At 40.1% G+C, this 144179-nt stretch overlaps 2 protein-coding genes and 1 long non-coding RNA gene across 7 annotated transcripts; 1 reads left to right on the top strand and 2 right to left on the bottom strand.

Annotated features, from left to right (window-relative positions):
* Nucleotides 1–38388: 38388 nt before the first annotated feature.
* Nucleotides 38389–43877, top strand: LOC133520207 (uncharacterized). 5 transcript variants are annotated; one of them, XR_009799726.1, is made up of 4 exons: nt 38438–38891; nt 39609–39979; nt 41847–42115; nt 43504–43877. It is a non-coding gene; the product is annotated as an uncharacterized LOC133520207 (long non-coding RNA). The 5 variants fall into 5 exon arrangements; XR_009799725.1 differs by having other exon boundaries at nt 38443–38891; nt 41850–42021; XR_009799724.1 differs by having other exon boundaries at nt 38443–38891; nt 41847–42021.
* A 17125-nt stretch (nt 43878–61002) lies between these two features.
* LOC133520217 (uncharacterized) lies at nt 61003–141783 on the bottom strand. Its single transcript, XM_061854596.1, has 27 exons — nt 141538–141783; nt 109568–109670; nt 102969–103168; nt 99412–99520; nt 98540–98648; nt 97321–97440; nt 96718–96850; nt 96186–96264; nt 94833–94965; nt 94459–94567; nt 94118–94238; nt 93574–93631; nt 92088–92382; nt 91138–91227; nt 89704–89810; nt 88439–88548; nt 87068–87168; nt 83625–83805; nt 82939–83085; nt 82455–82643; nt 79890–79949; nt 78824–78935; nt 77207–77307; nt 72037–72063; nt 69502–69578; nt 62720–65846; nt 61003–62310 (listed from the first exon to the last, which is right to left on the bottom strand). The coding sequence occupies exons 2-27, from the start codon at nt 109663–109665 to the stop codon at nt 62250–62252; spliced, it is 6054 nt and encodes a 2017-aa protein (XP_061710580.1). The 5' UTR covers nt 109666–109670; nt 141538–141783; the 3' UTR covers nt 61003–62249.
* LOC133520206 (uncharacterized) lies at nt 115524–116867 on the bottom strand. Its single transcript, XM_061854579.1, has one exon. It carries the CDS (start codon nt 116742–116744, stop codon nt 115851–115853), a length of 894 nt encoding a protein of 297 aa, XP_061710563.1. The 5' UTR covers nt 116745–116867; the 3' UTR covers nt 115524–115850.
* Nucleotides 141784–144179: the final 2396 nt, after the last annotated feature.

The following is a 144179-nucleotide window of genomic DNA, read 5'->3' as shown; positions in this document are numbered from 1 at the left end:
TAGGTTTTAGGGAGTGCAGATTTCGAAAATGATGACCATTTTGGAATCCAAGATGGCGGCCGTGCATTCTGTCATAAAAGTCGTCATGGATATCGTTTTATAGGTTTTAGGGAGTGCAGATTTCGAAAATGATGACCATTTTGGAATCCAAGATGGCGGCCGTGCACTCTGTCATAAAAGTCGTCATGGATATCGTTTTATAGGTTTTAGGGAGTGCAGATTTCGAAAATGATGACCATTTTGGAATCCAAGATGGCGGCCGTGCACTATGTCATAAAAGTCATCATGGATATCGTTTTATAGGTTTTAGGGAGTGCAGATTTCGAAAATGATGACCATTTTGGAATCCAAGATGGCGGCCGTGCACTCTGTCATAAAAGTCGTCATGGATATCGTTTTATAGGTTTTAGGGAGTGCAGATTTCGAAAATGATGACCATTTTGGAATCCAAGATGGCGGCCGTGCACTCTGTCATAAAAGTCGTCATGGATATCGTTTTATAGGTTTTAGGGAGTGCAGATTTCGAAACTGATGACCATTTTGGAATCCAAGATGGCGGCCGTGCACTATGTCATAAAAGTCGTCATGGGTATCGTTTTATAGGTTTTAGGGAGTGCAGATTTCGAAAATGATGACCATTTTGGAATCCAAGATGGCGGCCGTGCACTCTGTCATAAAAGTCGTCATGGATATCGTTTTATAGGTTTTAGGGAGTGCTGATTTCGAAAATGATGACCATTTTGGAATCCAAGATGGCGGCCGTGCACTAAATAAAAAATGGCGTGCGTTTTCTAAAAATTTGACCTCAGATACACAATAAAGGTCCTCTGGGATCCTCAGATATCGATTTTCATCTGAATCTGAGCTTAAATGCCAAAATTTAAAATGGCGTGCGTTTTCTTAAAATTTGACCGCGGAATCATAATAAAGGTCCTGTGGAATCCTCAGATATCGATTTTCATCTCAATCTGAGCTTAAATGCCGAAATCAAAAATGGCGTGCGTTTTCTAAAAATTTGACCTCAGATTCACAATAAAGGTCCTCTGGGATCCACAGATATCGATTTACATCTGAATCTGAGCATAAATGCCGAAATAAAAAATGGCGTGCGTTTTCTAAAAATTTGACCTCAGAATCATAATAAAGATCCTCTGGGATCCTCAGATATCGATTTTCATCTCAATCTGAGCTTAAATGCCGAAATTTAAAATGGCGTGCGTTTTCTAAAAATTTGACCTCAGAATCATAATAAAGATCCTCTGGGATCCTCAGATATCGATTTTCATCTCAATCTGAGCTTAAATGCCGAAATCAAAAATAGCGTGCGTTTTCTAAAAATTTGACCTCAGATTCACAATAAAGGAACTCTGGGATCCACAGATAATGATTTACATCTGAATCTGAGCATAAATGCCGAAATAAAAAATGGCGTGCGTTTTCTAAAAATTTGACCTCAGATTCACAATAAAGATCCTCTGGGATCCTCAGATATCGATTTTCATCTTAATCTGAGCTTAAATGCCGAAATTTAAAATGGCGTGCGTTTTCTAAAAATTTGACCTCAGAATCATAGTAAAGATCCTCTGGGATCCTCAGATATCGATTTTCATCTCAATCTGAGCTTAAATGCCGAAATCAAAAATAGCGTGCGTTTTCTACAAATTTGACCTCAGAATCATAATAAAGATCCTCTGGGATCCTCAAATATCGATTTTCATCTTAATCTGAGCTTAAATGCCAAAATTTAAAATAGCGTGCGTTTTCTAAAAATTTGACCTCGGAATCATAATAAAGGTCCTCTGGGATCCTCAGATATCGATTTTCATCTTAATCTGAGCTTAAATGCCAAAATTTAAAATGGCGTGCGTTTTCTAAAAATTTGACCTCGGAATCATAATAAAGGTCCTCTGGGATCCTCAGATATCGATTTTCATCTTAATCTGAGCTTAAATGCCGAAATTTAAAATGGCGTGCGTTTTCTTAAAATTTGACTTCGAAATCATAATAAAGGTCCTCTGGGATGCTCAGATATCGATTTTCATCGCAATCTGAGCTTAAATGCCTAAATCAAAAATGGCGTGCGTTTTCTAAAAATTTGACCTCAGATTCACAATAAAGGAACTCTGGGATCCACAGATATCGATTTACATCTGAATCTGAGCATAAATGCCGAAATAAAAAATGGCGTGCGTTTTCTAAAAATTTGACCTCAGATTCACAATAAAGATCCTCTGGGATCCTCAGATATCGATTTTCATCTTAATCTGAGCTTAAATAAATAAATAAATAAATTCGTTTAAATAAAATATATTGGGTTAAGGGATAATTTAAGCATATAAAACGTCATAAATGTGTATATTTCTGCTCCAATAATATGTGCAAAGGTTTTTTGGACATCATGGGGAGAATGTGATGTAAAATATTCGAGTGACAGCAGCACCACGCCTTGTGAATAGATTGTTTTGCGTGAAAACCCCGATTTTATTCAACAACCATTCCGAGGTCGTATGAATTCGCAGCTGAAGGGATACCTCAAATACTGTAAGGACTATCATCTCCTTCCTTGCCGTATCCGGCAATGGCGACCCCATCAACAATTCTTATCCGGATTATGAAATGCCCTTATGTGGCTCGCAAAACCAGCGCAGACAACGTAGGTGGAAGGACTATCTGAAAAGCATAATAAGCGGCAAATATTCTACCTGTTTAATACGCACAAGAGTGTGCATCCCAAAGCGCCTCTAGGAGTTCAAGAGTGCCAACACCCCCTAAAGAAAATCGCATATTTATTTTTTAATTATCTTTACCTATTTATTTAAGGCTTTAGGTTTATTTTTTGTATTTTATTTTAAGTTGATTTTAAGTGTCGTATTTTTTCTTAACGTGTTGTTGATGCCCCTTGCTAGCCTTTCCTGCCCTATACAAACTGCTGCATCGCCAGAAAACCGTCTCCGTTGCCCAGAATGCCCCAAACCAAGTTTTTTTAAAGGCCCTCGAGGCCTTAACATCCATATCGCCAAAAAACATAAACGAAGCCACACTCAACCCTCATGTCCCGTACTACCCCAGCCTAACGTTCCGCCGCCTTCACAGTTACCAGACCACACCAGTTTAGACGTACCATTTCACCAAATTCTTAGTGATCTGAAAAATTCGCGCCCGGTTTTAAAACGGATACCACGCGGTGCCCGCGTATCAGTTTCTAAATCCCTCAGCCACACAATTAAAACAGTCCTCTCAGATAATTCCAAACCCAATTGGGAACATTTACTTACTTTCACCTTTAAAGTTCTTCATGTAAATTCAAACGAAAACTCAAAGTCACTAACAAAAATCGTTAAAGACAACTGCTGCACTGATACTTTGTTTCAGCCCAAATTCGATAATGTTAGGAATTCCAACAAATCAAATTTATTTAAAAAAGTAGAGAGTAAAGTTTCCGATGGCGACATCAAAGGTGCCGCTCGCTTGCTGTTTTCTGACGATGCAGTAGCCCCAACTAACTCTGATACTCTCACAGCCCTACACAGCAAACATCCACTTCCAGCTACAAACCTTTCTCTACCTGATCCCCCACTAACTAGTGACCTAAGCCTTATTGCTACCACACAGGATGTCTTTGGAGCCGTAATGTCTTTTCCCAATGGCTCTGCAGGAGGTCTGGATGGTCTGACACCTCAGCACCTGAAAGACCTCCTGTGCAGCGGTTGTGGAGAAACTGGGGAAATACTCTTAAAGGATCTGACAGCCCTGGTGAATATCATGTTGGCTGGTCAGGTCCCGGACGGTATCAGGGACGTCCTGTATGGAGCAAACCTTTGTGCTCTTACCAAAAAAGACGGCGGCATCCGCCCTATTGCAGTTGGCACCACGCTCCGACGCCTTGCTGCCAAGATTGTGTGCCGCTCCATCCTTTCGAAGCTTACCCCAGAACTTCAGCCTGTCCAACTGGGGTTCGGCTCCAAAAGTGGATGTGAAGCCGCCGTGCACGCCGTACGAACTTTCCTCGAGCATAAGGCTGGAGAGATCCTGCTGAAGGTGGATGTTTGCAATGCCTTTAATTCCGTAGACAGAGGCGCCTTGTTGACTCAAATAAAAGACAAAATTCCTTTAGTATATAAATTTCTTTGGCAATGTTATAGTTCTCCTTCCAAATTATTATATAAAACCAACGTTCTGGCTTCTTCTGTAGGTTGTCAACAAGGCGACCCGCTTGGCCCAGCAATTTTCAGCCTCGCTATACATCCCATCATTAAGGAACTAAATTCAAAATTAAACGTATGGTATTTGGATGACGGGACCCTTGGCGGCGAGGTAATTTCCGTACTGGAAGATTTAAAAAAAATTAATACAGACATGAAAAAAATTGGCCTCTCACTTAATTTTTCCAAGTGCGAACTTTTTATTACCGATTCTTGTCCGGATAAGGAAAATACAATGAACCTTTTTAAACAACTCGCCCCAGATATCAAAATTCTAAACAATGATTCACTTCACCTCCTTGGTTGTCCCGTCCTAGATCAATCCTTTGAAAATTTCATCGATGAGAAAATTCTAAATTTCAAAGCAACATCACATCGTTTGGCAAAAATTAATCTACATTCAGCATATTCGATCATTAAGCATTGCCTTTTCGTCCCAAAATTTACTTATATACTTCGCGGAACCCATCTCTGGAAATATCCCAATTTGGTCTCAAAATTAGATACTTTAGTCATAGAAACGCTCACTTCTTCAACATTTCTTTTGACGAAAGATCTTGGACCCAGGCTAGCCTACCTATTAGGTTTGGCGGCCTGGGAATCCGCAAAATTTCCTGTGTTGCTCTACCTGCGTTCTTGTCCTCGGTGCATGGTGCTCAGAGCCTCATAGGGAAAATATTAGATTCTTCCATTGGATCTATGGAGACCGCACACTGCTCCGAGGCCAAGAACGTTTGGTCTATAACCTGCCCCAACACGGATCCGCCTGCCAATCCTTGCTCGCAGAAGCAATGGGACGAGCCTCTCTGTCAACTAGTACGGAAAAACCTTTTAGATACGTCAACTAGTTCGACAGACCGAGCTCGTCTCCTTGCGACTGCGGAGTGGGAGTCGGGTCTGTGGCTGCAGGCATTACCCTCTCCAAATATTGGCACTTTTTTGGATGACACTACCTTCCGCCTGGCAGCTAGCTTACGTTTAGGGGCATCAACTAACCAACCACATCGCTGTCAATGCGGCGCCATGGTGGACATCCTAGGCCACCATGGCCTCTCGTGCGTCCGAAGCGCTGGAAGAATGCCCCGCCACGCCAGTATCAATGATGTTATCCGTCGGGCCCTTGTTAGTGCCAGAGTGCCGGCAGTACTTGAGCCCAGCGGTCTAGCCAGGGACGATGGCAAGCGACCCGACGGAATGACACTGGTGCCTTGGAGCATGGGTCGGCCGCTGGTGTGGGACGCTACATGCGTTGATACCCTGGCACCGTCCCATGTCCCGAGCACCAAAGTTACCGCTGGCGCTGCGGCATCCTCGGCCGAAAGCCTCAAGCGCCGCAAATATTCAGCACTAGGAAGTAGCTACATGTTTGCGGCGTTTGGCGTTGAAACCTTGGGGCCATGGGGGCCAAGTGCGCGTCGGCTTTTTAAAGATTTGTCGGCGCGCCTAATAGAGGCCTCGGGCGACCAGAGGGCTGGCCACTATTTCGCTCAGCGTATAAGTATCGCCATACAGCGGGGAAATACGGCCAGCCTTCTAGGCACCTTGCCCATTGACGGCGATTTGGGCCAAATTTTTTATCTTTAGTTTAAGTTGTTAGTAAGTTTTATTTTATTATGTATGTTTATTTCTTTGTTTTAACGGCTGTTAAATTAATCTGAGCTTAAATGCCGAAATTTAAAATGGCGTGCGTTTTCTAAAAATTTGACCTCAGAATCATAAAGATCCTCTGGGATCCTCAGATATCGATTTTCATCTCAATCTGAGCTTAAATGCCGAAATCAAAAATAGCGTGCGTTTTCTACAAATTTGACCTCAGAATCATAATAAAGATCCTCTGGGATCCTCAAATATCGATTTTCATCTTAATCTGAGCTTAAATGCAAAAATTTAAAATAGCGTGCGTTTTCTAAAAATTTGACCTCGGAATCATAATAAAGGTCCTCTGGGATCCTCAGATATCGATTTTCATCTTAATCTGAGCTTAAATGCCAAAATTTAAAATGGCGTGCGTTTTCTAAAAATTTGACCTCGGAATCATAATAAAGGTCCTCTGGGATCCTCAGATATCGATTTTCATCTTAATCTGAGCTTAAATGCCGAAATTTAAAATGGCGTGCGTTTTCTTAAAATTTGACCTCGGAATCATAATAAAGGTCCTCTGGGATCCTCAGATATCGATTTTCATCTCAATCTGAGCTTAAATGCCGAAATCAAAAATGGCGTGCGTTTTCTAAAAATTTGACCTCAGAATCATAATAAAGGTCCTCTGTGATCCTCAGATATCGATTTTCATCTCAATCTGAGCTTAAATGCCGAAATCAAAAATGGCGTGCGTTTTCTAAAAATTTGACCTCAGATTCACAATAAAGATCCTCTGGGATCCTCAAATATCGATTTCCATCTTAATCTGAGCTTAAATGCCAAAATTTAAAATAGCGTGCGTTTTCTAAAAATTTGATCTCGGAATCATAATAAAGGTCCTCTGGGATCCTCAGATATCGATTTTCATCTGAATCTGAGCATAAATGCCGAAATAAAAAATGGCGTGCGTTTTCTAAAAATTTGACCTCGGAATCATAATAAAGGTCCTCTGGGATCCTCAGATATCGATTTTCATCTTAATCTGAGCTTAAATGCCGAAATTTAAAATGGCGTGCGTTTTCTTAAAATTTGACCTCGGAATCATAATAAAGGTCCTCTGGGATGCTCAGATATCGATTTTCATCTCAATCTGAGCTTAAATGCGTAAATCAAAAATGGCGTGCGTTTTCTAAAAATTTGACCTCAGGATTCACAATAAAGATCCTCTGGGATCCTCAGATATCGATTTTCATCTGAATCCGAGCTTAAATGCCGAAATTTAAAATGGCGTGCGTTTTCTTAAAATTTGACCTCAGATTCACAATAAAGGTCCTCTGGGATCCACAGATATCGATTTACATCTGAATCTGAGCATAAATGCCGAAATAAAAAATGGCGTGCGTTTTCTAAAAATTTGACCTCAGAATCATAATAAAGATCCTCTGGGATCCTCAGATATCGATTTTCATCTTAATCTGAGCTTAAATGCCGAAAAGTAAAATGGCGCGCGTTTTCTAAAAATTTGACCTCAGAATCATAATAAAGATCCTCTGGGATCCTCAGATATCGATTTTCATCTTAATCTGAGCTTAAATGCCAAAATTTAAAATGGCGTGCGTTTTCTAAAAATTTGACCTCTGAATCATAATAAAGGTCCTCTGGGATCCTCAGATATCGATTTTCATCTTAATCTGAGCTTAAATGCCAAAATTTAAAATGGCGTGCGTTTTCTAAAAATTTGACCTCGGAATCATAATAAAGGTCCTCTGGGATCCTCAGATATCGATTTTCATCTTAATCTGAGCTTAAATGCCAAAATTTAAAATGGCGTGCGTTTTCTAAAAATTTGACCTCGGAATCATAATAAAGGTCCTCTGGGATCCTCAGATATCGATTTTCATCTTAATCTGAGCTTAAATGCCGAAATTTAAAATGGCGTGCGTTTTCTTAAAATTTGACCTCGGAATCATAATAAAGGTCCTCTGTGATCCTCAGATATCGATTTTCATCTCAATCTGAGCTTAAATGCCGAAATCAAAAATGGCGTGCGTTTTCTAAAAATTTGACCTCAGATTCACAATAAAGGTCCTCTGGGATCCACAGATATCGATTTACATCTGAATCTGAGCATAAATGCCGAAATAAAAAATGGCGTGCGTTTTCTAAAAATTTGACCTCAGAATCATAATAAAGATCCTCTGGGATCCTCAGATATCGATTTTCATCTTAATCTAAGCTTAAATGCCCAAATCCAAGATGGCGGGCGATCATTCAAATTTGACCGGTTTGTATTGGGGTATCCGATCGCGTGGCAAGATACTTTTACTTAAGGGTACCGTTTGGACGGAAGCTTGTTTGGATACCCAAAGTATTGATATCGCTTCCGGAATGCTATTTTAACGGTCGGGTACCCTTTCAAAATTGTTTTAAAGTCTAAGGGTACCGTTTGGACGGAAGCTTGTTTGGATACCTAAAGTATTGATACCGCTTCCGTAAGGCTATTTCAACGGTCGGGTACCGTTTCAAAATTGTTTTAAAGGTACTTTTATTTAAGGGTACCGTTTGGACGGAAGCTTATTTGTATACCCAAAGCGTTGATATCGGTACCGAAATGCTAGTTTAACGGTCGGGTACCCTTTAAAAAGACCGGTCAAAACCGTTTTTAAGGGTACCTTTTCAGTCCCTGATTTAAAAAAGGGGGGCGCGACGTACTGTATTTTGTATTTAAGTACCTTTTGAATACATCAAACTAGTTTCTATGTTGCTGGATTCATCGATCTATGAACTCAAAACAAAAACGGCCGTTTTAACTTTGGACGTCTAGATTGACGAATCCAACAACGTAAAAACTATTATGATGTATCCAAAAAGTACTTAAATACAAAACACAGTACGTAGTGGCCCCCTTTTTAAATATCTATCGTTACATTTAAATAATCAGAATTATTTAGCAGTGGCGCTAGTGAGCACGTTGATGGGCTCTTAAAACAAGCAAAATAGCGATAAATAATATAGATAGAAGCGCTGGTGGCCTAGCGGTAAGAGTGTGCGACTTGCAATCCGTAGGTCGCGGGTTCAAACCCCGGCTCGTACCAATGAGTTTTTCGGAACTTATGTACGAAATATCATTTGATATTTACCAGTCGCTTTTCGGTGAAGGAAAACATCGTAAGGAAACCGGACTAATCCCAACCAGGCCTAGTTTACCCTCTGGGTTGGAAGGTCAGATGGCAGTCGCTTTCGTAAAAACTAGTGCCTACGCCAAATCTTGGGATTAGTTGTCAAGCGGACCCCAGGCTCCCATGAGCCGTGGCAATATGCCGGGACAACGCGAGGAAGAAGGATAAATAATATATACGTATATAATGTACGTAATGTATTCGTTCATTGCATTTGCAGAATATCTGCCTAGGGAATAACACATCACCTGCACATCACTAAGCCGCTATAACCATAAATCACTGCGCCCGCGCATTACGAGTACTGCACCCGCATTTACACTCGTCGCATCGATATTACCGCTGTTTTAATTATTACTCGTCTTTGGCCATTCAAGGACTTTGATTGTTTATTGATCTCGGAGATCGGACTGGCGAAAAGCCATATATTTTGACTAAGGTGTAGAGTTTGTGAAGTTAGGGCTTGTAGAGTTAGATGCTTGGCTCTACATCTTACAGATCTGATCACTTTTTGACAGTGCGAGCCTTATGGTTTCGTCTTGGCAACATTTTACATGAGAATGTTTTTGATGGGATTTCACTTCTTTTTGTAAGTCGCTTATGACAATCTTTCATCACTATCGGGATTTTATATTTTACTCTGCTCTGCTCCGCACTTTAAAATTAATAGAGAAATTTAGTTCATATGAATCATAAGTATCTCTGTTTACATATTTTGACAGTAGACATCAGTTGCTAGGTACCAACAATAAATATAGGTCTTGACATACGAGATATATGCAACTTTCTGAATGTTGTATTGGTCATGCCTTTAAATTTACCAATTTTATAGTGATATCTGGTACTGTACAATCGGTATATAGTCAACTTTTTACGCAAAAGTAGGTTATCGGATCCCATTAATAGAAATTGCCGCCATCTTTACTAATGTTAACTACATTTCTAAGTGTCGAACGCCGGTACTATTCAAAGTTGCGGACGAATTATATTTATTAAGAAATGTTAGGTTAAGTGTCAGTCATATGGTCCATTTTTCGAAGTCAAAAATGTACTGAGAGCTTCGTCTGTATATATTCCTTCGCTGATCTATCTACATAATTCAGACACCTATCTCTATTGGCCTTTCTATTCTGCCTAACTCCAACATTACGATTCTATTAACAGAAGCTACGAGAACTCAACTGTCATGTCAAACATGGCAATTTGCAAGCCATCAAACTCATTAAAGTCATAAGGAAGAAATATTGCACACTCAGAACCGATCGGCAGCTCCAGAACAAAACATTTGTTTCCTTCTTCTAAATTACATTCATGTATTTAAATCGAAGCAGTTTAGCTCTGGGAAAATTCCAAGAGCAGTCTTGGCATAGAAAATAAAACACTCGCTTAGCAGTGGAAGCATTAAATTAAATGACAAGTAGATTACAATGACACCGCATGATTTGCGGCAGGGTTGGCGCTTGCAGTTAAAATCAGTGGGGCGCGAACGGACCTGCATCACTGGACCTTTCCAGATGCGATACAACTACATAATCTGGAGCGTCCTAGCTTTTTTTTATCACAATCTTATTTGATGGTAAGTGCCAAAGCGGTTTAGGATGGAGCATGCTTACCTAAGAGACCTTTTCAAAAAGATCCAAGTAATAGTGGGCTGGGAATATAATTCAATAGATTTACAGGGAGTGGGTTCCACTCCTTAGCCGTCCACATTACCAAAAGTTGGATCAGTGGAAGGGTGGAACGCAAGTCCGCAGTAGTTTTTATTCGCGTTAGTTTTTGATTGACGTGACATTATAGAGACGCCGTATGAATAGAACTGACGCCCTCCGGGAGTGCTATGATCAGTCATCATTTTAAAACTTATTTCGGAATTAACTACCTATATCAGAATGTTTTGTGCTTGGTTGCAATAGCCCGAAATGAATTCCTGACTGACTAAAAAAATTATAGGCCTCTTTGTAAATTCTGCGGTCCGCTTGTCGAGGATGCTTTAGAAGCAAGAGGCAGCCCTGTATCCCTGCCCGTGCTCCGGCGCAGTCGGCAGCGCGCTAGAATGCCAGCGCCGCGCGTTTGAAGTCCCCGCCCCTCCACCGCCCCCCGCCCGCCATTCAGCGGTAATTATAGCCAGCGTAGGTATGCGCTGAAAGATCGCATCACTGTTGAAAATGACTGATCACGTCAAATTTGACAGGCATGTCGGCCATTTCACGAAACGATTCATCTCGTCTTTAGTCATGTCAACTAATTTAGGTATATATTTAGCAGCACCCAAACAATTCTTACTCTATAATCGTTTTAAACATAATTAATAATATCAGTAAACAATTCATACTGTAAAGGTATCAATGCATGTTTGCACGCATGTTCTAATCTTACTATACATTCCTTTTTCTTTTGTCCCCTCCGTCTGCGTCGAGTGATTTACCGGCGTGCTGTAATTTATGTACGTTTAATTAAAGTATAGCTGCTGTATCTCCAAAAACCACTACTCTTATCAAAAATAAGCCTTATCCCCAGCATATAGAGCAGATAAAGGCCGCAGGTGGAGTAACCGGAAGAGCTGCGCTCGCGTCGATCGTATGAGTGTAGCTGGATCAATCACTGGTGCCATTACGCGGCGTATAGATCACGACGCGGCCGGCTGATTGATTCAGTCCAGTTTGGCCTGAGTTATGGTGACGCGGCACGCCCGGACACGGGACACTTTTGGATACGACTGTGCAGTCTATGAGAGGTATTACCTGGCCATTATTGACGAACTTATTCTCCTAAGGGTTTATAGGAAGGTTCGATAATTATATGGGGTTTCTTTGTAACTTTTTCAAAATATAAGATACAATATGATATCTGTATCAATTACGTAGGTAATTACAAGTGGCGCGGCATGTGCACATTTCCCGCCCTGACCTACCTTACTGGGGAATAGGTGGAGGTGGAAGTTGAGTAGTCTCTAACCCTTATGTATACTAGTATGTGTATTCTACACTGAAAACAACAATGTTAATGTAATATAATAAATCTGAGATAGTATAATATTACGAGATTTTATTGAAATAATTACGATTTATACAAGCTTTTATTTTTTAACTTATTGCCCGGTTAGTAAGTTTGTTAGTGTGGGTCAAATCTGTAAGGAAGATTTGTCCCAGTCCCCGATTGAGCTGAAAATTTGCATAAATTTGTTAGTCATATTACAATGTAATATTATGGTACCATCGAGCTGATCTGGTGATGGAGACAGGTGGTGGCCATAGGAATTCTGTAATTAAACAACGCAACCTAATTGTGTTTGGGGGTTTGCACAACGCAACCTGATTGTCTCGATGAGTATTAGCTGCCTGTGGTAAGAAAAGTACAGTCATCGACAAAAGATTGTAACAAAAATTAAATTTTTGCTAAACTTATTACTTATTTCTCGCTTGACAGTTGTATCAAAATGTGCCTACCTAAATAATCTTTGCAGCCGATAAATGGCGCTGTCGTCGTCCACGTTCCTTATAGTATAGCCCCAGTTACTTCATAGAGGAATTTGGCAATTTACAAAGATCTTTGCAAGCCTTTTATTTGCACATGCGTTCAGCTCAATATTATTTGTACCATCTCATTAAATACCACATGGTTACCAGTGATTGGAAATAATCAAATATTCAGTAGTAATAAATCGCCGAAATGCCTGCGTTCTCAATCGGCGATTACGCTCCATTGCAGTTGAGCAATGGGCAGAATCCGTATAATATGTATCATAGCCCCGCGAATGCAGCATGCTCGGTCGGGGGCGTTTTTACGCTTCATCTAGCGATACGCCGAGAGTGTTTGTATGTTTGCTTTACACTGCTCGCCTGACTTTCGCAACTAAGGCAAGACGCGTAAAGCGAGCGAAGTGACGCATAAAGCGCGCAATCTACAGCAACCATGCGAGCGCACTCGTAGTGCATTTGCTAGATTTGAGGGCGTTTTTATGCGTCGCAGCGCGGGCTGGGAGCCTTATACGAAGTAATACTGACTTGGCAATGTCGCGAGTGCAACTATTTCATATGGGAACATCTAACCTAATGTAGGTACATATATAGTATACCTACTTGATAGTTTATTATTCAAGTAGGCATATTACAATGCGTTTATGAACTTCAAATAAAGCTATATACACTGGCTCTAACACTACACCTCTGACCCGAGAAGAATTAAATCCTCAATTGGAGGAGGGTATCCCAATATGGACCGGCTTATTGTACACCGTGAGTACCGTGACCTTGTTATGATACACGTGTTTTCTCTTGTAATATCATCATTAAAAATTCTTTGAGAAAAGGAACCACAAAGTTGTCTCAAAAGTCTCTAACTTTGAGGCTGACTACATACCCACTGTATTTATTTAATCCATCGCTTTCACCCAACAGCCCAGTTCATTTTAGTGTTCCTTGATGGAAAAGAAGTATTTATTTATTTCACGTTTGATTTGCGAAAGGAATCTATAAATCGTAATCTTTCATAATACCTCTACTAATTGACACGTGACGTCGGAAAATAGCACATAAAATATTACCTAATATAACAATAAATACCTAAGTAAGTATTGATGCATGGAACATTCATCACTCAGTCCTTAGCAGGAATCAAACCTACCTTTTAGCCCACGACAACCAAGCTTGTGTCCTATAAAAACAATTCTAAACCAACTTGACTAGCTTTTTGCCGAGCAGTGCGATCGATAAATCTGTTCTGACATTACTGCGATCGCTTACCAATAAGCTTAGGCGAGCCAAACGCTTACCAGTGAATCTATCATCAGGAGATCCAGATATATTTACACAATTTTATGTAGGTATATTAGGGTAACGGCACCTGTCATGGAACATTTAAGAGCAAATTTGTAGTATTTGTGACATTTCCCTGATACATGTAAAAATTCTACTCCTTGGCGTGTTAAAAGTTGAATGTCCTATCCGTCTTTTATGTTTCAGGCGTATTGTACAAAAGATACTGCAATTTGTTTCCACATAATCAAAAAATTTAAACTTTGTTTTTTATCTCCAGTCATGGACCACAAAACTTACAGAAAACCGCAGCCAAATAACACTAGACCCTACGCATAGTGTTGTGTTCCTGCCGGTGAGTAAGGTTGCCAGAGCTCAACGAGGGGGGGCGGGTTTAGGGTCGGCAACGCGCATGTAACTCCTCTGGAGTTGCAGGCGTACATAGGCTACGGAGACTGCTTACCATCAGGCGGGCCGTATGCTTGTTTGCCACCGACGTAGTATAAAAAAAAAAACTCCAGTGATGGAACCCCCGGTAATGGAAAGGAACCAGTGATGGGTCCCCTATAATGGGACATGAGTACATGAATCTAGCGATCTGAAATATTAGAATGAGAATAGGGACAACGATATCAATTTGAAATAAATGTTTTTAATTCCACAATTCAATATATGGGGGCTAATTTAGACTATGAAAGAAGTCTCATACGAGATTCATCACATTGCATTATTTGATCGGTCGGCAAAATTCCGCAATGTATCTAAAATCCCATGCGGGTTTGCGCGCCATCTAAACAAGACTCTAAAGTACCTTTCGTATTCCGACTGCACCAGCATTACTGCAGCAGTATTGCAGCGCGACATGACTGCCGACTGCATTGCTGCCTCAAAAATGCGGCCAGCAGTAATGTCGCGTTGCAACACTGTTGCAGTAATGCTGCTGACTATCATACCATACTGCCACAAACGTGAATTTTTAAAATAGTTGACATAGATTGTATTAGATTGTCCCATCATAGGAGGTATGCAGTTTTACAGCTCCTATAATGGGATTGGGTAAATTAACAATTTTTTTTAGATCTCTGGAGTAACAACATAATGTGTTGTATACCTAATCTCATGGTAAATGCAATTAACAAAACTCATTCTAATTTACACGAAGTAAATATATTACTATAATTTGAAATACGTACTCACCTCTCTTAGCGGAGTTGCTAAGAATTCTTACTGATTATTTTTTCAGTTCCACGACAACTTTTGGGTTGGCGCCAATTTCTTAAGAAAAAAGTAAATTTAATGACCGTTATGTGAAAAATAAAATATTGCTATAGAAGCTTTATTTCTTGCAGGTTGAACTTGTAGTATAGAACAAGTGGACAAGGCGAATACTAACACCGTTTTAAGTTTAAATTGATTCTAATGTAACAATTTGTTATGGTAAGGAACTGGTTTTGACGCGACCTCGGTGATCGTCTCGGTGATGGCCGCGTGTCTCACGCACGACTTGCATTTCATTTCGCAGCCAGCAATCAGCGTCAGTGATCTTCAAGGTCGTATTAAAACCCGATCTCCGTATCAAATTGTTACATCAGAATCGGGCGCAAGAACTACGGTATTGTCTAATTTTGATAATGACCTTGAAGATCGCTGACGCTGATTGGAGCAAGTTAAGGCCACCCCACACTAGCTTCTTTTGAGTGTCGGCGTCTAGTCAGCTCTATTGGAAAATTGCGTCCTGCGCAGTTGTGCCAGCGTTGCGTCGAGCTGCAGCCATAGAGTTGACTAGACGCTGACGCTCGGAAGGTAGTGTGGGGTGGCCCGCATGAAACCCACAAATGAAGTCGTGCGTTAGACGCGCTCCAATCATCAAGACTATCACCGTATCAAAACCATAACAAATTAAATTAGAAACGACCGATATCGGTGTAACGTTGACATTGCCATCTTGCCATCAGATGCGCAAGCAGGCAAGAACGGGCCTGGCTTTTTACAAATTAGATAAATTAGAAAATTAAATAAATAAAAATAAAAATACACATATGTAAGTCTGCGACCCAAAAATGGACATAATAATCTAACGTAAATAAATGAATTTTAAATATGGCAGTAGAGAAAATTGTAAAAATAAAAAAATACCCGAAATATTCATGGTTTCTCAAGTAATTAATAAAGGTCAGAAATTTAAATTTAATACGAGCATTTGTCACTATATAAGTATTAACATATTTAAAAAAAAACCAGGCGACCGTTTATTTAACGCAAAGCACAATATAGCAATTAAATAGGTTACATATACACAGATAGTAGGTCTGTCTATAACTTCGTTATGTTTCAGATTCATAAGAACTGTGAGTGTAAACGGTAGCCAACTTAGTGATGAAAGTGGTAGAAGAGCGTAAATAATAAATATCTTATGACACAGATACGATGGGCACCGTCGCTACCCATATCGCTCCCATATCGCTTTGTCGTTCTCAAGTAGGCCCTCCGACGTGTGTCAGCCGCGGCAGAATGTGAAATAGGCCCGCATTCCTCGCTGTAAAAGGCAATAATGGACATGAATGGGCCCCTCATTTGTCTACGATAACGAAGACGCTAACAACGGTGAGTTTTTAATTCTCACGCAAAAACGGGTGTTATCGTTGACACTAGCGACCCGCCCGGCTTCGCGCGGGGAGTAAAGCATAATAATGGGTTAAGTATGTTATCCTTGAAAGATAGACATATAAATACCATCGCAGAATTTTTGGAGGCCAATTAAAGATAGACAATTCAAACATATTGGGCAGCGTTTTCGATGAAAGCTCTTAGCCAGCGTGTTTTTATCGACTTTATTAGAAATATCGTCATATTTCAACCAATTTACACAAAACCTTGACAAATTATACACATAAACCTTCCTGAAGAATAACTCTATTCATAAATGACAACCGTATGAAAAACCGTTCAGTAGTTTTTGAGTCTATCGAGAGCATACAGGCAGACAGACGCGGCGGAGGACTTGTTTTAATAAGATCGCTCACGCTGATTGGTGCATGTGAAATAAAGTGAAGGTCGTGCGTGAGTTGCCAATCACATCAAGGTCGCATCAAAACCAGTTGTAAACCATAACAAATCGTTAAATTATAATCGAGCTCTAAGTATGTTTGTCTACCAGGTCCACGCCACGGTAGCTCCCAAACGTATAGCTGAAGGCTGCAGGTGTCAGTTGTCTTTAAACAAAACTATTTTCTGTTGAGTAAGTGGTTCTTTTTTAACTATGTTTGGTCAGTGTGGTGGATTTTTATACTACGTCAGTGGTAAATAACCATACGGGCCCGCCTGATGTTAAGCAGTCTCCACAGCCTATGGACGCCTGCAAATGGAGAGGTGTTATATGCGCGTTGCCGACCCTAATACTCAGCACCCTCGTTGAGCGCTGGCAACCTTATTTACTGGTATTTAGATACGTTTCGTCTTAAAATACGAATGTTTACTAACATAAACATAACATTTCTGCAGGAGCTACTACATCAATCCATACTTAATATTATAGAGCGAAAGTAACTCTGACTTACCGTCTTTCTGATACCTCTTCACGCTTTAACCACTCAACGGATTTAGATGACATTTGGTGTGGAGATATATTGAGCCCCGGGCCCGGGGAAGGACATAGAATAGTTTTAATCCCTAAGATCGTTCCTTGAAGGAGCGGGTGAAATTTACTAGGAATTAGGATATATTAGAATACTAATTTCACGTAAACAACGTCGCGGGCAGAAGGTAGTATAAATATAATTTCCTCCTACATACTCATATGTTGACTAATTTATACTAGACTAGATTTCCGCAGAAGTAAATCTTCGCTGCGCAAGTCTCTGCGCCGGCGCACCCACTACTCGGAACCAACCACATGTAGCTATTACGTTACGACCTACAGACTATATAATAATAAAGACTGCTAGTTCATAAAACATACCCATATGACTTGGACGAAGAAATAGAATAAATAATCTACGTAAAACCTAAGTACATAGTGCGTTAAAACGTTATGTTTTTTACCATATTTAGATTTCTTTGTATTCAATTTAAATACCTATTTCCATAGAAAACACCCATTACTCAGGAACAAATATCTGTACTCATCACACATAAATGCCCTCATCGTTATTTCGAACCCCGGACAAGACCATTCCGCTTCATAGGCAGAATAATAATTACCTAATAAGCACAGTGACATGTCGTATGTTGTACGAGTATATACTTATGCGATGCGTTATGGTCTTAGGTAGGTACATTTTGCTGCCTTAACAGTTCTTATTATTAAGTTATCTTTGCTCCTACAGCAAAAACCAAGGAAATTTACCTAGTTCTTCCCCAGCTTAGTATTTTCGCATGGTCGTCCGGCCTGTGCCCGACGTTCTCCTAAAAGTACAAGGCGAGCTGCTCGCTGCTTATGGTCGACGGCCGCTAACGTACCGTGAAACCACTCATCTATAGCCCCAGTACAACTATGGCCCACAATTCAGTACGTACGTAATTAAGTAAAAGTACAGTCAGCATCAAAGTAGTAGATCAAACTACGCGTCAAAAGGTAGATACTTTGGACGCGTTCTTTAATAACTTAATAAAATTAGTCTATTTAGTGGTTCTGTGAGCTGTAGACCTCGCGATAAGCTTCAAAAGCTGAAAAAAATGCAAAAGTATAAAATACTTCGGTATTTCTTTGAGTCATTATCACAGCGAACTCACAATGGTCTTAGACCCTTTTGGCATACCTAAGTTCTTTATGCGAATGTTGGTTGCCAAAGTCCAAACTTTAACGAAAAGACAGAACACCGATTAAAACGTAGATAATAATTAAATTATAGAAAACTACAATTTTTCGTTAGGCCCGTCTTAAAGTATTGATACTCGAAAACTCAGTTTACTATCTAAGCAATCAGTGAAACGCAATAAGATCATTTCCCAACAGTTAAGTGATCTCAAGTCATGTCACGACTCAATACCAGTTCTACCGCTTACCTATAAACATTCACTCGCCGGAAACGCAGCAAAAACCCACAAAACAACTAAATATTCATAGAGACTCTCACTTAGCTTCGTCTGTTCGATAACTGTGAAAAATTGAGGCAGCACCTAACTGAGCAAATTGAGTGCACCTGCCAATCAAACAACCATTCCACAGTTTACTAAATCTCTATGGAGAGCTTTGGAAACTGCTTATGCTTTAGAATTTTATGAATGGTTGTTGTTAGTCTGTGGCTGTATTCAGTAGGTTTGAGCCCAAAACATTAACATGTGCCACAGCTTACAAAAGTTCCTGCTGAAGAGCTTGGTAACTGCTGTTTCTTATGAGATATATATTGGCCTTGGCCAGTCATGCAGCACAGCACACAGCACAGCTTGTAAAGATCATTCTGGCTTAGAAACTGCTGATACCTATTGAATTAAGTACATTGTTGTTAGCCTGCGAGCGTATTCACCAATGAATTCAGCATTTAATCAAACGCCACAGCTTAGAAAGGTCCTGCTGAATATGTTTGGAAACTGCTGGTATCTATTGAAAGTTGTTATAGATTGTTATCAGACTGTGTGCGTGGCCGAGGAGGGCGTGGCGTGTAATTGATCGGCGGGCCGGCGCCGCAACGTTTCAGAGTTAATTTGCTTTCAAACATTTTGTGCTTAAAGATACTTCCACGAGCAAGTCTTAATAAGGTAAAGCGCGCTATTGTTCTAATGATTTAAGTAGGTTTGTTGTTTGTATTTTGTATAGACGGGACGGTTGAATAAAAATTGAGGTAAAGTAAAATTTTACAGGTATATAATTTTACAGTAGGTAGATTGTAATTTTTTTTTTAATTAAAGTTGCAGAGGTTCATTCAAACATTTTTTTACACAGGTACGTAATAGTACATTATGATACAAGTGTGCTAAGTTGGTCATTACACGCGAGGCGATATTGTGCGCGCGAGCTGTAAGCGAGCGCGCAATAAGAAAGCCTGGGTAATGACTAATGACCAATGCACACGCGTTTCATACGACGTTTTGCAACACACTTGCGAGGAAAAAACAAAACTAATAAATTAGACTATTTTTTATCAAAACAGTAAAAGTACAATTTTCAACACGGTGGCTTTAACATCGAATACTTGCACCAAAGCGTGCTGGGCTTGTAGGCACTTATTCGCAAGTTCATTGAAGTAAGCTACCAACACGTCTTCCAAGAATAACTGGGCGTTTTTGCTTATTTTCCATTGAATAAAAGTTTCATATGCCGCCAATTATTTTTCATCCGATTTAGATTGTAAAAGGCGATCGTTCTCGGCTCTTGCAGAGGCCGCCACTACTAGAGACTACTAATAGAGATTAGTATTACTGGCGGCGTCAATTTAATGTGTTCTTCATTTTCAATGCATCAAAATGACATTTTCGTCAATATAAACTACGAGTAAAAACATGCAAAACTATTCCAATGTTATGAAAAATACGGAAAATGGATGGCACGTAATTTTTTTTTGTAACCCACGATTCCAATGCGCGCGCAAGGCAAAGGCGCTTACGAAATCGACAAACAGCCAATTAAAAAAATGTAAAAAAGCAAATTTTTCGTACCTATTTCTATTCCACGGCTGGAGATCAAATCGATAAAATGTTATGTTATTATTCATTAATGTGATTTATGAGATAATTTAATCCATAAATTATGTTTGGTGTGATAAAACTTCTTTGAACTTACATTTGAAACCTAATAGTTGGTAAAAAAAATGTATTACTCGACCAAATTAAGAAGGCTCCGTTTCCATGCATATTATTAGCAATCAGTTACCTTCTTAACTCAGTCGGATAGTATAATGAAAAAGCACGAGTGTTATAATATAATGAAAAAGCACGAGTGTTATAATATACTGAAAAAGCACGCGTGTTTAATATCTAGGATTATGAGCCAAAAATCGGTGGAATAAATACGTCGTTTTGAGCAAGTGTGTTGAAAAGTATAATATCATTATTTTTTTGAATTTACTGACAAGAATGCTAATTATCAAGTTGCGATCTTGGTATATTAACTCAATAATATACCAAAGTAGCAAACACATTTTTATACTATTTTCACCTTATAACCGTCGTTTTTAGATCGCGGTAAGTTTAATCATACAACTCCTACATACATGCACATGTGGTACAGGTATGGGGTCAGTTGGCGGCCATCTGCCGCGCATTGTATGGAAATGCGCCGGCGCAGACTGCGCGGCTGCGATCAGGCACGCCGCGCACGCAGTTAATCTGGAGGGCTATGTTCATTTCACACCCATTACACTAGATTCGTTTTGGTAGTAGCTAAATGTGATCGCCAGGTATATATAGGTTCCGTAAAATGTGCCTACTTTGCTCCTCACTGGGTAATTGTATTCCAACAGATTTTAAGTATACTTACCTATGTGAAGAGAAACTATATCACAAATTCATTTTCACCAACTGGTAAAGGCCCTCTTGATTGTTCAAAAACTAATGAGAAAGTTGCATTTTATCCACATGTGAGGCAAAGTAATCAGATGCATGAGTAGTTTCCTTATGTTAGCTGGTAGAATTGACTTTCAAATTATGATTTTGGATGATAATTTTTTAATTGCGTTAATTTGTATTTGATTTGGTTTGTTTTTTTTTTGCTAGTTCATAGTTATTATTATCCTCGCGTTGGTGTGGTGAAAAATGTTGTGTTTCACTCGAACGCAAAGTTTGTTTAACTACTCGCTACGCTCGTGGTTCAATTTTGGAATCTTTCGCTTGCTTGGGTATCAATATTAGCACGAGCGGTTAAATAACAACATTGCCCCCTTGTAAAGCAATAGTACATTACGATACAAGTGCGAAAAATAGGACATTTGAAACGAGTGGCGATAAATTAAAACACGACCGAAGCGCACATGTATCGTACAACGTTTTACAGTATGTACATATGGCCCTTTAAATGTTCGATACAGTAACGTACCTAATATGCAAATTATCGCACTAGTGCGGCAAAGTAGCACCATATGTACTGTAAATAACTATTAAGTGTTACATGATAGTAGCGATTGGTCTACATTAAATCGGCATACTTATATCTGCATTACTTCTGTGGGAGAAGCAGGCGGCCGACCGCCCTGTGTGGAGATCTTTCGTAGTTAAGCAAACCAGTGATTTTGAATCCCGTCGACTTGTGGAACTCGATGTCAGACGGGATGAGCTGAAAGCCCGCCCACCAGCGGCTATTACGTACAATTACGTGAATGGTGTGCTTTCTTGCCCGTCGTGTGCACGGGTCTTCGCAAATAAAATCGGCTACGCGAGCCACTTGCGAGCACACCAACGTATTCGACGGAGCTGAAACAGTCGCCGTGGTCGAAACCGGCCGGGAGAGTATATATACTTATATATTATATATCAACGTAATTATTTACCACAATTTAATGATTTTAATCAAATTTCGATTTTTGGAGCAAAGTATGAGGCAAATTTTACGGTAAGTACGTATCGAAATATGATCGCCAGGTATGTCCATAGCATAGGTACTTATAGTTACACTAGACTCGCGTCTGCCCGCCACTTCGTCTGCGTGGAATGACGATGATAATGATAAAACTGCTTGTCAGGTTCATCTTTTTTTTTAAGTGAAAACTTCTTTAGCGGCGTATTAAAAATTCGTATCTAAGACGGACACGTGACCTGATCGAAAAACTGTTACAATGTCATGGAACCCAGTAGACCGCCGGCGCGGCGTAATAGAGGAAGTATCTATTGTATTTTACCGCATAAATGATAGTACTTTTATACAGATAATTAAAACAATTCGTGCAAAATTATTCTCTAACCATTCCAAAATATCAAAAATGCACAACGTTATTATTCAAGTTTTCACTTCTGCCGGCACTCCCGGAGTGCAAACCCGTTGTTTTTTTATCAATAATAATATTATAATAAGTGTTAGCCATGCACAACAGTCAACAACCCTATTGGACTTACACCCTATTGTGCTTTTCGCAATTTTTCCTTTATCTGTGCTATAAGATGTTGCTTCGTACCAAATTTCAAGATTCTGAGTTCACGGGAAGTACCCTGTAAGTTTTGATTCCCTTGCGAGTGTCGAAAATTTGCGGCATAAATGGCTGTGTCTTTTGATTAAATAAATAAAATTCGTTTATTTCGGACAATAAGCAATCCATATACCTTTACAACTTATAACTAAATTACATTAATTAAAGTTTAAAATTTTAAAATTATAATTAAATCAAATATACAACAGTTTTAAATAAAATGAATTAAAATAATTAAATTAAATTACAACCATTAAAATTAATAAATTGATCATATAAATTACATTAAATAAATATAATATATTACATTAAATTGAATTTATTATTAAGGCTAACATGCATGGAGGACCAGTGCTTCAAAAGGCCACTGTCCCACCTGTTAGCCACGATCGCCAGGAGGCTGTGGCGGCTGTCACGCAACCTGCCAAGCATCTCGGCACAACGCTTGCGGAGCGTGGCGTGGAAACCGTCCACGCTCGCGTCCGCAAACATCGCGGACGCGCTGCAGTATCGCGGCAGCCGCAACAGAACCCTGAAGGCGTCGTTGTATTGGACCCGCGATCGCTGGGTGATTGAGTTGGCTTAGAAGTTTTATTTTTTCACAGCTCCAAGGGACAGTAGACCTGAGTATTCCACGCGTTCCTAAGAATAAAGGTCTTGACAGACAGACAGACGGGCGGACGGACAAGAAAGTGATCCTATAAGGGTTCCGTTTTTTTCCTGTCGAGGTACGGAACCCTAAAAACAATTGACTGTTTGTTTAGTTATTTCCAATTTCTTTGTACCTGATGTATAAGTTACACCTGACAAGCGGTTACAATTACAAGAATGTGATGTGACGTGACATGCCAAGTTTTATACTTTCTGCTGTATGTTTTAGCAGAGTTGAGAGCGCAGGAAGGTTTTCGTGGTGGCGGACACAAATCAAACAATCATCTTCATACAGGAATTATATTGTATAATTCATTTGGTATTAGGTACACACAACGACTGTAGAGACTTCGTAATAGTATTTCAATTTTGTTTTAAAATAAATTAATGGACGACACATATAACACAGCTACACAGGCGGCTTGTGAAAAATGAGAGAGAGAACTCTATGGTCACCTAGTTTTTTTATAGGAAGGGAGCATAGACAACCATGTAAAGTGTATTTTTCTAACAGTATGACGAGACCTTACGCTCAAAACCCGGTCGAGTACTTTTCAAATCGGGCACTATAACTATGCACAGTGAGCGTCAATAGCAGCTGATGAACAAACGCGCCAAAAGAATCTGCCACCCTGGAATACTCTCTAAATAGACAGTATGTCTACAGTTCGCAGTAAATAGTATTATCTGTCACAGTATAATTGTTCTAAATATTGTCTGGAACAGTTCACTTCTCAGCGATAAGTGCGACAGTTGTTTGCCTCTACGTATGTTGCAGTTTTCTTTTTATATAATTTTTTAATACTGCTGCTCAAAAATTGCTATTTTATTTCGTCATTACACGTTTATTACGCACATAAATTATTATTTCATGATAAAATTTTTATATTTATTTGTTATTATACAATTTAAATGTTATATAAGGCTGTCCTTGGTAATTCAGCGTGGAATTGCTGCGAGCATCATAGGCGCCTTCGCACCGAGGACGGCGGGGAGCGGTTTGTTTGTGTAAATTTTTAGTTTTAATCTTTAGTTTTACGTTCTTTATGCAATATACTCTTACTATATAACGATATTTCACTAAAACATTTTTTAAATGATTGGCTGAATGAAATTATCATTGCCCCGTTGGCTGTCATTCACAGAAAAAAATAAAAAGTAAAACCGGCGCCCGCCATTTTTAATATTTTTTACCTAAAATTTAGTTGTATCAAAATAATTCAAATTAAATTGCTACTGTAAGAGTGTTTTTGTATGAAATGAGTTGTTGTGCTTAATTTTTCCATTATAAATCATCGCTGAACATAGTGTATAGCGCTGAATTAACAATATCATTCAAGTCCAAGGGAAAATTCATAACTATAAGGTCTGTAAGTGTAATACTCACTACGTAACCAATATTTGTTATATTGAGATTTTTACGCAAATGTATTAAAAAAAACGTCGTTCAATCTACGTGTGCAAGTGTCATTATTTGACGAATAAAAGACATCTCAAGACTCGTGAATAATAACACACTTTGTACACTTGCATTGAAATGTACTTATTCTTCTATTGAGGTGTGAAATAAAGAGTATTTGTCAATACAGATACTTAACTGTTTTACATATAGAGACTATATCACTTTCTGTTAAGCTGTTAAAGATTGGTACGTGTAGATACTTATGATGCGTTATCAGATCCGTTACTTTTGATGCTGACTGTACTATTCCGCCATTCTATCAAAAATGGAGGAGTTTTAGCGCAAGGTCCCGGAACCGGAACTGTATTGTTTCAGCGGCCATTGTGCGCGCGTCGATATTTATGCGGCCCCGGCACCTGCCATCGCCTGCTGGTGACGAGGGGTGCCCGCTGCAGTGGAAAGGTGAACAAGTAGTGTATCTTAACATTTCATCGCCGTACGTATTATGGCTCCTCTTCACGAAGACCCACCCACAACACTAATGGCTCCTCTTCACGATGGCCCATCGTACGCCAGTCTAAGGGACGTAGCTATGCAGTGGAATGAGATAGCAATATCACTTGCTCCCTCTAACGCATAAATGCGTCCCTTGGACTGGCCTACGCTGGGCCATCGTGTAGAGGAGCCATAAGATAGCAGTAAGTGGCATTGGCCCACTAAGATAGGCGAGCGCAGTGGTGTCGGATGGCTTGTGGCGCGACGGCTTCCACAGTGCGTACTCGAACGCGGTTGAGTGGACGTTCAACCATCGCATGGCCATCTCGTTGGTCCAGCGCTAGGCCATCATTTAGTTGCGTTTCAACCATCGCATGACCATCTGGCTGATCCAGTGCTGGACTATCGTGTAGAGCCATGACCCATGGTCACAAGCGAGTCAATAAAAATTAGAAAAACAAAGACTAACTTCAACTGAAAGCCTTCAAACAGGTCATGGTCGCAAGTTCTATTATTTCTTTCTAACTTTAGGCACTTCTCGTTCGATCTTTCTTGTATGTTTTTTTATTTTATGCTTTGCTTAATCATTTTGTTTACCTATCTACAATTTCTTTAACCATTTGTATAACATTCTAAATAAAATCTATCCTTGGCACTTCAAATTAGCAAGTTGTAACCGGCTAACTAAAGCGGTAATAACTAAATGAAAACAGGTTCTTACAGTAAAAATATAATTGTAAAAAAATATGTACAATAAAATAAACTAATATCTGTCAGTACGCGACTCTACACCAAAACAATAAAATATCGTCACTGGCCTTAACATTCTTGAATCTTCATCGAGCCAAACGATGAATACTGGCAGCCGGTGCTACTGAAGACTACGCGGGCCCACCAGGCGCAAGCAGATGAAAACTTCAGCAGCAATTATCAAGAAATAAGTAGTCTTCAATTTTAGATAAGAAGAAAGGGCTGCAACAATCGTGCGTTCTTAAATTTCGGGTCGGAACCTAACCCAAGCCTCATTCTGTTACAAGAACCAGTGACGTACAAATAAGACTTGGATTAGGTTAAAACACAAGCAGAACTTAAACTATTTTACATATATACAATCTTTACCTGCGTTAGAGGCAGCCCATTAAGTAAGAATTCTTTTTTTAAATAACAATAGAGCGTTTAAGCTTTAATAACATTAGATAAATGTAATTTGATTTGTGCGATACGCCTTCAAATTGTCGAGCAAATTTCCCCCTAGAAAACAAAAGACGAACGAAAAAGGGCATACCGGCCAGTGCGCGCGGTGACTGCACCATGCAGGTTTGCCATGTTACAAAGTCTAAACAAGATTTACTCTACACACACTTAATTAAATTTGTAACAAAACTCACCACTTTCTTTAAACTCTATCCTACTAATAAAACTACTCTCTTTCGCTGTGTCCCTGCGCAGGGGCAGCGGTCAGCTGCCTCGCCAGTTCGGACACGCTTGTCACCTGATCGGGGTGACATTGCGTTGACTGACCGGTTTTTGCCATGGACGGATATAAACCATGGTATAAACTGACGTTGGCGGAAAGCGGTATGCTCTATTTGAATATTTTAAGGCAAATTGACGTTTTATATTTTTTACATAGAAAATGTATTGTATGCTTAAGGTCCTCAAATAGTCTATGCTTTTATTTATTTATTTATTTAAAACTATATTGCACAAAAGACAAACTTAATGTACAAAAGGCGAACTTAATGCCATGAGGCATTCTCTACCAGTCAACCTTAGGGCAAAACAAAAATATTTTTTTAAAGGTGTTCGTGATTTTTGAGATCGAGCGAAAGTTAAGAAATAAGGGCTAAAGATTGCTAAAATTAAATAGTTGTCAAACGTTTTTGATCTAAAAAAGCGCTACATTTTTTCAAAAACTCTGTTGTTGAACTTATTGCACCTTAACTCATCGCGTTTTCCCAGTAGATCTCAAACCCCTATGCCAATTTAGTGTTAGCGAAGTCTAAATAATGTACAAAATTATTGTTGCGAATGCAACTTATTATTATATAAAAATCAATGCAGTAGCTAAACGCAGCCGTCGGGCTCGGCTAGTATTCGGAGGCTTTTTAAAAGCACCAATAGGAGCGCTCCACATAATCTGTATCGCGGCCAATTAGAAGCATCTAAATTTAAACTACCTTTTTGTACTGATCATATATTGCAAATCACTCTTTCATCATCCTCCATACTATCAACACCTACTTTCTACATTGAACCGTTTTGGCAAGAACCCTTGTAAATCAGTACCTTTGGGAAGATTATACTTCACTTCATTATAAATCGAAGTTTTATTTAAGTCGTCGAGATCCTGGCCTACACGGCGGCTACAATTATAGTAACTTAACAATCGGAAATATTACGGAATATTTTTATTAAATTAAGGAAGTAAATGAGTCAATCGAGTAAAGTGCGTTTTTCTCGAGGGTGTTTTAATGAAGAGTGTGAGCCACGTGGCAAAGGGTCCTTATTTATTAATAACAACCTGTACTGAGCTCACTCCTTCTAGCCACCAGTAAAAAAAACAGTTTTTCAAAATCTGCATCGAGTTTTCTAAGCACAAGAAAAAGTGATTGGACTCGACAGTGACAAGTTACGAATTTTTCAATTTATCACTTGTTATTAATTTTAATCCCGTTAACCCACGCGTGTAGCAAACCGTAACAATAAAACACAGAAAAGTTTGACAAATTATGTTGAATAGGTCGGCCATTAGAAGACTTTTAAGCGCCACAAGTAATAGAATTAGCCAGAAATAGCAGAGCATGCGCGCCCTGCGTGCCGTGCGTGCATCTGTCGACCGCATACATAACACACATTTCGCGTTTTAGGTTAATCTGCGGTAAACGATGCTAGTAAATCGTCTTTCGACTACTTACCCGCAGACATAGAGCTGAATAGATCGTGCATCGTGAATTCGTAGATGCTAGTAACGAACAGTAAGTACCTATATCACTAGCATCATTTAACACATTTATACGGTACAGTAATATACATCACACCTACTCTTTGGAAATAATTTAAACTACTATATAATATGGATGATTAATTCATATTTTATAATTTTCATTTTTATAGATGACATACATACATACAACACAAGTAATAACTTTGAGTCATCTTTGACTTTAAGTAGTCGTATTGCCTTTCTATATTTTAACTGAGTCAGGCTTTGATCTACAATACGTCGCAGTAAATAATTTTGACGTGTTTTTGTGCCACTTGCCAAATATCATATCCGCTATTTACGAGTAGTTACTTAAAAAATATATATTAAAAAGGGAGATAGGTAACTTAATCTAAACAATCAGGTATTTGGCTTACGAAGTTGTTACAACAATTCAATTTATACGTACTTGGTGTGCCTATAACTGCTTACATCTTGAGATATAACTGCTATAAGTGCCTTTATGAGGCCTATTTATAAAACATGTCCGTGTCTACACCGTATGCAGATTACCTAATTACAATATCTTACCATTAACATCGCTAATTACCCCGCTGATGACTAATCATTCATGTAAATGGTACACTAATGTCACAGTAATTTATCCACATACACATATTGCATACCATCGTCCGCATCATTATCTGACGATCTTGAACCTTACCAAGTAGACATAAGGTCCAACGTAGGTCAATTGAGAATGTTGCTGTTACATACATGGATGTCACCGGATTAAAGTGCCATAGTTGAATGTAAATTTGTTGGGTCATTTGTCTATAGCGTTTATGGTCGGTGAATAAGTAAATGAGAGTTGTGGGCAATAGTGACATGTGTATATGGATGAAAGTGACAGCAGAGTAAATGAGGAACATGACAGCTCCCATACAATGCCGCGAGAGCCGTCAATGTGGTAAATAATAAGCAGGGCCCGTACATTTCATGCCGTTGACGGAAAAATTACGTTACTTAGAGTATGATTCCAATTATAAGTTTCGTAATAATTAATCATTTAACTGATATTAGATACTTATCAGTACAGAAACGTCTAAGTGACTTTCATATTTTTGTCACTGAAATAAATATGTAATAGATTATTTCGTGGTAAAACTTAAATAACATAATACATATTTAATAATACATATTTGAATGTCAAAGGGGGACTTCTGTGTGTAATATATTATTAGTTTATTAAATAATACATATTTCTGATGTTTATGTAACAGGTATTTTACGTAACAAGTATTTATTTTTCGTCAATTGATTTGTTATCTAAATTTGTAGTGTTGTAAAAAACTCCCTGTATGTTAAATTAGGTACGTCATTTTTGAGTCAATGGCATGAAATGTACGGGCCCTGATAATAAGTTAATAACATTAGAATACATATATTATTTGTATATTTCAGCGTATAGGTTTTTTTAAAGCATCAATAGAGCATTTCAAGCCATTAGAAAATGTTTCAAGTCTTAAAACTACTTATTTTTAGTAAATAAAGTAATAAACTACTTGCAAAAAGCGCTGGTGGCCTAGAGGTAAGAGCGTGCGACTTGCAATACGGAGATCGCGGGTTCAAACCCGGCTCGTACCAATAGGTTTTTCGGAACTTATATATGAAATATCATTTGATATTTACCAGTCGCTTTTCGGTGAAGGAAAACATCGTGAGAAAACCCGACTAATCCCAACCAGGCCTAGTTTACCCTCTGGGTTGGAAGGTTAGATGGCAGTCGCTTTCGTAAAAACTAGTGCCTACGCCAAATCTTGGGATTAGTTGTCAACCGGCCCCTAGGCTCACATGAGCCGTGGTAAAATGCCGGGACAACGCGGGGAAGAAGAAGAAAGTAATAAACTACTTATTTTTGGAAAAAAAATTACCGAGTAAAACTAATAGTTCCCCTCGAACTGAGAACTCGCGGTTCGCCAAAAGCTCTATAGAATTTATTCATAGACATATATTTAACTTTCGACGCGATTGAATAAAAAAATCGGCCAAGAGCATGATTTTTTTATATTTTTTGGTTCCATGGTCACAAGTTAGAGGACGGGACACATTTTTTTTTACGGGGCGATTATTTCCGAAAATTTTAGAGTCCCTTTTTCGTTTTGAAAGACATATCCAGCGATACTCCATACTATTGGGACAAAGCAAAAAAAATAATAATGGGAGCCTGGGAGGTACCCAAAAAATTTTTTTTATTGTTCTCATTTTACCGTTCTGCGCCATGCATGATTTATGTATCCATGCCAAATTGCAGCTTTCTAGCACTAACAATCACGGAGCAAAGCCGCGGACGGAGGGACAGACGGACATGGCAAAATTATAAGGGTTTCTAGGTGACTACGAAACCCTAAAAATGTAGAAATTCACGATGTTAAGCAGCCTTTAACACCAATTGAAATGAGGAGAACATCAATGGGCGCGAACTTTGTCCATTATTGATTGAGCTCCGTTTTGAATTAAAAATGACATGCGTCTGCATAGTTCAACTCTAGACTTGTTAAAAATAGAAAGACGGGTACTTTGGAATTGAATACTCTAAGTTACCCTTCGGCTGAAATCGCGCTTCTATAGCGAATGAAATGATCAGAATAGCAAGTTTCCTCATAAACAGCTTTTGGGCTATCTACCTATAGGCTCTTCTTCCTCCATAGTCCATAACCCCTTAATAGAGCCTGCTCATAAAGTAATGAACTAAATATAATGCCCTCAACTACTCGTTTACCTAATTTTATTTAAATAATAACAAATTTTCGTAAGTTATTGCTATCCTAACTATCCTCTGAGTGTTCAGTTTAAAAACATCGAAATGTGCCCCTAGCCAGCCGTGTGTTCCAACTTGAATGTAGGAACTTCACTTCGCTCGCTCATTCGACTAAGTACATACATATGATACATGATGGTAACGTGTGATAGTTAATAAAATATGAATTACATAAGAAAAATTATGCGTGTATAATATTTTGTTTTATTGTATTTTGGAATCTGTCTTATGTACAATATATTGTTTACATATGTACATACTAGTTTTAATTATGTTTTCTTAAAATTATATTAGGTACACCTACGCTAAATACTTTTAAGATATTCTTCTACCTATTTATCGCCGATATACAGTTGGTTAGGTACGCACATTGTTGTTAATAGGTAGAATGTACAAAAAGTTTGTTTTCCTGCGATGCCATAAATGTACTATAATTATAGTAAGTTTTTATGGAAACAATGCGAGCGTCCAATAGGTGCACTGTCATGATCATGACCATGTTTGTGATTGTTATACGTAAGTGCGTTGGGGTAAGATAGACAGTCCTCCATATTTCCGAATTAAATGTTACAATACCTACTGACTAATCCAGCGCTCGGTCCGAAAACTGGGGACGGCCGCAGAAGACACCCTACAATTACATATTTCCGACCATGGTCATCAGAAACCAAACCAGATGTGAAAGAAATTTCCCATTAACTTGTCTGGGTATCTGGCGACCTGCGAGCGAGTGAATATTTCGTTCAGCGGCTAAGTTTGGCAATTCAACGGGGAAATGCAGCAAGCGTCCTGGTGACGATACCCCGGGCAACTCTATTAGGTTTTTTAGACGAAAACTTATAATGTATTTGTATATTATGTATCCCTTATTTAATGTCAATAAAAATAGGTATTTTATTGGGCACCTTAATAGAAGAAAATACGATAATACAAAAAGAGTAAACAACAGGCGGCCTTATTGATTCGAAGCGATCAATATTTTAGGTGCTGGTAACATTGCTCAAACTGTTATTAAGGGGTGTCTCATCCATAGTAGATAAGAATATTTAAGTGCAATAAAAAAACGATTTTAAACTAATAATAGTTATTATTTATTTATTCTTTATCTAACTTCAGTGAAGCCTAGTTAGCCTTTATATATTTTATTTTACGATGATTACAATGCAAGTCGCAACACTGCTCATCCTATCAAAAACGAATTCCATCTTACCCCAACGCACCCTGTTTGCTTATCTTTGTGCCACAACGACGCTACTCACAACAATGTAGACACCTCTACTTTTTCCTTAATTATGACGAACTTATAATGAAGAGTCATGATTTATGATGGATGTGGTTACATAGTTTTATGTATATTTCGTAAATATTATTTAGTATAGTATCATATGTCAAAGATACGTTTATTCACTTACCCTTGTAATAAGGTGAAAAATGTAAACATATTTTTGACGTCGACTGTATCTAGCTAATCTAGGTAAGTGTTCGACCGAAGTTTCGGTGTCGGTTTCGTCAGGTTTCCGCATAAAATCGTGTTTTGGCTGAAACAAAAGCAAACCCGAATCCGAAACCAACCAACCGGTTTCGGAAAAAAATCGGTTTCAGACGGACACTACCTATTAAAAGGTACCTACCTAAGAAAATAGTGTGACAGTGAAGTAAATGATATAATAAGTACCTATGTTCGTTAATTTCATGCAACAAATAACTTGAATAAAACGAGCTGGAAACGAGATATGAAAAGATTAATCAAAATGACAACAAATCAAACACGTATAAAATCCGGCAGTTTCCAGGACTAATTAAAGTACACTACGGCTGGCATAATGCACAAGTAGTCTGCTTATGATACTTTTAGCATCATAAACTGTAAGGCGAGGAACGCTCGGCGCGCGGGCGGCGGTAAATGAGAGAACGATTACATCTGTATGTGACAGACTACTTGTTTATACTTTTAGATCGGAAAGCAATTGTCCACAGTGACGAGCGATGCACAGCGATGCGATAGCGTACCTACCGTAGGTAAAGCTGACACGCTTCCCACATAGATTTACGAATTTACATTGAACCGCTTGTTGCTATCTCTATTGCACGCGTATGATTATATTGCTGTCCCGCCCATGAGTCCGGTTGACAATGTCACTGTGCGAACTTGACAGCAATATGCGCGTGCAATAGAATTAGCAACTTCCTAGCGTTTGTCCCGGCTTATTGCCACGGCTCATGGGAGCATGGGGTCCGCTCGGCAACTAAACCCGAGAATCGGCGTAGGCATAAATTTTTACGAAAGCGAATACCATCTGACCTTTCAACCCAGAGGGTAAACTAGACCTTATTGGGATTAGTCCGGTTTCCTCACGATGTTTTCCTTCAACGAAAAGCGACTGGTAAATATATCGATATGACCAATGCGTTTTTCGGAACTTATGTACGATATATCTATTGAGATACACATACAAATAACAATAAAATTACCAGCTATTTTTGAAATAAGTACGAGGTACAAACCTACATGTTTGGAAACTTAAGAGGTGCCACTGCGCCTCTTTAGAGCCCCATGCCGAGCGGCAGTTTTCTGACTTCAAAGAAGAGATGCTTTCCACATAGATCTTCGTACATCGATCCGCCTGTTGCTATTACAAAACTATACAGTACCGCGATCGCTGCAGCCGTGGACGACGGCCTTATATTCCAATCCGCACAATGATTCCCGCGGTTTCTCTCGTTATACCTAATTTGCCAGTCTATTCTGCCTATGCCTCCGCACTCCGAACTGTCGTATCTCCCCACGAATATCGTCGCACATACGGCCTGCTGTAGACACGGTCGTATTAGACAGTTGAACAGTTTCACTCATTGTGAAGTTATTGTCGAGAATGAGTGGAACTTTGTTAGCCTGGTAAAGGTTGAGAGTTCATATGAGTAATTAAGGATTTGAATGTCTTTATTATAAGACGGCATTCTGGTATAAGACAATTATCTATTGTATTAGGAAGTTGTAGTAGCTCAAAACGACGCAAAAATTAGCGCAAAATCATCGATTTTGACATTTGCGCTAGCAATGCAGTCGGCAGTAATGTCGCTCTGCTATACTGCAGCAGTAATGCTGGTGTATAGTCTTCTTTTTATACTAAGTCGGTGGCAAACAAGCAACGGCCCGCCTGATGGTAAGCAGTCTCCGTAGCCTATGTACTCCAGAGGAGTTACATGCGCGTTGCCGACCCTAACACTCCGCATCTTCGTTGAGCTCTGGTGACCTTACTCACTGGCAGGAACACACCACTATGAGTAGGGTCTAGTGTTATTTGGTCTAGTATGAACCCGAACGGTGTCCACTCTATATGAAATAATACATAATATCACTTATCTATTCTGTAACATAAAGTTAGCATGTACAGTCAGCATCAAAAGTAGCGGATCAAACAACGCTTCATAAGTATCTACCATTCTGTAATAGCTTAACAAAAAGTGGTGTCTTCAACATAGAACAACTAAAACTGTAAAAGATATAGGTACTTTTCAACGTGAATTTTAGAAACTTATCCATATTTGGAAAAGTTATTCGGAATATCAGATACTTTTGGCGCGTTGTTTCATCCGCTACTTTTGATGCTGACTGTACCTAAAATATTAAAAGGGGACTTAAAGTCAGGAAATTAAAACATAAGATATGGTGCGCCGCAAATTTTGAGACAGAGATCATGGCCGGTCCTGTTGCACAGGTTTTTGTATTTTATCATTTTTATCTCAATTAATATTCTGAAAATATACTTACAGATCCCTCGGCAATATCACTAATTATTTTATACCAAAATTATAGTGCTATGGTATGCAGGGTATAACGATATAAAACTCAAAATAAATCAAAACTACACGTTTTCGTGTCTTTTTCCTATAAAGCCAACTTTAAACTTTTGATTAGAATCTACCCTCGGAAATATACTCTAATTTCCGAGTGATTTTTTTCATGACATATATTTGCTTTTGATTAAAACGTGTAAAAAAAAACTAGAACTTTGCGTTAGCTCCATCTTAATCTTCATAAACGGTTTTAGAATCGCCAAATAACCGCCGGTCAAATAATTGTAGCCCATAGTGCACTGGGTCCGGTTTTTGCGGAGGCCCGACATTCCGGCCGAGCGATTCCGGCAGCCGCAAGAACCATCAATCTGCGCTTTTTTAATTAAAGGCTTCCTCCGCTTTATTGTCTTTGGCCCTTTGGCGGTGTTTGAAGGACAGTCGCAGGGCTGACACGCCTGGTATCAATTATCAACGCCAGCAACGGAATGTATATACACTCTCGCGGTACATTTTTTGCTTTGATAAACGTTCCATACGACTGAAGCTTATCACTGATATCACTGAAAGTTATTTCTTCTCCTTAATTATACCCCGCTCGCAAAAAAAATGTTGTGATTGGTCAACAAAGTATTTGATTGGGTAGAATAACATTCTTATTGTCAAACATATTGGCGGCACAATAATTGACGTTAACAGTGCCTACATAGTCTAGTCTACAAGTTCAAAGTGGTGAAAAATAGAGATACAACTCCTAAAAATACGTGTGACACGTGTGTCATTGGATTCGGAATGATGTCAAGAAAAATGTAGTCGAAGAGTTTATTCCCACATATCTGTCATTCCGTTTATTCAACGCTGAACATGCGAGTAGCCCGCCACTCCTCATTCAAAAGCGGGTATGTACCTAACATTAAATATTATTTTAAAGGTAGGTATTAAATATTAATTTAAAATAAAAAACATTCAAAGAATATACTACGGTTCGAAATTTATATTATTATTAAGTAATACATTTTTCTCGAACTTTCGCCTTTATTGTAAATAAAAAATTTGCTTAAAAATATTTTGCCTTGCGGAGTTCTTTTCTTACACATAGACATACTTAACAAGATCGCGTCAAAAATTTTAATAAATTTTTCCTTAAAACTGTGATTTTCATACAATAGTCATACCAGAACCTCATAATTTGTAACCATAGTTGGGAGTTTTCGGATGAAAAATGGACAAAACGATTAACTACCTGGAAGGGACCAAAAAGTGGGAAACGAGGATCTGGGCGTCCGTCCCCGCGCTCGCTGGGCAGACGACATAGAGGGAGTGTCGAGCAACTGGCTCACAGAGGCTCAAGACCGGAAACGATGGAAGAGGTTGGAGAGGAAGGCCTATCCCCGGAATGGGTCTTAACACTTTATTAAATTAGTATAGAGTATTGTAAAAAGGCTTTTATTTAATTTATTATTTGTTGTAAGCGGTGGTGGCCGAGTGGATATGACGTCCGACTTTCAATCCGGAGGTCGTGGGTTCAAATCCTGGCTCGTACCAAAGAGTTTTTCGGAACCTATGTACGAAATGTCATTTGATATTTAGATTTAGATTTTAGATTTATTTATTTTCATAATGATAAATTACAGTATAAATTATTCTTATGTTAATCTATATGAATTTACATTATGATCGTCAATGATTTGGCATGCAAACATATAATTATAAAACGTCAATAATAATTATCAAAAAAAAAAAAAAAAAAAACAAATTCGAAATTACCGTCAAATTAAAAACTACGAAACAAAAGAAACAGGAAAACTAAAAAGAAATAATGGAATACATGTCAAACTAAATATTTAGTAGATATCACATAATGATCGTCATTAAAACTAAGAGCAGTAATAATAATATTCTAGAACAAATGTCATCTTAAATCAATTTTACATAAACTATAATGTTAAACAGTTATTATAATTTTAATTCCATGTATTCATTCACTGAATATAATGGGTTTTCCAATAAAAAATTCCTCAATTGACGTTCAAATGCTTCGTCAGATATTTCAGTTCTTAATTCGGCGGGTAGACGTTCGTAATAAGTTGGGCCTATTACTCGCGGATTCTTACATGAAAGTGCCATGCGACGCGGCACTGTTCGCAGTCTTCCCGTCGATCTTATTTGTTTGCCCATGACTTCGACACGTTTGAACATAGAGAAGTTTTTTCTCACGAACATCAGAACTTGAAACATGTATAACGAATAATGCGTCATTATAATAGCGCCACTAGCTATTCGGTGAAGGAAGACATCGTGAGGAAACCTGCACACATCTGCGAAGAAATTCAACGAAGGTGTATGTGAAGTCCCCAATCCGCATTGGGCTAGCGTGGGGACTATAGCCCGAGCCCTCTTGCACATGAGAGGAGGCCTGTGCCCAGCAGTGGGACGTATATAGGCTGAATTATTATTATTATATTATTATTATTTGTTGGGAGCTTTTGTACTGTAGCTGGGTTTTTTTACGGTAAATTATATGTAGGTACTACTTAAAGATAATTACTTCATTGATTTCTTACTGCGCAATTTCGGCGCATCCTTTGCACCGAGGCACATATTGCCAAAAAATCCCTCTCTACAACATGTTTGAAATGTTCAAATGAATGAATTGATTGTTTTCAACCAACAAACTGCAATTCAACGCAGATAAAGGATTCATAAACTATAAAAATCTTAGGTACTTACCCCTAAGGACCTAACTATAAATAAAAAAGTTTTTAAATAAATGTTGTCTGTCATGTCTGTGGTCGAAATGTGGTGCAAATGAAGATTTATTGAAATCGGCAGCCCTTGTGCGGTGGGGGCGGGGCAGGGCGGGGCGGGCGCTTGAAGTCGCCGACGGCGGCGCGCGCGCACCAAGGTATATAACCTAGTAAAAAACATCAACTACTATTAGGTACTATTACTACATAACTGAACTGTTAACAGATAAATTAGGTATCTATAGGTACCGGTTCAGGTATGTATAATACCTGAACTTATATGCCTTAACGTCTAATTAGTCTCTCATAATCAGAATAGCTAATAGAAACGGCCAAGCCATATATTTTAACTAAGGAGTAGAGTTTGTGAAGTTAGGGCTTGTAGAGTTAGAAGCTTGGCTCTACAAGAGATCTGATAACTTTTTGACAGTACGAGCCTTATTATCTCGTCTTGGCTACATTTTACATGAAAATGTTTTTGATGGGATATTGTTTTCGTTGAGAATTAGAAGTATGGCGGAACAGGGGGCAACATGATACACCTTTATAAGCAACGGTACCGTTAAAACACCCCGCGGACTGTTACACCCCCCTAGAGTGACTAATTATATTCAATTTGCCTCTCATATTTACTTTAGATATACGTATAGGGTGCTACTGCTACCTAATAATATAACACGCTTTGAACCATCTACGTGGACAGTATGGTACCTAGTATGAACAATTGGACACCGTAACAGCTGACATAAGGATTACAGACCGACCCCACTCGATGTCAAGACCTATTACTATTACGCTGCACAAATTTCTTCAATGATGTATAATAACTAAGTAGTAGGCGTTATCATGAAGCCTTCGACCATGAATATTCAGAGTAAAAGCTAAAATTTCGGAACGCAACGGCCACGTTCCCGCGAACAGAACTGTCAACTTCATTGTGTTTATTCATGTAAGCCGACGACCATTAGGGCATAATAAAATAAAACGTTTTTAACTGAAAATAACAGTAAACATTTTATAAGAATGCGAAAAAATAAAGAAAATAGTGTTAACAGTGACGAATTGCAAAATTGGAGGGAAAAAACCAGAAGATCGGAGAAGAAAATGCAACTTTCGCGATCAAGGTCAATTGCGGCGTCCTTTCGTCGATAGCATAGCTACACGGACATGATAAATATCAAGATAAAAATGTAGCAGACCATGGATGTACCTACATTAATAGTGCCAGCGAACGAATGTTTAATGCATACATAACTAAAATTCCGAAAAGGAACATAAACGTCGGGTAAGAAATACAGTGGAGTAATATCAAGTGCTAATTTGTTTGTTTTTTGACGTTTCTGCTATGCATTCTGGAGCACTATTCTAGGTGTCTCTGTGTGCTAACTGCATATGGTGGTTGTGCTGTGCATTCTGGAGCACTATTCTAGGTGTCTCTGTTTGCTAACTGCATATGGTGGTTGTGCTGTGCATTCTGGAGCACTATTCTAGGTGTCTCTGTTTGCTAACTGCATATGGTGGTTGTGCTGTGCATTCTGGAGCACTATTCTAGGTGTCTCTGTTTGCTAACTGCATATGGTGGTTGTGCTGTGCATTCTGGAGCACTATTCTAGGTGTCTCTGTTTGCTAACTGCATAAAATGGCTGAGCTAAGCAGTTTGGAGTGCTAACCTAGGTATCTCTGCTGCTATTTGCACTTGCCAATCTTTCGCATACTATACTAGGTGCGTTCACTGCCAGTAGCCTTGGGATATTGTGGTGTTATCAAATATCCCTTACCAACAGCACTAAGATATTGCTCATGTCCTACCCGCCAATGGGTAGTGGACCATAAGCCACCTACAAGTCTTACTAGATATAATACCTACTGAGTTTTGTGGCGTGTTAGACTAGACACAGCTCTTAACCTCAAGAATTAATCAATGTGGTATGCCAGACTAGGCTGTCTCTTGATATATACTTATCTTCAAGTAGGTGAATTTAAGTACTTACTCTAATTTCAGCAAGTGAAGAATGAAGCGAGTTAATTTTGACTTTGTTGGAAGGAGGCACCGCGCCAGAAGGTTGAATATGGGAATAATCCTTCTAGGACAATCTTGTTGTTTGCTTGCAGATATATAATTACGAACATTACAAAACAACAATGACCCGGACAAGATTAAAAAAAAAAAAAAAAAAAAAAAAAACTGCCTTGTTAAATTACTGGTGCTCTGAAGATGAACCCAGAGACTCAAGCTGTGGCTGGTGAGACGTTTGTCAGTTGGGAACAAGGCTAGGTATCGAAATGAAACAAAATAAAGTTTCCTGTGACCTGTTCCCTCACTGTGATGATTTAGCACTCAATAAATTGTCTGCTGTAACCAGCTATGAAAAGGTAATGTCACTCTTAAGTGACCACTGGTTTTTTTTTTTTGTGTGATTATTATCACTGAGAATCTTACCTAAGGCAGCTGTTCAATTATTAAATCACAATCAATGGCATAAGAGGTTTTTAAATCATTTACTTAAACATGCTGTTGACAAGTGGTGTTTTAAGAAAGTTTAGCAGAAGTACTAATGACTTATAAATTATTGTAAGTCCTAAAGCCCGGTACTTTAAACTTCAAGGGCTCAACTATCAATATTTTTTTCTAATGTATGTTTTGCTGTTGCTTTTCTTTGTTATCATATTATAAAGTATTTATTACTTATTTACTAACAACATACAAAAACCCTGGTCAAAAGCAGCAATAAGGAAACGGAGCAACACTTTCCCCTCTGTGTCACAATGTGGTCGCACTCAGCGACACCACAACAGCCTGTGTTCATTTAGAACAAATTCTTGAAAGTTGTGGTTAACTTAAATACACTTTTTTCAGTGCAATGACATCATATTTACAAGGAGTCAAGGATTTTGTCCTGGTTAATCATACAAAATTCCCTTGTGATCTGTGCCAATACCTACAGTTATTCTGAAAAATGATTACTATTGAGCAATCGACAGTCAATACTAGGAAGTTATGTGACTGTGATATATACTGTGTGTACAAAATATATGCCTATGATGTTCTTACACAAGAATATACACTTTACACAGCTTAATATTTAACTAAAACATTTTATGTACAAAACCCTAAGGGAAGTAAATACAGTTATATTTTTAATATAAGTAAATTGATTGCAACTAAGCAGTTTAAGTTAACAAAGCATTGGAATTGCCATGAAACTAATTGTTGCATGAACACTTTTTACTTGATTTTATGAGTGTAGAAAATATCTCTGATTCATGTGGAAAGCTGAGATTACAGTTTTAAGTCCTGTCATTAGACTATTTGACTATATGTCTCTCTAGCTATGTGTCAGACCTTTCATGAAGTGTCCAAGATCTAGAGGTCACACAATGAGCAACTGTTAGATGTTATATCTATTGTCCTTATGATAAATGTTTTTTAGACTATGTAGGTACCTATACAAGATGCACTCTATTATTCTTGATACCATATGGAGCTAGGTATAATCAAATTAAACTAGCTCCTTAGTACCTTAGAAAGCTGTCTAATATCTGGATTTATTTCTTTACCCAATAAGAAATAATGTCAATATATCACCTAGTGTGACTTATTTTGGTGGCTAATTGAAAGTAAAGGGTTATAAATATACTTTTTGAAGATATTTATTTACTATACAGTAATAGTTTATCGACCTGCTGGGGCAACCGTGTGGAAATGAGTTATCTGTGGGATTATGGAAGGAGCCTATTAATAGAATACATTACATTAATTTTATTCACCTTAATGGTGGTCTTTATATTTAAAGACGTTTCTTTCCGATTTACCAGACTGACATATTTCTGAGAAAATACAACACAGCTATCTCAATTATAAACCGCTTTGGTGAACTGAAATACTACTGTACAGTATTTTTACCTCAAAACAATGTTGAGGAACAATTGGCATTGGTGTGAAACGAGTTATTACAATATTAGTCTTAAATATTATAGATGAACTGTGTCATAGCTGATTGAGAGATAACTATATAAGATTTCGGAGATTAAACGTAAATTAAACAACGAATATTTAGAAATTTCCTGCATCATTTTGGAACTCATATACCGAGTTATTGGAGTCGCGCAGATGAAATATGTGAACGCTATATATATCCTGGTGTAGTAACCCAGATATTTTTTCTACATAGATGCTTGCACATTTTCTTTGATGAATTATTTTATCTATGCTTTCCTTCCATTCGAAATGAAATTTAAGTAGTGTCCTTGCCTGGTTACCCCGGTGTTATCCGGGAAGTTCCATCACTGAAGCAGCGGAAAAGAGGAGAAGGAGAAAGGAGGAACTTTCCATTGGTGCGGCCAACAGCATGGTGGGGTGGAGTCTCTTATGCCCAACACTGTCAAGCAGTATCGTAAACACTTGAAACACTGGTGTATGTTTTGTGGAAATAATTACATTAATTATCTTATCGCATCTGTTCTAGCAATGTTTGCCATTCTGCTAGCATTATGTGATGAGGGATCTAGGTATGGAAGTGTCCATTTTTTCTAAATCTGCTCATGTGCTTTTATTGGGATATAGACGACTCCTCAAATGATAGAGTGAAACGCTTTATGAAGAACGTTTTGTTTCGATTACACCCACCTCAACCTTAAAGTGTGACCTGGGACCCTTAATCAGTCTCAAATTATTTATCAACAATGCCACCAATGAAAATCTTTCATTACAGAATTAAGAGAAAGTTATGAAATTGCTTAGGCACTTACCTTATTTGCTATTGTTACTGCGCGCAGCGTGCAAACCCTGTCCTTGATAAAATATGTAATTTTTACTATTATTCTGATTTTCTGACCAAGTCCTTACAAAAATTTCAGCTACCTTTGCTATCCGTAGCATTTTTCAAGGAAAAACTAATTTGAAATGGTATGAGGCTTGCTCAGGGCGAATATATTTTAGCTATATATAAAAATAACGAATGGTATTCATTCGTGATGGCAGTTGTTAGTTATTATTTATTGCCCTCAAAAACCTCATATGACCATCACTTCCCAAAACGATTTGTTCTTGATTAAGTCAACTTTTAAAGATAGTGGTATTGATATTTTTGTTATCACCACCCATTCAACCTATTATGCGTTGGTTTCAGCCAAAATCATTTAGGAGTAATATTGATGGAAAGAAAAACATCAAGTCCGAGTCTAATGATTTTGCTCATTTCATAATAAGGCCATAGTGCCATCCAATGATTGTGCTTGATCCTTAGTTAAGGAGAAAATAAGTGTTACTAAAGGTTGTAAGTAGCAACACACCGTTCTGTTAAATGGTATTAATGAAATACCTATTAATAAGGAACAATTCATTTTTTGTTTCAACTATTGTTGAGGATGCCTAAGCAGGTCTTCAAGGAAGACTTCTTATTAAAACTTTTGTACTTGTATTTATTTATATAATAAATAAATAAGGATCAAATTACAGTACAACTTGTCGCTCGTGTCTTTCAGAGGATTTGTATATGATGATATATTATTTTTGGTGATCTCACTAGATCTCTAAATAATGTTGTAAGAACTAAATATCTATATTGGAAATACAGTTAATGATAGCTAAAAAAGTTCCTTTTCTAAATGAAATCTTAGATTTCATTATTGAAATACAAAGCCAAAATAAAAACTTTGAAAACCTATCTCTAAACATCTACTTAGTTATTATACATCATTGAAGAAATTTGTGCAGCGTAATAGTAATTAGAAATTAAACGAACTTACCTGTAAGTGAAGTTCAATTCTAATTATATTAGCTGCACAAATTTCGAAATGATGATCCCTCCCGCCCAGTACCCGGGTTGTCTTGAGACAACCAGGGATTCTAATAGTCTAATCCCTGTCAAAGTTTTAAAGCAATATTGGCTTTGCAGATTTGTGGGCCAAGCTGTTCCATCTGTTGCCATATTCACTGCCAGCATGAGCTACGAGCATAGCGGATACCAAGTGTTTTTTCCGCTTTGTAGCGACAAGTGCCTGAGAATAGAGAACCCTAGCAGGTTACTGGCAGTGAAAGTGTTGTGTCTTGGCTTGTTACTCTAAACTAAATGAAGTTGACAGTTCTGTTCGCGGGAACGTGGCCGTTGCGTTCCGAAATTTTAGCTTTTACTCTGAATATTCATGGTCGAAGGCTTCATGATAACGCCTACTACTTAGTTATTATACATCATTTCGAAATTTGTGCAGCTAATATAATTAGAATTGAACTTCACTTACAGGTAAGTTCGTTTAATTTCTAATTAATCAGAATCATTTATACGTTTTCTTTCCACCAATAATCATTTATTAAATGAATAATTGAAAATAAATAAATATAAAATTAATAAATATTATACCTAAGGACATTCTTACACAAATTGTCGATCTAAGTCCCACGCCTCCGACGGTAAGCCAAGAAGTACTCAGACAACGATATATATAATGTATACTTAAATAATACTACTTAAATACTTATTAGAAAACATCCATGACTCAGGAACTAATATCTGTGCTCATCACACAAATAAATTCCCTTACCGGGATTCGAGCCCAGGACCATCGGCTTCATAGGCAGGGTCACTACCCACTAGGCCAGACCGGTCGTCAATGTATGTTTCTAATTTCTAATAATAAGTAAAATTGCTAAAATCATTTACCTATTAGCTTATCTTAGCAATTTATTGAACATCAGTTTACAACTAAAAATTCGGAAGGGGTTGTAAAGAATGTTGTACTTGTATTATTTTTTCGATGAAGCCTCCAAGAAAAGAGCGTAGTCAAATCTCAGATTCCGACAACGCACTAGCAAACCCTCTGGTGTTGCAGGTGTCCATGGGCGACGCTAATCGCTTACCATCAGGCATTCGTCTGCTCGTTTGGCTCCAATAGTAAAAAAGGGGTAAAATCCGTCGCACGCGGCCGCACCAGTTGACGTTGCTCATAATATTTTTCGTTATCCGCTCACCCGCTCAGGTGCGCCGCGCCAGCTAGCGGACGGCCAAAAATCTTATCACTCCCATCCAGAGCTTCACCTCATTAATTCATTACGTAACGTTCAGTACCACGCCTCAAAACTCTAATGATTATCTCATCCTCGCCGGAACTCCGACATTCCCGCGTGACAGAAAAATATCGCATTCCGCACATTCCTCGAGCGCAGGCGCATATGGCGGGGCAGGTGCCGCGGAAACGTCAAGCCACGCCGAGGCATTGAGTCATTATCCATATCCATGGTGCCTTCACGTATTGGTGACGCTTTAACCTAGTCATTTAACTAATTTGCTAAATGGGTCTCACATACCAATTTAGTTCACATCTCTCCGGTGGATAAAAGTATTGACCATTTAATCCACACATTCATTTTGTAATGTACATTCTCGAGTCATACAAATTCGTGTGGAAACACATTTATGTCTATACCCAAGCTAACGACCTGTGTAAAGGACACTATAACTTGAGGCCAAGGAACAAACTGGTGCAAAATGGAATAACTAAACTCAAAATGATCTCGAACGGACCACATTCCACACGTCGATGAAAGTCTACAATAACTTACCTCTACCAACATACACTGACTGACTGGTAGAGAATGCCTTTTGACATTAAGTTCACCAATTGTACATTTTTCTTTATAATAACTTAACTAGTAATATAGTAGCTCACGATTTTTGTCACAAAACCAAAAAAAAATATTTTAAATCTAAAGCTTTTTACATTTAACAACAACATTTATTGCAGATCGATGATCCATAGGATGTTAGTAACCATTTTGACTTAGGTAACAACTAAGTTAATAGGTGCAGAAAATACATAAAAAAATATATACAAGAAGCCTCATCCTATTTGGCCCTGCCGATGGCCACTTCGGCCCAGTATTTAGTCACAGGGCAGTCAAGACTCTCCGACTATTACTCTGAGGGGACCACAGGAGTATACACAGATGGCAATCTTTATTACCGGCAATCCAAAGATGTGGGTTGATCATCGTTGATTTTTTTATTGAGATTGACATCTGTATATACAATTTATTGATTGTAATGTGGTACGTTGCACAATAAAAAATAAATAATTACGTATAATCATTTAAGCTTTTCACACTCTCGAATAATGTACATAAGTACTAGTTTTAAGTATAAATTACACGTTTATTGCGTCCATAAATATGTTTGTGTAACAAAATATGATTGTGATATAAATTAAATACCTATAAACATAATTGTATAATTTTTTCTCTAGGTTAAGTTATATTTTATGATTTGTCTCGCCCTAGCAGAGTCCATGCTGTACTTCATAATGTGATATATGAATCCCTTAATTTTTAATTGAACCCATATCCGAATACAAAAGTACACCTTTTGTATTAATACGAGTATGATAGGACAATCGTACACAAATCGAGCTAGTACCACAGTATGCGCAATAAGGCTTGTTTTGTATACACTACTACCAGACGGCGATATATATAATAATCGTATATGGATACATACTCAGTATAAGTACTTAAATACATAGAAATCATCCATAACGTTGTGATGAACATGATTTGAACCCGGGACCTCCACAGCTTCGTAGAGTCACTGCCAACTAGGCCGCTAGGTACCAGGGTGCGCCAACGAAACTCTCTCTATCACTATTCCATATTGGTACAGTAGATGGACAGGTAGCGATTCGTTGTCGTAAGCGCAAACGATTGACATCTTGGCTAGGCCCCCTGAAGATAAGCATATTCGTTACACTCGAGAATCGGCTATAATTTGTTCAGTTCCGCCGAAAATTAACTTCACTAAATATAGTCACTATATACCTAATTATGGTTACGGCTGACCAAGTAGGAATTAAGGTATAAACTATAAATTAAATAATATGTGAAGTTGTGGTCAGTTGGTTCTGCATCATTAACTAATCGATAGGTTGCCATTAAATAACCATAGGTATTTATATCGGTATGCAATTATATTGCTTATTTCCGCAGCTAATTGTTTTTTCATTTAATTTTATAGCGTATTCAGCTTGCTTGTTAATGGTTACGTTATGAACTAACATTAAAGAAGTATAATGCCTTTATAAATTAAAAGTAAATACACACATAACCCTTTTCCAGGCCGCACCAATCTACAAGGTTTTCCCAAAAAATTCAAATATATTCCAATAAATCCAGCTTTGATGATTCATTTGAAGACAAGTCACATTTTCCGAAAGTGCAATCTAATTTGAACCTTAAATCGGATGGCTGAGGTTGAAATTCTATTTTTAATTAATCTTTATTTACATAATGAATATGTACTATTACTATAACTGGCTTAAATCTAAAATAGGCCCTTGAGGCATTGTACCTGTACCAAGGGTGCTGGCGGCATTTCCTCGTTGTACCGCAATGCTGATTCTAATGATATTTAGAGATAATACTTGAGTATTATATGTAGGAATCCTACTAATATTCTACCCGGAAGTAGGTAAATATGAAAAAATACCCCATTCTTCTATTTCAGACAATTATAAGATATTATATTTATCTGCAAAATCAGTAAAAAGCGAAATAAGGGAATCGTTATACATGTAGAGTTCACCCTTGTCCAGGCATAGTACGATTTATCGACCACATACGCGCCAGAAGAATTTCAACTTCAGCATTCCGATTTAAGATTAAAATTAGATTACACTTTCAGGAAATGTAACTTGTCGGGAAATATAAATCTACACATGTACGACGCGAGTAATATGTCTTCATTTGCTAGAAAAAAAACAGTAGGAGTACTTAGTACTTTGTTTAGACATATTAAATGACATAGAAAAGATTTTTTTTTTTTATATATTTTCGCAAATTTTCACTGGATAATATGTAAGTTATTCTATTAAAACCTAACCTTATGGACTTCAAGATCGAAATAAAAACATTTCATTACATTAATTTCATAAAATCCTACAAAAAAAAAACATTTATAATAGGTACATTTGTACTTGTTTTTTTGAATTCTAGTTCGTATATAAAAATAGAATAATGATGTATTAACCTCCTAGCCTGGTGGGTAATAGCGACCCTGCCTCCGAAGCAGTAGGTCCCGGGTTCAAATCCTGGGCATGGCACTTCATCATCACAGATATTTGTTCGTAAGTTTCAGATGTTGTTTATGTATTTAAGTATCTATCTAATATATATATATCGTCATCTAGTACCCACAGCACATTATTGAGCTTAACTATGGGGATAGGTCGATTTCTGTAAGATTTGACCAATAATTTGTATTCATTATTTATTTCTATATCCTTTAAACTTTGTACTTTGTTGTTATGTTTGTACATACGCTACCTATTTGCTATAAATTATTTCCAATTCGCCATGCCTCTGCTTCCAGTCTGTAAAATGACTGAAGTATCTACATACCTACTGTGTGAGTAGGTGTGCAATAAAGATGCACTTGTTAAGATTTACTTATTTAGATAAAGTATCTATTGCATTGATAGGTAAGTATACTGTTGACAAAAATATGTACCAAAGGAACCCTAATAACTTTCCCTTGGGTGCCCACCTTTGCACAAACAATATTAAAATTTTATTACAAAACTGTATCGTACAGTCAGCGTCAAATACTTTGTAGCATCCAAAGTAGCCAAATAATTCAGTACACCATATATTTAGTATGGTGTACCGAACTATTTGGGCACTTTGACTGCTACGAAGTATTTGACGCTGACTGTACATACCTACATCCATCAGAATGACAATAGCTCACAATAAACACTACCAAAATGCCCTCTTTACGATTGTTCCCCCACTTCCCAAGTTCCCACTACTCATAAACTTTTCATTATCAATGTTGTACAGTCAGCATCAAAAGTAGCGGATCAAACATGGTTTCAAAAGTTCATTCTGAAACCGCTTAACTAAATGTGGTGGTTCTATATGTAGAACAATTTAGACGGAAACAGATATACTTTTGAATGTAAATTGCAGAGATTTATCTATATTTGGAAAAGTTATCCGGAATATCAGATACTTTTGGCGCGTTGTTTCATACGCTACTATTGATGCTGACTGTACCTAAGTACTGAAACTTTTTTCAAACGCTCAAAAAACGGTTCGGTGTGTTATAGTCAGCAACGCGCATGTAACACTTCTAAAGTAGCAGGAGTATATAGGCTCCTGTGACTGCTTACCATCGGGCGAGCCATATGCTTGTTTTCCACCGACGTAGTATAAAAAAAAGTATGTTGAATTTCCAAACGCCAGTGAATCCAGGGATACAATCAGGGATTAGAGGACAACAACAAACAGAGTAATTCTGCCATGTAAGTCTTGTACCTATAGCGAGTAGGTAGAGGCGACTTAAGGGTACTTACGTGTTAGTTTTGCCTGCCCTTATTTTCAATGTATTTTTAGGGTTCCGTTATTCCGTAGCCAAATGGCAAAAAACGGAACCCCTATGGATTAGTCATGTCTGTCTGTCTGTTCGTCCGTAAATCATAGCCACTTTTTTCCGAAACTATAAGAACTATTACTGTTGAAACTTGGTAAGTAGATGTATTCTGTGAACCGCATTAAGATTTTGACATAAAAATAGAAAAAAAACGATACAATTTTGTGGGTTCCCCATACCTAGAACTGAAACTCAAAAAAAAAGATGTAGGTACATTACCATGAAATTTTCACCGAAAATTGGTTTGAACGAGCTCTAGTAAGTTTAAAAAAAACAATAACTTTTGGGGGTTCCCCATACTTAGAACTGAAACTCAATAAAAAAAAAATGATCAAACCCATACGTGTGGCTGTGGGGTATCGGTGGATAGGTCTTCAAAAATGATATTGAGGTTTCTAATATCATTTTTTTCTAAACTGAATACTTTGCGCGAGAGACACTTCCAAAGTGGTAAAATGTGTCCCCCCCGCCCCCCTGTAACTTCTAAATAACAGAATGATAAAGGTTAAAAAATATATGATGTACATTACCATGCAAACTTCCACCGAAAATTGGTTTGAACGAGATCTAGTAAGTAGTTTTTTTGATACGTCATAAATGGTACGGAACCCTTCATGGGCGAGTCCGACTCGCACTTGGCCGCTTTTTTATACCACGACGGTGGCATACAAGCATACGGCCCGCCTATATTGTACATTGTACCATTGATCATTTAATTACATATAACAATATGGTTATAGACAGACCCACGCGGGCGGGCCGGCCCGGCGGGTCACATCACATCCCATACTTAGGTCTAAACGCTTGAACCGTTCATATAAGTGTGGTTGTCAAAGTACGTGGTTGTCGAAATAATACAAAAATGATTTAAAAATTCGGCCAGGATCAGGATCCTTATCAAAGGACAAGAGACACAGACAAGAGGTTTAATATCTTAGGTATTTTATTAAGTACACCATAATTCACGAGGTTATAAAACGGGAAGCTATAACTGTATCACATTAACATGTACAATAATTAAAAAAGCCGTTAATTAGTCATAAAACTCGCAGCATGATAAGGACCTATTTTTTGCATCCAAATTTATGTTGTCCTGCGTTTTCCTTATCAAAGCTTAGTGTTATTAATCGGGGGGACCGGACTAATTAGACCGGTCGTGTGGCCACCCACCGCGCACTAGATTCCTCGCCACGTTTTTTACACCCTAATTAAACTAATTTATCGAGACAATAAGAGAAAATTATTGGGTGGGTCTTTATGAGCGGTATTAAATCGTTGAATTTAAGGCTACCGGGCTTCGGCGATAAATATACAAAAGATCCCATCAGATAACGCTTAACGACAGCGGATCCGCTGGAATGCTTTTGACATCGCCTTGAAATGCCGGTGACGCGCTGGGCATCTAGAATGTAGTAGGAGATAAGAGGTGGCAGGTGAGTACGGGGTATAGGGTCGATATAACGTTAACGAGTGTCGTAAACAGCGCGGCGGTAGCTCGGTAATATCGATCTTGGTTGATCTCTTTGATGTCGTTGTTTGTGTGGGTCCACGGTTCAATAATCAAATGAGTTTACTCGACGAATTTCGTTAGGATAAATGCTTTAAGTATACTTACCTCATTGTTCCGAAAATGTCTCAACTTAAACATTTGATACTTTTCTATACGACGATCTTCCTCGCGAACTGTACTAATGGTTCATCATTCGGACCTAGTTGATATTTGACCGATTGATTGCTCTGTTTGCTTGCTTGAGGTTCTGGTAGTAGTGCCGCCACGACTGTCTGTAACCTATTTTTAGAAATTATTTACTCAAGTTGCTGCTGTTCTGAGGCACCCTAGAGGCGCAGAGGGCTCCACGCCTTCCTATCTTTAGTGACCACGCGACCCTTCGTGCCTCGCTCCAGTCCAGCCGACCACTCGATCGTAGCTCACACTCGACGGACCGCCGCCAAGATTTAGTTTTCCTGATTAAGTTATTCTATTCTAGCATTTCTAGCACACACTCTCTACACTAGGGTCAAGGAGGAATCAGTGGCTCGGCAGAAAATAGCCGGGTACAGAGGCTCAACCTATATGTTGCGTGTATGACTGGAGCCACTGTACCCGGCTATTTTCTACCGAGCCAGTTTTCTCCTTGACCTCTGCTATTATACTGCACACTAAGAGAGACTGGGGACAATTGGCACGGTTTTGACATTTTTGATTACTCCGGTCTCATATTTATATCTAATTTGTGTAGTAAGAGGTTTTAATGATCGCCGAGCTATCTGGCTATGTAAACAAAATGAAACGTTGACTAAATACATGGAAGTTCCATAATTATAAGCGTTTTACAAAACCTCTCAAAAATGTTTCAATTGTCCCATATGAAACAAAGACTGGGGCGATTACATCTGGGGTCAGAAGACATTTTTTATCTACTTTTATTATTGATGAACGCCACGCTATTAATTTTAATTCGAAGCAGTCAGCGGACGAAGTTCCCAAGGAGTTGAAATTTAATTGTCTATTTTCTAACTCTGTTTGTTGTATTTTTTTACCTATATGGTAAACACCCCTATAATGGAACAGGCACCAGTAATGAGATGGTATAGACAAATCCAGTAAAATAAGTATTTATCATCAGTTTTTATATCATATAAAAATAAGTTAAAATTGTACGGAGCCCTCGATGGGCGAGTCCGACTCGCACTTGTCCTTTTGTCCACTTGGACTTTTTTTTGTTTTGACTAAATTGTACTTTGTTTCGGTGACTTTATACCACGAAGTTATACTTAAGTGGTTTTTTATGGGTTAGTATTATTTTTTTTGACACCAAACGTAAAAAAAAGGTGTCGTTATACTGTTGATTAGTTATGAAACAAAAAATTTAACCTTTATTTTATAATACAGATTACTTGATAACGATAAATATTATATTATAGGACTTTACACAGATCGATCTAGTCCCACAGTAAGCTAAGTAAGGCTAGTGTTATGGGTACTAGACCACGATATGTATAATATATAGTTATATAATAAATACTGAAATACATAGAAAACATCCATAACTCAGGAACAAATATTTGTGATGAACACACAAATAAATGCCCTTGCCGTGATTCGAACCCGGGACCTCCAGCTGGCCCGGCAGCAGCAGGGGCACTACCGACGGCTACGGAGGGAAGTACACCACATGACCGCCCATACAAAAAGAGAAAACGTTATTCCACTTCTATTTTCCATTCTCCGTGATTATTAGTATGTTATTGACACGATCAAAAAAGTATTTATTTTTTTCAAAATTTGAAAACAAAAAAAAATTTGCAATAAAGCGAAACCTATAAACCTAGAATATATTATGCTGAAGCGATCGACATCAAAATCAAAGTGATTTGTTAGGATTTAGTTAGTGGAAACGGTTTTAGCTCGAAATTGAATTTTATATAAAAATTACCGTTATTTCGTTAGATTAAAAACGCTATTCTTCCCTCTTAAAGCTATCAAGCAAGCGATTGATACCTTAATGCAAATTCTTGTCTCTTAATTCAAACTGTCGAGTCGACGAGTAAACGAGTAGTTTATGTGACTGCTTCATAATGAAAGGCATTAAAATACGAGTGCGGGTTTATAAAACGAATGAAATGAGTTTCATAAAAGGATCACACGATTATTTTAATGTTTAATTATGTACAGTTACATACACTGCTTTATCTACATCAATATCATAAGCTTCAACAAAACAAAGTAATTTTATACTTACAAACTAATTAAACGTCAAAATGGTGGTAATGCAAACTTTTTCGCGCATGTCACGCATCCGTTGTTTTTTTTTTAATTCAAAGACAAACTAGAATCGGGGCCGACTTACATATCATTCGATATCAAAAAATATAGTACTCACTAAAAGGCAGTTACTACTTTGTTTGTACACATTACCTAAATTGTTTTTCTCTGGTATAGACTAAGGGTACCTAAAGTAAAAGGCATACAAGGGTTACCTTTAATTATCAGTATCCATCACGGGAGGCCAAGTGTCAAAAATGATCTCCGAAACGCACAATTTTATTGTCTGATCAACGATTTCCGAAACTATAAGAACTATACTGTTGAAACTTGGTAAGTAGATGTATTCTGTGAACCGCATTAAGATTTTCTTAAAAAGAACTGAAACTCAATTTTTTTTATCAAACCCATACCTGTGGGGTATCGATGGATAGATCTTCAAAAATGATATTGAGTTTTCTAATATAATTTTTTTCTAAACTGAAAAGTTTGCGCGAGAGACATTTGACGACCGGTTTGGCCTAGTGGGTAGTGACCCTGCCTACGAAGCTAATAGTCCCGGGTTCAAATCCTGGTAAGGGCATTTATTCGTGTGATGAGCATGGATATTTGTTCCTGAGTCATGGGCTCATGGGTGTTTTCTATGTATTTAAGTATTAATAAATAGTTATATATTAATATATTGTTGTCTAAGTACCCTCAACACAAGCCTTATTGAGCTTACTGTGGGACTAAGTCAATTTGTGTAATAATGTCCTATAATATTTATTTCCAAAGTGGTAAAATGCAACCCCCCCCCCCCCCCCCCACTGTAACTTCTAAAATTAAAGAATGATAAAACTAAAAAAAATATGATCGTGCAAACTTCCACCGAAAATTGGTTTGAACGAGATCTAGTAAGTAGTTTTTTTTACACGTCATAAATGGTACGGAACCCTTCATGGGCGAGTCCGACTGACACTTGGCCGCTTTTAACATCTTGCCCGCCACTTTTGGTATGAACGTGAATGGTACTGGCAGCGCCATCTGTCGTGCTAATTTAAAACCGTTTAAAACGATAGTGTACAGTTTATGTAAATAAAAGAGAAGTGAGCTTTCATGTGGCGCCAGTTCTAATCATTTACGCAAGATGGCGCTAGTGGTAATAACAGAGGGGCATGGATTAGGTTTTCTATTCGCTATGTGCACGACTGTTACGCAACCTAGCGTCTGTCCGCAAGTCTAGGGGAAAACGTCAATGCACTACATCTTATAAAACTACTGAACAGATTTTCATACGACTTTCATCTATCTATAGAGTGATTCTTGAGGAAGGCTTAGGCATATAACTTGTTAAAGTTTTGTGTAAAGTGGTTGAAATATAACGATGTTGTCGGAAAAAACCACCCTGGCTAGTAGCTTTAATCGAAAACGCCGCCTAATCCGTTTGATCTTTAGGCGCGGTGTATAGTAAAATGCGCTATTTTTAAATCGATATTTACAGGCTTGTACAAGGATTTCATCGATTATTTTCTAGTATGTATAACTTCAGTCTTTGAACTAGCCGTATGCTTGTCAGAAACACGATGGCTCATCTTTTTCTCGATAGATTTTTGCTTTGAAAATATGCTTAAAACTGTATTTATTTCGATATTTTAGAAGTACTATGATGAATATCAATATGAAATTTACTTCATTCAATAGCTTTTAAGTAACTCTAACATTTTGCTTGTCAGTTTATCGATGCGTTAAATTTTTCATTCATAATTATGAATTCAACATTTTGTCTACTAAACGTTACCCTGCGCGGCAATACCGTCAGTACGCCAGTACGCCCGTGACCACTGTCAGCGTCGGACCTGTGCTAGTTTAGCGGACGTTACATAAAATGGATAATCACACTATAAATACACAAATATGTTATACACACAATGTTTTCATCACTCTTACGAAGAAAAAACTAATTTTTAAGCTAATTGATTCTTAAATACGGTGACATTTCAGACATCCATCCGTCATATTATCTTTTTTGACAAGTTTTACACACGCACCTGTCCGGCATACAGCCACGATTAACCAAATGATGAAATGGTGCCTTGCACCCGAGTTAAACACTCTACTTTTCATTTTTAATACGAGGAAGGTAAAATACATGTACTTACATTTTAAAAAACACTGCTAAGTATAAAATTCAGTAGTACTTATTTCGTGAGGGGTACCTACTTTTAACTATCAATTTAGGTAAAATAATATTTTAAATGGCTATTACAGTAATAATCAAATTGAATACCTATTTTTAAACGTAAACAAATAAAATTAATCCGCTTGTTTAATTTATATAAGTGATTATATTGGAACAGCTTCATTTTTAACACATACAGGATGCAGGAGATATACTGGATTTAAATATGTGGGATTTAAATAGTGCGTAGTGAAAGGTACCATTTCACGTTTTTGTGGAAGTGCTCAAATGGCTGTAATAGTTTATGTTATAAGTGTTGAATTTGTTTGGTATTTCTGGTTTATTAACTTTCATATGGTATACACTTAAGATTTATTTACAACTATTTTATTTTGTAAGGTGAGCAGGAGTGATATTTACCCTTCAAATTCCATTCAAAATTTTGCAAGTACTCGGTTCGGAAGTTCGTATATATTTGTACCTCTCGCCAATATTTTTATTTCACTGGTTAATTATTCTGTAAATTCAAGAATGTCACTAAATTCCATTTTTGATAATGTTAAACATAAAGTCCTTTGTAAAAGTTTGGTATAATACTTTTATACCATGCTATTTCTGTTTTGTATGAAATTAAAACTGGTGACATTTTATTTCTTTTTTCAAGTATAAATTTCGATGACACTCTGCCGTCAATTTCAGGTCTCAGCCAATTTTACCTTCTTCTTTAAAACCTTGGACCTTGTTATGTCTTTGTGATATGCTTTTACTATTTTTCCTGTCAATACAAAATATAAGTGGAAAAATCGATCGAAAGTTTCGCAAAATATATTTTCTTCATTTTTGCCTTAGGGTGCTTATGTGTAATATGTATATATTAAAATAGTTTATTTTGAAATGAATCACTAGTCAAGGCCTATAGTATATCCATTCAAGTGGCAGAAGCCAAAACGTAAAAAGTAGTCACGTGGCGGGGCCCCGTCGGGTGTTCAGCGCGGATTTAGAGAATATTACAAATTCAACTATTTAAGTTTATCTATGTATAAAAGTATATATTGAAGCATATATCGTTAGAATAAGCACTAAATACGCTATTCGAATAGAACAATTAAATTATTGTCTTCTTCTTCTTGGTCCCGCAATGCTGAGGATCGTGACATCATGTCCTTCTGTTGAAGTTGTCCTTGTTGTTGTTAAATTATTGTAATGTTTATGCATTTCGCCACATGCACCTAACTAATCAAACCTGGCAACAGTGACAGTTTTCCAGTTTCCTTATAAAAAATGACTACCACCACAAAACAAAGTTATGATTGGAGGTAATTGTTAATTAATATTCTACGTAGGGCTTAAAATTCAAAGGTTAAGTCATAAAAAGTGCCCGTGAGGAAACGGAATTTTTTTTACCACGTATTCCTGAGGTCATAAGAAGAATTTCATTTTTTATTTATATACCTTATTTATATACCAACAGCGCTATATATATCTAGAACTTCCAATAGAATTACAGAGCCAATTACAGGTTCTCACTTATATAAATACAATAAATTATAAAAAGTTTTTCCCATCTTAATTTACACATACAAGTTCCTACAGCATAAGAAAAGATCTATATATATATATATATGATTCATTATTACAAAAAATAAATTAAAAAAAGAAAAAGTAGTTATCTCCTGTGAGTACATGTACATATTCAATAATGCACCGAGCCTTGTCCTGCGCCAGAATTATTGTCACCCATGAAGTGTCTAATTAATTTATTTTTTATTACTGCTATGCTATCATTATATATGTCGATATCACAATTTATAGAAACTTTATTTAAACTCATGCCAGCCCTGCATATGAAACTGTTTTTTCTATACCTAGTAGTAGCTTGGTAATTACTAATGGGACATGTACAAGTTTAAGTCAATTCCGCAAAAAAAAAATTGTTTTTTTTTTTTTTACTTTTTGTATGTTTTTAAACATATTAAGTTCATGTTCTTGGAAAATTTATGGATTAATATAAATTGGTACTTTTTTTTTCGTAAAAATTAGTCTATTCAAATGGTACCTTGTGACTTTGATATCTGTCAAGAAGGTAGTCAAGACTAGGTCCCAAAGTGGCGACTGGCGACATAGCCATCAAAAAGGCATTATGCACTAAAACACAACGAAAAATATTTTTTTAAATTGGTATTAACTCTGAAACTACGCGAATTATAAAAGTTTATATGACATTTTTGCCTCTAAATACGATCCGGAATATACTGTTAAAATCTTTCCGTTTCCTCGAGGGTACCGTGTATTTACAAAATAACCTCTTTAAAAATCAAGACAGAACTCGACCTAGGCGTTCGATCCCGGATGAACGGTCCTTAGCAACCAAGCGTTAACAAGCGTGTGTATGTATGTTTTCCTTGTCTAACTTGCTAGCTACTTTTGGGCGCTAGAAGAGCGTAAATATATTTCAAAGCCTTTAATTTTGCCACTAAATATGGCAACACCTCACTAACCACCCTCTGTTGGCCGACAGCTTTCTGGCTGTACGGTCCGTACAAGGATTAACATTTCGCTCATCAGCACTTTCCGTCAGTCAGCATTTATTTTACCTATATGAGACAGTACATGCCCGACCGCCGCGGAGTGTATTCAATAATTGTATCATTTTTATCATGTTATCAATAAATCATTATATCGGTGGAAACTGCAGTATTATCAATTATCATTATCAACTATATCATCTTAAGACTGTGCGGGAAGCATCCCGTACACTGGCTATCGCATCGACCCGTGAGTGGTGGGCCACCACTTGAAGGGATAAATAACATAGTTGACGATAAAATAATTTTGTTAATCGGAAAGTTTTGTATGTTAATGAACTTTACGGAACAGGTCTTAACTGTACTTCTTTCCAAAGGAAAATAATACTCATTGAGACAATTCTAACAACCTCAAACGCAATTTGGTTGCGATATTTTGACACAGAGTTCCTATGGCCACCTCCTCTCTCATGCATCAGATCAGCCATATATTTCATTGGTACCATAATATTTCATTGTCACCCTACTTCCATATGTATGCAGATTTTCAACTTCATCTGAAACCTCAGTGGGTCAAATATACTTGTAATATTTGATTACAGACAGAGTAGACAGACAACAGACTGATTCTTTATTAGACATTAATTAAAGTCAGTCAATTATACTCATTACTATATAACTTCGACGTAGTAGTAAATAGTAGTATATGTGCATTTTTGCCATTATAAACTTTAAATAATAAATAATAATAGCAGTTTTCTCGACTTTTGCATTTAAAATTTATAATCGTCTTCATTGTCGTCAATTCAAAAAATAATATAGAAATAGTCGTTACAGTTAGAGTCATGGTTCTTTTGTGAGAAGATAGCATAATTTATCTTCTTTTTGGAGCTACATATGCTTGTGCATACCTTATGCTTATGTTTTCAGTTATCTCAATACCAGCAAAAACATGCTACCTTTTTACGTTGAATTCCACAAATTACTTAGCTTTGCTACTATTCTTCCCTTTTTCACTACTTGCCCGAAATTGACTTCTATTGCATTTTTAAGGTCAACTAAGTTTTGAATAGGTATCTATATATGATTTAAAGCAGACAGTTGTAACTTTTGTCTGAATTAGTAAGTAATATTATTTCGACACAAAACGATTTGGTATCATTTTACTAGGTTCTCAATTTGCCGCGGTATACTCTGGTATTATATATAATTATTAAATTTTTAATTTCATTAAGTTTAAATCATAATCAATATAAATTTCCGGAAAAGATCCCAGAACTAACAAACCAGAATACGGATGGTGTCAGAATAAGGACGTAGGCTTGCTGCGAGCGCGGCGCGCGGGGCGCCCGCCTGCGTGCTCTGCCACTTCGTCTGCTTCACCCCCTCCAAAACCTAAAATCTGACTATAAGAGCGCCTTAACAACACAATGTATGGTGGGGGTTCTCTCTCTTTCATGGGTCTACAAAAAAGTCCGCGATGTTGAATGACTATCTTTTAAGGGATAAGTTACTATGCCAATTCTTAACTTTTAGAAAAAGATAACATAGTAAAGCATAGTTCATATAGAATTGGTACGCACTAGAAGATTGTTATTTTTTTAAGTAAATAAAATACGAATGTTATGAATGGTGAATTTTAAATAGTAATGTATTTAGCTTTCAAATATGTATAAATTAAAAAAAAAATCTGTTATGTAAATAATTACGAACTGTTTTCATAATGAGACCCCCGTCATTTTCTGCACAACACTTTTGTCGACATTTTTGGCGTGTTGATTTCTTGTAGATCGTAATGAATTGATACCCTGGACAATTTGACTAGTCTTGTTTAATTTCTTTCCCATGTTTGCCCAGTAGTTTTTGATAGATTGAAATTGGGGACAATTCGAAGGATTCATCTTGCGGGGTATGTAATTGGCCTGATTATTAGCACACCATGCCAAAACTTTTTTTGAGTAGTGGCAGCTGGCTAAATCTGGTCAACATTTCACAGGACCGTTATGGGTTCTACTCGTAATAAAGTGCAATACTCATTTCTCTAAGTACTCTTTAATATAAAGGTCCGACTTCATTGTTGACTATGTTATAAAACTTTTCGTCTTACAGCCGCAATTATAAATTCCTTGCCATATGATATGTTTTTTTGCGAATTTGTCAAGTTTCACAAACTTATATTTTTCGGGTATAGTACCTCTATTGTTGGCCATATAAAACTTCGAATAGAGTAGTTGATTAAAATCGAGTTTTACATACGTCTTGTCGTCCAACAACAAGCAACCTTCGAATTTTGTCAATACTGAGTCGTACAATAGTCGAGCTAGTGTTTTAGCTTGTCGGATCTGTTTAACAGTCCTATTTGGCTGTTTTATTGCTCGGTAGCTCTTATAGCCACCTCTGAGGTGAATCATTTTTATCTTTCTAGAAGTTTCTTTGAATTTTTGGGATAAATCGTAAATAGACCGTCCTGAATTTTGTTTGAGTGACCTTGGGACTTTATTCCCAAAATCTTGTTATTTGTCCCAGACCTCCGAATAGTTTGTATTTTCCTGTCGGCTGATAGAGTCTGTTTGTAACGTTTTATGACCCTACAAATACTAGCTTTTAGCATCTTAAGTGACTTAGCTGTCTTCGTCCGGGACCGATAAGAATTTTCAAAGCATTTGTGTACGATCAATCTCCTGTTCTCAATGTTCATGGTTGAAAACTTTAAAATGCATGAAGCTAGAAAAATTATATTTACAAAAAAAAAAATTTTTGAAGGTTGCTGATTGAACTGTAACTGTATTTTTTTTCCCGCAATGGACTTATTATTTTTTAAACATTGCTAATTACATCTGTGCCAATTCTATATGAACTAAGCTTTACGTGGCATTTGTAAAGCTATTTACACGGATACAGTATTAACAATTATCAAATTCAATACGTTAGTTATATTAAACATTTCATCCAGATTACAATAGTCCCTTACACCATACAATTTAAATAAATATTTCAGGAGAAATCGTAAATTAAAGTTTTATTTCGAGCTATATAACTTGTACGAAATGTTAAAGACGCTTTCCGCAGTTAGTTCTAATTTTTACCGCCTTATGCGCTGGGATCGCTTTACTGACCCCCACCATGCACCTCGCACGGTCCCAATAGGCAAGTATAGGTACTTTTGATAGTTTTACAGAACGTTACACGAGATAATTCATAGTTTGTACGGAACCCTCGGTGCGCGAGTAAAAACGAACTCTCACTTGACTGGTTTTTTTTTTGTATCAGGACCCCAAAACTTCCGGGAGACATTTGCGATTTTTTTGACAGGCCATCTACTTCAGCTTAATGACGTCATCAAATTTCGGCTGTGGTCAGTTGTGTCAGGTTTTAGGATTTAAGTCGTAATAAACTAGAACTATTTTTATAGTTAGTAATATAGCAACATAATAACCATGAGCAAAATCTACAAATTATCATTAATTTTTTTTGCATTAATCGTGATAGAGAGACAATTAATAGCAAAATAAATGAAACCCTGTAACTTTTCAACTATATAGTTTATTCACATTGAATACAAAACGAGTGTGATAGTAATTTTAATATTCATCTTAACAATCACAGTTTCTGTTTCACCAATACGGCGACTATGAGTAACAGGAAAATATTAAAAATCACCACACACCAATAAATAAATTCATCAATACTATGAAAATTAATAAATAGGATCAATAAAGTAAAAAATATGAAAATGGATCGTCTAAAATGATTGCTTACAAAGCGCCGCGGCGGCACGACCCGCCCGCTAACTATAAAACTGAAAACTTACGCTAAGACGGCTGGTGTAAGTGATCTCATCAAACCTCTATAATACAAGTTATTTCTAACAAAACCTCAACTAAGCACCATTCTATTCGATTATACTTTAAGAGCGTGACTTAGCAATCGTCATGACTATTTTATAACATTTAAACTTAAACTGACTTAGGGTCTGTAAAATGTAAATGGATGTATTTAATTAAAATTAATATACAATATTGAATAAACATATTTTGTGCAAACACACACTATAAACGTGTCATTTAAATCTCTTTGAATAAAACTGACTACATCAAATCCAGTCATTTTGTTATAGTACAAAGGCACATAATCGATTTACAATAAATATCAACCAAGTCTATGTTGGCAAAATATTACGTCGTTTATTCACAGTCTGGAAGCTTGTATAGCAAATCCTGAATACGTAGCATCAATCTGATATCCAAAAAAAATTGGTAATATTAGAATTCAAGTTCTATATTTGTTTATTCACACTTAGGACATACAGCTAACTAATATACTAGCCCCTTGCCACAATCGACAGTCTCCTACAAACGGTCACCTGAGATTCTAAATTAGCTATACTTTACTCGTGCAAATCCTTCATAGTGTAGTCATTGGCAAGAATCGTGACGGTCTCAAATACAAAAGTACCTCGAGATATTGAAAGTAATTTTCTTAGGGGCAACGAAAAGGGGCATCCAGAGATTCCGTGCAAGATCGATGAGGCAGCAGCCGACGCAGGAGTAGTTGAGCAGTGCTCGAGCACGCCGGTGCGGGAGTAGTTGAGCAGTGCTCGAGCACGTCGGCGCGGGAGTAGTTGCGCAGTGCTCGAGCACGTCGGCGCGGGAGTAGTTGCGCAGTGCTCGAGCACGCCGGCGCGAGAGTAGTTGAGCAGTGCTCGAGCACGTCGGCGCGGGAGTAGTTGCGCAGTGCTCGAGCACGCCGGTGCCGGCGCCGCTAGTAGTTCCGCTCAGCGAGCTTCCGCAGCGCGTTCTGCACCGTCGCCTTCGCCTTGAGGTGGGACAGCGGATCTGAAAGCACATTCGCTGTGGTTTTTATCAACTACTGAAACGCTTTTCAGAGTACAGTTGTGCAGTCTGCATTGTGCGATGAAGTCATGATACTACGTCACAATAGATAAACATTAATCGCACTACCGAAATGTCAGTATGATATTTATATAAACGTGTATTCCAGAGTAAATTACATATAATAGAGTAGAAATGAAAGATAGTCTATATGTAACATGATAACAGTATCTACATAACGTCCTACGCCTGCCTCGCGGGTCGTTTAAAGGTTTGCCAAAACTCGGTAAAGCATTAGTGTTGAAAAATTTAATCGGAAAGCGTGAAGCGTGCACAGATACAAATCGTATTATGTTCAAGTGGGGGAAAGTTATTGAAATTATTTACGTGAAAATACAGGAATCATACACACCTTGGGGAGGGGTCCTTTTCGGGGTCCGGTTTGCGAGTGACGCTAATCGAATAATTTTTCCGTTGTCTAATTCTTTCTAGAATGTTTTCGGGGCTGGGTTCCTTGTCGGTCTCCTTGAGGATGATGGCGGAGTTCCTGGTGGTCTTGGGGCGGTAGGTGGCGTAGTTGCCGGGCGAGTACATGGACAGCGTGCGGCCGCAGCGCAGCGGCTCGCGCGCCGCCTCCTCGCCGTCCAGCAGCGACCTGGTGCGCCCGTAGCGGTGGCCCAGCGTGCCGTACGACCCCTGCTCGTAATCTAGGTAGCTTCGCGTGGGATACTTCCGGAACTCGTTCCTATCGAGAGATCGATACGTGTCTATCTTATCGTTCAGTCCGTAATTATCAAATCTTAAGTTATTCCTAGTGCTAACGGGCGTATCGGTCAAGAGAGATCGGTAGCGCTCGGCGGAGGGGGAGAGATCGGAGGCGGCGGAGTAGCCCGGGGACAGGTCGAGGCTGCCGGGCGAGCCCGGGTCGGAGCGCTCGGCGCCGTGCAGCACGGCGATGGGGTCGTACTCGGTGGCGCCCGGGCCGACTAGATTACTTTTCCTTCGTTGTTTCTTTTCGTTGAACCTCGAGTAGAAGCTCTTCCTTCGTATTCTGTCGACGATGTCCTCCCGCTCGGGCGTGGTGGGCTCGTGGTTGCGCAGCGGGTGCGCGGGCTCGGGCGCCGGCTCCGAGCCGGACGCGGCGGAGCGGCTGCGGGCGTCGCGCTCGCCCGTCCCGTTCCTCTCTACCTCCTTATCAGTCTCTTTACCTACGGGAGAAACGCTCACAATTTGCGGTTCTATCACAGGGTCGGTAGGAACTATTTTTTTAACTCTTGGCAACCTGGAGAAATCCAGTTTTAAACTATTTTTATTTTTAGATTCGACATCTTTCTTAAGTACCGACTGTTCGTTGTTTTCGTTCGTCACGGAAACGCTGTCGCTGCCGGTTTTCCCGTAATTCTTTCGACCCAGACCGTTGAGCAGCAACGACGTGGGTCGTTTGGGTTTGTCGTCGGTAGATTCTTCTACCGGGTCACTCTCGGGAATGATGTCTTCGGTCGGCTCCTCTGAATTTGGAGTTTTCTCTAGCGGCTTTACTAGTTTCTCTTTGGGTTCGAACTTCTTGAAGAGGCCCAGGACCTTGGAGACGGCGGTCTTGCCGGGCGGCGGCTGCAGCGCGGCCACGTCGGCGAGCGTGACGGCGCGCTGGATGAGGCCGGCCTCGGTGGGCGGCTGGGCGGCGGCCGACTGGGCGGCGGCCGGCTCCGACTGCTCCCGCTGCGCGCGGCTCACTTTCGACGTATCTTTCTTAGCCTCGCTAATAGTTTTGCTCTCGCACACTTTCTCGGGGGAGTTCGACTTGGATGACGTAAACTTTTCTAACTTATGCCCTATCGACTGCAAAACCGATTTCTTTTTTGGGACGGTCGGCTTGGCGCCGTTTTCGGAATCCTTCTCTTTCACTTTCTTCGTGACTTTCTTCTTTTCGGCGGCGGATTTGTCTTTCGAGTCCGCGCTACTCACGTCAGTCTTTGATTTGGACGAAACTTTCTTAATTATTTTCTTTTTAATAGTTCCTTTCTTTTCATTTCCTTCGGTTTCTGAAGATTTCTGCGTGATTTCTTTTTTAGATGCACTGTTGACTACTTTCGGTTTCACGTCAGTTTTTGGCTCGACTTTAACGGCGCTGCCGTTCAAATTGCCGTTCGCTACACCATTTTCAATTTTATGATTTTTACTATCCGTTTTCTCACTAGAACTTTCGTTATTCACTACTACGAACTTTTTCAAAACTAGGTTTGTGCTCGGACTATCTTTGGAGTCTGGCGTCTGTTCTTTTTGAGGGGTTTCGTTAGAGTTATCCGTCTTCACGGGTGCAGCGGGTTTCGCTTTCCTGGGTAAACTAATACTGAAACTGACTTCGACATCGTTTTTACTATTGAGAGGCGGCGGAGGCGTTTTCTCCTTCACCGGATCACTAGTGTCGTTTATGGTTTCGTCCTTGTTGACGGCGCGATTCATGTACACTTTCTCAGGCGACGGGCTGCTAGTGGGGTAGCTTTTCGGACGTATAAGTTTAGACTCCCTAGGCAGGGTTTTCTCTTTGCTTTCCTCTTTGTCTTTCGCATCCGTCGTCGGCGCGCTGCGGCTTTGATCATCGAACTGATCAAAATTTTTTACAGGAAAACTTTTCGGCCTAGTCAATTTGTTATCTAAAATACTATCAACGTAAGTCTTTCTGTCGGTTTCGGGCGGAAGCTCGGGAAGCTTGTGGGTGTCCGGGGCGGCTTCTTTGATGTTGTCCAGTATGGGGAAGAACGGGGTGTTGGAGCGGCTGCGCTCCTTGGCCAGCAGGATGCCGGGGGACACGCACTTGCGCGCCAGCACGGGCTCCTCGCGGCACCCGGGCGACGCGGCGCCGCACTCGGGGCTCCGGACGCCCGACTCGAGCGCCCTGCTCTTTTTCTGTCGAATTTCCCTTAATATCTTTTGCGTCTCCATCTCTTTCTCGCGCTTCTGCCGCGCGTACACGCTCTCGTCGGGCGGCGCGTCGAAGAAGTCGGGGCGGAGGAAGCGCGAGACCCGTTTCCGGGGGCGGTCCGGCGTCAGCCGCACGGAGTGCCGCCGCGCCACCGGCTCCGACGGCGCGGAGCCGCCGTCCGACGACTCGTCCAGCGACAGAGCGCGCTCCGGAGTCAGATACTTGCTGAGCAGCGGCCGGTCCGCGGCGGGCCGCGTGCTGGGCGGGGTTCGTTCCGTGGTCGGTGACGTCGGTGTCGACGCCGGGTCCGGCTCGGCCTCGGGCCGGCGCGGGCGCGGCAGCGTGGAGCAGGCGGCGGAGGAGCTGCGGGCGGGCGGGGCGGCGGAGACGGCGGGGGCGGAGAGCGAGAGCGTGCGGCGCAGCTGCTGCGCGGCGGCGGGCGGCAGCTGGGCGAGCAGCTGGCGCTGCAGGCGGCGGGACAGCGCGGGCGTGAGGCCGGACAGCGCGCGCAGCTCGCGCCCGCTCAGCCGCATGCCGCTCAGGTCCAGGTCCGACAGGTCCAGCGCCTCGTCTTGACTATTCTCGCTTCCCGGTTTACCCGTTTTCTTACTATTACCTGAAATATAACCGAAAAACACACGTTTCGATCATGCAGAACGCTCGCTCGGATGGAGTATGTACAGTGCGAATCTCGACGCGGCGAAGAGCCGTTCCGATGCGGCGGAGGTAAAGGGAAAAGTAGAGAATTTTCCACGACAGTGAAAACATCGATGCGTGTTAATAGTTAATGTCACTAGAAGGGCTGGATGCAAACGGATTAGATCGAAAAGGAAAGCGCAAACGGAACACGTAATGCATTCAAATGTTGCTTCTGATTTACGAACTAGATGAGGGCGTGTTCCGAGGCATCTCTTGCACAGCCGCGCGCGATGCGAGCACAAAACACAATGAACAAATAATATATAGTTTGTACCTATTGGTGAGTGTCTGCGGCCTTGTCGGCGCCGGTGTCGGTGATGCGTGACGGTTGGGTCGGAGCATGCAGTGTCACGCGCAACCCCACTGCAACCACAACCAACAACCTCAGGGCCGGCCGGGGACGGGTAGGGTACGCGTCTACCACGGTGCTACCAATCTAGCTACACATTTATGCCAAGACCATTTTCCAAATTAATTAACTCGAAAATTTACAAAATTTAAACAAAAATCGGATCTAATCTAAATGCATTGCCGTAGCGATGCGATGTGAAATGCCTTTCGACACCATGCGACGAGTTTTACGGAGCAACGCAACATTTTCCTGCTAATGTTAGCGAGGGGTAACACCTGCACAAAGAATGCTGTTTAAACAAGTAAAACACTACAATGCAAAAATCGTTAATGTCATTAAACAATGTTATAGAAAATGAAAATAACAAACAGTGAGTATATAACGTAACCGTAGCGGTCAGTCATACGGTCAGTCATACGGTCCGGTTAGTGCGACAACACCGACGGGCGCGGCCAGGGCGACGAGTTAATTCATCTGTCGGTGCGAGCGGTCCTCAGTGCCGAGTGCCTAGCCTACGTACAGTGTGGCTTACCAATTACGCTTTTCGCTGTGAAACAATCCGTACCTAGCTCGATGTAAACTTTTTACAACGCTAAAATCGCAATAGGGACGCAGATATCTGCAGAAAAAAAGATACTCCACACAGCTTAGGTACGGCTAGTTTACCATGCAGATAGGTGCATCCCTAGAGCTCATTCCAACGAGCGTTCTTTAACTCTTTCTATTACGGAAACAACTTATACAGATTGTTCAGAGTATCGCCGTACTCTACGAGGTGTGCGTGCGCATGCCGTACTGAACAGCTATGGGATCAACGCTAAAATCGCAAGCAATAATCTGTCCCACAGAAAACATCTGATCACCCGAAATAGTAAAGTTATTCTGTATGGCCGGCTCACCTCGCAGAGTGCCAAACGCTGAACAATCCACATGTCGTTACGCGAGCTATTTGCGCAGAATTGAAGCGTGATTGTAAACCTACATAAGATATGTACAGACAGTGGTGTCCCCTACGCCTGCAATAGATGGTGGCGTGAGAATGCCTTTTGCGGTGCTAGAGTAGAGTTAGAAGAACTGCGTGAGTGACTGGTGCGCCTACGCGAACGTGTTTAATTATGTACATCTAATTCGTTTTATGATTAGGTTTTATATTACTGACAGTGTCTTAACAAACATGTTGGTAGACAAGTAAGCTAGTAAAAACCATATTTTCTTAAAAAGATCTAGTATTATAATAATATAAATAATTCAGCCTATATACGTCCCACTGCTGGGCACAGGCCTCCTCTCATGCGAGTGTTTTCCTTCACCGTAAAGCTAGTGGTAAATATCAAATGACATTTCGTACATAAGTTCCGAAAAAACTCATTGGTACGAGCCAGGATTTGAACCGGCGACCTCCGGATTGAAAGTCGGACGTCATATCCACTCGGCTACCACCGCTAATTACGGAAAAGCGGATAAAAAACCGCTGTTTGAACAACATGAAGATACTTTGTATTTAACATCGTTGTCGTTAACAGCAGCGCACAGAGCTAAGAAAGATCATAATATATCCAGGTCTACAGTCCCTTCGAGCTGTGAAAAAAACAAACTTCTAAGTTAACGTAAAAAAAGTTACGGCCGTTTATGTCGCAAAAAATGTATATTTCGACACTCTCCAGGGAATCAAAATGGGTAGGGTACTTTCCGTTGACCTAAAAGAAGCAACATCGTCATAACAATAGTTGAATCTTCCTGCATCAATATTTTACTTTACTATACAAATTACGTCTATTTTCCTGGCACCTTGATGTTAAAAAAAATCTCTGGACGCTTCTAAAAGTCTACCCGTTTCACTCCTACAATGTATGTATATGAATGTTATGTATAAAAAAAGAAAACAGCAACTACGAAACACTTCAATTTACGCAAATCGGCATTCTAATATTAATGTTACTAAGTAGAATGTACCTCAAATATGTGAAATTAAAATTGAATGAACAGCTTTTACGACACCAACTTATCGATGTGATGTGATCTTCGTTGAGCGTTTTCCAAACTAAAAATATTGAAAACCTGATTCCCACAGATCCTGATCTTTTTGGGTTCTTCCAACTCAAAATCACTAGCATATTCAATCCTGTCCCAAAAATTTGAATGAGAATTTTGGTTTCCAGTAACTCACGCACATGTGAATAAAATACCCTTAAACGTGACGTAATGGAACGGACATTTTAGGACATCTTTTTTTAATGGTAAGATGGAGAATGCCGACGATTCCGAATAAAATGAGCCCAAAAGAGTACAGATTCGTAAGAATCAGGGTTTTGTGTTTTTTTAGAAAACGCTCTCTTACGACAGCAAAATAAATAAAATAGTCCGCGAATGATTTTCTACATTGCATTGTGTGTAAGCAGCCTACGTTAACATTAAGGCACTTTGCTCGACCGATACATCGATACTTTAGATCCAACTGCCGACACGGCAGTTGAACATGGCCACCTTTACAACTGTAGGCTTTCATCAGGAAAGTGCCCTACATTTTCCACCGGCAACACGCGATTAGAATTGAAAATTTATACATTGAAGACAAAATTTGAAAGCTGCACGAGCACCAATATTTACCAGGCCTTGTCTATAATGGCAACATTAAAAAAAAAAGTATCATAATTGAAAATATCATATTCGTAATCTGCTCTCCAGTAAAAACTGCGTTTAATAATCGAGAACGCAGCTAGAAATTAGAATAAGAACTAAGTTTATATCGTTAAGACGTTTGTGCGATTAAAACTTGAGATCTATAAAAAAAATACTACTTGTATCCTCAATTCGTTCCAATGTCTGGTAAGTATTTTACAACGTAATTCTCTATTCAAAACTATAACTGTGATTTATGGCGGTGTACCGACTCACGCTCCGGGCGCCACGCTCGGCGCTGACGCCGACCGCCATTCATGTGTTCAAACCGATGTATAGCGGTCAGCCGGCTTAGCACTCGAGCGCCGCGACTACCCGTCTTTATCTAACTGAATTGATTAGAGAGAGACGGGTAGTTCATCTGGCGGGCGACTGTCGCAACACTAATGTGCAGCGCCGGGCGTGCACGTTCGGAGCGCGCAGCTCGTGGTCCAGCTGTAAAGGCGCCCTAAAGTATCGGTGCGAGTGTGAACAGGTGATGACAAGTGGGTGTGAAGCCGTGGCCGCGGCCGTGCGAGCAGCGTGCGGGCGTGCGTCTCACCTCGCGGCGGCGGGCGCGGCTTGCTGAACATCGACTCGAAGTCCGCGTGCAGGTCGCGCGAGCCCCAGCCCTCGCGTCTGGAACACGAAACGGACCATTTTACTGATGAAGAGATGAAAATATTAGGATTGTGGCCTATAGACAACGGGGAGGTGACGCGCGCGACGACAGTAATATCAACCTTCCAATGCGCCAAGATTCACGATGACGCGCCGCGCATGTGGCGTTCGAATGATTAAAATAAAAATTCAAATTTAAAAAAAAATCTCAAAAACTCTCCAATTAATGTACGGCCCTCGGTAGTTTTTCTAAGTAGACTACCCAAATGATTATATAATGAGATATAATTAATATGGCTTATTAGATCTCTCAGCTGGCTAAGCACAGGCGCGCCGCTACAGTATCTCACCTGCGAGATTATTTCTGAAAGATGCTACAGAACATTTCAGAAGCAGAATAAGATTAAGGGCCTGTTTCACAAGTAAAGTATTAGATAGGTAATTAACAAATAAATTAACTACCAGATAAAACTTCCTACAAATCATAGCACTTTATCTACCAGTTAAGTTTATTAAATGAATCGCCAACGATGACTTTATTCGTCAGAAAAATAGCTTATTCAGGACTTTACTTGGGTATTATGAAACAGGCCCTTAATGACAAGAACTACTTGTAATAGACTCACGTTTCCGACACACTCCGTTTACTTTCCACATATCTATGAGTGCTGCTTGAAACAAAAATGGCCTATACAATGATGGGTTAAGATAATTCCATTCACAAAAGACTGAAAAAGTTCTGGGAAATTAGTACTAAAAACGAAATAAAATTTATGTCTGTATGTTACAAGCTTTAATCTGTGTGTAAAGCATTTTGCAAGACATGTTGCGGCCCAGTCGAACCTATGGATATTTTGGCACGTGGGATATTTGGAACATACGTTTTGAGGGGTTATTTATGTGTGGTGTCATTATTGAAGCGTTCGTAAATTTTACTGCATGGGAAGTTTAATGATTCACTGGTGCGTGACGTTGATCAGTGACTAGTTGTGGTTGGTGCAACTGGCCCTATACATCTTGCGTCGAATGATGGTCCCTATGGCAGTTCCTTTAAGTATCGTTCAGTTGAGCTTCATTTAAAAAGTAGATTGTTAACCAAGGGTGGAAATTACACCATATGAGGTGAACCAAGGGTGGTAAGTAAACCAGGTGAGATGGTTACTTTTGCCCGAATTCATCACTCCACTTTTTTGACATGCCACTTACCTAATAGTTTAATTTTTAATAATGAATTTTAAATGTATAAAATAATGTAATGAATTTTCGATTGTAAATACGTGTAATTAAAAACAATAAACTTACCTTGTGTATGTTAGGTTTAATATACTTAACAACGATACGGCCTGTACCTATTGTTATCAATAAATTTTCATTTTAATATGAAATAAACATAAATATTTGTTAATAAATCACTATAAATGACGATGTATGTTTAAAACATTACTTTATTTATTTATTTAGAAACAAACAGTCTCTTATAGTAATAAATTATTACAATATAGGGTAATCAGACTTATAGACTTACAGTTTCCTTAATTAGAATATGAAAACCATATAACTAATGTAAGTACTAACTAGAAATACAATTTCTGAGTTGTCTTATCGAAGTTACAAAAAAAAAAACTCGTACAACCGAACCGAAAAACAAAAATAGATAAATTGTAATAACAAACAAAAAGTTCAGTTAAATTTAACCATCAATGTCACTCGTTTGAAGCTACAAAGCTTTTCATTGAAAATATCTAAAATTATACTTCACTTTTTTAAGGCGAGTATACATTAAGGCCGTTTCAAACACATCCCAATCAAGATCGGATTGTCTATGGTTCTAGTTTTTTTTTCCGATATAAATGTAAATGGCGCCACTTCTAGTCCCTAACTCTCTTAACTGTATTTTTTTATATGTATAATGCTATGCAATTGTCATTTAATTTCGATAATATTGGGTCTGAAAATGCGGAAGTTAATATGAGAGCTTTTACAGAATAATATGGCGGTGCTCGAAGTACAAATTAAAAAAAAATACGTTCCACCCTAGGGTGGGAAATGCAAACCTGGCTATCAGCCTATGAAAGGTGGTCTTTCCGAATAGGAGAAATGAAAAAATATTATTTACCGTATTATTATTACGCTTCGCTTCGTGTCGCATAAGATTTTACGATTTTGTTATTAGGAAAAGGTAATAAGGTACCTATGTATATAATTAATATAATTATGTCCTAAGAGGATCGAATAAATTCATCCAAGTTTGAGGTTAAGCGACTCTGAATAGACTAAACTTCAAAACAATGTATACAAACATTTTACGCAACGGCTACTTCATATAAAGATGAACTGTCATAGTCATAGGGACCAACATTTGACGCGAGAGGTGTGCGTGGAGAACGTTCTGCGACTGGTTCAATATGCGCCCTAAACAAATGTTGAAAGTGTATGTACTGTAACGGGTAAATAAATATAAACATTTAATACTTACAGCAAGTTTCTCCTGGGTAAGTGGGGGCTGCATGCAGAAAATTAAACGAATTAGTTGGCGTTAAACACACAAAGTAAAGAGGCGGGTATCCCATTATATCTATAGAACTTAATATTTCTTAACCCATTTCCAGGCATAGAACGATTTATCGACCACATATGCTCCAACATAATTTGAACTTTAGCATTTGGATTTAAGGTTCAAATTAGATTGCACTTTCGGGAAATGTGACTCGTCTCCAAATGGATCATGAAATCTGGACTAATTGGAATATATTCGGATTTTTTGGGAAAACCTTGTTGATTGGTGCGGCCTGGAAAAGGGTTAGACTTACAAAAAAATCATTGAATTTTCAATGAACCGTTTGGGGATTTGAGGATTACAAATTTCTATAGAATTAATGGGAAGTACTCTAGTGTAAGCTTTTTAATCTGCAAAAATATAGCGAACAAACGTATTGATTACAAGGTATGAATAGTACACAAAGTAAAGGACTAGAAACAATAAATAAGTTTTTGTCAAAAATTTAATTTTGGTGGAAGCTTGCATCGCTGACTGAACTTTTCTTTCCACGGGCAACTAATACTCAGACAGTTCAAACCAAACACAACTAGTTTACGTTGTTTTATCACAGAGTTCCCATGGCTACCTCCTGTCTATATCATCAGATCAGTTCCATGTTATCATACTATTGCATAATTATTATGAATCGGGAAGTGGGTCAAATTTTGCTTCCAAGATTTATTTGACCCACACTAACAAAATAACAAACATGGCAAATTAAATAAAAGCTTGTAAAGAGTATGATTATTCAGAGAATATATTATGTAAAAACTTTGTGTACGAATAATTTAAAAATTGGTAATTTTTGTGATAGAGTTCGTGAACTTTCAACCCTTTCGACGCCGTGTCAAACACAAAAGCTGTCACTCAGACGCATCACGCCACTAAGGAATACAATCTCCAGGTACTAAAAAGTGTCCGTCAAAAAACCTTGAATAGGTGGCGCTACAAAACCTAGAATATTTGAAAAAAAAAAATCGAATCATAGTCAGCGCACTTCACTATGACAATAACGCCTAGGTTCTTAGCTACTCTAGCGCTACTCTGGAGAGATTTGGAACTATTATTTATAGCTGACAGCTGGACACTTTTGCAACAGTTCTGCCAGTTAAGATTGTATTCCTTCCATACACGCTATGGAGTGTGGAATTAAGAGGAGAGGCATCTCTTATGGTAGAACTGTTGCAAAAGTGTCCAGCTGTCAGCTATAAATAATAGTTCCAAATCTCTCCAGAGTAGCGCTAGAGTAGCTAAGAACCTAGGCGTCATTGATGGAGTTAATTGAGCTGTCTATGATTTGATTTTTTTGTTCAAGCACTCTAGGAATTGTAGCGCCACCCATTTAAATTTTTTTGATGACACTTTTTGGTACATGGAGATTTCGTTCCTTATCTCCACCTTCCGTAATACACGCCATGTCGACGAAGTGTCAAAATTGACATAGAACTAGCACGTAGGTCTGGGTTGTCTGTAGTCTGTGATGGATTAATTAATCTCCGGCGTTGGACCTACGGGCGGATATATCTGTCATTGGCGTCGAAAAGGTTAAATAACAACTGGTTTGAAGGTATGAATAGTATGTACAAAAATGGTTCTTAGTGACTTATTTAAAAGCTGCCAGGTAATAGCTTCACGCCAAGCCAGATCTATAGATTAAATCAAGACCCAATTGCTCCACAAAACTGCCATTGTTGTCCTAAAGTAAGGAATTTAAGCACGAATAATTTCGTACATTGACTCGGTTGTTCCTATCTCTGTCGTATGTCTGTCCCACCCATGGTGCCGGTGGTTAATGCCACTGTGCAAGCGAGATAAAAAGGGTTGATGTTACAAATTTCTAGTGCTTAGTGTCCTTACTTTAGTGTATTATCCTATATTCAGAGCATAATCTGCAGCATTACGATAGATCAAATTGAACATAAATACAGGTACGAGAAACGTTTTACAGTCTCATAGAACAAATGGGTTTCGGTTGACTTCTAGCATAGTAAATGTCGACACAATGAACTGACACAGAGTTCCAGCCTGCAAGTCGCATGCGGAGCCGCACGTCGGTCCGGAGTGCGAGCGGGATAGCCGCGTGGGCGTGGTCAGTACGTGGAAGCGGGCGGTGTTACCTGTTGAAGAAGTTGTCGTGCGCCAGGTTGTTGAACAGCGAGTGCGGGCGCTGGAAGCCGGGGCCCTCCTCGCCGTTCAGCCGGTTGGTCAGTACGTGGAAGCGGGCGGTGTTACCTGTTGAAGAAGTTGTCGTGCGCCAGGTTGTTGAACAGCGAGTGCGGGCGCTGGAAGCCGGGGCCCTCCTCGCCGTTCAGCCGGTTGGTCAGTACGTGGAAGCGGGCGGTGTTACCTGTTGAAGAAGTTGTCGTGCGCCAGGTTGTTGAACAGCGAGTGCGGGCGCTGGAAGCCGGGGCCCTCCTCGCCGTTCAGCCGGTTGGTCAGTACGTGGAAGCGGGCGGTGTTACCTGTTGAAGAAGTTGTCGTGCGCCAGGTTGTTGAACAGCGAGTGCGGGCGCTGGAAGCCGGGGCCCTCCTCGCCGTTCAGCCGGTTGGTCAGTACGTGGAAGCGGGCGGTGTTACCTGTTGAAGAAGTTGTCGTGCGCCAGGTTGTTGAACAGCGAGTGCGGGCGCTGGAAGCCGGGGCCCTCCTCGCCGTTCAGCCGGTTGGTCAGTACGTGGAAGCGGGCGGTGTTACCTGTTGAAGAAGTTGTCGTGCGCCAGGTTGTTGAACAGCGAGTGCGGGCGCTGGAAGCCGGGGCCCTCCTCGCCGTTCAGCCGGTTGGTCAGTACGTGGAAGCGGGCGGTGTTACCTGTTGAAGAAGTTGTCGTGCGCCAGGTTGTTGAACAGCGAGTGCGGGCGCTGGAAGCCGGGGCCCTCCTCGCCGTTCAGCCGGTTGGTCAGTACGTGGAAGCGGGCGGTGTTACCTGTTGAAGAAGTTGTCGTGCGCCAGGTTGTTGAACAGCGAGTGCGGGCGCTGGAAGCCGGGGCCCTCCTCGCCGTTCAGCCGGTTGGTCAGTACGTGGAAGCGGGCGGTGTTACCTGTTGAAGAAGTTGTCGTGCGCCAGGTTGTTGAACAGCGAGTGCGGGCGCTGGAAGCCGGGGCCCTCCTCGCCGTTCAGCCGGTTGGTCAGTACGTGGAAGCGGGCGGTGTTACCTGTTGAAGAAGTTGTCGTGCGCCAGGTTGTTGAACAGCGAGTGCGGGCGCTGGAAGCCGGGGCCCTCCTCGCCGTTCAGCCGGTTGGTCAGTACGTGGAAGCGGGCGGTATTACCTGTTGAAGAAGTTGTCGTGCGCCAGGTTGTTGAACAGCGAGTGCGGGCGCTGGAAGCCGGGGCCCTCCTCGCCGTTCAGCCGGTTGGTCAGTACGTGGAAGCGGGCGGTGTTACCTGTTGAAGAAGTTGTCGTGCGCCAGGTTGTTGAACAGCGAGTGCGGGCGCTGGAAGCCGGGGCCCTCCTCGCCGTTCAGCCGGTTGGTCAGTACGTGGAAGCGGGCGGTGTTACCTGTTGAAGAAGTTGTCGTGCGCCAGGTTGTTGAACAGCGAGTGCGGGCGCTGGAAGCCGGGGCCCTCCTCGCCGTTCAGCCGGTTGGTTAGTACGTGGAAGCGGGCGGTGTTACCTGTTGAAGAAGTTGTCGTGCGCCAGGTTGTTGAACAGCGAGTGCGGGCGCTGGAAGCCGGGGCCCTCCTCGCCGTTCAGCCGGTTGGTCAGTACGTGGAAGCGGGCGGTGTTACCTGTTGAAGAAGTTGTCGTGCGCCAGGTTGTTGAACAGCGAGTGCGGGCGCTGGAAGCCGGGGCCCTCCTCGCCGTTCAGCCGGTTGGTCAGTACGTGGAAGCGGGCGGTGTTACCTGTTGAAGAAGTTGTCGTGCGCCAGGTTGTTGAACAGCGAGTGCGGGCGCTGGAAGCCGGGGCCCTCCTCGCCGTTCAGCCGGTTGGTCAGTACGTGGAAGCGGGCGGTGTTACCTGTTGAAGAAGTTGTCGTGCGCCAGGTTGTTGAACAGCGAGTGCGGGCGCTGGAAGCCGGGGCCCTCCTCGCCGTTCAGCCGGTTGGTCAGTACGTGGAAGCGGGCGGTGTTACCTGTTGAAGAAGTTGTCGTGCGCCAGGTTGTTGAACAGCGAGTGCGGGCGCTGGAAGCCGGGGCCCTCCTCGCCGTTCAGCCGGTTGGTCAGTACGTGGAAGCGGGCGGTATTACCTGTTGAAGAAGTTGTCGTGCGCCAGGTTGTTGAACAGCGAGTGCGGGCGCTGGAAGCCGGGGCCCTCCTCGCCGTTCAGCCGGTTGGTTAGTACGTGGAAGCGGGCGGTGTTACCTGTTGAAGAAGTTGTCGTGCGCCAGGTTGTTGAACAGCGAGTGCGGGCGCTGGAAGCCGGGGCCCTCCTCGCCGTTCAGCCGGTTGGTCAGTACGTGGAAGCGGGCGGTGTTACCTGTTGAAGAAGTTGTCGTGCGCCAGATTGTTGAACAGCGAGTGCGGGCGCTGGAAGCCGGGGCCCTCCTCGCCGTTCAGCCGGTTGGTTAGTACGTGGAAGCGGGCGGTGTTACCTGTTGAAGAAGTTGTCGTGCGCCAGGTTGTTGAACAGCGAGTGCGGGCGCTGGAAGCCGGGGCCCTCCTCGCCGTTCAGCCGGTTGGTCAGTACGTGGAAGCGGGCGGTGTTACCTGTTGAAGAAGTTGTCGTGCGCCAGGTTGTTGAACAGCGAGTGCGGGCGCTGGAAGCCGGGGCCCTCCTCGCCGTTCAGCCGGTTGGTTAGTACGTGGAAGCGGGCGGTGTTACCTGTTGAAGAAGTTGTCGTGCGCCAGGTTGTTGAACAGCGAGTGCGGGCGCTGGAAGCCGGGGCCCTCCTCGCCGTTCAGCCGGTTGGCTAGTACGTGGAAGCGGGCGGTGTTACCTGTTGAAGAAGTTGTCGTGCGCCAGGTTGTTGAACAGCGAGTGCGGGCGCTGGAAGCCGGGGCCCTCCTCGCCGTTCAGCCGGTTGGCTAGTACGTGGAAGCGGGCGGTGTTACCTGTTGAAGAAGTTGTCGTGCGCCAGGTTGTTGAACAGCGAGTGCGGGCGCTGGAAGCCGGGGCCCTCCTCGCCGTTCAGCCGGTTGGCTAGTACGTGGAAGCGGGCGGTGTTACCTGTTGAAGAAGTTGTCGTGCGCCAGGTTGTTGAACAGCGAGTGCGGGCGCTGGAAGCCGGGGCCCTCCTCGCCGTTCAGCCGGTTGGTCAGCGCGCGTACCTGACAAAACAAATACGCTTTTATTAGGTCGACCTGTATGTAACTATGTAATGGAATCTAAATTTAACCATCTTCCAAGGATCGTAGCGTTATGAAAATTGGCAGCTGTATGTAGTTCTGATTACAATACAATAATAATTCGATTAGGTTTCAAGGTCTGATGATGAAGCCGGAAGATAGGCAATATCGTATCATAGTCGTGTTTGTTTTTGGTTAATACGTGCATTTATAAAAGCGTGTTTCTCTAGTGTTTTTTAGAATAATAGATTGTTATTTATCTACACATGTGCACAAGGCTGCGTGTCGAGCCACCTTCAAAATATGAGAACTGACGACGCAGTGGCCATGCGTTATTTTACAAGAACCATTTGGAGCCCCGTTTTGACCCCAACGTAACTCAAAATCTATTAAACATTTTGGTTTTTTTATCAAGACCCTTAAGTTTAAGTAGAACCCAAATTTCATGACTATAGCTCAACCGGTTATGAAGATACAAACATATTGTGACGTCACGGCTACGTCACAACGCAACGGCGACCGCACAGCCTGCCCCGCGGACACCGGCGCGCAACGAGCAGCGACGGCCAGGTTCTTCTCCAGGAGTTCTCTTCCAAGAGAAGAACTCGGACACGACCATCGGAGCCTCACCCGAGGCCCCACCCCGACGACCCAGCCATATTCATGGTTGGCGGTTTGACACCGCTGCAGGGGGCCAACGCCCCGAACAGCATCCCCAATCCCCTGAGGGGGAATTGAGAAGACGTCCACTGCAGCGATGGCCAGTCGATGTTTCGAGCCCGCGCTGGAAACATCGGCTGCTCAGCCCGGTGTGGCGGCGTGCGTCCTCTTTTTCGCCCCGGACTTCCCGAAGGGCCCAGGCCCGAATAGGCCGCGTGTGTCGTCTGCGCTATCCCGCCGTAACCAGGGCCCTTTGGCCAATCACGTGAAACCGGTTCTATTTAGTGATTGCTGTGTATATAGCTTGCTAGTTACGTGTGAACTTCTTGGTAATAATAAAGGGCGCGAAAGAAACCATTTAGATAAGTTAACTTGTGTTTTCTATCAGCTCATCCTCCATACCCTGAGTTAGCCTGGAAACCTTCATTAAGCCCCTCAGGCTGAAGGATATGTATAGTTCGCCCTCAGCGACAACCATCACAATATAATAATCAGGATTTTTCTCATTGACTGACTGACTCATTATCAAAAACCTAGCCCACTTTCAGATGTCCTAGCAAGTTGAAATATGGCATCCAGCTAGGCAATTGTGTGCCTACGTAGCCAAGATAATGAAACAGTTTTTTTACGATTAGTAAAATTTAAAAAATATGTATTTTTATTGACAGACTAAGCGCCTGCCGATTTCATAATAGCAAAAATAAATTCGAGTTTCCAAATCAACTATGATCAATATGATCATGTTTGGACTAATAATCCTACGGACATAAATTTATATTGATTGGCATACGGACAGTGTTCCTTGTGTACACTACTCGTACAACAAGCAAGTGCTCACCCTGTGCAGCAGCGTGGAGAAGAGGTTCTCGGCCGTGAGGAGGTGGAAGCCCTCGTCCTCCTCGTCCTCCTCGCCCGAGCTCACCGACTCGGCGCGCGCCGCGCGCGTCGACCTGAGGACGTTCCACCTTATGTACAATGCCTTAACGTGTAAATAAATAAATATTATAGGACATTATTACACAAATTGACTAAGTCCCACAGTAAGCTCAATAAGGCTTGTGTTGAGGGTACTTAGACAACGATATATATAATATATAAATATTTATAAATACTTAAATACATAGAAAACACCCATGACTCAGGAACAAATATCCATGCTCATCACACGAATACATGCCCTTACCAGGATTTGAACCCGGGACCATCAGCTACGTAGGCAGGGTCACTACCCACTAGGCTAGACCGGTCGTCAAACGAGTACTTACGTAACGAGTAACGTGTACTTTTACTTGTAATGGATTTGTTTAGGAATATATTATTTCATCTAGCAATATTCTACGTCAAATTTACATTCTGTCATTCTACCGGATATCCACCATTCGAAACTGCATTCAGTCATTTTCTCTCCACGAAAGAAATCAAGTAATTTTACCACATTCACAACTGTTGAAATCTTATTTTCATACTTTCTTCATAGTGTTTTCAAGTTAATGATTATTAGTTTAAATAATATATTACACTTATAAGCTTAAATAATATATTACACTGACAATAGTCACAAGGAAAAGTAGCTAGGAATATACACGCGACTCCATGTGAATTCTTAAAGGGTCGTCCAAATCTGCCGAATGATTTTAAAACTGCATGCGAAAATTAATTTAAAAATGCTAACAAGCATTCGCCCAATCTGGACACAATTTTAAGGCGGTTTTCACATTGGATTCCTACCCATACCAATAGTTTGCGGTTTATTAGAAATAATAATAGAATGCGGTTTATTTAAGGAAGTCAGAAATTATGCAAAATGTAACCTTATCACTGAGATAATGTCCATAATCAGGTGGGAAAGATATTCCCTCTGCGTTATAAAGATTTAATGTAAACAAATGCAGTAGGTGTAGTACCTCAAGCGATGCATGTGGGTGTCGTCCTCTTCCTCGGACTCCCCGCCGCTCACGAGGCTGCTGAAAAAATTACATCAATGTTTAATATAATCTGATACTGGTTATAAAACTAAATTTGAAGCAAGTACTGTGAATTAGGCGATCAGATTAGCTAGAGCCCTGCTAGGTGATAGATTAGCTAGGTGACAATCATTTATTGACAAACGCTAATCGAAATTTTAAGATAAAGGAAAAGTTATGTGATTATATATCGACATAAGTTTTCCCGCGATGAACTCCCGCGAGCCAATGTCTCACCTGATGCGTCTCGGCTTGCGCGGCTTGCGCGTCATCTCGGGCTCGGTGCTGCGCTGCCTCGGTGTGACGTAGCCCTTGCCCTCCACTGCTATAGGTATGATGAACTCCCGCGAGCCAATGTCTCACCTGATGCGTCTCGGCTTGCGCGGCTTGCGCGTCATCTCGGGCTCGGTGCTGCGCTGCCTCGGTGTGACGTAGCCCTTGCCCTCCACTGCTATAGGTATGATGAACTCCCGCGAGCCAATGTCTCACCTGATGCGTCTCGGCTTGCGCGGCTTGCGCGTCATCTCGGGCTCGGTGCTGCGCTGCCTCGGTGTGACGTAGCCCTTGCCCTCCACTGCTATAGGTATGATGAACTCCCGCGAGCCAATGTCTCACCTGATGCGTCTCGGCTTGCGCGGCTTGCGCGTCATCTCGGGCTCGGTGCTGCGCTGCCTCGGTGTGACGTAGCCCTTGCCCTCCACTGCTATAGGTATGATGAACTCCCGCGAGCCAATGTCTCACCTGATGCGTCTCGGCTTGCGCGGCTTGCGCGTCATCTCGGGCTCGGTGCTGCGCTGCCTCGGTGTGACGTAGCCCTTGCCCTCCACTGCTATAGGTATGATGAACTCCCGCGAGCCAATGTCTCACCTGATGCGTCTCGGCTTGCGCGGCTTGCGCGTCATCTCGGGCTCGGTGCTGCGCTGCCTCGGTGTGACGTAGCCCTTGCCCTCCACTGCTATAGGTATGATGAACTCCCGCGAGCCAATGTCTCACCTGATGCGTCTCGGCTTGCGCGGCTTGCGCGTCATCTCGGGCTCGGTGCTGCGCTGCCTCGGTGTGACGTAGCCCTTGCCCTCCACTGCTATAGGTATGATGAACTCCCGCGAGCCAATGTCTCACCTGATGCGTCTCGGCTTGCGCGGCTTGCGCGTCATCTCGGGCTCGGTGCTGCGCTGCCTCGGTGTGACGTAGCCCTTGCCCTCCACTGCTATAGGTATGATGAACTCCCGCGAGCCAATGTCTCACCTGATGCGTCTCGGCTTGCGCGGCTTGCGCGTCATCTCGGGCTCGGTGCTGCGCTGCCTCGGTGTGACGTAGCCCTTGCCCTCCACTGCTATAGGTATGATGAACTCCCGCGAGCCAATGTCTCACCTGATGCGTCTCGGCTTGCGCGGCTTGCGCGTCATCTCGGGCTCGGTGCTGCGCTGCCTCGGTGTGACGTAGCCCTTGCCCTCCACTGCTATAGGTATGATGAACTCCCGCGAGCCAATGTCTCACCTGATGCGTCTCGGCTTGCGCGGCTTGCGCGTCATCTCGGGCTCGGTGCTGCGCTGCCTCGGTGTGACGTAGCCCTTGCCCTCCACTGCTATAGGTATGATGAACTCCCGCGAGCCAATGTCTCACCTGATGCGTCTCGGCTTGCGCGGCTTGCGCGTCATCTCGGGCTCGGTGCTGCGCTGCCTCGGTGTGACGTAGCCCTTGCCCTCCACTGCTATAGGTATGATGAACTCCCGCGAGCCAATGTCTCACCTGATGCGTCTCGGCTTGCGCGGCTTGCGCGTCATCTCGGGCTCGGTGCTGCGCTGCCTCGGTGTGACGTAGCCCTTGCCCTCCACTGCTATAGGTATGATGAACTCCCGCGAGCCAATGTCTCACCTGATGCGTCTCGGCTTGCGCGGCTTGCGCGTCATCTCGGGCTCGGTGCTGCGCTGCCTCGGTGTGACGTAGCCCTTGCCCTCCACTGCTATAGGTATGATGAACTCCCGCGAGCCAATGTCTCACCTGATGCGTCTCGGCTTGCGCGGCTTGCGCGTCATCTCGGGCTCGGTGCTGCGCTGCCTCGGTGTGACGTAGCCCTTGCCCTCCACTGCTATAGGTATGATGAACTCCCGCGAGCCAATGTCTCACCTGATGCGTCTCGGCTTGCGCGGCTTGCGCGTCATCTCGGGCTCGGTGCTGCGCTGCCTCGGTGTGACGTAGCCCTTGCCCTCCACTGCTATAGGTATGATGAACTCCCGCGAGCCAATGTCTCACCTGATGCGTCTCGGCTTGCGCGGCTTGCGCGTCATCTCGGGCTCGGTGCTGCGCTGCCTCGGTGTGACGTAGCCCTTGCCCTCCACTGCTATAGGTATGATGAACTCCCGCGAGCCAATGTCTCACCTGATGCGTCTCGGCTTGCGCGGCTTGCGCGTCATCTCGGGCTCGGTGCTGCGCTGCCTCGGTGTGACGTAGCCCTTGCCCTCCACTGCTATAGGTATGATGAACTCCCGCGAGCCAATGTCTCACCTGATGCGTCTCGGCTTGCGCGGCTTGCGCGTCATCTCGGGCTCGGTGCTGCGCTGCCTCGGTGTGACGTAGCCCTTGCCCTCCACTGCTATAGGTATGATGAACTCCCTCGCGCTCTTCTTGATGGGTTCGCCGCCGCTCGACACGGACTCGGCCGCGCTGCCCGTCGATTCGTTTGACGTTAATCGTCTGGAAGGTTAATGGAATTTGAAACATACTGCTCTAGGTATTAGGTATAGATCGGAAGAAGGAATACTGGCAAGAAAAATATTTTTTTTAACGTTATAGGTTCTCGAACGCTGGACAGAGTAGACGCCGCATAGCCTTTGTTTGTACTAATTATGTGTTTTCATTATATTGACGGCTGAGAAAGCTTGCCATAGATATTTTTTGTCGTCGGACAACAATTAGTCATGAATGGCATTGGTGAGTAAAACTAATTAATAAATAATATAATAAGCAATAAGGATTTTAGGGACGGTACCGTAGCGGTTGGTGACTAGTTTGCCTGCTGACGGCGGGCGCGGGCGCGGGCGCGGGCGCGGGCGCGGGGGCGGAGGCGGGGGCGGGGGCGGGCTGCGGGGCCTCCTCTGCCACGGCGATGGGGATGATGCGCTCCACCGACACTCCCCTGTAACATCGTACAAATGGACGAGGACGATGTAATAACACATTTGAAGCATAATTTACCACTCGTTGACATGGGATTAAAAAGCTTTCATAAATCATAATATACACCATAACATAGCCATTCGGAACCCGATGGCTTTTTTAAAATATAATATAGGAGGCAAACGAGTAGACGGATCACCTGATGGTGAGCGATTACCGTCGCTCATGGACATCGGTAGCATCAAGGGGTTGTAGAGGCGTTGCTGGCCTTTAAGACGGGAGTACGCTCTTTTTTGAAAGTCGTTACACGATAATTCGTTCCACAGTTTAGCTGTGCGAGGCAAGACGTTTCTAAAAAAACGCATAAGTAGTTAAGTTACTACCAACCATGTTAATGGTAAAGATGGAAATGTTGCGTAGAGCGATGGTGGAAAGAAGCGGCAGGGTTTAATCCGATTCGGAGCACTTCCCAAGCAGCGTCAAGGAGTTACGCCGATCTGAAATATGCTGGCAGCCGACATTTGAAGTGTGGCCTCCTCTTGTTGGCTCGTGACATACCTCGGGCGGTGGTCCTCGACGCGGTGCTGCGCCTCCGTGCGGAACACGCGCGCGCCGGGCGTGCCGGGTGTGCCGGGCGTGCTCAGCGAGCCGGGCGAGCCGGGCGCGCCGGGCGACGCTAGCCCGCCCAGCGCCGCCACGCCGGCCGACGACGAGCGCCCGTACGGCACCGGCGGCTTGCCTGCCAACACCGTCCAAGCTTTACAATAAGCTCTTCAAACCGGTCGCACCGATCCTTCACAAACATCCGGTCGCCGCGCGAAACGACTCGCAAAACAATTCTGCTAAGACCCATTATAGTAACTGGGCCATTTTATCGATAAACGAGCATGTCTTTTTATTTTAAAATAATGAATAGAATTAGGCGTTACTTTACGGAATTCCATACTAATTAAAACAAAAACATTACTTTTCTCAACCTTGCAATGAAATGTTGACATGACTTACTTCGAATTAGGTCCGAAAATACTGCATATCAGGTGCGATTAGTGAAGATGGTATGTAAAGGAATTTCATACAGCCTTACACACCTAGGACTGTAAGGCGACCTTCTTTTGTTTCTAAACATCAAATTATGGCGCGTCTTGGCATTCAACCATAAAAAACCTATAAGCATAATTCTGCCATTATGCTTTTTTTTTCTTTTTAGTTTTTTTTTTCTTATTTGTTTGTTTTTTTTATTTCAGGGTTTCCTAAAGGTGAACGAAAATTTGATTATTTTTGCGCTACGACGCACGGTTACGAGATACAGTCTGATAAAGTCTTGTTTTTCAGTCATGCAGAAATCTTTATAGGGCTGTATCTCCTAAACCGTGCGTCGTAGCAAAAATAGTCAAATTTTCGTTCCCCTTTAGACAACTCTCAAAGTAATAATAAAATCACACAAAAAAGAAAAACAAAAGGAAAAAAGAAAGAAAAAAAGCTTAATGGCGTTGTAATAGGCAGAGCGCCGGGGTGGAGGGGTTGAATCACTTGACACAGTATACAGGTTAACAGATGTATTGTGTCCCAGCTTGTACACTTGAATCCCCAAATACTCGCTATTCTATCATTATATATAATTATCGTACGTGACAGAAGAGGAAATCCCTTATCGAGTGGAGGCGCAAGATCTATATTAAATGTGCTGATCACTCAATATGCACTGACGTGCCAATATGAGTGTCTGCCTATCGCAGCGTGCGTAGCATCGCCAAAATAATCAATTTTTTGTTCCCCTTCAATACCCCACGCACTGAATAACCTATTAGGACCACATTAAGACATGAAACAATCATCATCATCATCATCATCCAATTCGTTTCCCGGCCTCTATAGTAATGCATTAGGTATTGCTAATCCGTGATAATGACAAGCACGTTATCTGTTCGCGGATTAGCAAAGTAATATATTTAATTTAATTCTTTTTATTTTGGAAATATTATCTCTACTCTGACTTAACAATTTTTTCAAACCTTCTAAGAGAAGAAATGTGTCTCAAAATGTTTATGTGACAATAATGAAACTAAACAAAAACGGGTTAAAAAATTGACACAATTCTTTTGAATATAAAGCTTACGTAATTCTAAATAAAAATAACATAATGTATTATCAAATTAAAAGAAAAGTTATGTCTATGCTATTATAAAATGGGCCAGCCCAGCGACTATTCCAAAATTTTTAAACTTTCCATACAGTAAAAATTGGTTGTATTTCATAAAATTTTGCAACAATCGGTGCCCCCGGCTCCTTATTTACAAAACGGTATCATGACCGTCAATACAAAGGACGCGCCATGAAACCTACGTATACGAGTTACTATTCAAATAAAATAAATGTTGGGAAGGTGACATTTAACATTCAACATGTATCAAAAACCACATTCAAATTCAGTCTTGGTATTATTAATACATTGTATTTTTATATTCATATTCTAATTCATACGCCTGTTAAATCTAAACCGCTGTGCTCGGGACAGCGGCTACGTATGTCGTGCGCATGCGCGCCAGTGTTGAAGCCGTGCACGCACACGTCACGCAAGCGGTGTGCCGTCTCTCGTAACAATCTGCGCACGTGCACGTTTACGCACACGCATCAGGTGTGCACAGGCCTTAAATTATGCCACTGGCAATCATTAGTCCCTATTCGTTATTTTGATATTTGTGTTTGTTAGAAAGAGAAAAAATGACAAAAGGTTTCCTAAGTTTTATGAATAAGGAGGTAAAATCTACTTGGAATGATGTAAACTAATTTATTTAATATATTTTCTCGCTATATACACTTCTAAGCTATTCAAAGATAGTGCTAAACTAAGGTGTAGTTTGGGTATGATGTGTAGACGTGTTGTTAGGAGACAAACATACACACATAAAACATATCTAAGTGGGATAGCATACTCCTACTGTAAATCCAAAACCAATAGTAATTACCGTCCAACGAATCTGGAGAAAGGTGATGTAACGGAGCTGTGCAATAAAATGTCAGTTGAACATTGTGACAATCAATCAAGATTTAAATTGTGAAGATCAATATTATATACGTTATAGATCATGTCATTCAAGGCGACGCGTGCCATAGCTCGTATTGTAATGACATTAAAGGTTAAATTTCTGTCTGCGCATCATCGCGGATGACACGAAATATAAATAATAAACGCACGTTCAAATCCAGTAGCTAGTGATTTATAAATAAATACAAAGATATGAGTCAGAAACATAATCCCGCCATCCGGCCATGGAGTCTGCCATCTTATGGCCTAAATCGGAATGAATGACCTTACATTTTAAGCTTTTAACCTTTTGAACGCCACGCCTATCGTACGCGGCTCGTAATCGTGAACCTTGTCAGTACGCATGAAGGTTAATATTAATTGGGCTGTAGTCGCGCGCGTCATATGACGTCTTTGGCGGTCAAAAGGTTAAACCGGCTTGTGTTGTCCACAGTTCAAGCTCACATTCAAATAAAAGGCAGCAAATTATAAAATTTTCAATCGCCAATCCAATATGACTCCAATATGATTCCAATATGACAGAACTTAAAATGTTACATTTTCAAGATAGTTGAAATTCGACTCAATGTCAATATGACAATGTACAAATTTCAGTTCGATAAAAGTGAAACATGAGAGAACCCTGTAATATTGGGCCAGTGAAATTTAATACTCTTAATGTAGCTAGGTGCCCATATAAAAAATATGGCGGAAATGTTCGCCATCAACGGGTGAGTCTCGGTATCCCAATCGGTGGAGCGGCGGGCTGGTATCCTGGAGTCTCGTATCCTCGCCCGAGGCACTGACTTTTTCCACTTTCCTTTATTTCCAAGCATGTCGGACTATTAGGATTATTTGGACTAATTACATTCAGTACCATTTCGTGACTTGTCACAGTGTGTGAAAGTCGCTAGGGACGTTAAAGTATTGTTACTGTAACAAGGTAGGAAATGAAATGAGTGGAGCGTGCAAGTACCTGTCCGTATGGCGGAGGAGATGATGTCCCGCGCGGCGCGGCGGCGGCTCTCCTCGCCCACCTTGGCCTCCTCCAGCTTGGCCATCGAGTTCTGGAGGCTCCTGCACGGAACGGTTTCGATGAGCGTTAAACGACAACATTCTATGCAGCAACAATAAAATTCTAACGTAATATAGCAAAGTGAGTCTCTGGGCGACGCCCTTGTACAGTTATCGGATCATATTTTTGTAGGAAAGTAGTCACCAGCGCCGGCTTTCCACGGCCAAATATTAGAACATTTTTTTAGAACTGACGGGGCCAATTATCGATAAGCCAAATATTAATCTAGTCAACATATCAACGACAACATATGAATGTAGTCTATCGTGGAGAATAGAACCTTATGTACATTTTACTCTGTTTGTTCTCCTAATAAATAAAATAAAATAAACACTAAATACACTGAAGACTCAATACGACTGCCAGAGAAGAGATCGCGGGGTTTTATTTGAAACTAGTGACCCGCCCCGGCTTCGCACGGGTTATACGAGACCTTAACAACTTCTGCACGCCGCCCGGTGCCGGGGCAGCTCCGACCCGGCGCCTGCAACATTACGTCCGTACCTCCTGGCGTCCTGCAGCAGCACGGCGGCGTCGACGGGCGTGCCGTGGGTGGGCTCGCTCTCCGTCTTCTGCACGCCGCCCGGTGCCGGGGCAGCTCCGACCCGGCGCCTGCAACATTACGTCCGTACCTCCTGGCGTCCTGCAGCAGCACGGCGGCGTCGACGGGCGTGCCGTGGGTGGGCTCGCTCTCCGTCTTCTGCACGCCGCCCGGTGCCGGGGCAGCTCCGACCCGGCGCCTGCAACATTACGTCCGTACCTCCTGGCGTCCTGCAGCAGCACGGCGGCGTCGACGGGCGTGCCGTGGGTGGGCTCGCTCTCCGTCTTCTGCACGCCGCCCGGTGCCGGGGCAGCTCCGACCCGGCGCCTGCAACATTACGTCCGTACCTCCTGGCGTCCTGCAGCAGCACGGCGGCGTCGACGGGCGTGCCGTGGGTGGGCTCGCTCTCCGTCTTCTGCACGCCGCCCGGTGCCGGGGCAGCTCCGACCCGGCGCCTGCAACATTACGTCCGTACCTCCTGGCGTCCTGCAGCAGCACGGCGGCGTCGACGGGCGTGCCGTGGGTGGGCTCGCTCTCCGTCTTCTGCACGCCGCCCGGTGCCGGGGCAGCTCCGACCCGGCGCCTGCAACATTACGTCCGTACCTCCTGGCGTCCTGCAGCAGCACGGCGGCGTCGACGGGCGTGCCGTGGGTGGGCTCGCTCTCCGTCTTCTGCACGCCGCCCGGTGCCGGGGCAGCTCCGACCCGGCGCCTGCAACATTACGTCCGTACCTCCTGGCGTCCTGCAGCAGCACGGCGGCGTCGACGGGCGTGCCGTGGGTGGGCTCGCTCTCCGTCTTCTGCACGCCGCCGCGGTGCTGGGGCAGCTCCGACAACGGCGCCTGACAAATACCACATTTATCATTATGTGTCGGCGGCCGATCGTAAAATCAGGCCGATCGTAAAATTACTGTGGAATGTTTTGACGGTAGTCACATTAAAACAATAGATAGGTAGGATATGTTCGTTAGGTTACTTCAGATGCCGGAAGGGCAACAGGGCTTCGTTGACTCAGGGAACGAGACAACGATTTCCACGAGTCACGATTTTTATGATCTACCTAATTTTACGGGCGGCCGCCGACGTTAACACATTATCCCGCGTAGTTTTGAGAGGCAAATACAAAGGTCATGGAACAAAATGATAGTTTGAATTGTTGTTGTTGTGTATTCAATTTGTGTCCAAAAACGGACTTAGGTAAAAAAGTTTCCCCACGAAAGTAGCACCCGAAGTTAATGTGCAATTTGTAAAGAAAAAATAATCTAAAAAGTTAAGAAATTTTGCGTAACTTCGGAAAATTTTTAATAATAAAATCTTAATTGTTACATAATAGATGTATCTCTACAAGCGGCCGAGTTATAGTAGGACTGGGCTAAGATGACCATCTGCATCGCATCGCCAGACGGCGGGATGACTTGGATTCCTTTATAAGTGACTGCACAGATGTAACTTACACCCGGGAAGAGTGGAAAAGAGGGAGGTGAACAAACACTATTCACCCGTGTGGACACAATAGGTTCGCAATAATAATAAATTATTACCCGTGGCTAGGTGTTTATGTGAATTTTTCAAGATTTTATCATAAATGATGAACGAAACCAGTATATGTGGATAATGCTGGTGGATTTCGCAGAAAATGTTACCACTTTTTAAATATTTTGTATCTCTGACGATTGTTTGTATAAATTTGTATTTATAATTTTAATTTGAGAATTTTGTGTTATTTTTTTTATGATAAGTTTAAATTTATTTATTTTATTGTGCTTCTGTCTGTTGAATTTGTCTTTTATTGTTAGAAGTTATTTTTTTATTGGTTTATATATAAATTATATTGATTTTATTTGTATTACATTTTTGACATTTTTATATTACAATAACTTGACATTAGAATTAAGATTTAACATGTAAACGACTTGGTGACTTCTGTAAGTTTATTATGTGTCTAAATAAATAAATATAAATATATAATAAAAATAATATGATTTGGTATTAGTTACCGGGGAAGGCTCAATCCCGATCTGCTGCAGTCTGACGGAGCCGCCGTCGGGGCTCTTCTGCAGCTCGCGGTCCTCGCTCTGCGCCTTCGGCTTGGCGATCTTCGACGCTACGCGGGAACAAATAAGGTTCATTATGTCATGAAGTCAACACTGTCTCGCAAAACAGGCGCTAGTGGTCGAGATGCGGAAAATCGCCTGAACAATACTGTTAATCTTTTTTTAACCCACAACAGATAAAGATGTCATAAATTGTACGTGTGTATCCGTGTGGAATCGTAACTCCTGAACCTAAGTGATTAACCGATTTGAGAGCAGTTTCTTGTATATCCACAGTAAAAATTCATTGATAATTCTAGATGAGTAGTGTCAATTTTCTTTTTCGAATTTGACAGGTACACCAGATGGCGCTGCACAGCCCCGTACAGGTTGATTCACGAACGCTGGCATGAAAAGAATGATAAAAACGTTTGTTTGAATGACACCTATAGGTATCGGTATACAGTCAGAGCCACCATTTTATTGGTTCACAAAAATATTTTCATTCAATCATCCATTCCATTCGTGCCAGCTCTCGTGGATCGATCAGTATGTTATGCGGTAATTCTGGTCGCCAAAAAATTTCATTTGACAATTGTGACCACAAAATATATGGCGCGGTACAGCGCCAACTTTTACGACTGTCGAATAGGAGCAAGTATTTTTCTTAGATTTTACCTTCAATACAATAAATAACTTTTATTTATATCGAGAGTCTCGTCAGCATTGTGTTATCGAAAAAAAATTCTTCATATGTTTCATAGTAATAAAAACTAACTAGATCACGTTATTTTGATTTTGTAAGGGATTTTAAATTAGTTTTTCTCAAACAAAGTTTGTATGAAATGATGACATGACTTATTTCAAATTAGGTCCGGAAATACTACATATCAGGTGCGATGAGTGAAGATGATATGTAAAGGAATTTCATACTGCCTTACACACCTAGGCCTGTAAAGCAACCTTCTTTTGTTTTTTAACGCCAAATTGTTACACAACGATTTGGCATCCAACCATCAACAAATATAGGTACGGTACGATGATCGGTTGTGCATATTCGTTGCTATGCAACGGCGGTTACGCATCGCGCGGGCGCGCGGACTTACACGCGTAAGGTACCGCTGCTGGTAGAGTGGCGAGCCGAGTAGTTCGCCACAAAACAAATTGACTATTTTTTGTTTTAATTGCAAGTTTGAGAAAAGCACTATATATATCTCGGCGAGAAACGGGGTTGCCGGCCGCGTATCTTTATCCTATCTATCTTTATCTATATCTACTTGGCCTGCAACCCTACGTTTCCCGGCCTCTATAGTAATGTACTCTTAATTTAAGGAAAATTGAGTTTGGTTTATACAATTGATTGCTATACGGGTGGAATAAGTAGTATCCAATATTCACCAGGTTTGGGTCCGCTCCGCTTGGGCTCGGGCGCCGCCGTGAGCGACGCGCGCCTCTCGAACTGCTCCTTGAAGCTGCCGACATTGCCGCCTACAACACGTTCAAAATTACATTATTCTCGAAGTCACGAAACGGTAATTGTTGGCTGAGTATTAATTGATCGAGCGTAAGCGTAGGTTATCGTTTTATTTTGGGCAAAAATTATTTTGTATGTCCGGATATTTTTGCATTTCTCAGCAGATTCTTGTGAAATTTGGCGAGCAGGTTCAGTAAATGTGTAGATTTTTTTGTCAATTCAGTTTTGGGAAGTTTTTCGAAATGGCGGAGTTATGGAAATTCGCGAGGTTTACAGGTCACAGAGCTATTAGTTTTATAGTAACAAGGTTTTGAATTAAAGTATGTCCTTTACATTTTAGTAGGAAGCTAAATTTGAAGTATTTTAACACTGTTTTGAATATCTTTTTGTTGCTTAGAAATCAAACTCTATCAATATAGATGCAACTTCTATTTGTTTTAAAAATCGTTCTGGATATTCTTTTTCTGTTTGAGATTATAAGCTTTGATCATTATTGTTTATTCGTTCACGAATCAGTATATAAACATTAAAACAGTCGAAGATTGATTTGGGGGTAATAAGTTTATTTTAGTTTCATGTAACAATGTAGAAAAGAAAAAAGAGAATAAATGAAAAAATAAAGTATGTCCCGGGACAGTTCGTGGCATTTCGTATATCTGGTACTAGTTTCCGCCCGCTGCTTCGTTCGTTTTTGAGTGGGATGATGATGATTGATAGAAATTGTCCTACTTCTTTTCTTGGGCTTCAAATTATTACAAAACGAAACTATATCAAATTTTATCTAAATCGGTTCCGCTGTTTAAAACGTCAAGAGATATCGGACAGTAACGTTCGCATTAGTAATATGAGTAGGGATCATGAAGGAGGGAATTACCCGGTATAGAGAACTTCTTAGGTTTCGGCTGCTGGGGCGGCTGCTGCGGCGGCGTCGGCAGCGGCTGCGGCTGCGCGATGGCCAGCCCCGTGAGCTGCGCGGCCGCCGCCGACACGTCCTCCGGCGCGCAGCAGCTGCGGGCGGCGCGCGGCTCCCGCGGGACCACCTCCCGCGTGGCGTCCCGCGCCAGCTGCGCGGGGGCGGCGGGGGCAGCGGGGGCAGCGGGGGCAGCGGGGGCAGCGGGCGCGGGGGACAGCGTCATGGTGGCCGAAGACTTCAGGGTGGGTTGGACCGGCTAATACATTTACAAAATATACATATAGTTGGTCAAACCAATTTCGTCAATAAAAAAGAACAAACAAAACTATCCTCATCGTTTTCTTTTGGGTGCTGTATAGTAAGACAAAGATAGTATGATTCTCTCTGTCTATGTTTGAAATGAGACAGTCCTTTGACAAACTATATTTCTTGTTTTACTCCTACTAAATGTGATGTGATCTTAAATTAAGGTGTCTGAAACGACCTTAATGTATACACGCCTTGAAAAATGTAAAAACCGAATGAATGAATCTAATATGATAATTAGTAAATAACTACAGAAGCCGGGACGAAAAGAATTGCCTGCCGAAGACGTATATAGAAAAAGAGGACTTTACCGGCCTACACCTGCAAGATTTGTATGAAATTCCATTAACGATCTCTTGTCCTAGCCACACCTAAAACGTCATACTTCACAGTCTATTATAAGGAACATAACATTTTATTGCATGTTTGAGAATAGTAGTTTATATGACTGCTACATAATAAAAAGCATTAAAACACAAATGTGGGTTTAAGAAACGAACGAAGTGAATTTCTTAAAAAGATCACACGAGTGTTTAAATGCCTAATTATGTACAATTATATACACTATTTTATCTACACACATATTATAAACTTTACCGAACGGCGTCACAAAAAAATATTTTTATCGCTTATTTTACACGAAATTTTTGCTATAGTTACCTTAAAAACAACAAAACATATTAATTTTATACTTTAAACTAATTAAAAGATAAACTGTACGTCAAATGACGGTAAATGAAAACTTTTTTCACGCGTGTAGTTTTTTTTTAATTCAGAAACAAACTAAAGTCGGGGGCCTATTTCCGTATCATTCGATACAAACTAACATACGACATATGTCAAAATTGTATGCAATTGACATTTCATTTCGAACAAAAAGGCATCTCGACTAATATTAAAATAGAGGTCAAATCGAATTGCTTTTTTTTCAGAGATGTTCCAAATTTGAATGCACAACCAAATCGATTTTGATGTAGTTATGAAGCTATAACTACATTATCACAGATAAGAAATTTGTTTTAACAAAACAGTTTATCGTAATGTTGGCCATTATTTACGGATTTTGAAGGCATCACAGAGGGTTTATGATATGTGTAGATAAAATGACATTTCCACATTTCGTCACACAAAGTGTACCAACCTCTGGCGCCCCGGGCTCCGCCGCCGGCCCCGGCGCGCCGCCCGCCAGGCTCGCCGCGCTGCGGACACCACAACGATCATTCACCAACACATACAACTTTAAACCAAATGTTTCTTTTAAAAAATTACAAGAAAGAAAGTACTCTACAATTTAAAAAAATACAAGAGAGAAAGTATGGCATTGTCTATACATAGCAATATAATCGTTGTAAATAGTTGTCTTCGTTTCATGTCAAAACTACAAACGAACGAACACAAATCACAACCTATGAATGCTCGATATGATCGCGTTGCCGATTCGCAATAAACGGTGATATTACAACTATAAACGGATTACACCACGACGACAATCCTGGCGACACTGTGCGTGACGCACATATGGAACGAAATATAGTATAGCATCACCTGTGCACGAAGTATAGTATAGCATCACCTGTGCACGAACTATAGTATAGCATCACCTGTGCACGAACTATAGTATAGCATCACCTGTGCACGAAGTATAGTATAGCATCACCTGTGCACGAACTATAGTATAGCATCACCTGTGCACGCGCTCCTTCTTCCTGCCGAGCGCGGCGGCCGACGCGGCCAGCTCCAGCTTGCGCTTGTTGTCGGCCACGATGGTGCGCGTCGGCGACGGCTTGATGGCGTCTTCACCGCCCTCTGCAACCGTCACGCAAACTTATATTAATACAGTTTTCAATCTAAAATATATAGGATTTTGAAAGACTTGTTTGTGACCCAAGAGACAACTATCCTGTATGTTCCATTTTGTTAAATTAGGACAGTCTTCGCAGATCGAGTTGAAACCTCTAGAAACTCAAAGTTAATTCCGTATCGTTGACCGTTTACACAAGTAAACTGAAAGTGTGTCAGTGATTACCAGCCATGAGGTCCAGGATTCTCTTCTCGGCGGAGCTGCTCGGCTCCACCATGGCCATCGAGGCTGACGTTGTGAGTTCTGCGCCGCTCTCTGATGCTGTCAGCTCGGCCTGGAAATTTACAAAACATTTGGCGTGGGTTACTGAAGTCGTGTAATTCTCAATTAGTCGGGTAGGTCGGTAGGCAGGTGGTCGGGTTCACGCCAATAGTGGTTCTTTAATTATTATCGGACTTGTGATCTACTATTCATAGAGATAAAGTCGATAATCTGTCAGTCCAAAAAAAAAAAGTTATAACGATTATTTAGTACCGTGTTTTGTGGTACACCTAAAGTACGCTATAAAGTGGATGCAGGAAGGAACCAGTGTAGTATACCTCGTTGGGCACCACGACGGAGTTGGTGGGCGGCGGCGCCAGCGACAGCAGCAGGTCGAGGCGCACCGGCGTCTCGGCCGCCAGCATCTCCGCCATCTCCAGGCAGCCCGTCTCGCAGCCCGTGTTCACCCATCTGGCGGCGTATACATCGCGGGCATTCATGACAATTATACATATGGAGAGCTAATTTTTCATTATTTTTAGTTACTCGAGAGACATCACCGTTTTTAATTATGTATATCTACGCACATATTATAAACCCTCTATGACGCCTTCAAAATCCGTAACTAATGGCCTACATTACGATAAACTGTTTTGTTACAACAATTCAATTCAATTCAATGCATTTATTTGTCGAAAAGCAGGTAGTGTTACAAACAGGTGTTACATACAAATATTTAACGTGAGTGGCGGTGTAGCTCATGCGATGCAAAGTATTTGTCATCATCAAAATAATAAATGTTAACTATTTACATACATACTTATCAATTAATGACAAAAATCTAATTGTTAAATGTCAAATTAAGGTCTATATTTAAATTATATAATTTAGATAATACATTACAAATACATACATCAAAAAAGTTCGCTGTCATTTAGATTTGTATGTTATAGTAGAACTTGGTTTTCAATAAAGTTTTTATCGTATTGCGGAATCTGTTTACCGGTATAGTTTGTATCGATTCTGGTAGTTTGTTAAAAAAATTAACAGCCATGCTAAAAATGCATTTTCTAAAAAGTGCGCAATGTGCACGTGGATTTAAAAGTGTATCTCTTTGCCGGAAGGTACGTGCCGGGTTGGGCTATATTTTTGAAAAACGACTGTCATATTTTTTTACGAACATTAGGCACTCCAGTATGTATAAAGAAGGGACAGTCAATATGCCAAGGTCTTTAAAGAAGGGTTCGCAACTTTCCCAAGTCCGTATTCCGACAATGGCACGTATGCACCCTTTTTTGCATACCAAATACTTGGTGAAAATTTGTTGAGTTACCCCAAAAAACAATGCTGTACGTGATAAGTGATTGCACATGGCCGTAGTAAGCAGTAATTGCAGTCAGAACAGTATATAATCTGACACGCTGGCAAAGTTCAAAATCAATCTGTTAGATAAGCATCCTGAGGTACAGAAGGAAAGACAAGAGAGAGCCATACAGAGGAGGAAAGCCATTGGTTTGTAGAATGTGGCAAGGAAAATGAAATAATCAAAGTGGCGATGGGCAGGCCACATACTGAGACACGAGTATCCAAGACTGACGTTGTAATTTATTTATTAAAACTTTATTGCACCATAGATTATATCTATCTCGTACATACTCTCATAAATGACATAGTTATCGTGAAATACTTACGAGTGATCACAAATATACACGATGTCCGCGCGCTTGAGAGGGTCCACGGTCAGCATGTCCCGGATCAGCGGCGACGCGGCTGCGAAATGTCAAGTCCCGTGTTAATACTTGCCCGTTTTATCAACTTCAACGTAACCTTAAAACACACACGGCCCGTGGGTACAAGACACGATATGGGCACATTGTATAAATAAATACGTAAATGCGTAGAACCATAATGTACAAAAAAAAATTCTCTTGTTTTTCTGCCCTGTGACCCAGGCGACAAGAGTAAGAAATATATCCATAGTACACTATGAAACATAAGTGTACCAGTGGCGGATCGTTCAAGGAACTCGATTCCAACCGGCTTGTCTTATATCAGCCCTTTGATTACTTTCACGATCAGTTCATCAAAAAGCAAAATTAGCGCCGGGTTCCCTACGAATATTTGTAACGCGCCGCCACTGAAGTGTACAATAATTTAAACCTTAAAATAGGCAGACTCTCTTTGGCCAACGTAATGTCACGGTCTGTCTGTCAGATAACTCACTGGAAGGGCTCTTGGGCTCGTAGTAGTCGCCGTTGCTGATCTGGCGCACGAGGCGCTTGAAGTTGGAGCCGTCGAACGGCATGGCGCCGTACACCAGGGTATAGAGGAGCACGCCCAGAGACCAGCAGTCCACCTGTGTACATACACCACTGTTCAAAACATGCATATGTGGTACCTTCTGGTTTACGCTCGACATGTACGAAAGCCATGCTGTTGTTAAACAGATTTATGTAGAATTATTTATCACCAAAGTGAGTTGGTGGTTACTTTTTTTTTAGATAGCCTATTATAGAGTCCCACTCATCTCCACAGCTCCCGTTATTGTGCTATTTTTGGCCAGTTACTGATGAATGTATCTGGTGGTAACTAGTGGGAATAACTCTTTTATTCTTAATACTTTTAATTTCATTTTTACTGCGTTAAATCAAAATTCGTCTTCCCAACATTTTCTGAAAAATAATAAAATGACATTCAATAGTATTTGCGTTAACACATTCACTGCCGGGAACCCGCTGGGCGGGTTGTTTTGTACGCAGCTATAGACCACCGGTTTCTGGGGTAGTGCGCCGTTTTTTGTCTGGCAGTGAATGTGTTAATTATTACCTCAGGACCGATGTATGGAGTTCCTTTAACAATCTCCGGCGACGCGTACAGCGGCGAGCCGCAGAACGTCGACAGCAGCGACGTCTCTTTGAACACATTGGACAGGCCGAAGTCGGCTATCTGTCAACGAGGAATAGACACGTCATTAGTAAATCATTGGCATTCAATTAATCATAAATAGGGAAGCGCTGGTAGGTTAGCGGTAAGAGCGTGCAACTTTCAATCTGGAGGCCGCGGGTTCAAACCCCGGCCCGCACCAATGAGATTTTCGGAACTTATGTACGATATCATTTGATATTTAACAGCCGCTTTTCGGTGAAAACATCGTGAGGAAACCGGACTAATCTCTGGAAGGCCTAGTTTCCTCTTTCGGTTGGAAGGTCAGAAGGCTACGCCATTTTTTTTGTTACACCACGACGGTGGCAAACAAGCATACAGCCCACCTGATGGTAAGCAGTCACCGTAGCCTATGGACGCCTGCAACTCCCAGAAGTATTACATGCGCGTTGCCGACACTTTATAATCTGTACACTCCTTTTTGAAGATCCGGCAGGGAGCTCAATTCTTGGGATTAGTTGCCAAGCGAACCCCAGGCTCCCACAAGCCGTGGCAATAAGCCGGGATAGCGCGATGAATTGCCTCGCGAAGCGGCCCATTTGCATTTTTTAAGTTTCCAAAATAGACGAAACTGCTGAACTTGGTACCTAAGCGAACTTATTCTGTCTCGTGACCCAAGAGACACCCAATGCACACCAAAAAATGCCTATCTAATTTATCAAGTGATTATCTCTTGCTTGGCATTGTTTTAATCTCTAGCGGCCCACCAATCCCGCCATACTAAAAAATTAACATTCAATATAGTATCTCACACTAGATTTTATTTTACTTTGTTACAAAATCGAACGAAACAAAACAAATACAACTCTGTTCCAATTCAAAATGATTTAAATTGCATTGAGGGTTACCTTGCCCCTACCTGCTCTTAGCTAGTACTAATTAGTACTACTACGCGGGACGCTACAGGTGAAACAGTAGATACTACTTCAAACTTCAAAAATCTATTATTCAAGTAGGCGTAATAATAAGCATTTTTGTTTTGAAGTCATAGAAAATAAAATATACCTAATATTACAAACATTCATTGAATTTTAAACACAGAAAGTAAGAGATAAATAATCGGTAACAATTATTAATTTAAGTAAAATTGGTATGAACTAACCTTAGCGCTGCCAGTGTCGTCCAGCAACACATTCTCCAGCTTCAAGTCTCTATGGCATATCTTATGTATATGGCAATAATAAACGGCCGTCGCGATCTGGCGGAATAACCTGAAAATAAATGTATCATTGAGGGTGGATTAACTATTTATTGTTATTCTATCCCGTTAGCCAGGGGACAAAAGTAGTCCAGTTTGCTAGAAGAACTGTTGTACGGCGTTCTACTAACATACTCGATAGATGGCGCATTCCGGAAAGTAACATAAATAGTACATTATTGCAGAGACCTGGAAAGATGAGTTTCGATTTTGTCGGACGACGCTAGGACTCATTTTGGGTCATCGGACCAGCCAAGTAAGTAAGTATGTTACATAGTAAGCACGCTAAGCACGAATAATTTCGTACATTGACCCGTCTATTATTATCTTCATCGTACGCGTTTAATTATATTGCTGTCCAGCCCAGCCCATGATGCCAGCGGTCAATACCACTGCGAGCGGGACAGGTGGGTAATATCCTAAACAGCTTACCCAAACAAGTAGTAGAAACTTTAGTAAAACATCCTGATAAAATAAAGAGTACACTTAAGAAAGCACTGATTAATTGAATTAAATTTGTTACAAATAGTATTATAATAACATGTAAACACTAACTGCCAACAGGACTAATTATATACTTAGTTAAGGCTAAACTTAGTTAACACAATCTCCAAATATAGAGATTATAACTGAGTGCTGACTGTACCTCAACAGAAAAAAACTGAAATAAACAGATTAAATTTTGAAAAAATTTTTTTTTTTTTTGGGTCAATATACTAAATTCTTCGTGTTTAGCGTCATTGCGACATACATACATTATAAAGTGAAATGTTTACCTTCTCGCTTCGTCTTCTTGTAATACTTTCTTTTGGCTGAGGTAGTCGTACAGCTCGCCGCCCGAGCAGTACTCCATCACGAGGATCATCTTTTCACTATTTTCAAATACTGCAAGCAAAAAGATAACAATTAAGTACATTACATTATCAAAAGTGGCAACAGCAAGGATAAATTTAAGAATTATAAATATCAAATGTGTTCTAGGTCTAACCATGACATATAGTTATATGTCATGGTTAGACCTAGAACTTTCTAGCAAAGACGACATATTGACAAAAGTGACAAAAAATAAGCATGACAAAGGTAATACCTCACCGAAACGTTACAAATGTTACAATATAAACGTTACAAGATAACCGTCATGTCGATATTTCATTTTGTCAATCTCTCGTGTTTGCTAGAAAAAATTCTAGGTCTAGTCATGGTGGTTTCCTGTTCCAATGAGGTCTGATATAATTGAGAGCATAGCAACTTAGAGGCATACATGTAACTCGGTCCCATAATTTTCAATAGACAATTAATCCAAGATATTAGAGATTAGATTAGATTAGATAGCGTGGGGACTATAGCCCGAGCCCTCTTGCACATGAGAGGAGGCCTGTGCCCAGCAGTGGGACGTATATAGGCTGAATTATTATTTTTATTAATTAATCCAAATTAAATCTAATTAACAGGTCACACTAAAACATTAGTCTCAATACGCATTGACGAATAATCACAACTTAAAAAAAAGCGGCCAAGTGCGAGTCGGACTCGCCCATGAAGGGTTCCTTTATGACGTATTAAAAAAAAACTACTTAAACTACTAGATCTCGTTCAACATTTTACCACTTTGGACACACATTTTACCACTTTGGTAGTGTCTCTCGCGCAAACTATTCACTTTAGAAAAAAATTATATTAGGAACCTAAATATCATTTTTGAAGACCTATCCATAGATACTCCACACGTATGGGTTTGACGAAAAAATTTTTTTTTAAATTTTATGACGTATTAAAAAAAACTACTCACTAGATCTCGTTCAAACCAATTTTCGTTAGAAGTTTGCATCGTAATGTATATCATATATTTTTTTTTGATTTTTCATTCTGTTATTTTAGAAGTTACAGGGGGGGGGACACACTTTTTTTCACTTTGGGAGGTTCTCTCGCGCAAACTATTCAGTTTAGAAAAAAATTATATTAGAAACCTTAATATCATTTTTGAAGACCTATCCATAGATACCCCACATGTATGGGTATGTTGAAAAAAAAAAAATTTTTTTAATTTCATGACGTATTAAAAAAAAACTACTTACTAGATCTCGTTCAAACCAATTTTCGGTGGAAGTTTACATGGCAATGTATATCATATATTTTTTTTAGATTTTTCATTCCGTTATTTTAGAAGTTACGGGGGGGGGGGGGGGACACACTTTTTTTCACTTTGGGAGGTTCTCTCGCGCAAACTATTCAGTTTAGAAAAAAATTATATTAGAAACCTTAATATCATTTTTGAAGACCTATCCATAGATACCCCACATGTATGGGTATGTTGAAAAAAAAAATTTTTTTTTAATTTCATGACGTATTAAAAAAAAACTACTTACTAGATCTCGTTCAAACCAATTTTCGGTGGAAGTTTACATGGCAATGTATATCATATATTTTTTTTAGATTTTTCATTCTGTTATTTTAGAAGTTACGGGGGGGGGACACACATTTTACCACTTTGGAAGTGTCTCTCGCGCAAACTATTCATTTTAGAAAAAAATGATATTAGAAACCTCAATATCATTTTTGAAGACCTATCCATAGATACCCCACACGTATGGGTTTGATGAAAAAAGATTTTTTGAGTTTCAGTTCTAAGTATGGGGAACCCCCAAAATTTATCGTTTTTTTTCTATTTTTGTGTGAAAATCTTAATGCGGTTCATAGAATACATCCACTTACTAAGTTTGAACAGTACAGCTCTTATAGTTTCGGAAAAAAGTGGCTGTGACAGAATCGGACAGACAGACGGACATGACGAATCTATAAGGGTTCCGTTTTTTGCCATTTGGCTACGGAACCCTAAAAATGAGGCCGGTGGACGTTCTATGCCGGCACAATATCGTCCATCGACGACCTAATAATTATTTATGTATTATAAACGTCAAGCAAAACTCACTTTACTAAAAAATATGAAACAAAAATCAACCTTATTTCAGTAGCAATATGGTTCATTACGGCTATGAACTTGTGGTGGTAATTAGTGAGTTTTAAAAATAAATAAAAATAAAATGCATTTATTTCAGACAAACATGGTCCATATTTTGTTAGTACATCTTAAGAATTAAAAGCTATGACTAAGGTCACAGCTTAACAAAAAAAACTTAAATAACTATCTTAGGTACTAGAGATAAATGCAGAGAGGACCAGTGCCTTATCAGGCCACTGTCCCATCTGTCAGCCACGACGGTCAGGAGACTGTGGCGGCTGTCGCGCACCCTGCGGAGCGTCGCGGCGCAGCGCTTGCGCAGTGTCGCGTGGAATCCGTCCACATGTGCATCCGCGAACATGCCCGACGCACTGCAGTAGCGAGGCAGCCGCAACAGTACCCTGAACGCGTCATTATATTGTACGCGCATGGCGTTAAAAGCCTTTTGCGTGTACCGAGTCCACAGGCTGCAGTTTTGCTTGTCGCCTGACGATATATCTTATCTTATACCTTTAAACGAGCAATTCTTGTATATATATATGTATATATATTTCTGTGATCTCGGAAACGACTCGAACATTTCGCTGAAATTTGGTATATGGGGGTTTTTGGGGGTATACAATCTATCTAGATTAGTCTTATGTTTGGGAAAACGCGTGTTTTCGAGTTTTCGTGCGTTTTTCTTTCGACGCAGAATATGGTCGCTAAATTCGTGTTGCAGGCCACAGTCCGTCTGGTCCAGCGGGTTAAGACGCGGACTGCTAAACGAGTGTTCCGAGTTCGAATCTCGCCCGGTAACTAATTTTTGTTTTTTTTTTTAATATGTTCAAGTTTATATATAATTTTTTAATTTTTATTGTTTTAGACAAGTTTTATTTAGTAAAAAAATGTAGTTAAGATTATCACCACCATATTACAATAAATAGTTATAACCGAGCAAAGCTCGGTCGCCCAGGTACTATTTGTTTAAGTACCCACAAAACGAGCCTTATTAAGCTAACTGTGGGGCTTAGTCAATTTGTGTAATAGTGTCCAAATAACATTGATTTATATATTTATCGACGTTACGTAGATTTTTCCTTCTAGTTTCACTGGCACTGTTGGTCCAATAAACAAACATAGACAATTTTCTGTACATTACGCCGCGAAATGTACAGAAAATTGTCATTGGCGAGTTGATATATAGAAACCTGGTGTAGCTGCTCATTAGTGAGTGTAGTGACAGTAGTGACCAATAGGCTAGGCTTGATGACACGTTTTTATTAATGGTAACAGTCGATCTCGTTTGTTTGAGGATCTTAAGTTTATATGGAATGCATCGCATTAAAGACATACTAAAGCCTAGTGTCGTTAGTGAGTGAAGTATCCAGTTACCTTCATAAATATGTACAATGTTGGGATGCCGCACGGAGGACATGATCTGCACCTCCCGCCGGATGCGCACCAGGTCCGCCTCCGACTCGATCTTGCACTTCTTGATGGTCTTGATGGCGACCTCCTGCCCGGTTTTCTTGTTGATGCCCAGCTGGACCTTGCCGTACGTGCCCTGTCCGAGCTTTCTGACTATGTCGAATCTGAAATGTACATTATTCTTGTGAGAAAGCATCGTGATGCGTAACAAAGACACTTCCAAAGTGAAAAAAATTGTGTCCCCCCCCCCCCCCCCCCCCGTAACTTCTAAAATAACATAATGAGAAATCTAAAAAAATATATGATATACATTGCCATGCAAACTTCCACCGAAATTGGTTTGAACGAGATCTAGTAAGTAGTTTTTTTTAATACGGCATAAAATTAAAAAAAAAAAAAATCTTTCATCAAACCCATACGTGTGGGGTATCTATGGATAGGTCTTCAAAAATGATATTTAGGTTTATAATATTTTTTTTTTCTAAACTGAATAGTTTGCGCGAGAGACACTTCCAAAGTGAAAAAAAATGTGTGCCCCCCCCCCCCCTGTAACTTCTAAAAACAGAATGAAAAATCTAAAAAAATATATGATATACATTACCATGCAAACTTCCACCGAAAATTGGTTTGAACGAGATCTAGTAAGTAGTTTTTTTGCTCGCACTTGGCCGCTTTTTTGAGGGTTGGATTAGCTCGTGCTCAGATGCTAATTAGAATTATACGCCAGTGACAAAACCTTTTTTTGCAGGTATGAGAACGTGCGGTTTTACTTACAATAGACAGAGTTGAAAATTAACGACTATAGACGGTCTTCCTTACTGTGACCTTACTCAAATAAGAACACTTATAACTATAGAGTAGATAGTACTATCTATTCTATCGCACACTTTAGGAAAATGCGTTATTTGGCACGTTCAATCGGGTTCATGTTCTATCGACGGTCGGCGTCACGGCAATCTTCATATAGTCAAAAGTGATTAATGGATATCACTGGCAGCATTACGAGCTAGCAGGAATAGTTGTACTTCTCATGACCACTCAGTGTTAATAAATGCTATTTCTGACTGACTCTACACTAACGTTCTACTTAACCCTTTGACCGCCAAACACGTCACTGACTCGCGCGACGACAGCCCAATTTCAAACTTCGTGCAATCCGACAAGGTTCACGATGACGCGCCAGGCACGATAGGCGTGGCATTTAAAGGGTTAAAGCATAGTTTTTAATTCTAGAAACCGTCTAAGTCGCTGCGGACGGAAAAATAATCGAGTATAATGTCTCTAAAGAATAATTAACTTGAAATTAGTTATTTTGTCCCTCAAATAGATGGTGTGTAAGAACTCTGTTACAAGAACAGCTAGAGCATCTTAATCCCAGAGCTAATAATGACTAGCAGAAAATTACTTACTTGATTATTATAGGACAATTTTAAACATATCGACCTAGGCCCACTGTAAGCTTGTGGTGGAGATAGTAGACGACTATATAATATTCACAACTCAGGAACAAATATTTGTGATAAACACACAAATAAATGCCCTTATCGAACCCAGCTCCTTTAATTTCCTAGGCACGATGACTAGTAACTACCGGCTGCCGGATGAACGTTTTGTCGGTGCTGCTTCTATCATCAATGTCCTCTTATCCAAACTCAATGCTACAAGTGAAGATGAAGACGCACTAATGAATTTGGTCTGCGCTTTTCAGTTATTTCTGCAAGCAGCTGTCGTCGTGACAGGCCAAAAACCAACTGCCCCAGCGGCTGTTCCACGTGAAGGTGCTTCAAATTATTATTTTTTATAGAGGAGGCATACGAAAACGATTCGTCTGATGGTAACCAATTACCGTCGCCCAAGGGTGTGCACACCAGATGGGTTTTAACTAAGTGCGTCGCCGGCCTTTAAGTTGGGAGTATGCTCTTTTCTTGAAGCTCGTATCGGAAAGTCGGTAGATTTGGGAGAAGTAGTCAATGTGGAAGAGCCTATGTTAAAGTGGAGGGTAATAAGAGCGCGTGGGCGTTGATCGATAGCGGGAAAACGGCATATTTGCGGGCGGGACTAATACCACTCTGACAGTATGGAAACAAATAAAAGGAAAATAAATCACGGTTGAACTTTGATATGTGAGTATGCTCACAGATTATGAAAGGAGATTAACCCTTAAATGCATAATGATGTATATATGCATCGTATATTTGATGGTCCGTGGCTCAATATGCATATATTTTACTCATTTTTCCCTCAATCTATACAACATGACACATCTATTTCAATTTATTAAAAAGTTATACAAAAAAATCATGCATTTAAGGGTTAATGTTCGTTCGCCTACAAAGTTTCACACGAATAAATAATATTGTAATAAGTGCCGCAGCAAGCCCTGCCCCGGGTCAAAGATATTAAATCATGTATAGAGGAGGAAATTGAATAATTAGCAGTTTACGGTTTACTTTACATTGGACAGCTCTTAGCATAAGTACGTACCAACAAATTGCTAAAGATCATCAATTTCCTCGACCGTACAAGTTTCACTTAAGCTGCGACCTCGAGATGAGCCGACAGACACATTCCCGTCTATTTTCAGCCTTGAACCCAAGCAAGTGCGAATAGCTACGGGGCTTCACATCGGATTTACTATATTTGTATCAATTTGTCAGAGCTACTAAAGTGTGAATAATGATGGGTCGTTGGAGACCTATGTAGTTTAGAGAAATAATATTACGTATGCTGGTGAAATAAATACTCGCCTTGATAATATTTCCGTTACGACCTATCTCTAGTTTCTCTATGTGTGAAATATGTGGATTTATCTTTCGATTTCCATGTGTACCATCACTCTCCGTCCTAGCTATATAAATTGGTTGCTCAATGCGTAATAACCAATTGAGCTAGAACTCGAAATGGCTCAACAATCACTGAGCGTGACTGTACTTCAAAGAATCTATAGCATGAATTCAGGTTTTAATCTGGACTGGCAAAAATGATTTAATAGTAAATTACTACAGAGGCCGGGGCGAAAGGGGTTGCCGGCCGAAGACATATAAACGGCCGAGCGAAGCGAAGCCGAATAGGTCTGAGGCGGGCAACCCCATACTTCCCGCCGAGGTATGTATCGTGCTTTTCTCACACATGCAATGAAATAAACAACAAAAAATCAAAGTTTTATTTTTAAATAAATTATAAGTAAACAAGACAAAAACTAAAAGTAACGTATATTACTATTTCGCTATTTTTAACTCGGTTTTAATAGAAAACAGATACTTCATACATTTATATTTATTATCATGTTACTTCAAAAAAATACGAAAGCACGTTTCTGATGAAGGAACCTTTAGAATTGACACTTGTCATAGTTGTCAATTTTTTTTAATACATGCCACTATGCAGTGGCAGATTGTCATGATGCCTGTGTCACAAATTTATGTGGAATGGAAATTAAAAAAGAGGACTTTGCCGGCGGCTAGGCCTGCAAGATTTGTATGAAATTCCATTAACGACCTCTTGTCCTAACCGCACCTGAAACGTCATACTTCGCAGCCTATTGGAACAGGAAGGAACATAACACTAATATTTCATTGCATGTTTGAGAAAATTGATATAATTTTATGTGTAAATTATCAAATAAAGAAGGTAGATACCTAATATTGTTAAATATAGAAATAACCTATTCGAGTGATAGTGAACAAAAATTTGAAGTCTATGTATTTTATAATCGTTCGTAAGGAGTAAGGAGTCGTGCGTCTGCGTTGGAACTGACACGCACATACACAATTTTTTCCGTTTACTCTAAGCTTAAATATTTATCTATGCTTCTGCGGAGTTTTCCCTAAAATCTTCCTAATGTAAAACGATCTTGCATCTGTGCTGTAGTACCCAATTATGGTTACGATTACCTCATCGCAATACATTTAAACTAAAGTACCTAGTCATTTTATGTCAGGGTCGTCAGGGACATACAAACTGCCGTTAAGCCGTACGAAACGATTAACGGAAACCGATGACGAATATTAGAATGTCGGATATCGATGACGCACGGTGACGTAGGCAGTAACAGTAACCTTTACGCCCACGGGCGTTCGAGCGTAGGACGGGCCACTCACTTTCAACATTATATTGGCGGATGGTATTTCAACTTCGAGCTGAAATGAGCGCGTTATGAGAAATATAAGTCTAGACTTATTGTCTTACTGCAGGCACATACAACATGTTCACCTTCTCACAATAAATCGGATGTCAGGCTAATTGATCCGTCGATTGCATCCACCTCTGACCCTTGTGATCTGAATGGATAGTGAATTGATATAGTGCTGTCAGAACATTTCAGGCATTATCTTGACTGTTGGAAAGTACATAACAACACTAAATAACACAACACAAAACAGTGTAAACAACACTAGATGGTGTTGTGTTCCTGCCGGTGAGTAATGTTGCCAGAGCTCAACGAGGGTGGGGGGGGTTAGGGTCGGCAACGCGCATGTAACTCCTCTGGAGTTGCAGGCGTACATAGGCTATGGATAGTGCTTACCATCAGGCGGGCCGTATGCTTGTTTGCCACCGACGTAGTATTAAAAAAAAGTTTGCAGCCTTGTGGATTAAACGATAAAAAAGATCTAAATATTTAAACTTTTTAGACATGCTGTCCGTTACCCTTATAGTTTACGGACGATTCATTTTATCCCAGCACAAAAAAATAGTATCTTAGAAGTCTTACGGGGGACGAGGACAACTTATTCAACTCAATGTTCTTAAACAAATGATTTGACCGAGACATTAGTGACTTTAAAACTAATATATGACTTGTAATAAACTTTAGTTAAATTCTATAAAGTAGCTATATTTAACAATCACTTGCGCAAGTAAACGCTGGGTGTTGCTACGTCAACGCGGCCCACGTATAAATGTGAATGACCTAACGAAATCTAGACGATGTCGTTCTGTGCTCAGGAAAAATGTATCGAAACAATAAAATAGAATAGTATTATCATTTTTATGGCTTCGAGACATGTATTGGCTGTGTGCGCGACAACGGCAATAGCACCTGCCTGTAGGCGGTTTTTGGACACATAATAAATATTTGATACTATATGTCCGTCAGTCCGGTCCCATTGAGTGTAGTAACTAGTGACGTAACAGCTTATGGACCATTTAACAAACATCTTATTAATTCAGGTGTTTTACAAACAGTCCTCTATGCCGAGGTTGCATGGAGACGGAAGACTTATGAGTGACATGAATGTCTGTTCATGAGTGTTCCTGTCGTCTCATGAGTTATCCTGGAATGCGGAGTAGCTCCATACAGGATAAAACATTTTGGATCTTCGAGACTCCCTGAGGTCCTACTCAACATCAAAGGTTTGATAGGATTCCTTGAGACGTTGGGTTGATTTTTCTAGCTAGCCCAACCCCCCACCCCCTTCATGCAAATGAGGCGCCAGTCGTCGAGTTGCGAAAACGTACCCGTGCTACAATACAATAGTAATATAGTAGTAGTAGTATTTATTTAATACAATAGTATACAGAAAGCCAAATACGTAGTAAAAAGAAATGGGCTCACAATATTTTCCACGTAGTTATAATTTCCGTACCACACACTTCGCACATAGCCACTGCACTGCATACATCTAAGGTTCCAGTAGCAAGAGTGTTCATGATAAGCGAAAATAGTATGTTCGTGCAATCGGCAATATCCGATAGAAACAAAAGACGTCGTTGCGTCGTAAGGCGTCAGCCGAGCAGAGCCTTATGAAATCAGTATAAAGGAGCTTTACCTCTGTTTGAGCCGCAGCCGGTGGTCGTGCAGACGGATGTCGCCCGTGTTCTCGATGCCGTTTATGACGTTGGACCCCTTGTTCTTTCCCACCACCATCGTGACTGCAACAACGAGTAACAGGAGCTTTACCTCTGTTTGAGCCGCAGCCGGTGGTCGTGCAGATGGACGTCGCCCGTGTTCTCGATGCCGTCCATGATGTTGGACCGCACTTGTTCTCCCCCACCACCATCGTGACTGCAACAACGAGTAACAGGAGCTTTACCTCTGTTTGAGCCGCAGCCGGTGGTCGTGCAGATGGACGTCGCCCGTGTTCTCGATGCCGTCCATGATGTTGGACCGCACTTGTTCTCCCCCACCACCATCGTGACTGCAACAACGAGTAACAGGAGCTTTACCTCTGTTTGAGCCGCAGCCGGTGGTCGTGCAGATGGACGTCGCCCGTGTTCTCGATGCCGTCCATGATGTTGGACCGCACTTGTTCTCCCCCACCACCATCGTGACTGCAACAACGAGTAACAGGAGCTTTACCTCTGTTTGAGCCGCAGCCGGTGGTCGTGCAGATGGACGTCGCCCGTGTTCTCGATGCCGTCCATGATGTTGGACCGCACTTGTTCTCCCCCACCACCATCGTGACTGCAACAACGAGTAACAGGAGCTTTACCTCTGTTTGAGCCGCAGCCGGTGGTCGTGCAGATGGACGTCGCCCGTGTTCTCGATGCCGTCCATGATGTTGGACCGCACTTGTTCTCCCCCACCACCATCGTGACTGCAACAAAAGTAACAAGATCTTTACCTCTGTTTGAGCCGCAGCCGGTGGTCGTGCAGACGGACGTCGCCCGTGTTCTCGATGCCGTCCATGATGTTGGACCTCTTGTTCTCGCCCACCACCATTGTGACTGCAACAACCAATAACAACTCAATAATGTGGGCAATGAGTACCAACTCAACTAGGAGCCTAGTTAAGATGACAATTGTACATCGCCTAACGTCAAATGAAAAGTAAAAATGTGGATGACAGATGTTATTACGAAAAGTCACGTGATTATTTTCATACATTATTTATTTATTTAAGAAACAAACAGTATTTTATAGTTATATATAGCACAGGAACTTTTCTTAAAACTAGACTTACAGTTTCCTTAATGAAAATATTTTAACATCATGCTTATTAAGTAGTTTCTACATAGTAAAACAGAGCTATTTGTGCGCGCAAAAACAAAAAACAAACAAAAGAAAAGAAAAATTATGAGAATAAAAACATAAGAGCATTATAACAACCTTATGGTATTGTTTAAAAACTGAAATCTCAAGGATTTATTATCTATCAATAAAGAAATTATAAAAAGCAGTAACATCTAATACTGAGATTATTTCTTTATAGCGCCAATCTAAACATTTGGGTTATTAATTATTACACTGCATAGATAGTGTTTTAAATCTATTAAGTTTTGATTGGCGTTTTCTGTCAACGATTGCCATCTTGGCTATTAAGCCCTCTACTGTGTACACTTTATTTCAGAGAAATATCATCTTCGGCACGTCCTTTAAGTAACCGCTAGGCGGCATCCATTATTTATAGAAATTGAGAAGATTGGCATTAAAAGATTTGAAAGACAGATTTGTTTATTGGACGTGTTTCAAGTTTAGTGACAAATTATTTTATATTATTCGCAGCGTATCTCACTCGCAATAATTATTTAAGTACGAGCGAGATGTACAACTGTAAATTTTGTCAAAACTATATCAAAAGTAATTTGACATTTTCTAGTCGGTTTCATTTTCCCATTAATTAAATAAAAAAAATCACTGACTTTTCCAAAGTGATGTTACGTGTAATTAATTATTATTCATGTTCCAATATTATAGATGATGTGCGATCAGATTAGAGCCAGACCACGCAACGTTACACGCGAAAACGTAATATTGTCATTCGCGGGAAAGTCGGATCATGTTAATAGCGATAATCTACAATTGTGTCAAGTTCTAATTTAAATGCTGCAGTCCATGATTGATGCTCAATAATGTATTCCGACTGGACTGAAACGTAAGTTTAAAGGTCGGTTGCACAACGTGCACAAAATTGTCTGTCACCGTTATAAAGTTCCCTAAATATTATTGTATGAGAAGTTTCATAGTTCACTGCTATAACGCAGACAAGTCCAATAATTTTGGTTGGTGCAAGAGGCCTTAAGATTTGTCGACCTATGCGACGGTGCGTAAGAATCACAATTCGCAACCGGGTTGACTGACTCCAGAACCGCGACCGAGGTAAAACGTGCACTACCGAAACACATGTCGGGAAAACACCCGACCCTCGTCATCGCAGGACTCACGGCTCGTTAGCGGTGTCATTGCATAGCTCACGCTTATAACTTGGCATAGACACCACTTTTCCCAACACATTCATATCGCATACTAATCGTCTCGAACAAACCGGCTCTCTAATCTCGGTTAGTTGTTAAGCTTTTCGAGGTCTTTATTAACCTGGATAGGCTGCGATACACGTTACTCTCCCATCCCAGGAGACTCGTGATTTATTGGCTGGCACTAGCTGAATGCTAATGACAATTTACAATTAGTTTATAAAACCCAAAGGAGGTAAGAATGTACGACCTATACGCAGTTGTTACGTTTTATGTTTGAGATGGAAGGGTGCGAGGCGCCACGGCGCGGAACGTCCGATTTGAGAAGCAAAGCATGTCGTGCAATACCGTCGTGAAATTATGATAATCGGTGGTTCTAATTCATACATTAGTCGTACGGATAACGTATGCATATTGGTTCACTGGCAGACATGGAAGGAATACGTTCGATACACCCTAGTAATCGAAGTGCCACACTAAACACTGCTATACATACTTCCATTCCGACTCCCTGAAGTAATTTTACTTATTTCGTTTGTTATCAAAATACGTTTAAACCGTTGAATTTATTTAAATCGGACTTGATGTAAAAATAATGAGAATCTCCATGAGCAAAAGCTCTTTTAATTTTTAATTCCATAATAAAGTGGAATGTAGTGGACAGGTTATTTTTTTAATATTTATTTATTTTTTATTTACTGTCAATCTTCTTGATAAAATGAGTGACGGGTGGACAGGACAACCCGTAAGATATGTCTTATAAACGTTCGTAAAAGCAAACCTAAAGCGTTTCTCGTAAGTACCACATTCATACAATATATTACATTTCTCGGTACCAACGACAAAGGCCACCGAGTCCACACTGAAAGAAAATGTCTAGTTTGTATTTCAAACACGTGCTGCTTTCATCGCACCTTATATGAACAGAGTAAACTTCACTTCAAGGGTACAATGTCGTGGAGAATTAGAGACTCGAAGTCTACGAATTCTACAAATTGACTGCAGAAGTCTGTCTTGTCTGATAAAGTAAGGACGGACGCTAAGCAAGAATAATTTCGTACATTGATCCGCTATTTTCTATCTCTATGGCATACGCATATTTATACATTGTATTGCTGCGCGGGACAGCATTATAATTATACATTGTATTGCTGCGCGGGACAGCATTATAATTATTCATTGTATTGCTGCGAGGGACAGCATTATAATTATACATTGTATTGCTGCGCGGGACAGCACTATAATTATACATTGTAATGCTGCGCGGGAAAGCATTATAATTTAAGGTTAAACAAACTTACCTGAAGTGAAGTTTGACCATAATTATACGAGACGTTACATCCGAAAAGATTTATTGTCACTCTGTAGTTCACTCTCAATGTATCAGGCATTGCACATTAGTTTAAAGCTTGAAAATAAAATAAAAAGTACTTAAATGACTAACTTCCCCCCACTCCTGCCCCACCGACACCTGGTTCTTGCGCCCGAGTTCGTGTCATTGTTTTAGAGATTCCTAAGTGCCATTTTTGCGACAGTTTTGGGTGTCATTTTTTGAGACAGAAAAAAAAATTCAGGGCAGGGCGGGTGATAAATCTTTTCGGATGTAACGTCTCGTATAATTATGGTCAAACTTCACTTCAGGTAAGTTTGTTTAACCTTAAATTATACTACGACGTTACATCCTCAAGATTTATTGTCACTCTGTAGATGTTTAGCGCCGAGCAAAACTGGCACTTAGGGGGAAGCAATAAGATCAAATAAAATAAATGTATGTGGAATCAAATTTGTATTTTTGAATTTGGCATTAATTCGTTAAATGACATACAGTACCTATTGCAGTAAACTAATATTAGGCTAGGTATCTACCAATCAACTACTTATATCACAGTATTAAAATATGATTTTAATCATAGGCCCTAATTACATACGGCCTCTGCAAAAAAGTGGCTATCGTCTTCAGTTATCGGCCTATTATAAAACTTTGCGAATACCAGAGAGTTCTTTGACCAGCCAGCTGACTTTTTGATAAGGTCTACAGATACCCCTTTTCGGCTGGCTGCTGAGGTAGAAGCATGACGACAGCTGTAAGCCGAAAAAACTGAAGTATCTATTCCGCTCGCTGCCAATACTGATTTTATCCAACGGCTAATGGTCGAAGAACTCGCATTGTGGACTGGACTTTTTGTTGTTAAAATCAACTTGTCTGTTTTTGTTAAATGTCTAAATTGAGTGGTCTTTTCCATATATGCAATTAGGCATTTAGCGGGACATATCTCGACCTTATGAGGAAAAAATGGAATAATTAGCCGGGGCATAGATCTGCCCGGAGCTGAAGTTTTAATAAGATCACTAATTACTATTTCAATATTCTTTTCATTTACCTTGATATTGGCTAAGCTAATAAGGGCTAGCGTCTGCATACGTTGTCCTGTAGACAACGCAAGAAGAGCTACCAACTTTTTTGTAAGTTTATCTATAGGCAGGTCTTCATTAGGATGCCAATTACTGACTTGCTCTAGAACTAGATTAGGGTCCCAGGTTGCCTGGTATTTTGGTAACGCCGGTTTTGTTTTAAACACACCTTTTAGGAACCTAGCGACCCTTTCATCCTCACTGAACTTTTTTCCCAATATCAAGGAAAGTGCAGAACGAAGTGTATTTAAAGTGGAGTAACTTGCTCCGGCATTATATTCAGCCGTAAAAAACGCAAGAATATCAGGAATATTCGTGGAATAAATATTTATGTTACTTTTTGAACAAAACGCCCACCACTTTTTGTACCCACTATTATACTGATTTAAGGAGTTTTTTGATAAAGATGATATTAAAATATCAATTGTGTCTTGATTTAGATTTTGTCTTCTAAAAGCCTCCCGGATAATAGTGACGCCACCAGGGAAAGGCGACTCCAGAGAGGATGTCTCTTCCTGAAAGGAGAAAGTAGCAACTCAGGCTCGGGACTGAAATATAACGGTTTATGTTTAGAGAGCTTCATGAAAATTGGGTACCAGGGTTGACTGGGCCAGTCAGGAACGACCATTACACCCGTAGCTTTTTCATTTATAATTTTTCTCAGACTTTTGAGGATAAGTGAGAAAGGCGGAAAAGCATAAAAGAAAAAGTTAGCCCAGTTTTGCGTAAATGCGTCAATATCAAATGCCTCAGGGTCGCGTTTCCACGAAATGTACTTGAGGCATTTATTATTTAATCTAGAAGCAAACAGGTCAATTTCAGGAAATCCAAAGGAACGAGTAATTTTTTGAAATGCGACGGCAGATAAGCTCCATTCGGTATCAATATTGCGATGACGAGATTCTTCGTCTGCCTCAACGTTGTCTTTGGATTTAATATATGACGCATATATGTACAACTGGCGTGACTCGCACCACTGCCATATTTTTCGTGTGATATTATTTAGGTGAATATACTGTACTCCGCCAAATTTGTTTATGTATGATATGGCAGTGGTATTGTCAATGCGTAGTAATATTTCTACGTTGTTAAGATTTCGAGCAAAGCATTTTAACCCATTAAAAGCTGCAAGTAGCTCGAGGAAATTTATGTGCCTTTTAACCTCCTGTGGGCTCCAAAAAACCTCCGGTTCTTTCACCGTTACAATATGCTCCCCAGCCTGTCAAGGATGCGTCTGAGAAAATTTCTAAAATAAAATTGCCTTCTCGGATTGGGTTATATGACGTTAAAATTTTATTTTTCCACCATGTAAAATCGGGTTTAAGGTGAGCACCAATATTAATAAGGCTATCATAATTATCTCCCGCTTTTTGTAAGGCAAGAAATTTGTCACGCTCTAAGGGTTTGGTGTAAACCCACCCATAAGCAATCGCTGGACAGGCTGAGCATAATTGCCCCAAAAGCTTGGCGAAATCACGTATAGTGATTGATTTTTTATTGTGAGTATGTTTAAGGCAATCTAAAATCTTTTTTCGTTTCTTATTTGGTAAACCTAAATGCATATTAACAGAGTCCAATTCAAAACCGAGGTAAGTCTGAACTTGACTAGGTATTAATTTACTCTTAGTCTGGTTAATTACAAAACCTAGATTTTTTAATTTATTAACGGTTTACCTAAACATATTATATCATCTAGGTAAATAGCTAGTACGCAGCCCTTACTTCTTAAAACCGCCATAACTGGTTTAAGCAATTTGGTAAATATATATGGCGCCAAAGAGAGGCCGAAAGGTAAGCACTGAATATCAAAAGTCTTTCCCTGAAATTTGAATCTCAGAAACTTTTTGCTTTTATTGTTCATTGGGATCAAAAAATATGCGTCTTTTAGGTCTATAGTGGACATAAAACAGTTTTTTGTCATAAGCTTAGTAACCGTTCGCACATCTTCCATTTTAAAATGTTGATGTATAATATGTTTATTTAGGTTTTTAAGATTAAGTATGAAACGATTAGAGCCGTCCGGTTTTGGAGTAAGAAAAATACTAGATAGAAACTGTCCAGGCATATCTTTACACTCGATCAACGCGCCTAAGGCCTTTAATTTTTTAATCTCGCAATTTATGTTCTCAATTTCGATTAAATTAAAAATGTTATTTTCCGGAAACACATTTTGCATGACTGGGCTATTAAACGGTATGACTAGTCCTTTTACATAGCTTAAGACTACCTGGTCGTCGGTAATGTTACACCATTCTTTATAGAAATATTTTAGTCTACCCGCATGGGGTATATTTACCTCTGTTAGGCTTTTGGGGTCTTGTTGGGTGGCTTGCGCGTCGATGGGGCTTGACGATCGGGAACTGGCGGACGGTACCGCTGTTGGTGGGGGTAGCGCGGTCTCGGCCCACCCTGTCTCGGTGCTCGTTGTAAATGATGATGTTGGTAGTATGTTCGGGGTGGGCCCCTCCAGTTTCCCTGGTTGGGATATTTCCTAGACGTAGATGCGATAGCGTTGACATCTTTACGCTTCACTTGTAGTCCCGATGTTTCCGCTGTTTTTGTGGCTTTTATTTTTTCCCCTAGGTTTGCGCCAAACAGGTAGGTATCCCTTTTTACGTCCGATATTATGGTGACAAACTTTTTGTCAAGAGTTGTGGTTATGAGTTTTCTTCTCCTAGTGGTCTGATCGTGATGAAGGTCTAGGAAAATTTGGCTAGCTTCCGAAAGTTTCTTTAATATTTCGACTTTATCTAAGTTTTCTGTGATTACCGCAGAAGCTAGATTTGTGAGCTCCGAAATGCCGAGGCCCAGTTGGTTTTGCTCTTTTTCTAATAACTTGTCACGGTATCTGACTGATTCGTTAAGCACCGATATAATCTCTGGATTTAAAATAGGGGCTTTAGCCAAACGAAAGTTATCTGGTATGAGGTGTTTTTCAGGCAGTTTTTGCTTTACATCTTTCTCTAGACCATCAACGAGTACCCGGCCCCAACGTTTAGAGATCTCGTCAGGTATTTTTGGCCCATATATTTCCTCTTTTCCTTTAGGGTCTCCTAGGGCCTCTAATATATCAGACGGTAACGTTTGTGATGTATCGGTTTTGGTGCTGATAACCGGATCAGCTGATACCGGTTCATTGACGTTACAAGGTGTGTCAGAATTAGGTGCTGAGCCCACTATCGGTGCAGGATGCATGATAACCGATTTGGGTGTTGTATCGGGAAGTGAGTGTTCCGAATCAGACCACGGTATTAGGGGCACTTCATCTTCACTACCTGGATTGTTAAGGTAATTGTAGGATTCTGGATAGTACCGATCGTAATCATTATATTCTGTAAAGGCGATAAAAATATTTTTAGTCTCTGAACATAGGCTCGCTATGCCGCTGGACTATTAGTGTTTTAAAGTCACTGGGTATAGGCTCGCTATATCGCTGGACTGAAAGTTTTGAGTCACTGGGCATAGGCACGCTATGACGCGGGACTGTTTGTTTATATAGGCATAGAATTGCTCGAATAACCTTTTAATACTTTATGTTATGACCTTAAACTATTTATTATGTATCACCCATGTTATTCAATGAAAAAACTAAACAATTACTAAGTATAATGTTAATTTTAGTAAAGAAAAACAACGAACACTGATAAGACGGCAACAATACAAAGGTCATAAAAAAGAATCTTTGTTTATGTAGGTCCGTTCGAGTTCGAATCGAAACATTAAAATCTAGGGGGGTAGATTATATTCCTTCCGCATTCCATAGTATTTTCTCATAGTGATAATTAATCATACGTATGATAGTTTAAGTTAATTACCTACTTAATATTGTTCTAAACAAAGAAAGGCACTAACCTTCGTCTGTTCCCGAATCTGATGATGAATAACGGTTGAGTCGATCTTCTAATCGCCTAATCTTTTCTTTTAAATGACGATTTTTATCCTTCCGTTTACGTTTTCCCATTATATCAGATTTTTTTTTTTGATACTAAAAAAGGATACGACTTTACGAAAGATAACTATGTTACGTAATACGATGTTACAATGCCCGCACAAAGAAAGAGAATGACACGAACTCGGGCGCAAGAACCAGGTGTCGGTGGGGCAGGAGTGGGGGGAAGTTAGTCATTTAAGTACTTTTTATTTTATTTTCAAGCTTTAAACTAATGTGCAATGCCTGATACATTGAGAGTGAACTACAGAGTGACAATAAATCTTGAGGATGTAACGTCGTAGTATAATTATAAATTGTTATGCTGCGCGGGACAACATTATAATTATACATTGTATTGCTGCGCGAGACAGCATTATAATTGTACATTGTATTGCTGCGCAGGACAGCATTATAATTGTACATTGTTTTGCTGCGCAGGAAAGCATTATAATTTTGCGCGTACGGTAGAGATAGGAAATGTACTCAGTGTCCTTATTATAGGTGTTTTTAGTAAAACCGAAAAGTTTACCTAAAATTAGCTCTAAGTACTATAAAGACCTGTGCAAAGGCAATATTACGAGCGAATTATACCACTTACAAGAAGTATACGAGGGTCATGCCAAAAGAAATTAGATACTCAAAAGTTACCGACTTTATTCTTTATTACAGCTATCTATTTTTTCGAAGTAGTCACCGTGAACACGTATACACTTTTCCATCCGTCTAAACCACTTAGAAAATACCGATGACCACTCTTCTTTAGATACCTCAGAAATTTCATAATTATACGCAGCCAGGGCATCTTCTTTGTTCTCAAATCGCCTTCCTTTTAATTTTTCTTTAATTTTGGGAAATAAGTAAAAATCGCAAGGGGCTAGGTCGGGGGAATATGGCGGGTGGGGCAAGATAGTCACGTTTTTTGAGCTGAAATAGTCAAGTGTTCTAGCAGAAGTGTGAGGGGCAGCGTTGTCATGGTGCCAGAGCAGGTGCTGAGTTCCCGATTTCGGCCGCTTGTCACACCAAGCTGACAGTACTCTGGGGGCACAAACTGTCACATACCATTCAGAGTTGACTGTCCTTTGATCTTCTAGCACTATCGTAGCAATATGTCCCGTCTTGCAGAAAAATGAGGCAATCATTTGTTTTTGTGTACTTCGGGTTCGGCGACATTTTGTTGGCGTCGGCTCATCTTCAAAACACCATACTGTGGACTGCCGCTTTGTTTCGGGGTCGTAGTTATATAGCCATGTTTCGTCACCTGTAAGTATATCATATACATTTTTTTTCTCGCCAGCGTCGAATTTATCTATCATAAATTTGCACCAATCTACGCGGCGGTCTTTTTGCAAATCGGTGAGTTTGTGCGGCACCCATCTTGAACAACGCTTATGAAGGGCCAGATGATAATGAATTATAGTTTGCAATGCTGCTGATCCAATACCCAGCTCACGCTCGAGCTCTGCATATGTAATTCGTCGGTTCGCACGAACATTTTTTTCCACAGCCTGTACGTTTTCTTGAGTGACTGCGGTTGGCGGCCGTCCGGTCTTCGCCTCATCTTCAAAGGTCTCTCGTCCCCTTTTAAATTCAGCAAACCAATTAAAAACAGTTGCACGTGAACAAGCAGACTCGCCAAAAGTTGAAACTAAAAGTTCAAAACACTCTTGAGGTTTTAAACCTTTTTTAAAATCATAATAAATCATAACACGAAAATCACGTCGAGTGAGCTCCATTGTTGCGAAAATTTCCCTCCAAAATTACCCAGAAAAAAAATAATTAAAAAAGGAATCCTAACATTTTCCGAGTGTTCCATATTTGAATTTATTAGCAAATAACCTACCTTTACAATGGTGTATAACTGGCCAGTATCGATCAAATGACCATAGAGTATCTAACTTCTTTTGGCATGACCCTCGTATTGTAAGTGGTATAATTCGCTAAATAAGTATATTTATTCAGTATGTAGACTGAGATACGGAAAGCTAAATAACTGACATTGATATTGAACTCATTATTTTCAGACTGGAGTAACACTAACATGAATAACCACTCGTGTATTTTTGACAGCGGTTCACACCCCGTCGCGTGTCGGTTTTCATTAGGCCGCGTAATGGCCTAGTTGCCCCTCGTTTACTCCACAACATGTTTATTTACAGGCACGTCTTTGGGGACGTCCACCAATGAAGACACATCAATCTTCCTTACAGACGAATGCCACAATGGCGCGTTAAGGTGCCGTAGGTTCAACAAGCAGTTTTTGAAAAATGGTAGCTCTTTTTTTTTCATAATCCGGTTGCGAATATCAATCTTAAGATTCTTAAGGCATTTCTCTAGTAACTCCACCGATTCGAAGCCTGATTAAACAACTTTCTCCCGATAGAAAAAAAATACGAACATTGGTTTCGTTAATCGTTACGAACAAAACACAGTGAAAAGTTCGTAACGATTTTTGCATAACAGCAAAAATATTAATGGTATTGCTTCTAAAGATGCACAGTTTTATTCGCGATAACCGCGATCCCGGGCACGCACGGCTGTCCGGTCAGTGTTTAGCGAGCTGGGACCTCTGCCTGAATTCACGGCACCTTAAGCTGGCTATACAATATACGGTGCGGTCTACCCGTGCAGACATGTAGGTAGGTGTAGCGTGTGTTGATTCACATCAACCGCACACTGGAACGACGCCTTACTTGTGGATAGACATGAGAATTTTCTGTTTTGAACACGATAACTTTTTATTGTCCTAACAAAAATCAATGTAACGTATATACGTTCTTGCTAGTCTACGCCCCACTTAAGTACATTTCCTAAAACTTTGTTTTACCGTAATGTGTTTTAGTTACAATAGATTTTCTTAACCAAATTAAACTTTTGGGTAAAGAGCCTAACCTAAGCTCTTTTTAGACTCTGAGTCAGGAAACTCAGACACCGGGCAACTTTTCAAGAAACACTCGTTAACTATACCTATTGGGTTAAAAATAAATAAAAAATTAAGAATAGAACAAAATAGGTCAACTTTAGGCGTACGAAGACACACATTTTTGGCGGATTTGAAATATGGAGAAACACTTGTTTGAAGAAACAAATAGCCGTCCATCATCGCTGCCATTTCCTACACCACACTAATCAAAGCAGGTTAAAAAATGCTAAAACTACAAAAAACCTACGGAGTAAGAATCAACAGAAATAGCTATGATTCCCATCCAAGTAGTCCAACATACATATCCTAGATAGGTATGTAAAGTAAAGAAATAAGTTTTTAACAGATTCTATTTCCAACACAAGCTATTATCATCATATCACTTCAGTTTCCTTTGGGAAGACATAACATATAATCAAGATGAGCCTATACCTACTCAATAAGATTGCGTTGTTTCATTACAGCGTTCCTACCTATATGACAATACCTATATTTCACTTGTATTTTGTAATATTTATTTACGTAATAGATATATATAGAGGTATTACAGTAACTGTACAAATACTAAGCTAAATTAATAACTAGATTAAATCTAAAATAGGCCCTTGAGGCATTGTACCAAGGATATTTTAATTATATTGTGCAATACTGTTTCGTTTTGTTATTATATTTTTGTAAAAATGTGTGTAACTAGTTTGTAAGCGATTTGGTGCAGATACTGTTACGAATAAATAAATATGAAATATTTGGTATAAACCTAGAAAAGCTATGACAAGCTTCATATATCCATCTGATCCCTCCACTGAGCATGTGAACTTAATTGGAGTAAAAGAGAAAGAGCTCGCAATATGACTTTGATTCGCGACGCTCGAAGTTCGGTGTTCGCAGCAGACCTTCTGACACGGGTTGCGGGACACAGAGGACTTACCACGAACACCGAAGTTCGCAAATTGCGGGCATCTTTCTCTGTCACTCTAATTACGCCTTAATTGGAGTAACAGAGAAAGATGCCCGCAATTTGCGAAGTTCGGTGTTCGCAGTAGGCACACTGGCACGTGTTGCGGAACATCAGTACCCTGTAAATTCGTAGTAAAAGCGTAGACAGGACCAATGGCTTTATTAAAGTACAAATAAGAACCCATTTAGCGTGTGAGTCAGCAGCTTGGATTGTTCTATTCGCGTCCATCGGCTAACTCGGGACTCTTTGCCAAATTATAAAGTTTACGACAAAAATATGCATAGAACTGCGTCATCTCGACGAGTTTACGTGGCTACGGACAGACAGACGGCCTGTACCCGTGTACTGACTAGCTTACGATGATAAATAACTGTGTCCACGGCTCCGCATGCGTGTCCTTCTGTCTGTTTCATTATATTCATATTTGACGACCGGTCTGGCCTAGTGGGTAATGAGCCTGCCTATGAAACCGATGGTTCTAGGTTCGAATCCCGGTAAGGGCATTTATTCGTGCGATAAGACGGATATTTGTTCCAGAGTCATGTGTGTTTTCTATGTATTTAAGTATTTATACATTATGTTTATCGTTGTCTGAGTACCCACGACATAAGCCTTCTTGAGCTTACTGTGGGGCTTAGTAAATTTCTTATTTCCATTATTGCACATATGTTGTTACAAATTATTAAAGTATCACATGGACCCTGACAGGGTATAGCAAGAATTTGTGTAAGAATGGCCAATATTTGTTTATCTATTTATTATTTTTCCTCTGGGACCAGGGACTGTATTTCCATATATAAAATAGCCATGTCCATCCTCAGAGCTTAAGCTTCTACTTTCCACAATGGATTAAGTATAATAGGTAACTAAAAGTGTACATTTACCGGTATTGAAATCCAGCGCATAAAATCCAAGGAATCATTGGCGGGCCCCGCTTGTCCCCTACGCCCTTAGCGGCGCACGCCCTCACTTCCTTAACTCGAAATTCATAAATAGTCTGCTATATACTTAACCAAACTGGACTTATGTCAAAAATAGAGCACGTTCAGTATTCTTAATGTAGTTTATTGTCGTTATTCGCTTGTTGTATACGACACACTCTCTGCAAGCTACAAGAGTCTACGTTTCAGGTGAGTTTTAGTCCACATTAAACACTTTATTACAATGGTATAAGGTGCAGTATAAAACATTAACACCGTTTGTATATAATACTTTGCAAGAGAGACGTATGATGCTAATGGCGTGTTCGTTGCATTAGTATTTAGAGTAAGTAGGCTGCAACTCGCGTTGAAAGACTAGATCAAAGTCGTAAACCTGAATCGTGTTGGAATTACTTTCGACACAGAGTAGGCAGTGATCGTGGGCAGACGGCACCAAACTGTAACGTGTTAGTTATGATGGATGCGGGGTATATCGTGCGTTATTCGTGCTTGTGCCGGGCGGGGATAGGCACAGGCAATAATGTCATTAATATATTACATATTAAATACGTACACCTTAAGCAACTACAAATACGAGTAAAACTTAATTTCGACCAAAAATGTGCGAGGATGCGTAGCGTGCGGGTTGTGTTCGTTAAGAACCAATAAAATCACTTCATTTGTGTACCTCACTCAGCGTGCAGAGATTCTATGGGTTCTTAAAAACACATCCCTCGCTACGCATCCTCGTGCGTATCTGGTGGAAACGCAGCCTAAGCAGACTAAGTATTGTCACATATCTTAGAACTTCCACAGCTCATTTATCAAATTTTACGCTACTGGGGAATAACCTTCGTTAATAATAGTTAAGCGAACTTTTACTTGGAAAATGATGTACGTCTGTTTTGTTATACAATGGACCTTCCAAAGATCAGTAAGAACAGACAAAGCTATGATAAAGTACCCTAATCGTCCGTCTCGCCTGTGGGTGTCGCTCAACACGACAACCTGTGAATTCCTTCTTTGCATCTATGTTATAATTTATAAAACTCCCGTGAGACTCGAACATTAATAATACGTGAGTCAGTGTTGTCAATGATAGTCTAATCAAAGGATTCATCCATTCTTCGGTCCACCAGACAAAACTGCGTGAACGTATTATTTTTAACCAAACGCAAACTGTCTAAGGAAATGCCCTAATCACCCGTCTTGCCCGAGGGTGTCGCGGCACGCGGCACGCGGCTAGGGGAATGATCCTTCTCGCCGTATTTATAGCGCAGACGAGCTTCACATAGTAATCCTGAGGTTATTCCCATTCCCATCCCATAGCTAACTCTCTCTGGTCGACCTAGGTACCTACAAGTAAATAATGGCGACGCTACCACGTGTTGAATTTTATGAGTTAATTAATTACATCAATACAGACTGCTAGTGATACATCTATCTTGATAAAAAAACACTCGGTTGGAGAAACACAAATAGATCTAAAAATCTAAAACTATTTAGAGGTGTAAATGTCTCTAAGTGTCAGAACTATTGAAATACAATTGCCTATTGCCTGAACTATTGAAGACTTCCGAGTAGAATAATCAGTACGTGAGCTGTGCTAGCACACAGCTTCTAAGGATCTGGAGGTCACGTTACGCTGGCTCGCTCCCCCGGCTCGCGGGGGCGACGGGAGTGGAGCTGGCCGCCCGCGCCGCATTTTTCTGGATGTGGCGTTATACTCGTACGTCAGTGCTGTGACCGTGGCGCCACAAACATTGACACCCATCTTATAACTGGCCTAGATTCCGCGATCGTAGCGATCATTTCAAACAAAAGGGTTACATCGCAACGGTACTAACATTAGATTCGGAACAAGCTAACTTTGCAATACTTTCAATGAAAATATAAGGTTTTTAGTGAATCTTCCACACTTTTTTCAGTTAGTCAGTGCGTTAGCTAAGACGGACTCTCCCCTCTAGTACCTACTTCATTTTGCGAGTTAGGCATTCACTTCTAGACCCACTCGTTCGTTCGTCTATTTGCCTTTCTAACCAATCGAATAAAGAAGAGCGGTAGAGGCATATACCGAAATGTCCTGCAATGTTCGCGCATACCTTTTGGCAGTGGTATCTCAGTAATTTCTTCGGGCGCTCTCTCGATTCACGATTCCTCCGAGAGTTCCATGACGTCATTAAGGCACACTGAGGTTCGCTGACCACTTTGTTAAAAAGTGAGAATTGTGTACGTGGTACAGACGTAACGTATTTGGAATGAAATCTGGACAAAGTTTGGAACATGTAAAAAGTTAAAAAAATAAAAATAAACTGAAATTATATCTGACTGCCAAGTCTAAAATATACCTGTCAATTAATCCGGTAAGTTTCATGAGCATTGGATTCCTTCTCTTAAAATTATGGTCAATCTAGAAGAACACCGTCGCGGAACTGTATGTTTAGTTTAGTTTATTTATCTCTCAATACAATGTTCATAGTTAGTAATTTCTCCAGTACTATTTCCCTATGGCAGAAAGCGAAAATAGTGGAACATTTTGTTGAAACAGATTACAGCTAGAAAGTCTGGTTCAGGGAAACATTCTAGCATTAGCTAGTTTTCTGGGAAAGATCGATTAAAGAAAATGAAGGCCCGCTGAGTCACAGAATCTTACAGAGGTCACGAGAACATTCAAATGAGGCAGTAAAACCGTTTAAACATATTTTGAAGATAGGGGCATCGACTAACGTTAAGCCCACCGTCTCCAAAAATAAATACTAATGTAAAATACAGCCGTTTTTGCATTATGGGATTTATGGTTTATGGAGGACTAATCATATTTCACTTACAATGGAAGTTTCCTAAAAAAATTTTTCGTTAACAAATAAAACTAACTAAAAAAAGGCCAACATTTGTGTTTTCGACACCGATGGCTTTAAAGTACCATAACTGCCGTTGAATATCTCGCATTGAAGTAAACTTTATCTTGCATTTAACGATGACGATGTACGTTATGGACATTCGAGGCCAGAATGTTATTAAACAAGTTTGAACAGTATAGCTCTTATAGTTTCGGAAAAAAGTGGCTGTGACATAATCGGACAGACAGATGGACATGACGAATCTATAAGGGTTCCGTTTTTTGCCATTTGGCTACGGAACCCTAAAAACATGAAAATTGCCAACTTGGAATGAATACCTCATGGCATTAAGTCCGTCTTTTGTACTATAAGGTTTTCTTTTGTGCAATAAAGATTAAATTAATAAACAAATAAAATTTATAAAAATAACCATGAATTTTGTCCAGATTTAATTCCGCATACGTTATGACTATGTCGATTCGGAGAATGGATTGAAATCGCCAGGATTACCGTAACAATGAATTGATGTCTCGTATAGCAAACATTATATAACAAAATGATAGAAACATTAGAAGCACTATTCAATTTACTCTGTAGTGACTATAAGCAGTGCTTCTGCGATGTTCGCGGAGTCGCGCACGGCGGGTTTCGCCGCCATTATGCGCGCGCGCTGCGCCTCCATGATGCGGCGCACACGCGACAGCCGCAACACGCTCCTGTGCGCTGTTATTGATCGCTGGGACTCGCCAGTGTTGAAGAGGTGGATTGGGCTCCATGCCCTTACATAACATTATTTTTATTTTTATTTCTATGTTATACACTAACACTAGTTTCTATGTTTTTTTTTTTTATGTGTTTATGTACATTACTAACAAAATATGGATCCTTGGTCTGAATTAAAGATTATAATATAATAATAATAATATAAGAACTGCTCAGTAATGATTCTAGGCGACTGGAATGTGAATTTTAGTGTTGAGTCGAATAATAGACGAAACCTAATCGATCTAATGGCGTCATATAACTTACAAAACATCGTTGACTTCCCGACTAGGGTAGATGGCGACACAAAGACGTCGATTGACTGCCTCGTAACAAACATTCAGATAGATATCATAAACGTCAAATCATTGAAATCAAACATATCTGATCACGATGCCCAACTAGCCCACTTGAATATACAAGAATATTGCAAGCCAAAATATGTATACATCGAAAGGCGCCATCAAAGTGCAGAGAATATCACTAATCTCTGTGAAGCAATGCTGTCATACGATTGGAATAAAATCCTTGCGTCTTATAACTCCACTACCGTTGATAACTTCATCCAAAAATTAAATTACAATATGAACATGCATATGCCACAAAAACTAATCAGAAAAAAAAACGAGAATCGTATTCCGTGGCTATCTGAATCTGCTTATAATTTACAACGTGATATAGATGATCTGCTCTTATTCCATGACCAGTACCCGCAAATTGACGTCAAGGAGATTTTATGCAGAAAGAGACAAGAAATACAATCCTCATTAAAGAATATGAAAAGGAAACACACGGAAGACCGAATTGTAAATTCAAAAAACCCCAAACGGGAAGTATGGCAAATAATAAAAGAAGAGACCAACAACATCGTACAAGAATACAACTGGAATCTAAAAGACGAAAACACTAAAGAGTCCATTCACTACACCGAAATACCTGACTACCTTAACAATTTTCTAATTCGAGTAGGAAATGATCTTGCGTTAAACAACAGCCCAGATATAAACCAAGCCATGGCACATCTTAGGTCAAACTGCTCTGAAATCCAAACCGAATTAGCTTTCTCGCAAATTACTACAGCTGGGCTTGTAAAATTAGCAAAACTAAAGATATCAAAGTCTCAAACAAAGGACATCTATGACATCTCAGGAAAGATTCTATTTGACATTATTTCTGTTTTATCGAATCAATTGACATATATTATAAATAACATTCTCAGTTCCAGTATCTATCCCCCATCACTTAAGAAAACTCGTCTGTGCCCAATTTACAAAGGCAAGGGTGATAAAACAGATGTGGGAAACTACAGACCTATAACTATCGTCCCTATGGTATCAAAATTGATAGAATCTATAATATCAAACGACATTCTAAGACATATTGAACAAAACAAGGCGCTATCAAATGTACAGTATGCCTATAGAATAGGACGTTCCACCACGGCGGCGACTCAGAAATTCGTTGAAAGTGTCACACGATGTCTAGAAAATAAACAAAAAGTTGCAGGAATATTTTTAGACCTGTCGAAGGCCTTTGACTCTGTGAATCATTCCCTACTGCTGGCTAAATTGAAAATATATGGCATAAGAGACAAAAGTGCATACTTACTGGAATCGTTCCTGACAGAAAGGGAACAGACTGTAGAAATAAAAGTCAACGGTAAACACTACAGATCACAGCCACAATTAACAACATTAGGCGTGCCACAAGGATCGTCTTTAGGGAACACCTTATTTTCCTTATTTGTAAATGACATTGATAAACTTGACATAGACGGAGAAATTATATTATATGCAGATGACACGACAATTATTGTAAATGATGAATGTGATGACAAATTAACTAATAAAATAAGCATGATCCTACAGAAACTAGAGTGGTGGTTTAGAATTAATGGACTTAAATTAAACTCTGAAAAGACGAATATAATGAAGTTTAACACTCGTCAAAATGACGATAATAAAATAAATATACCTTTATCAAATGGCGCAATCATTGACAGTGTACAGCATGTAAAACTACTTGGTTTTAACTTAGATACAACATTGTCATGGAAATTGCATATAAACTCAGTATTTTTTTTTTTTTTATGGTAGAGGAGGCAAACGAGCAGACGGATCACCTGATGGTAAGCGATTACCGCCGCCCATGGACACCTGCAACACCAGAGGGGTTGTAAGTGCGTTGCCGGCCTTTAAGATGGGAGTACGCTCTTTTCTTGAAGGTTTGAAGGTCGTATCGGTCCGGAAATACCGCAGGCGACAGTTCATTCCACAGTTTAGCTGTGCGAGGCAGAAAGTTCCTGGAAAAACGCACAGTTGAGGACTGCCAACCATCTAAGTGGTGAGGATGGAAATGTTGTCGCGTAGGGCGATGGCGAAAAGAAGCGGCAGGGATTAATCCGAACAATTCCTCGGAGCACTCCCCGTTGTACATGCGATAGAAAATGCAGAGCGAGGCCACATCTCTACGCAGCGCCAAGGAGTCAAGCCGATCCGAAATGCACTGGCAGTCGACAATTCGAGTCGCTCTTCGTTGGATGCGGTCCAGAGGGAGAAGCTGGTACTGGGGTGCCCCTGCCCATAGATGAGAACAGTATTCCATGTGCGGGCGCACCTGCGCCTTATAAAGCTGTAGGCGTTGGGCCGGTGTGAAATACTGTCTCGATCTGTTGAGCACACCGAGCTTTTTTGAGGCTAATTTAGCCTTACCCTCTAGATGGCCGCGGAACTGGACTTCACTCGAGATGTCGACGCCAAGGATTCCGATACCGGGTGTGGCAGTCAGGGGAGTGCTCTCAAAACGAGGTGATACGACAAACTCTAACTTTTTTGCGGTAAACGCGCAAACTTGTGTCTTGGTAGGGTTGAAACGGACTAAGTTAAGTCGACCCCATTCAGAGACTTCTTTTAGGGAAGTCTCAATTTCAGACACAAGTTTGTTCCGGCTCTCTATGACGTTTTCCCGAGAGACATTGGTGCGGCCGGTGTAAGACGCATCACCCGTACTATCATCAGCATAACAATGAATGCCGCTGATTTGCAGCATGTCATTGATATGAAGAAGGAATAGGGTGGGTGATAGCACACAGCCTTGGGGGACACCAGCATTCACAGACATGGAGTCTGAGCATTTACCGTCAACTACGACCTTTATGCTTCTGTCTGCTAGAAAGCTCCTGACCCATACACATAATCTCTCGGGAAGCCCATAAGATGGTAGCTTCGAAAGAAGTGCTTTATGCCAAACGCGATCGAAGGCCTTCGCTATATCCAAACTAACAGCCAATGCTTCACCCTTTGTCTCGATCGCCTGTGCCCAACGATGTGTCAGGTAAACTAGAAGATCACCAGCCGAGCGGCCTCTACGGAATCCGTATTGTCGGTCACTAAGCAACTGGTGGTCCTCTAGGTACCGAAGGAGCTGGCAGTTGATAATGGACTCCATTATCTTCGAGAAAAGGGAGGTTATAGCTATTGGCCTGTAGTTGGATGGATTTGAGCGGTCGCCTTTTTTAGGGATCGGGTGTACCAAAGCTGACTTCCACGAGGTTGGGACTACGCCAGAAGAGTAAGAGAGCCGAAAAAGACGCGTTAAGACCGGTGCCAACTCAGGAGCACATATCTTCAGCACAATCGGAGGGATTCCGTCGGGCCCACTCGACTTATGAGTGTCGAGGGAAAGAAGTGCTTTACGCACTGAACTTTGGTTGAACCGGACATCCGGCATACAGCTCTCGCACCGCGGTATGGTCGGCGGCGCGTATCCCCCGTCATCCAAAGTCGAGTTGGACGCAAAGAGTTTACCTAAAAGATCGGCTTTGTCTTTTGCGTCGTGGGCCAAGGAATCATCTCCTATGTGCAGAGGCGGAAAAGATGGCGTGCAGAAATTCCCCTGGATAGCTTTGGCAAGAGACCAGAACGCACGAGTTCCCGAAGGAAGGCGCTCTAGTTTCTTGCCAATTCTACCAATATGCAGCGACTTTGCTCTGGCAATACCTCTTTTGTGTACTCAGTATGTGGAAAGCTAGCAAAAGGCATATATATCCTCAAACAATTGAAACCCCTCATCTCAAATAATCATCTGAAAGAAGCCTACTTTTCATACATACATTCCATCTTGTCCTATGGTATTATACTGTGGGGAAACTCAACTGACTTTGAACGTATCTTAAAAATGCAAAAACGAGCTATTAGAATCCTGGCCAATGCAAAATACAATGATAGCTGCAGAGAACACTTTAAAAACTTAGAAATATTAACATCTGTATCGACATATATCCTCGAAGTTATAATGTATGTAAGAAATAATCCAAATGAATTTGAACGTATCGGTGACGTAAGTAAACGACCGACTAGATATCCTGACAACTTAAGGCAAAGCAAATGTAGATTACAAATCGCAAAAAAGTGTCCCAAAATAATAGGGCAGAAATTATATAACAAGCTGCCAAAAGAAATAAAAACTGAGACTCACATCAACACTTTCCGTCGCAAAGTTAAGCAGCTCCTACTTGACAGGACACTTTATAGCATTAAAGAATACTTAAATGATAATTATTAATGTATAAATAGACTACGGATAATTGACGAATTATTATTCAAATTGTATGTGTAAATGTGATTGTATTATATATATTATTATTATTTTTTATTTTTTTTATGTTCCAAATTTGGAAAATAATGTAAATGTTAGTTTAAAATGTGTACCTAGAGTACCGACTTTGACGATCTCATTATGTGTGCATATTTTTGTTTGTATTAATGAAAATTGTGTATTGCTATTGAGAAATAAATAAATCTGAATCTGAAATCTAATCTAATCTGAAATCATTAGATGATATTTATCACTAGTCTTTCGGTGAAGGTGGGGAAACTGCACTAATTCGAACAAGGCCTAGTTTCTTCTCTGGCTTAGAAGGTCAAATAGTAGTCGCTAATCGATATTAATCCCTGCCCTTATATTTGGGGTTTAGATAGCCAAGTAGACTCTGGGCTTATTTTGAAAAGCAAACGAGGAGTTAAGACGTGTCTCTTTTATACCTAGTTACAGACAACCGAGACAACTTCGCTGTCATCAGTTCTATACATATAGGTAGTCTCAAAATAGCATTTCTGTGTATTTCCTACATGAGCTAGATTGCGTTTGTTTATTCGTTTTCAGCAGATGATCTCTAAAATAGTGTGTGTTTAGACGATGACAGATCAACATTAAATTATAATATTTATATTATACCGAGAATCATTCATAGTATGTAAGTAAGTAACTAATATAAGGAGCGTGCGTAAACTGTAGGTGGCAGTGAGATATCACATTTTTGGCGCGAGGTGTAAATGTGAAGTTTATGCTTCCAATGTAGCCCACAAAATGGCAGAACCTGCTATGCACAAGAAAACGTACGAAAACGGTAGACGGCAGCATTTGCTTTAATTGGCCTGATGTGTCAATGTACATTTTTCACACACATTCAGGCCACAATATGGCAGACCCTCCAACGCGCACGGGCCCTATAACTTCCACTGTTTCAAGCCATAAAAAATTCGGTTGTTATGAGTTATGATACTTATGATGCAAGTACGAGAACTATGCACTTAAGAGAATTGAAAACAGGTCACACTGTATGGAAATGTGCTCTCCATCCGTTTTCATGCCTGTTAAGAGAGTGATGATCGACACGCCACTAAAAGTCACTTCATCCCGTTTTATCGTGTGTGTATTGTGTTTTCATAGTCAATGGATTTTAAACCTTAATATGTCAGCAATAAGGCAGATTTTACACAGGATGCCAAGTGTTTAAGGCTGGAGTTCGTGCTTAAGTGTTTGTTCACCTTTTGCTTCCTCGGTATCCTAGTTTAACACTTGCAGGGTTTGCCCAAAAAATGTGTATTAGATTTACCAATGAAAAAGGACCAGCGTTCTGTCGATAAACAGTTTATTGCGAAACAGATTTGTCGAGCAAACTGTTGCTGTTTATTTTGACTAATCGAAACTATGTCTAGGCAAGTTTTTATCGGTGGGCGGTTCTCAGGGCGGTTAGGAGTTTAAAATTTGCTAAGCTGCATCTTTTTCTAGGCGTAGGCGGCAATATCGGTAGCTTCAAGTAGCAGAAGGCGGGCGTCACTCACGGCGGCGCCTGAGCCCGACAAACGAAACGTCTATAAACCTGGTAAATATTGGTTACAACGTATACCCATATAGTAATAAATTGAATAAGTCAGACTCGTTTTTCCTTAAACTACTTTATCCAATTTATCCTTCTAAGGCAGCGTTTCCACCAGAGATGTGCGAGGATGCGTAGCGAGGGATGTGTTTTTAAGAGTCAATAGCCGGATCCACACAGAGCGAACATACGCGCGAGGCAATTTCCTCGAGCACAAACCGGCCAGAGTAGACGTGCCTGGTCGAGGCGGCGTATTGTGCGTGAGGAAATTGCCTCGCGCGTATGCTCGCTCTGTGTGGATCCGGCTAATAGAGTACCGACCAGAGCTGCGCTGAGCGAAGATAGGTAAATGAAGTGTTTCCATTGGTTCTGAACAAACACTCGCTACGCATCCTCGTACATCTCCGGTGTAAACTGTGCCTTATCGTGATTTCGATTTATCGAACAAAGGCCGCGGAGCCGTTATGACGATCAACATTCAACAGTTTATCGCAATAGCGATTCGTCGCACAATCGTTCATCGCCCGTTTGTAATTCGAAGTTCAAGACGCACTCATCACCGCGAAACATTTCATGCGTTCGTTCACTTCTATCGCTGGGATACCTATGCAAGAGCGATATAGTGCCAGATAAAGAAAAGATTTTAGACATTCGCAATTTCGCACTAGGCCCCCTAATGCCGAATTCTCAGGCAAATGCGCATAGTTGATTGGAGGTTATTCAACTGGTGGTGTCCGAAAATAGCTCGTGCTCGGGCGTCTACCCGCTTCCGGGACTCGGCTGGCCCACTGGCCCGATACGGACTCGAGTACTAGTTACACTATGTACGTAGTACTGGCGCCATTACATGTAATATATCGAATGGCGCCTATTACACATATCGGAACGGCAAAAGTTTTAAATTAAAGGTTTCTTTTTAAAAAAGTATATGGCCCTGTATATTGTTTTTAAAGAACCCTTCGATTCATTAAAGTAGAAAAAACCTCGGCAGACAGCTCATTCGTAATTGTACGACAATTCAAAGAGCCTACCGCGAACACCGAAGTTCGCAAATTGGCATCTTTCTCTGCCAGTCTAATTAACGCTTTAAAACTTCGATGTTCGTAGTAGGCCCTCAGGTTCCAGGGTCTCAGGAAAAAAACTCTACCAATGGAGAACGGTGTGGTGGTACAGTCGCGGACTTTAATTGTTGAGCCATTTAGGGTTCAAGCTAATTTGGCTGTCAATACTAATAACGGTATGGAATGTCCAATGTAAAATCAACCCTAAATGTGAGCCGTAGGCATCACCTATCAACAGACATAGAAGTTTTTGTAGCAAAATAAAATGATTGACTAAATCAAATATTGACATGTCTATTAACGATGTTACATTAGCGTTATAGATATTTTCAACATTGTATAAAAAGATAAGATAAGATAATAAAAAGACCAGCTCGACAACTATTTATATCATTGCGAATAATGACCCATCGCAGTACATTTTCAACATCATAAAGTTCGTACGATCCAACATTGACACATTTCCCCGCAGGGCGGGTAACCAAAGATGTTTAAGGAATAGGAACAGAGGTATACTCGAAACATCCAGATTCAGACTAACTAAATCTACCAAAACGACCTATGCTATGGGCCCAAAAATCTATAATGCCATTCCTGAACAAATTGCCACTATATCAAATGATAATTCATTTTATAATAAATTTAAAAAATGGCTAATTGACAAAAAATGGCTAATTGACAACGCCTTTTATGACATTGATGAAATATTGCAAATGTAGAACATGGTAAAATATTATAGTTTTTAATTTGTAACTTTATTGAACACATTATGTGAATATTTTAATATTATTATCTAGATGTTGGTATTAACTAAAATCCGCTTAATTCCATTTCACTAATTGTAATTTTGACATGTAATGTATGTGTACATTATTAATAATAAATATGAATATGAATATGGAAAGCTACCGCGAAATACACAACACTTCTTTGAGACACCCATTGGTAGTTTTTCTTATTTTTTGACATTGTATTCTACAGTTTACGTTTTTACTTTTAAATACTTAATGATTTTTTAATTGATTTGCATTCTTGAAATTTCCCGGTACATTACGTCAAGTAGAATTTACATCTTTTAATTAACAATCTATGACTGACTTATCGATGTTATTATTTGTCGATGTTTCATTTTCTCAAGCACTCGTTTTTGCCACAAACACTTATATGTCTGCCTATCAATATTATAAACGCGAAAGAACTGTCTGTCCAACCAGATGAGATTTGGTATGGCATAGTTTGACTGGCCCTCCGCCCGGGGCCTTGGACATAGGATGGTTTTTTATTGCATGATTGTGGGGCCGTCCTAATGTGTAAGAGACAGTTCATATTTTCACCACATCGTGCGTTGGCGTCGCTTGTATTTCCCCCACAACCTACTTCGCATATAGCGAAAAAACATCAGTAAACCTATTGCATTTGCAAATGGTTGTTGTGATACTTTGTCTTCACGACTTTAAGATAAATCCTTAATAACCGCTAACCAGTAATAGTTGTTGTAAGAAAGTAACTCACTTCTTACTTTCATGGACGCACTTAATTTAAATCCCATATTTCGTGTATTGGACACCAGCCAACACACGAATAACAGAATTGTTACCAGCACATAGTAGGCATATTACAATACATTGTATTCTTATTCAATGTCAATAGTTTGGAAACAATGGATGATATTTTTACTAAAACTTGGCTTACGATCAGAGTTAAATATTTAGATACATATTACTGTACTTTAAAAGACATCTACATACATGACAAATTGAAAAGAGTTTGTCAACCTCAGATCCTTCGTACAGTCAGCGTCAAATACTTTGTAGCAACCAAAGTAGCCAAATAGTTCGGTACACCATATATTTAGTATGGTGTACCGAACTATTTGGCCACTTTGACTGCTACAAAGTATTTGACGCTGACTGTACAGTCAAAAGATTTAATTTGTGATCCATTTCGTACGTTGTCACAGTGACAAACAACATGAAAGTCGCTAGAGACTATGGAGTGTGGAATTAAGAGGAGTGGCATCTCTTACGGTAGAACTGTTACAAAAGTGTCCAGCTGTCAGCTATAAATAATAGTTCCAAATCTCTCCAGAGTAGCGCTAGAGTAGCTAAGAACCTAGGCGTTATTGACGGAGTGAATTGCGTTGTCTATGATTTGATTTTTTAGGGTTCCGTAGCCAAATGGCAAAAAACGGAACCCTTATAGATTCGTCATGTCCGTCTGTCTGTCCGGTTCTGTCACAGCCACTTTTTTCCGAAACTATAAGAGCTGTACTGTTCAAACTTAGTAAGTGGATGTATTCTATGAACCGCATTAAGATTTTCACACAAAAATAGAAAAAAAAACATTAAATTTTGGGGGTTCCCCATACTTCGAACTAAAACTCAAGAAATCTTTTTTCATCAAACCCATACGTGTGGGGTATCTATGGATAGGTCTTTAAAAATGATATTGAGGTTTCTAATATCATTTTTTTCTAAAATGAACAGTTTGCGCGAGAGACACTTCTAAAGTGGTAAAATGTGTCCCCCCCCCCCCCCCGTAACTTCTAAAATAACAGAATGAAAAATCTAAAAAAAATATATGATATACATTGCCATGTAAACTTCCACCGAAAATTGGTTTAAACGAGATCTAGTAAGTAGTTTTTTTTTTAATACGTCATGAAATTTAAAAAAAAAAAAAATTTCATCATACCCATACGTGTGGGGTATCTATGGATAGGTCTTCAAAAATGATATTAAGGTTTCTAATATCTTTTTTTTTTTAAACTGAATAGTTTGCGCGAGAGAACCTTCCAAAGTGAAAAAAGTGTGTCCCCCCCCCCTGTAACTTCTAAAAAAACAGAATGAAAAATCTAAAAAAAATATATGATATACATTACCATGCAAACTTTCACTGAAAATTGGTTTGAACGAGATCTAGTGAGTAGTTTTTTTTTAATACGTCATAAAATTTAAAAAAAAAAATTTCATCAAACATATACGTGTGGGGTATCTATGGATAGGTCTTCAAAAATGATATTTAGGTTCCTAATATCATTTTTTTCTAAACTGAATAGTTTGCGCGAGAGACACTTCCAAAGTGGTAAAATGTGTGTCCAAAGTGGTAAAATGTTGAACAAGATCTAGTAAGAAGATTTTTTTTAATACGTCTTAAATTGTACGGAACCCTTCATGCGCGAGTCCGACTCGCACTTGGCCGCTTTTTTGTTCAAGTACTCTAGGTATTGTAGCGCCACCTATTTAAAGTTTTTTGATGACACTTTTTGGTACATGGAGATTTCGTTCCTTATCTCCACCTTCCGTAGCTACAGACCTCATACTATTGTCACTGTCACAATATACGAAATGGGTCACAAATTAAATCTTTTGACCGCACTACTACAATTATAGATGGGTTAATATACTCAAACATAACAAGCACCAAATATACTTGCATATTTTCATTTTACCTACGAACTAATTTGTTTTTACCCGACTGCGCCAGAAGGGAGGTAATGATTTCGAGCGTATTTATATGTACATGGTATGTCCATTTATTTAGCACGCCCTACAGCCCAAACGGATGGTTTTTAACGTATGAGGGGTCGTTGAATCCGTCATAATTGTGGTAGTGACATAGACTATATAAATTTTTAAAATGGCCCCCGTTTTTGAAAAAAAGGGAGGAGGGTTTGTTTCTGTTTAGTTCATTATTTTTAAGCAGTTGGGCTTTTTGTTTTTATAAATTTTGTTGTTGATTAATTTTCGCATACCATTCATATTTGTTATACATTGTCATCATTGGTAGGTACTATAACGCGCATGACACATTGCATCCGATTTTCACGTCGAGCAGGATGTCGCTATAATACGCGCATAGGGTTGTCTCGCTCAAACATCGGAGCGCTGTGCGAATCGGAAGCAGTGTGTCATGCGCCTACGACGAACTCGGGGAACTTTCTGCAGCGAATCAATCTGGCATTTCGTGAATTACGTATTCAGCATTTGTTGTATTGTATTATTGTGATACAACATTTTTTCTAACAAACAGTTCTACTGTTGTTTCCTCGCTAACGGGACAGAAATCAGAATACCAACAAAAATATACCTACCCACCCATATATCTATAACACTGAGCCTGGGAGGCCCACAATCCTATTTCGTCACCTTAAATCTTCCTGCCTGGTACATTCATATTTGAGAGCCAATGACGAGGGCTCCGAGCGCTACCTGCCTCGTTGCCCCACCTGGTGCACAGGACCTGACGTCATAAGGTAGGGACGGAGTGGGGCGTATTCGTGGTTTGACCGATCTGTTACAGGAAATCAAGTTCGCTACTCTCAAATTATTCATTTATGTTAGGCTTCAAATAAGGTTATCGCTTAATAAGCGTTTTAATGGTAGGTAAAACGCTGCTATTTCGTCACCTTAAATCGTCCACAATGGCATGTCATCAGCATTCACCTTCGTAACTCGTCCACATTACCATTTTGACCACAGTCACAGATTGTCCACATTCCCATTTTGACCACAGTGCCAGTTTGTTAACATTATTGTACCTACCACCCAGTATCCTGACTGCCTTCTATAATTTCTGCACTTTTCCATTGCTTTTTTCCGACGGAAAAGTTTTGTTCACTGGTGATTTTAACCTCCACCAATGCCAACACTGTGGCCCATATAGGAATGTGGACGAGTTAGCACTGTGGACCACATAAGAATGTGGACAGGACAATATAGGAATGTTGACGAATCAGAGCAGTGGACCAATAATGACAAGTTAAGAAAGTGACGAAATAGGATTGTGGACGAATCGATCCTAAGCCGCCTAGAAACCTTTTTAGATGCATCAATTAAAACTTCTCCTTGAACTAAAATTGTATTACAAGAAAAAAAATAGAATCTAATAACATTTTTAGTACCTATGATTCGAATGCATGATCCAAAATGTTTATATTGATTCATAACTCTGACTACAATATTGTTATACACATAATCACCCTGTGTTTAATCAATACAAATTACCACCTACACATGCCTGGTGAATGGCCTATAATGAAAAGGGATTCTTCTTCTTCTTGTTAGGGGCTATGTAAGGCTCTACAGCCTATGTATAACTGCGACCATCCCTGATCTATTGTGATCGCCACCTACTACAACTCTCGATCCAAACCTGCAACTTCAAACAGCTACAGGATCTTTTTGATCTCGAGCAACCTTAACTCCTCCGGGCGTAACCGGTCTGCCCAGGGTTGAGTCACGAGTGCACATTAGGCAAGAGCACTCTGCGAGGATGTGCAAGGGCGCCTCCTCTGCCTCCATACAGAGTCTGCACCGCCCCATGTGCTTATTTAGGCCGTATGAAAAGGGATTAAAATTACGACTAATCATATTTTTTCATTACAAATTGATTAATCCCAATGCCATAAAAACATAGTTTAAAAAATTACCCGGTAATCCATTGCAACAAGTTAAGAGAATAAACTGATCCACTAGATCCACCCAAATGGAGATATTTAATATCTTTTCATAGCACTTGATATAAAAAGTTCACTTTTCCACACCAGTGTACAGAAACAGAGTAATAATCAATATTACGGCCGAGAGAGTAATGGATTTACACCAAGTACACTGTCATTTTAATGAAGAAGGCAATGTCATTAAGTCAAATGAAAACAATTTCGGTAGTTGGCTAGATGGCAACAATACCTATATACCATAAAAATGTATTGCTTGACACCTCATTCATCGAAATTGACTTAGTAATTCCAGCATTTAAACACATTTTCATACCATTATTTTTTCAAGCCTTTGCAAGTTTGCACCATGAAGTAAGTACATTTTGTCTGGCAATTTTTAAATGTTGTCATACTATTATATTCTAATATCTAGGACACCAAGCCTTGCTCGGAAAACATAAAAAACTCAAAACTACTTGTTTTCCCAGAGATAAGACCTATATTCATTTTTCGTCCCCGAAAATTCCCACATTTATTTATTTAATCTTTATTGCACAAAAGAAAAACAATCTTATAGTACAAAAGGCGGACTTAATGCCACGAGGCATTCTCTAACATATAACAAATTTCATCTAAGTCGTCAGATCCGTTTACGAGATCCGCGAAATTTATATATATATATATATAGTATATATACAAGAATTGCTCGTTTAAAGGTATAATATAGGTATCTACAGTTGTGTGCAATATAATAGCAGTACACTCTGCGACGAAGATCGTCTCATTGAAAAGTTAATTTTTTTCTGGATGAGTTGGGTTTAGATGTAAAGCATTGATTGGAAATAATAGGAAAGATTAATTATAGTACACAATTGTATTTTTTTCGTCGGGTTTTACGTTTTTATAGGAATTTCCGCAACATAGTAAAAACAGCCCATTTTCATGATATATTTTTTTTTTACTTCCAATATCATTTAAGTAAAGGTTACAGTTAATTTTGAAACAATATCAAGTAATGCAAAATAATTATATAAAAAGATACAATATTATTGATCTAAAATTATAGTTTTCCCTTAATTTACATTTTCTTATGTACTGCTATTATATTGCACACAACTGTACATATTATCATTATTTCTTTCCTGTTAGACTCATACTACATGTTTGTACAGCGAGACATTAAGTAACCATTTTCCTTGAACTACCTGTCACATTCAAAACAATAAGTTAATAATCCAGTAAAGGAGGATAAAATTCAGTAAACACATATTATAAATTTAATGCAAAATTAACTTAGTCCAACTGTTACCTCTTTAAGTTAAAGGCACCCAAACAATAGGGATGATGACACATGTCAAATTTTATAACAAAATCTAGTAAAATAGAGAGCAAATGAGCAATTTATCGCAGTAATGTGGATATTATAATAATATATGGAAATGATAAAAATATGTATACAGATGAAAGAAAGTTTCAAAATTTAAGGTTTTTTTAACTTCCAAAAAGGAATAAAGTAAGGGTACCATTTGATTCCTTATATTTTATCCAAAAAAAATTGTATCGCAACTATATAGGTGCATAAACTCATTATTTCACTGACAAACTCGCAATTTTCTTGTATTCCATGCTTCAAGATGAGCTCTTCGCAAGCAAAATATGATTGTCGGACTTTGACTACATCTCGCACTACACATCCTCGCACACCTCTGGTTGAAACACAGCCTCAGAAGCGGCTCTTATAGTTCCATGTTATTTATATGCTTTTAACTTATATAGTAAACATGGTTTCAGTTTAGAATTAGAATAATTATAAGAGAAAAACAAAATGTGGGTCCAAGGATAACCAAACTTTATCTGACTGCTGTATAATTTGGACAGTACTGTGTGAGATACCCTTTTTTAACAAGTAGTAAAAATATTAATAATATGTAAGAATTATTTATTGCAATATTGTGTACATTGTAGGTAATACCTACAATGTCCTAATATAATCATTGGTTTCAACAGTTACCTGAATTTGAGTATGCAATTCCATAGAGAAATAAGTAAGCTTAAAGTGCTCAGTACATACATGGGTAAAAACCCAATTGTAATAAGTTTTAAGAGAACTAAGCTTAGTAAATTTTAAGTTGTAAGTGAGTTTTAAACTTGACTTAAATCAACCTTATATTATTTTTGAGCTCCCAATATTTAAACTTATTAATAATAAATTTTACCATGCCTCCCATACAACTTATTATTATTAAGTAAGGAATCTCATGTACGGAGTCAGCACTCCAGCTTATTTATTTTATAAGCTAAACATAAAATACAGGAGAAGCTATCGCTGATATCAATTCTCAATCTGGGTTTGTCAATCTTCTTGGAAGTTCAATGTCTGATCAGCAAACTGATACTTAAATACAACTTGTAAGTTGTTATCAGAACAACATCATAATCAATGTTTACATCGCTATCTAATCTATTAACACATAAATATCTATACACAATAGGCATGATAAGAATTGTAAATAAATATAGAGTATTTTATGATATATTTTGATTTATTATCAAAGAACATAATGGTGTATAAGTAGAGCATTTTCCAATTCGTTTCATATTAGAAGCAGTTTGAATTCAAACAAATTAAAACGAATGTGATATTGAATCGTAAATGATTCATGCTACTGTTTACAGCACCACGTTCAAGCTGATGTCATGCATCCACCCAATAAATAAGAAACTGAGCCCCACGACTTCCAATAAACCCGACGCGAGAATAAGCACGTACTTTACTTCCCAGAACCTTACACTTATTAATAAACATATGACACCAAAAAGAAGGCCACCTCTTTAAAATCACTCTAGCAAGAAAGTTACCATGTCCTGGAATTTAGACATTCTTATGTAATATTCAATCACTATCCATTTGTCTGTATTGGACAAAAATAAAAGATGAATTTGTGAAGAGGTTATCATATAATAATAGATAAATAAAGCGTAAATTCGATAAATACCTTGATTTTATGTGTAATCCAATATCCAGATGAGAGTCGCAGTCCTGTTTACACACGGTTAACACTGTCATTCATGTAAAACAACACACCATCACAATTTAGCACTGCACAAATTTTCACTTATAATTATAAAATCTTGTGAAAATATCAGATAATGCGCCATTTTTGCAATATATCCGAGGGACAGCGGTCGGCAATCGCTGCCATCTTTTTTGTCATATGTCTTCTAATTATAGCGCTAAAACGAACTCTGGCGTTATTTTTAGAAAACATTTCTCTCTCAAATCTGGTACTCCACGTCATCTATTGGCTTGACTGAGAAACTTTCTGCTTGAGAGTTTATATAGTTGCTGCTTAATAAAGATTTACGTTGATAGATGTCGCTATACGTAGCAACAAATTCTGCAAATAATAGATGTCACTAGTGACATGATTCGCTACACTTAGCTACAGGTAAACTACCCATGTACCCAATGATTGGCACTTACAATACTATTGTATTTTTATGCAGGAGAGTCATCACTGCTGCCTTAAAATGAGAGCTGAGCTGACAATAATTTATGCTTTATATTTTCAGATACATGTAAGTTGTAAATATGTTTCAATATTATTGTATTGTGGTTTACCAGTGTTACAGCGGCAGGTACTTTACTTAAGAAACAAAGGCGGGGCCCATTTCTCGAACGGTATTCGACTAATATTATTAGTTCACGAACTGTCAAATGGTATGCGTTACCATGGCAACAGAGGTACTAATATTATTAGACTAATACCATTGATGTAATGACTAATACCGTTCGAGAAATGGGCCCCTGAAGGTTATGAATAACACCAGAGTAACACTTAACTCCTACATTACATGTTCCGTTATTTAGAGATTGTAAAATCGTCTTGAATGGACTCGTTACGTTGACCCGTCCGAAATCCGGTTGACGTCATTTCTTTCAAGACGTATCCTTTTACTTTCTGTTAGTAGGTAACAAATACCTCCGTAACGTTATAACATTTGTTATACATTTAAGTACTAGTAGTAGGTAGTAGTTTGGTGGCAAAAAAGGTCTAGTTGAATGTAGTTGCAACTTATCAGCAGACCTAATAATACAGTAACCTTTTTATTCGGACATTAAATAACAACAAGCAATAAGCGAAATTTGCTATAAACCGTTTAATGATAGTAACAGAGACAAGTAGATAATGAAGATTGTCAATCGTCCTCTGTCTTTTTTAATTTGGCCAGGCATCAGCCTGACAAATGATATTAAATTATGAAGGTTTTTGAAACATACTCCCTTCTGCAGTGCCGTCTGGTCCTTCTGTTCTGTCTTATTATAAGAAAATTTCCTTTAGATTAAATTTTTCCTTTTACCTACTGGTTCTTTGTACCTAGCCTACCTAGGTAAATAAATAAATATTGGACTTTCTTACACAAATTGACTAAGGCCTACAGTAAGCTTAAGGAGGCTTGTGTTGTGGGTACTCAGACAACGATAAATATAATATACGAATACTTAAATACATAGAACACACCCATGACTCAGGAACAAATATCCGTGCTCATCACACGAATAAATGCCCTTACCGGGATTCGAACCCAGGACCATCGGCTTCATAGGCAGCGTCACTACCCCAGGCCGGTCTACGTACATTTTACATCCAGTGATATACTACGGTTTCGACCCGAAAGTGTCTAAAAGTAAAAAAGCATTTCACTCTATGTATACTCCACTACATTGTACTTATGTAGAATCTTTATTCAGATAAATCAAAATTAACTACCTACATTATGTAGCAGGCAAGTTTTAATTAATCGGCGGCTCTCAGGGCCTGAGAAGAAGTCAATAGAGTTTAATGTGTAAATTTGCATGCTACTATGTAGTTAATCATGTGTTACCCAATAACACTAGTATAAGATCCATTGTACCATGTTTAATGCAAATAAAATGAAATGAAATACAGATAGTGATTTGGTAGAACATAAGTACCACCTGGCAATGTTGGAGCAGTTGACGGTACCTGAACGGTTAGCAGTCTTTACTGTTGAATGGTCTCCTACAATGATAAACCACGACATCGCATGCCAGCATCGGCATTTATAACCTCGTTTGTCGTAAACATTACGAGTACGCAGTGAAACTCCTGAACGCTTTCAACAATTCGTTGTCGGTGGGAATGCGAAACGCACCATGCGGGCGCAAATAAAAGACAATTCAAGGTCTATCAGTGGTGGCCAACCGAAGATTTCCTTTGGCAGGATTGGATTGGACCAAGGATTGATTTAAGCAGCGGCCCCAACAATATTGTTAGGGGGGGGGGGATGATAAATGTATAATACATCCCGCGAGACGTTTCGAACCCTTTACAGCAGGGGTTCCCAAAGTGTGCGCCGCGGCGCCCTGGTGCGCCGTAGAAAGTAAAGAGGGGCGCCGTGAGTTCTATCATCATCCGAAACCACAAATATTCGCGGGTACCTATTTGAGCGCTCGCATCGGTAAATAATATAGCGTCGTGTCACTCTTTTTCGACCGTGATTTTAAATTTACAAGGGCGCCGTTGCAAAATACTAAACTTGTAACTGCGCCGCATGTTGAAAAAGATTGGGAAACCCTGCTTTACAGCGTTCCTGGTTAACGGCTGACACATGG

This window comes from Cydia pomonella, chromosome 7, assembly GCF_033807575.1.
Source record: "Cydia pomonella isolate Wapato2018A chromosome 7, ilCydPomo1, whole genome shotgun sequence".
NCBI classification, from domain to species: domain Eukaryota; kingdom Metazoa; phylum Arthropoda; class Insecta; order Lepidoptera; family Tortricidae; genus Cydia; species Cydia pomonella.
This window is presented reverse-complemented; position numbering and strand designations above follow the sequence as displayed.

Excerpts from the sequence above, each read along its gene's own strand:
- LOC133520217 (XM_061854596.1), bottom strand. The coding sequence starts at position 109,665 with ATGGTGGTGGGCGAGAACAAGAGGTCCAACATCATGGACGGCATCGAG. Across the intron at positions 99,521-102,968 it reads CATTGTACATATTTATGAAG|TATTTGAAAATAGTGAAAAG; the intron begins GTAACTGGATAC and ends TTTTGCTTGCAG. Across the intron at positions 82,644-82,938 it reads ACTAGTCACCAACCGCTACG|ACGATTAACGTCAAACGAAT; the intron begins GTACCGTCCCTA and ends TTAACCTTCCAG.
- LOC133520206 (XM_061854579.1), bottom strand. The coding sequence starts at position 116,744 with ATGCATCCTGCACCGATAGTGGGCTCAGCACCTAATTCTGACACACCT.